Raw genomic sequence first — 144,179 nt, 5'->3', positions numbered from 1 at the left:
AGCATTTCATCAGCAGAGACTGAAAACTGACTACAGTTAGTGACCGACTCGTTGCTGTTTTGCGAACTGTCTACGGTCCCAGATTCAGAGCTAACGTTACCCTGTACAGCACACTCGGAACTGGTGAATTCAGTTTGAGAAGCAGGAATATTAATTCCTGTAGTCTCGTGAGGTTCATCTGCTTCAACGACACCGGGCGAACCAGGTAACTCATTCCCAGTGCTCGGAACAGTCTCTGCAGATCGCCCCTCTCCCATGTTTTCATCAGCCTGACTGGCATTTTCCCCTTGTCTCTCTGATTCACCCCCTTTAAAGGGACAAGCTCGCACCAGGTGCCCCGTTTCACCACAGCCCAAACATTTCACACTAGTTGTTGCATAAACAACGTAGTTAAAATTGTCAACATTAACACTCAACTTTAGATCCAATTCATGCTTATTATCTTTCAAGATCATGTAGACGAACTGTCTAAAAGGCACTACATGTCTAAGCAGCGGAGATTTACTGGCGATAGGAATTTTTTTAAAAGGTGACACCAGTTTGCCATAACGTGATAGCATTTGTGCCAAAACGTCATCCTTAAGAAATGGTGGTACATTTGACAAAATAACCTTTCTAGACGGGGTAGAAAGCAGAAGAACTGAGGTAAAAACACCATCAATTACCACTCCCCGCCATTTCAGCATCTCTTAGAAACAGGACAACCGCGCTATTCATGCGGGCTGCTGATAAAATATTGTCATGTCCGACAAGTTCTCTGACAGCTAAACCACAAACTTCCACGCTGGCAGTCGATACAATTTTAACTGCATGACGCCACGCAAGTTGATCCAGACTCCTACCCACACCTGGGACAGCCACACCTCCAGCACAAAGATGGAGGCAGACGTCCCAGTAAACAACCCCAAACAACCCTCTGTGCTAATTTTACTATGTCAAGTAAACCAGATGTTAAAGCACTATGATTAAGGTGTTTATTTTAAAGATAGAAAAGTTAGAAAAACATACGCTCCAGGCCCAAAGGCCACTGCTCCACACACTCGCTCACAACGCTCAGCTCCACCCACACACACACACGGAGGAGGGAGAGAGAGAGAGAACCCAAAAAACTAGAACCCCTCTAAACCCAAAAACCACGAACAAAAATGTTAGATTAGAAAGAAAAAAGAAGGAAAGAAAGAAAAACAAATAGAGGAAAAGACAAGCAGGAAAGGCACAGCGGCCTCACTCACACAGCACTCACTCACAAACACTACGGCTTCGCCCACTCACTCAGTCCATGCGCACACAGCGAGAGAGAGACCAAGAGTGAGACAGAAAGAGAGAGACACACACAGAGAGCAAGAGAGAGGGAGCAAGAGTGAGTGAGTGAGAGAGAGTGCAAGAGAGAGAGAGAGACAGACGGAGAGCAAGAGTGAGACAGAAAGAGAGAGCAAGAATGAGACAGAGAGAGAAAGAGTAAAAGTGAGACAGAGAGAGAGACACACACACAGAGATTAAGAGTGAGACAGAGAGAGAGAGAAAGCAAGAGTGAGACAAAGAGAGAGAGATACACACAGAGAGCAAGAGAGAGAGGGAGCAAGAGTGAGTGAGAGAGAGCGCAAGAGTGAGTGAGAGAGAGAGACAGACAGAGAGCAAGAGTGGGACAGAGAGAGAGAGCAAGAATGAGACAGACAGAGAGAGAGAGACATAGAGAGAGCAAGAATGAGACAGAGAGAGTAAAAGTGAGAGAGAGAGAGAGAGAGAGAGAGAGAGAGAGTGCAAGAGTGAGACAGAAAGAGAGAGAGACACACACAGATTAAGAGTGAGACAGAGAGAGAGAGAGCAAGAGTGAAACATAAAGAGAGAGAGAGACACACACAGAGAGCAATAGAGAGAGGGAGCAAGAGTGAGTGAGAGAGAGACAGACAGAGAGCAAGAGTGAGACAGAAAGAGAGAGAGACACACAGAGAGAGAGGGAGGGAGCAAGAGTGAGTGAGAGAGAGAGAGAGAGAGCGCAAGAGAGAGAGAGAGAGAGACAACCAGAGAGACAGAGAGCAAGAGTGAGACAGAAAGAGAGAGACACACACACACACAGAGCAAGAGTGTGAGAGAGAGATGGAGGAAGAAGTACATGAGACACAAACACACACTTTACTGCACCTAAACACTTTATCCACAGCAAACTGAAGGAAATCTGCCTGTTTATTCGCTCTGCCTAAATCATGTGGCTTTGTGTTATTGAACTGAACACACACCTTTAATCAGATTCAACAGAACACGCCTGATTTCTGCCAGACCCATTAGATACAATCTCATGACGCACAAAACAAAGCTGACATAATATGATAAACGATCCAACATCTCTCACACACACACACACACACACACACACATTCATTATTCATATCAGACTGCTTTCTTCATTTTCCTTCCAATCTCACTAAAATGCCACCCTGCATTATTTACTCTGAGAGCAGACTGAGGGACGGATTTATTAATCACAGACGCATCCCATTATTTCATCTCCATCATTTCCTTTGTTCTTTTCGTGGGTAATTTTAGAATGGTGTGTGTGTGTGTGTGTGTGTGTGTGTGTGTGTGTGTGTGTGCGCGCGAGTTTGTGCGGGTGTTAAATGCTAGAAAGTCTTTATAATATTCTCTACAATATTCCAAATTCACACTGAGATCTCAATAAAACTTTACCATTAATTCAGTCTCATTCAATCTGTTATTAGAAAAATAAATAACATTACTTTTCAGGCTCAGGAACAGAACTTGAGATTTTCAGTGAAATCGGTGTCTCAGTATTAGTTATATAGATTAACTCTTCATGATAAACCTTTAGATTCATGTTAAAAGTGTCGTATCGTAACTCCTGATCTGGACTCGACATCTGATCGGCCTTTGGATCTCCTATTTCAAACAGGAAACTGAGAAAACGGAGCATGTGCTGCTGCTGTTAATTCAGTGTCATAATTTAAGAATCACACTGAAAATTCAAATGTGACAAAAATTATAAATAAGAAAAAAAGTTTCATATCATGACTTAAATGTAGCCAACACAGTAGTAGAATAATTGTGATAATTCATTATAAAAATAAAAATTGTCCAGCAACAAAAACAAAAACAACAACTCCAAATAACAATATAGTATAATTTGAAATTATTTTAAAAGATAGATTTCCACAATTGTTCAGTATTATTATTCAAAATCCATACTGAAATTTTTTGTTGAATAATAAATTGCATGCTAAGAGTTAATTAAAACAACTTTACCTTCTTTCCCCAATATTCACATCATGAAATCATATTCAGGGTGTCACGGTGGTGTAGTGGTTAGCACCGTCACCTCGCAGCAAGCAGGTTCTGGGTTTGAGTCCCATGGCCGGCGAGGGCCTTTCTGTGCAGAGTTTGCATGTTCTCCCCGTGTCTGCGTGGGTTTCCTCCGGGTGCTCCGGTTTCCCCCACAGTCCAAAGACATGCAGGTTAGGTTAACTGGTGACTCTAAATTGAGCGTAGGTGTGATGGTTGTTTGTCTCTGTGTGTGTCAGCCCTGCGATGATTGGGTGACTTGTCCAGGCTGTACCCCGCCTCTCGCCCATAGTCAGCTGGGATAGGCTCCAGCTCGCCCGTGACCCTGCACAGGATAAGCGGCTACAGATAATGGATGGAAATTGTATTTAAAAATCACTGAGTTTTCGCAGTTAACTCAAGATTTACATTGGAATCAGGATTTCAGTCTCATAATTGAGATGTCAGCATTTTAGAAAATTTTAGATTTATACTTTTGATTTATTTGATGGGCGGCACGGTGGTGTAGTGGTTAGCACTGTCGCCTCACAGCAAGAAGGTCCGGGTTCGAGCTCCGGGGCCGGCGAGGGCCTTTCTGTGCGGAGTTTGCATGTTCTCCCCCTGTCCGCGTGGGTTTCCTCCGGGTGCTCCGGTTTCCCCCACAGTCCAAAGACATGCAGGTTAGGTTAACTGGTGACTCTAAATTGACCGTAGGTGTGAATGTGAGTGTGAATGGTTGTCTGTGTCTATGTGTCAGCCCTGTGATGACCTGGCGACTTGTCCAGGGTGAACCCCGCCTTTCGCCCGTAGTCAGCTGGGATAGGCTCCAGCTTGCCTGTGACCCTGTAGAACAGGATAAAGCGGCTAGAGATAATGAGATGAGATTTATTTGATAATTCAGTATCATAACCAGTTTCATGTTGAAGATTTGAGTTCAGTGTCATCCTGCAAAATTCTTTCTGGACAATTCAGTATCAGTGTTAAAAATGTATAATAAAATTCACCATCATTACTCATGATTAACAGTACATGTTTAGTACCATAAGTCCAGATTTATATATTGGACAGCAGTTGAATAACTCGGAATTTATACCAAAATTCAGCATCGTGAATCCAGGTGAACAGTAAGAGTTGATTGTTCTGGAGTCAAACTGAAAATCTGGTATCATATTTAAAATTTACATTGACAGATACAAAGATACAAATCAAGAGCTTCAGTTAATGTTCACAATGTTCAAACATCAGAATGGGAAAAATTGTGATCTCAGTTTTTGTGTGACTTTCTTTCACTGTAGCATGGGTGTTGGTTTGAGCCAGATGGACTGCTGGTTTGAGTATTTCAGAACCTGCTGATCTCCTGGGGTTTTCACACACAACAGTCTCTAGAGTTTATACAGAATGGTGTGAAAAATAAAAAAAACATTGAGTTGAGTGAGTGAGCGACAGTTCTGTGGGTGGAAACAAATGCCTTTTTGATAAGAGAGGGTCAGAGGAAAATGGACAGATTCGAGGTGGTTCGAGCTTTTTGGCCAGGAAGGATATAGTAACTCATATAATCACTCTTTACAACCGTGGTGAGCAGAAAAGCATCTCAGCATGCAACAGCAGAAAGAAGAACACATTGGGTTCCACTCCTGCAGCCAAGAACAGGGATCTTAGAATCAAGAACAAGGTCCTTTTAAAGTGGCCAGGGAGTGTGTATTGGACAAGTCCAGATCTATAGTGAAAATAGTAAGAACACTTCATTGCACATGCTTTATTTGCCTCGAGTCAGCCATCACTACCTAATCGCCATGGAGAAGAAGGAACAGATTGTAGAAGGAGAGGAGAAGATTGAGCAGCAGAAAGAGAAGAAGATTGCGGAACAGGAGGTTGAAAAATTGACACCACCATCACCTCAACCACTTCCCTGGGGGTAAAGTATGGATTTGGAAGATGCCAAGATGGAGGAGGCAAAGAGGCAGAAGGAGGAGGCTGAGTAGAATATGGAAAACAAGGAACAAATTGTGAAAGGAGAGGAGAAGATTGAGGAGGTTGAGAATGAGAAATAGAAGAAGATTGTGGAGCAGGAGAATGAAAAATCAACATCACTATCATTCCCTCAGGGGATGTTATGGATTTGGAAGACACAAAGATGGAGGAGGCAGAGAGGCAGAAACAAGAGCCGAAGGAGGATGTGGAGAAGAAGGAACAGATTGAGAAGCCTGAGGATGAGAAACAGAAAGATAAGGAGATCATAGAGCAGAAGGAGAAGACTAAAGAGGTGGAGGAGACACAGCCGGTGCCTGATAACGAAAAGCTCCTTATGGACAACTCGAGCTCTAACAACAACACCAAGGTATAGCAGTAAAGTCTGTCTGAAGATCACAGGCCTGAGAGGACATCCCTTTGTGTCCATATATGGACATGGGGGCGTGTCTCTGAGTTGGTCTGTGGGTGGAAATGTTGGCATGTCTTTTGGTCTTTTAGGACTTTGAGAACATGGGAAGTGGGGAACATCACAATGTGGAACTGTGTGTCCATGTTCAGAGAAATGACTCATTAGGAGTCTGACATTGTAGAAGGTGTTTAATCTCATCTCATCTCATTATCTCTAGCTGCTTTATCCTTCTACAGGGTCGCAGGCAAGCTGGAGCCTATCCCAGCTGACTACGGGCAAAAGGCGGGGTACACCCTGGACAAGTCGCCAGGTCGTCACAGGGCTGACACATAGACACAGACAACCATTCACACTCACACCTACGCTCAATTTAGAGTCACCAGTTAACCTAACCTGCATGTCTTTGGACTGTGGGGGAAACCGGAGCACCCGGAGGAAACCCACGCGGACACAGGGAGAACATGCAAACTCCACACAGAAAGGCCCTCGCCGGCCACGGGGCTCGAACCCAGGACCTTCTTGCTGTGAGGCGACAGCGCTAACCACTACACCACCGTGCCGCCCAGGTGTTTAATGTTCCACAGTAAATCTGAATCTCATGAAGCCAAAGTTTTACTCCAAGAGTCCAGTGCTGCTTTGTGACTTTCACGTTGATGCTTTTGGACCAGGTCTTGCACAGCTGTGTGATGCTGTTTCATATGTGTAGCTGTTTGATTGGTTGAATGAACACACCAGATGATGACTTTGCCCTCTCTTCTGTAGGGAGTGGAACTGATCATAAAGAGCCTGGATCCCAGCATCGACGGAAATCAGTTGTTCAAGGCTCCCATTCGGAGACATCATCAGTGCAGAGGTCAGCTACTAATCCCTACATTTTCTTCCTTTCCCAAGAACCTGCTGTGTTCACTTCCCTTTAACCAGTGTACACTTTCAGCAAACGGAGGCAAGAGTGCAGTGGGGTGTTTATTTCATGTGCTGTAGTTTGTAAAGCCTGAAATGACCTTTAACACAGAATGCGTACAGATGGACTATGTGGAGGTGCAACACCAGGAACCTGAAACTAACCTAGCATAGCTGTTCTGTTTCTATTTGAGTGTGTGTGTAATGCTCATTCCTTGCTTTCTGTATCTCCTCGCTGTCCCCTACAGGTGATGATGGAGAAAGGGCGCTCGCGAGGTTTCAGATACGTCATGTATCCTTCGATGTCAGAAGCCATGACGGATATAAAAGAAATGAATGGACAGCCAGCGGCTGATATGCATAACCCTTTCGAAGGGCAGGGAGGAGCGTGATCAGACACACAGAGGGTCCAGGCACAAGGTGAGTCACAGCCATCCTTGGAATGTCTTACAGAATGGGACTTGTTGCTCACGACCGAGGGAACTTCCTCTGAAACAGAGCACATGTACAGTGCCAATACTTTTGAATGCCATAACATGATCTAGAATAGTGCAGTGGGAATGCAGTTTTGCGATAATATTACATGAACAATACAACTCTGCTTTTCTCTTTCAGGTCACACAGATCCACCAGGAACAGAGATCACAAAGATTTTTAAATAAACGGGCACTTCATTTTTAATGAAGTTAAAAACGCTACACGCATGGTGCGAGTCTTTATTATAGTAAATAAATGACGGTGTAAACAGTAAAGGTGCCGCGCTGGAAATCTGCTTCAATAAATCAGCTATAAAATTCCACCTCAGTAAAAAACATATTAATTAGAAATTAAAACTCAAACCCCATGAAAAGCTCCGTTATTAACACAGATTAGTGATCAGTGAGTGCTGTTTAAATAAATCCAGATCGTGGTTGTGAGAGTAAACTGCTCTGAGAACACAGCAGACTCAGGGGAAGTTTTACATTTTAAAAAGTTTGATTGTGCCGCATCGACTGTCTCCCATCTGACGTGTATCTTAACTCACACACACACACACACACACACACACACACACACACACACACACACACACACACTCCTGACCTCCTGTTCCTCTTTGTACAGAGTTTCTAGGTGTGTTCTCCTGTGGGTTTCCTCTGGGTTCTCTGGTTTCCTCCAACCTCCCAGAAACATGCCAGTAGGTGGACGGGCTACAATAAAGTATGAATGTGTGCATGAATGTGTGTGTGTGTGCATGGTGCCCTGCGATGCACTAGTATCCCATCCAGACTCTGGATGACCCTGAGCCTGACCACAATAAAGTGACGACAGAAGATAAAGGAATAAAAACACTGAGTTATATAAAAATGTGCCAGTGTATTTTACACAGGTCTGTACTGTATATAGTGTTCAAAGAGGAATAATAATCCTCCTTGAGATCGTTAATGTCATGAAAAGATTCAGAGAATCTGGAGAAATCTCTGTATGCAAGAGACAAGGCTGAAAGCTGACATTGGATACCTGTGATCTTCAGGCCCTCAGGAGACACTGCATTAAAAGCAGACACGTGTCTGTAGTGGAAATCACTGTAAGGGCTCAGGAACACTTCAGAAAACCATCATCTGTGAAAACACTTCATTACTGCATCCACAAATGCAAGTTAAAACCAGATATAAACAATATCCAGAAACACCACCACCTTCTCTGGGCCCAAGCTCTTTTATGATGGACTGAGGTGAAGTGGAAAACTGTCCCGAGGTCTGACAAATCAAAAGTAGAAATTCTTTTTAGAAATCATGGACACCACGTCCTCCAGGCTAAAGAGGAGAGGAACCATCCAGCTTGTTATCAGTGCACAGCTCAAAAGCAGCATCTGTGATGGTATGAGGGGCCATTAGTGCACATGACACGGGTAGCTTGTACATCTGGGAAGGCATCATTAATGCTGAATGATATAAACACATTTCAGAGCAATATGCTGCCATCCAGACAAAATCTTTTTCAGGGAAGGCCTTCCTTCTTTCAGCAAGACAACGCCAAACCGCTTTCTGTACATATTAAAACTGCACAGTTCTGTAGGAAGAGAGTCCCGGTGCTAAACTGGCCTGCCTGCAGTCCAGACCTGTCTCCCATTTAAAACATTTGGCACATTATGAAATGCAAAATACGACAAAGGAGACCCCGAACTGTTGAGCAACTGTAATTGTACATCAGGCAAGAATGGGACGACGTTTCTCTTTCAAAACTACAGCAGTTGGTCTCCTCAGTTCCCAAACATTTCCCGAGTGTTGTTAAAAGTAGAGGTGATGCAACACAGTGGTAAACACGCCCCTGTCCCAACTTCCCTGAAACATGTTTCTGACATCAAATTCAAAATGAGCAAATATTTTTCAAAAAACAATAAAATTTCTCAGTTTCAACATGTGATATGTTGCCTTTGTACTATTTTCAATGAAATATAGGGTTTCCATGGTTTGCAAATTATTACCTTCTGTTTTTATTTAGTTTACAGAGCGTCCCAATTTTTTTTTAATCAGGCTTGTACAATTCCAAGGTGTTTTTAATTGTGTAATAATCATGTCCTGTTTTATGTTCTTGTAAAATTGGTCAATAACCAAAAAGTCTGCTTTATTACAAAACAAACAGCTTTGTATGGAATTTGTTGAAAACTGAATAATCACAGTGCAAAAAAAGACACATTGTACTGTAGCCTGGTTCACTGTTTCTCCAAATTTAATATCACTGATATCGTTTACTTCTTCAGACCAGTCTGCATTAGAAATTAAACTCCATCTGTGACTTTTTTTTATGAAAACAAATCACATTTTCAGCTCAGAAGCTACACTGTACAAATATACACGTTTAGAAAATAAAGTACATTGTTGTACCTTTAGGGGAACAACGGCTTGTCACTGGATCAAGACCCTAAGGTCCCTTTATATACTACTTGGGAACACATACTGTATGTACCTGTTTGGCCCTATAAAGGTACACATAGTTTATTATTCTATGAAAATGCATTGGGAAGCTGCTGGGCTGTCTGATTTATGAGATGTTACTCATCCAAGCAAAAAAGCCAAAATTAAACATCCAATCTGATTCCGTACATGCCAAGAGTTTTACTTGATGCATTCTCTTGGGACTTTATTAAATAAATAAATAAATACCTTGAATTGACTCTTAATCACCTTAAACACTTTATTTTACTCTGATGATGATGTCAGTGACGTCGCAACGTCAGTTTAAGATCTCGCTAGCTTCTATTATTAAATATATAACAAAAGCTGTCTTAATTAAGAAAACCACTGAGACTATCTAGAATGTATGAAATAGAAGTCGGAATCACTCACCATAATGACTCCTACTCAGTGCCCACGCTTAAAAAAAAATATATATATATATTTCCCACACCACCTTGCAAGACCTTTCCAATCCACTTTGGCTGATCTGAGGCACATTAATGAAGCTTCAGCTCTTTTTCCCCCCATAGAAATTCACTGAAATCATATTTCTGTCCATCCATCCATTATGTACACCATTTATCTGTGAGGGTTGTGGTAGAAGCTGGAGCCAATCTCAGCTGACTTCAGGTGAGAGGCGGGGTTCACCCTGAGATGGCAGGTCACCAATTGCTGGGTTTCACGTGACATCACATCCGCCTCATTAGTTATTCAGAACTTTAGCTGGTGGTCTAACAAAGCGTTTGTATGGAGAAGGTGCATTGCTCGCATGAAAAATGCCTTACGCTCGCGTTGTTTTAGGTTGTACGAATCGATCAAACCATGAAACTGATAAAAGTTTCTTCAGGGTTCCCTGTGAACTAATAAAAAAGGGTGAACAAACACAGGATTTCACAAAAAGACATCTAGAAAGGTGGCTTTCGAACCTCTGACTGAAATCGAAGAGAGCCGAGTCAAAGCATGCTCGAGTTTGCTGTGATCACTTGGTGAAAGGTTTGTATTTCCTTCTCAGCTACGTCCTTAGTGTTCTCCAAGTACTTTTCTTGTTATGTGTCGTTATTTTAAGGTACTTTTTTTAGTCACGAAGCGCTAAAGTCCCCAGCTGTTTCTTTGTTTACTCTTCACAAAGTCCATATGCATGAAGGTTGCGACAAAATTCTTCCCCAGCCGTACAGTTACAATGCGCCGTGATCGCTTCTCCGTCTCGTTTAACTCAGATCCAGGTCTTTAAAGGGGTTTCTGATGATCTTTGTGAATGATTTAGCTGAGAGATAAGAGCCAACACAAGTGAGAATCAAGCCAACTGTTGTTTGTTTACACTTCAACTTGCAGCGCTTCATTGTAAAGACGTGAGCGAAAAGCTTTAAGAAAAACCACACACACTTCCATGGGCAAAAACAATCCAGGATTCATTCGGCAGCGACTTGATAGCGAGGTCCTTTACCCAGCCACATACAAAAAAGTTGTAAGCCTCCATACTCTTCCACCTGTTTTGCGGTGTAGAAGGACGTCTGCAACACCAGATAGTTCGAGATGTCGGGGAACTCAACTAAAGGGTAGTTTTCAAGATCGTATGACAAATCCTTCTTTCCCAGACTGTAGGGGTCGATTCCATTGCACACAGCAATCTTCTGAATATATCTAAAGCCAGCAGTGTCTTCTAGATTACGAGTATACTCTGATAAGTTATCGCTAGTTGTTTGCACTACGGCAGCTGTTTAGACCACCAGCTATTTCACTTCCGGTAAAACCACTACGAAAAGTCACGTGACTGAAACCCAGCAATCTATCACAGAGCTACACAGAGACAAACAATCATCACACTCACATTAGAGTAGCCAGTTGACCAAATTCGCATGTCTTTGGTCTGTAGGAGGAAACCAGAGCACCCGTAAGAAACCCTCACAGGAACGAGGAGAGAACATGCAAACTCCACACAGCTACAGTTAAGTGCAGAAGTTTACATACCGTATGCTCATGGTGTACATGAATGTCATGTCAGTATTGGGCTTAAACTGTTTTAAGGAGGAACACCAAGGAGATAATGAGCAGCAGGGATATTTTGGAAATGAGCAAACGGGAGAGTGTGATTGGCTTGGATGAGGGGGGAGGCGTGGCTAAGAGGGGTATTCTGGTAGCTCTCAAACTTACTTATGCCATTAATTATTAAACAGTTGTTATCTCTCTCAAAGCAAAATAAACTGCTTAAAACGTAAATTCATCTAAACTGATAATGGAAAGCTGACATTGCTAAAATAGAAGAAGTGCACTGTTGCGGTTTCTCCTGCCAGTAGTGTTCACAGAAACTGATCCCACTTAACCCACTTGTTATGCCACATATTTTACACACAACAAAAAACTCATTTCCTGATGTAAATATCAAGACACATGATACATGCTCACTGGCCACTTTATTAGGAACCCCCATCCACCTGCTGTTCTATTTTCTGCGGTTCTCTAATCAGCCGATCCCTCGATGCATAAAATCACTCAGATACAAATCAAGAGCTTCAGTTAATGTTCACAATGTTCAAGCATCAGAATGGAAAAAATTATGATCTCACAGTGAAGTGTGACTTTCTTTCACTGTGCCATAGGTGTTGGTTTGAGCCAGATGGACTGCTGGTTTGAGTATTTCAGAACCTGCTGATCTCCTGGGGTTTTCACACACAAACAACAGTCTCTAGAGTTTATACAGAATGGTGCCAAAAACAATCAATCGTCGAGTGAGTGAGTGAGTGAGTGAGTGAGTGAGTGAGTGAGTGAGTGAGTGAGTGACAGTTCTGTGGGTGGAAACAAACGCCTTGTTGATAAGCAAGGGTCAGAGGAAAATGGACAGATTCAAGGTGGTTCGAGCTTTTTTGCCAGGAAGGATACAGTAACTCATATAATCAGTCTTTACAACCGTGGTGAGCAGAAAAGCATCTCAGCATGCAACAGCAGAAAGAAGAACACATTGTTACCCTAATAACAAGCCATGGGTAACACAGGAAGTCAAAGCTGTCCTCAACAGGAAGAAGGCCGCCTTCAGGAGCAGGGACAGGGAGGTGATGAAAGCAGCACAGCAGGAGGTGAAACACTGCATGAGGGAAGCTAAGGACAGCTACAGGAGAAAGGTGGAGCAGAAGCTAAAGGAGAACAGCATGAAGGAGGTCTGGGAAGGTGTGAAAAATATCACAGGCCACAATACAAAGACCAGAGTCATTGAGGGGACAGTGGAGAGGGCGAACGAGTTGAATGACTTCTTCAATCGGTTCAACCAACCCATGCCCCCCCACCCTCTCCCTCACTGCAGCCATCTCTCCTTCTTCCCTCAACACACCTCCCCCCAGTCATCACAGCAGCCCCCTCCTCCCCCACCTCAACACAGACTCCTCTATGCATTACTGCAGACCAGGTCAGAGGTCAACTGAGGAAGCTTCACCCCAGGAAAGCAGCAGGCCCAGACAAGTAGTCCATGACTACTGAAGACCTGCGCTGCTGAACTGGGTGAACCACTCCAATGCATCTTCAACCTCAGCCTGCAGCTGGGGAGAATGCCAACCTTCTGAAAGACATTATCCATCATTGCAGTTCCCAAAAAGAATCAGCCCAGCGAGCTGAACGACTTCTGACCGGTGGCGCTCACTTCACATCTGATGAAGACGTTGGAGCGGCTCTTCCTCAGCCTCCTCAGACCCCAGGTACAACATGCCCAGGACTGTCTGCAGTTTGCGTACCAGGCAGGTGTTGGTGTGGAAGACGCCATCCTCTACCTGCTACACCGAGCCCACTCGCATCTGGATAAGGGAAATGGCACAGTGAGGATCCTCTTTTTGGACTTCTCGAGTGCCTTCAACACCATCCAGCCCCTACTGCTTCAGGACAAACTGAACAGGATGCGAGTGGACCCCTGCCTGGTCACCTGGATCTCCAGCTACCTCACTGACAGGCCGCAGTACGTCAGGCTGAAGGACATCACATCTGACACTGTAATTAGCAGCACCAGAGCACCCCAGGGCACAGTGCTGGACCCTCTTCTCTTCACCCTGTACACCACGGACTTCTGCTACAACTCGGAGCTGTGTCACATTCAAAAGTTTGCTGATGACACAGCCATCGTTGGGTGTATCAGTGATGACAGAGAGGAGGAGTATAGGAGCCTGGTGAGGAACTTTGCTGTGTGGTGCAACAGGAACCATCTGCAGCTCAACACCTCAAAGACCAAGGAGCTGGTCATTGACTTTGGGAGGTCCAGACCAAGGTCACGACCAGTTCTGATCAAGGGAGTCGAGGTGGAGGCTGTGGATTCCTACAAGTACCTCGGGCTGTGGCTGGACAGCAAGCTGGACTGGACTTGCAACGCCAAACACTTATACAGGAAGGCACAGAGCAGGCTATAGTTTCTTAGGAGGCTGCGGTCCTTTAACATCTGCAGGAAACTCCTGTGGATGTTCTATCAGTTTGTGGTCGCCAGTGTCCTGTTTTACACCGTGGTGTGCTGGGGGGGCAACACATCCACGAAGGACACATCCAGGCTGGACAAACTGATCAGGCGGGCCGGCTCTGTGGTCGGAATGAAGCTGGACTCTCTGGTGACAGTGGCAGAGGAGAGGTCTATGGACAAACTATTGAACATCATGGACGATGCCAGTCACCCTCTGCACACCATCATCAGCAACCAGAGGAGCCTGTTCAGTGACAGAATGCTCCTTCCCAAGTGCAGGACGAACAGACTCAAAAACTCCTTTGTCCCTCACGCCATCAGACTGTACAACTCCTCTCTGGGGGGGAGGAGGGGTAACAGGAGGACAGAGGACAGGAAGGAGCAGTAGCCTAGCCTAACAATAAGCAATACTGGACAATGTGCAATATAATGTGCAGTATAAAGTGCAATATCTTTCCTGCTCCCCCCCCACACACACACCCACTTACCCTAACCCCACTTCTCCCTCCTTTACCCCCTTCCTCTCTTCCCCATATCTTATTCTTTTATATTTGTATATGTAAATACTTAATTTATTTTAATTTATCTAGAAGTTTTCTCTATTTCTTTTCTCTGTTTATCTGTAATGATGCTGCTTGAATCTTAATTTCCCTGAGGGAACCCTCCCAAAGGGATCAATAAAGTTTTATCTAATCTAATCTAATCTAATCTAATCTAATCTAATCTAATCTAATCTAATCCAATCTAATCTAATCTAATCTAATTGGATTCCACTCCTGCAGCCAAGAACAGGGAGCTTAGAATCAACAACAAGTTCCTTATTAGAAAGACGATCAACTCTCTTCCTCTTTACTGCATTTTATTCAAGTAGAAAAGGATGACGGATTAGTCATCTGGAAAAGAACAAAGCGTAATAAGTATACATGCAACTACTGGAGCATGACATCACTATCTATCTCCTTTCCCCAGGGAGAAGTTTTAAAAGGTACGTAGAAAAATTGACACATAAGATAAATAACAAATTTTAGTCCTGACAATTTCCTTATTGTCAAACAGTCATTAAAACAAACACAAAGTCTACACACACAACAGTTTATGAATAACCACCACACACTAGAGACCTCATCTCTCTTCCAGGGGGGGTATTATTGTGACCCACTGAAGACCCTGGGATATACACATAATCAGACTAATCCTTATGACGCTTCTCTCTGAGTTCAGCTTCCTTGGCACCAGGCTTGTTGTGGGGTAGAAGACGCCTCAGGGAGAGTGGTAGCTTGACACTTTGTTTGGCTGGTGATGTCTCTGGCAGTGATGGGGTAGAGTCCACAACTGGTTGTGTCTCAGGGGTCTACTCTGGAGGGGCAACATCTGGTTCAGTTGATACAGGTTCCACATTCAGTTCTGGTGCAGGTTGAGGTGGGAGTTGCACAGGTGTCCTCACAGCAGAGGGTTGTGGATGTGCAGGATAGGTAGAGTCAGTGTATGGGACTGCACTATTGGGAACTGCATAATCAAGCTTGGTGGGTGCTGGCTGATATGGCTGGAATTTTCTCAGGTGTTGCCGGTTCCTGAGTGTTACCCTGCCCGAACCGTCCACACGAATAGCATACTGGTGAAATTGACGTACCTCAACAACCACCCCAGTGTGATCCCAGCGGCGTGGGTGATTGCCAACTAAGTTTAGCAGATAAACATGGTCGCCAACTCTCAGTGGAGGCAGTTGTCTTGTATTTTGAGACCATTTTTCATGTTCTCTAGAATGGCGCTTTGCCAGAGCCACCTCCCTGTTTTGCATGGTTTCCTGCCATGTATTGTGAGGGCAGTATTTACCCAAGGAGATTGGGATGGAGTCACGAATTGGCCTGCCAAACAACACCATGGCGGGTGAGGTTTTAGTTTCTGGGTCTATTGAATTGCGATAGATAAGCATGGCCCTTTGAAATTTGTCAACGTTGAAGGAACCAGTGGGGCCGGTGTTGTCGGTCAACATTCGTTTCACTGTCTTGATGGCAACTTCAGCTCTACAGTTGGCATGAGGATTGGCAACAGATGTGAGACGATGGCGGACACCCCAAGATATCAAGAACTCCTGAGTCTTGCCTGAGGTGAACTGAGGGCCTCCATCTGGCGTTAGTTCCTCAGGGATCCCAAATGTCACAAATGATTCACGCAGGTGCTTTATCAGACCATCTGCACCTGAAGTAGATCTGAACACCATTGGCCAGTTTGAATATCTGTCCACTAGCACCAAATACTCAGTATTGTTGTGAAGGAAATAGTCACAGCACACTTTCTGAAATGGGTAGTCTGGAGGATCGATGTCACTAGGCGGCTGCAAAGCATTTGACTTGGCAATTCTATGACAGTGAGCACACTCTTCTCGGACTCTGCTTATATCTGTGATAATACCCGGCCAGAAAACGGATTCTACAGCCCTTTGACACATGCTGTTGACACCCTGGTGTGCTGCATGGAGTGATGATAAGATACTCTTCCTCAAGGAAGTGGGGATGACAATCCTCTGACCCATGAGAATCACACTGTCGACGCAAGAGAGGCTTTGGGCGTAACGATGGAAGGGACGCAGACTTGTTGGAAGATCCAGGCACTTGGAAGGCATACCATGTTGCAGAATGTTTATGAGATCATGTAGGACTTCATCTGAAGCTGTGGCCTCCTTGACCATGTCCCATGTCACGATGTTAGATATAGAGTGGAGCGTTGTAAATGCTTCTGCGAGGGTAGTGCTGTCATCAGCAAAGTCCTCTGTGCCTGAGGTTGACAGGGTGGGTGAGTCTGATAGTTGCAAGGATTCTGTGTCCATTCTGGTCTTGTCTGGGGGAGGATAGCGTGAGACCGCATCAGGTCCTTTGTTCTTCACACCAGACATGTGTACAAGAGTGAACCTGTATGCTAGTGTCTTTTCCTTAAGATTGAGGAGGCGCCTGTTGCTTATCTCGGTGAGGGAGCAATCATTGAGAATTCTCAGCAGCGGTTTGTGATCTGTGGCCACAATGAGGTCAGAACATCCAAGGATGTAGTAGCGTGTTTGATGGAGTGCATAAGCCACGGCAAGGGCTTCCCCTTCAATAGGGGCATACCAACTCTCAGCTGGTGTTGTGAATCTACTGCCAACAAGACAAAGTTTCCAACCATCAGGACAGCATGTCAAAGTTTTGGAAATGCACTGACAGTACTTTTGTCTTTGTTAGGGTTTTGCTGGGATTCGAACCTGGTTCGTTGGTGTGATGATCCAGCAAACCCCCACTAGGCCACCAGGGGAATGACTCAAATGCAGAGGCGTGAGGCGGAAGTAGAAAAGTAACAAAAGGTTTATTTATACTATGTACACTATATACAATCCAGGGCAAAACAAAAAAAACAAAAACAAAGAGTATAATTCAAAAAGAAAAAGGCAAAAATGCAAAAGCTCAGAAGATCCACAAAACACAGTACAAAGGAAACTGGAGATAAACATAACAGCACAAAGACTCCGTGACAAGAGGACTGAACTCAGGGGTATAAATACACAAACTAATTAAGGACACAGGTGAAGATAATTAGGACTAAACAGGCAATTAACAAAAACACAAAACACAGGAACAGTGGCGGCCTCTAGAGGCCAAAATAAACATGACACAAAAAGGAAATAACAGCGGCCTCTAGAGGCCAAAACAGTCCAAGTCCTAACAGGACCCCCCCCTCTAGGAGCGTCTCCTGACGTTCCCAGGGCGATCCGGATGGGCCGAATGGAAGTCCCGACACAGTTCTTTATCTAGGACATCCCGAGCAGGAACCCAGCAGCGCTCCTCAGGACCATAGCCCTCCCAGTCCACCAGATATTGCAACCCGCCGCGGACCCGGCGGGAGTCAAGCAGGCGATGCACAGTGAACACAGTCTGCCCCTGGAAGATGCGGGGGGGTGGGGGGTTCCTAGGGGCAGGGGCATACGTAGACATCAGTACAGGCCGCAACAGGGAAACATGGAAAGTGGGGTTGATCCTCAGAGTCCGGGGCAACTGGAGCCGGTAGGAGACAGGGTTCACCCTGCGCACCACCTTGAAGGGGCCAATGTAGCGAGGAGCAAGCTTGCGGTTCTCCACCCGCAGCGGAAGGTCCTTAGTGGACAGCCAAACCCGCTGCCCAGGGCGGAAAGTGTGTGCAGGTCTTCTGTGGCGGTTGGCCTGAGTCTGGTTGGTTCTGGAGGTCTGTATGAGGGTCTTCCTGACCTTGCTCCAGGTCTTGCGACACCGTCTCACATATTGGTTGACCGAGGGCACCCCCGCGTCCTCCTCCTGGTCCGGGAACAGAGGTGGCTGGAACCCGAATTGGCACTGGAATGGCGACAGCTTGGTGGCCGATGACTGCGGGGTGTTGTGGGCGTACTCTGCCCATGGCAGCCAGGTGCTCCATGATGTCAGGTTATCCATAGCCAGGCCTCGCAGGGTGGTTTCCAGGTCCTGGTTGAGCCTCTCCGTCTGACCATTGGACTGTGGGTGAAACCCAGAGGAGAGGCTGGCAGTGGCTCCGATGACCTTGCAGAACCCGTGCCACACTCGGGAGGAGAACTGGGGCCCTCGGTCTGAGACGATGTCCTGTGGAAGACCAAAGACTCGGAAGACATGATTAAATATAAGTTTCGCTGTTTCAAGAGCAGAGGGGAGTTTTCACAGAGGTATGAAGCGGCAGGCCTTGGAGAATCTGTCAACAATGACCAAAATGACCATGTTACCTTGTGACTCAGGGAGACCCGTGATGAAGTCGACTGCCACGTGGGACCAGGGACGCCGGGGAATGGTCAGAGGATGCAGGAGACCCTGGGGACGCTGTCATGGGTTCTTGGTTCTGGTGCAAACCTCACAGGACAGGACAAATGACCTTACTTCCTGCTCCATGTTAGGCCACCAGAAGCGTCTTTTCAGGAAGTCCAGGGTCCTCCGAGCTCCCGGGTGGGCGGTGAGAGGGGAAGAGTGACCCCACTGGAGAACCTTGGCCCAGGCTTGATGTGGGACGTACAAGAGGCCCGGTGGCCCCGTCCCAGGACCGGGGTCCTGGCGTTGGGCTCGTCGAACAGCCTCCTCAATACCCCAGCGGACAGGGGCCACAATCCGGGACACCGGGATAATAGGCCCAACTTCATTCTCCCTGTTAGTGGCAGAGAACAGCCTGGACAGTGCGTCAGGTTTGGTGTTCTTGGAGCCGGGACGGTACGAGAGGGTGAAGTCAAACCGACTGAAAAACAGGGCCCACCTAGCCTGTCGAGGGTTCAGTCTCTTGGCTTGCTGGAGGTACTCCAGGTTCTTGTGGTCAGTCCAAACCAGGAATGGATGTTGCGCTCCCTCCAGCCAGTGCCTCCACTCCTCAAGGGCCAGTTTGACCGCTAACAGTTCTTGATCCCCCACATCGTACCGGGACTCCGCAGGACTCAGGCGGTGGGAGAAGTAAGCGCAGGGGTGCAGCTTTCCTTCCGAACGTTGAGAGAGTACCGCGCCGACACCACTGTCCGAGGCGTCCACCTCCACGATGAATGGTTGGGAGGTGTCCGGAAGGACCAGAATGGGTGCCGTGCAGAAGCGGGCCTTGAGGTCTTTGAACGCCTTTTCTGCCTGAGGAGACCAGCCATAAGATCCACCTGTCCCTTTGGTGAGGTCTGACATGGGTGCTGCCACAGAACTGAAGTTCCTGATGAACTTGCGGTAGAAGTTAGCGAATCCTAAGAACCGCTGAACCTCCTTAACGGACTTGGGAGTAGGCCAGTCCCGGACGGCCAGGGTCTTGGCAGGGTCCATTTGGAGTTGGCCTGTCCGTACAATAAATCCCAGAAAGGAGACCTCGGGAACATGAAATTCGCATTTCTGGGCCTTGGCGAACAGATTGTTCTGTAGCAGCCTCTGGAGAACCTGGCGGACATGGTGGCGGTGCTCCTGCATGGTCTTGGAAAAGATAAGGATGTCATCGAGGTAGACAAAGACGTACAGGTTAATCATGTCCCTTAAGACGTCGTTGATTAGGGCCTGAAAAACAGCTGGTGCATTGGTGAGTCCGAAGGGCATCACCTGGTATTCGTAGTGCCCAGACGGAGTGTTAAAGGCAGTCTTCCACTCGTCTCCCTGTCGGATACGGATGAGGTGGTATGTGTTCCGTAGGTCCAACTTGGTGAAGACGGTGGCGCCTTGGAGCAGGTCGAAAGCAGTGGACATCAGCGGAAGGGGATATCGGTTGCGCACAGTGATCTTGTTCAGGCCCCTGTAGTCAATACATGGTCGAAGCCCCCCATCCTTCTTGCCGACAAAGAAGAAGCCGGCACCAGCAGGTGAGGTGGAGGGTCGAATGAACCCAGAGACCAGGGTGTCTTTGAGGTATTCCTCCATAGCCTTGCGTTCTGGCTGAGAGAGGGAAAACAGTCTGCCACGAGGAGGGGTAGTCCCAGGGAGCAAGTCGATGGCACAGTCGTAGGCCCGGTGCGGAGGAAGAACGGCGGCCCTGCTCTTGCTGAATACTTCCTTGAGATCCCAGTACTCTGTGGGAACTTGAGATAACTCGGTGAGATCAGGGGGCTCGGCAGGAGACACAGGAGAGCTAGAGAGCAGACAAGAGGCATGGCATGCAGGGCCCCATTCCACAACCTGGCTTGTTACCCAGTCTATGCGAGGGTTGTGGCGAGTAAGCCAAGGAAGGCCTAGAATAACTGGGAACTCAGGTGAAGGAATCAGGTGCAGGGATATTTCTTCCTTGTGACCTTGAGACTGGAGGAAGACTGGAGAAGTAACTTGAGTGACTCTTCCATCACCTAACGCTTGGCCATCGAGGGCAGACACAGACAGAGGGACTTCAAGAGGTGCAGTAGGTATATTGATGCTTTGGGCGAAGTGAATATCCATAAAGTTCCCAGCCGCCCCTGAGTCTATCAAAGCTTGACAAGAGTGGACAGACTCACTCCAGGAGATGGAGACCGGGATGTAGATTCCTTGGCCAGGGAGTCCGGGAGAGAGGGTAGGCCCCGTCACAACCCTCCCTCGGCTGGACGGGGCGGTCCTTTTCCCAAGAGTTCGGGACATGATGCTCGGAAGTGACCAGGCTTGCCACAGTAGATGCAGCACTTGTCCCTCCTTCTGCGCTCCCTCTCAGATGCGGAGAGGCGAGTATGACCCACTTGCATGGGTTCTGGACAGTCACTGAAGGAGGTAGATGGTCTCCAGGTAGAGGTAGGGAGGCTGGGGGGGCTCAAGGCTTGGTGGCGTTCTCTCATCCTGTTGTCCAGACGAATAGCATGTGAGATGAGGGTTTCGAGGTCACTTGGGCATCCAATAGAGTCCAGACCGTCCTTGATGGGGTCAGACAGACCATGGTGGAAGGCTGACACCAGGGCAGTCTCGTTCCATCCACTTACTGCTGCGAGTGTTCGGAACGAGATGGCGTAATCTGCGACACTTCCTCCTTGCCGGATGGACATGAGCTTTCGGGCTGCGTCGGTACTGATGTCTGCCTGATCGAAGACCCGAAGCATCTCTTCAGAAAACAGCTGGAAATCAAAGCACTCAGGTCCCTGTCTTTGCCAGATAGCAGTAGCCCAGGCTCGCGCCTTACCAGCTAATAAGGTGATCACAAAGGCAATCTTGCGGCGATCCGTAGTGTAGGTGGTAGGCTGAAGCTCAAAGGTGAGTTGACACTGGGTAAGGAACTCTCGGCACTCACTGTGCTTGCCGTCATACCTCTGTGGTGCAGGAAGGCTGGGTTCGCGAGGTGAAGAAGGCAGCATGGCAGGAGGCACTGGAGCAGGAGTGGGAGCTGGATCAGGAGCAGGAGATGCAGGCAGAGATGTCAGCTGTGCCAGGGTTTTCCCAATTTGCTGAAGCAGTTCCTCGTGGCGAGCAAGGGCCTCACGTTGGCTGGTGAGCGTACGTCCATGAGCGTCCATGGTCGCTCCGAAGCGTGTCAAAGCTGCCATAATTCCCTGAAGGTTGGCCGGGTAGACAGTTGAAGCAGCCTCTGCTGAGTCGGTCATGACGGAGTCTTTCTGTTAGGGTTTTGCTGGGATTCGAACCTGGTTCGTTGGTGTGATGATCCAGCAAACCCCCACTAGGCCACCAGGGGAATGACTCAAATGCAGAGGCGTGAGGCGGAAGTAGAAAAGTAACAAAAGGTTTATTTATACTATGTACACTATATACAATCCAGGGCAAAACAAAAAAAACAAAAACAAAGAGTATAATTCAAAAAGAAAAAGGCAAAAATGCAAAAGCTCAGAAGATCCACAAAACACAGTACAAAGGAAACTGGAGATAAACATAACAGCACAAAGACTCCGTGACAAGAGGACTGAACTCAGGGGTATAAATACACAAACTAATTAAGGACACAGGTGAAGATAATTAGGACTAAACAGGCAATTAACAAAAACACAAAACACAGGAACAGTGGCGGCCTCTAGAGGCCAAAATAAACATGACACAAAAAGGAAATAACAGCGGCCTCTAGAGGCCAAAACAGTCCAAGTCCTAACAGTCTTAAGAGGAATCCCATTCCATCAACTGACCAGTCAGTCGAGAGACATGTTGTGCGGGCTGGGTCAAAAAGCCTAACACCATTCTTCATTTCTGATATGATAGCGTGCTTTGACTGCTCAAAGAGAGTGTTCAGTTCATCTGTCCAAGCAAATTGTGTTGATGGCTTAAGAAGGTGTCTGAATGGTCTCATCTGTTTCACAACAGCAAATGCATAGGCTCCTTGGTTGACAAGTCCAAACCATGCTCTAGCTCCAGATATGTCCTTGGGTGTTGGGAAGTTCAAAACCGAATCAAGGAACTTTTTGCTTGGCTTAACCTGGGTGGATGTAACTGTAAGGCCTGCAAATTCAACAGATTCCTGAGCAAACTGGAACTTCTTTGGGTTGAGGGTTATTCCATTGCGGGCACATAAGTCCAGCCACTTGCAGGTTTGAAAGAAAGAAGCCTCTATAGACCCTACCCACATGCAAGTATCGTCAACGCATTTCACCTTGTCTGGAAAATCTGCTATGATGCTATCAAATCTTTGGGTGTAGGCGTCCCCACTAGCTAGGAAGCCTTGAGGTGCAACTTTGTATCTGAACCTGCCCCATGGGGTAATGAAGGTGGTGATATGTCTATCCTCTTCTCGGATTGGCACAGAGTGATAGCCATTCCACGCATCAGTGACTGTCTTTCTTGTATTCTGAGGAATGCGATCAGCCAGATGAAACGGGCTTGGCACATGGTGTGTTTGCCTGACTGCTTGTCTGTTCTGTGGCTGCAGATTGACAGTCCGTCTTGGGCTCCCATCTGCCTTTGCTGCAACGACCATCCGTGAACACCAAGTTACAGGTGTGTTGGGGCTGACCTTTTCAAGGACTCCAATTCTAACATCACGTTCCAAGTCTTTCAGAACTTTGTCCTGCCAGTGAATTGGTACAAGGGCAGGCTTGTGTACAGCTACAGGTCTTGCCTCAGGATCAACATGTAACTGCAAGGGTTCACAGTTCATCATTGGGAGAGGTTGGTGCTCGCATACGTTGAAGGTTGTGCTACCGTAATAGTCGAGGAGCCACGCCTTGAGTGCTAATAAGTCTTCTTCTGTTGCTGTCAACCCCGGTGGTAGAGACTTGGGTAAGGGTGGGGGTGACTGGCCCCGCCGAGGACAATGGCAGATGGAATCATCTGGGGTTTCAATGGATGAAACATGGTCAGGGGGTTGGCTGGTTTGTATCTCAGGAAAGTTGGGTGGGACCATTCCAAGGTTCTCGAGGGCTTCTCTGCACAAAAATGCCTTCTCTATCTTTGTAGACACATACACCAAATGTTTTGATGATTTCATAGATCCAGCAATGTCAGCGAGACAAATTTGTAGAAGGATGTCACCCTCAATTCCCAAGTCTTCCCTTATTGCCCCACGCATCTTGAGCTTAACAGGCATGATGTCGCTTCTCTTGTATCCCATGGCAAATGCGGTCTGAATGGGTATCACAGAGCTCTGGCAGCCTGAGTCAGCTACCATAGGTATGGAGAGTCTCTTTAGTCCTGAACTGTTGCTAATAGGGTAGCCTAACTCACTCTGGTCTTCGGGTAGTGGGACTAAGTCGACGACAACTGTGGGATGGGGCTTTGATGGACGTTCGATCCATCTCTCCTCATATATGTGGTGGGCTATTGGTGTCTTGCCGATCTCTGGCTGCTGGATTTTCCCATGAAGACTTGAGGTGCACAACTGTTCAAATGCAGAGAGGTTATCCTCTGCTTGACATGCGTTAACCTTGTCTTTGTGTTCTCGATGTACAGCTTGGTCCTTTGAGTCCTTGCTATTGGCACAGAATTTAGATGTATTGTCTCTATGTCCCCACTTTTTGCAGGTCGAACACTTGCTACAGGATGCTGTAAAATGTCCCTTTATTGAGCATTTGTTACATGTTGAAGACCAGGCAGGGCATCTCTTTGACCTTGTAACCTTGTCGTTCCGTTGACCATGACTTGAACCACCGCACGCCCAGCACCGTCCAGTGACAGGAGATGAGTTGCTTGATTTCTGCGTACTGGTAACCGCACCTGCACAATCACCAACTGCATTCCTGGTTGCTTTACCTTGTTCCTTCTGTGTGATGAATGCAACTATCTCTTCAAGGGTGCGATCAGTCTTTGTGTCCCCAAGAAGATCTGCAAGTATTTCAGGATCTGCTATCCCCCGAACAAGATTATCTTTGATGATCTCATTGCTGAAGTCAAAGGTATGGTTACAGCCTGGCTGTTGGCACATTGCTGTGAACTGGCATAGAGCTACTTGTCCTCTAAGGCTGGCGAGGAAAGTCCTTATGCCTGCACCTGGAGGCTGTACCATCTTCCCCAGTTTAATGCGGTGGACCAAAATGCTCTCTTCTTTCAAGGCAAGACGTCGGATTTCACTCAGTAGGTCAGCCTCTGGCATCCCAGCAACATCACAACGTAGGTCTCGCATAACATCAGTCCTAAGGTCCTCACTGCAGCAGTAGAACAGGGCTATTGATGCTTGGTTGACTGATATGGTCATCACTGTCTTGTACATCGCCCACTGTCAGGTGAAGGCTGACCACTGGTCTGGGTTGCATCCTGAGTCAATCTTGGGGGATCCAGTTTGAGCTTGGAGGGAGGTGATGCTGTGTGTGCTGCCTTGTCATGCATCTGTAGTGCTGTGGTGAGGGCTGCTGCGAATGCTGCTTCAAGGTCCTGAGACTCCCAGGTGCATCCCTCCACAGGACATGTGAGTTTCGGCATGGCTCAGTCTTCTGCTTGACTCGATGACCAATCCGTCATAGAAAGACGATCAACTCTCTTCCTCTTTACTTCATTTTATTCAAGTAGAAAAGGATGACGGATTAGTCATCTGGAAAAGAACAAAGCGTAATAAGTATACATGCAACTACTGGAGCATGACATCACTATCTACTTATAAATTTTATCCAAAGGCTTGAGTATTGTTTTTTATAACAAGCTTATTTTACTCTCATTGAACTGTACTCTTGGATTTTGTCTCAAAAACTTCAGTGATTGAATTCAGACAAACGTGTTTCACTGTTCGTTATAAAATGCAATGTTAACAAAATGATAACAAAATAAAAATTGATGAACGCATTCACTTCTTTAGAATGACTTTGAATTAATCTACAGTTGTGTTTGTGGTTTTATAGTTTGCTAACCTGAAGGTGGAGCAGCACCAGGTGGGAATGTTGTTTGTTAGAGAACAGAACAGCGCCTCTTGGAGGAGAGACACAGGAATTAATTATATTAATGTAATGTATGCTCTTTAAATGTCTCTAAGCTCTTTAAAATGAAATCAGTTTCTGTGACCATTTTGAAAAATGTCGAAATTTGCATTGTAAGCAATATTTAACATGGTATGATAACGAGCTCTGTTTTAATAAGAAATAAAAATGGTGTATTCCTGCAAAATACACCATGTGCTCCGTAAAAAACCACACAATTCCTGAGATACTTAAAGAAATAAAATATGAAAGCGATTTTAGAGGCTGAAAGCAACAACTCTAAAGCTCATGGAGAGAATGAAAGAAATGTAAAGAAATCATGTTCTCATGTTAATTATATTTTTCTTTTTTGACAAAAACTTTCACTCGTGGATTGATCATTTGCATAAGCATGAGTATGTATCATATTAACTCACTCCTATTTGAGTTTATCTGATGGTGTTATGTTCCTCTCCCCCACAGAGACATCTGAGCATCTCTGATCTTCTCAGTATGACTCTTAAACGATTCCATTAAAACACGACGTTGTTTGTGTGAGAAAGTCTCATTGTGAATGAACTCAGTGAGGCGGAAATGCGCACAACAAACGACTCTGTACTTTTGACTTATGTTTGTTTGCATGTGCTCAAATTTCAACTATTTATTTCTTCCTCTGAAAGAGGAGCGAGCTCCTATGCATGTAAATAGCTATAATTATGATAATGGAAGTGTGGATGTGTGACATCACAACATTCATCAGGCTGTGAAGTTGGCAGGTGATTATCCGTCCTTCATCTGAGTAAATGGAAGTGAGATATGGAAAGGAAGGAACAAAGGCAGAAGTCTGGAAATCATACAGGAAGTAGCGACAAGAATAACAGAAACCCTGGAGGAAGAGAGGAGGGCAAGAAAAGAATGAAGGAATGAGGGGGAAATGCCAGGGTAGGAAAAAGAAAGAAAGAAAGAAAGAAAGAAAGAAAGAAAGAAAGAAAGAAAGAAAGAAAGAAAGAAAGAAAGAAGCCTGAAGAAGAAGAAGAAGAAGAAGAAGAAGAAGAAGAAGAAGAAGACGTACGGTAAAGGAAGGGAGGAAAGGGAGAAAATACAGGAATTCAGGAAGCCAGTAAAGAAAAATGAAAATGGTTTAACACTAATAACGTTCCATGTTGGGGATTTTTGCACTATCCGGTGCACTAAAGCAGGAAAAACACTAAACTCTGTGGTTCATCAGATCCTCGGGATTGGAACCGAAGAAGAAGAAACGAGGATTAACAGATTACGTTATTGCTGATCCACCACCACTGGTTAAATATATTAAAATGGACATCCAGTCTTAACCCCTCCTGTGTTAATGTATTCACAGTCCAGCTGTGGCTGCTTGATTTTAATCATTTTAATAATTGAGCAATTTTATTTTAGATGTGACATCCTGCAAAGGGTTGGAGTTCATGTAGACTTTCTCATTAGAAAACCAAAGATAACCAGTGAGAATTGATCTTGGCCATATTTGTTTTAATCTGTAGCCAAGATGCAAAGTTTGGAGATTCAGGAACACAAATTGAAAGTGAGTGTGTGGTGTTAATTTTCAGGAGTCTTGTGGTTTGATGGCTAAAATACAATCATGGATGGATAAATGGAGCTCTCTCTCTCTCTCTCTCTCAAGATGTTTGTCCTTTGGGGTTGAAGATGACCATGACTTTAATTTGGTGGGTGGTGGTTGTGGGTCCGGAGGTGACTGATGAGGCCAATCTGGGCTTTGAAGGCACCCACATGTTGATGTTCCACATGCCAAGATTGAGTACCTTCACTATCTTTTTGTTGTATTTCAACCACTGAGTGGGATCCTTGCCAGCCGCAGTGTGCTGGCCACAGTGAGGTGAAGCAGGCTATGTTTGGACCACTTTTCTAGCCTCTTCCTTCATGGAGGTGAGCAGAATGAATTCTAAACGGGGCTGCTCAGACACTCAGGAGGCTGCAGAACTCCGCTGCTGCTTCATTCAGGGAAGACATGGCCTAATGGTTAGCGAAGCAGCTTTGGGAACAAAAGGTTGCTGGTTTGATTCTCTGAACCAGCAAGAATGGCTGAAGTGCCCTTGAGCAAGGCAGCTAACCCCCCCAATTGCTCCCCGGGCTGCTCTGGGTATGTTGTATGTTGCTCTAGATAAGAGCATCTGCTAAATGCCAGTAATGTTCAAGCAAAGAGTGACTCTGGGCTGCCTGTGTGCAGGTTTTTTCTGCACCTGCTGCTTTGCCACTTGCCCTTCGCCACAGGACTTGAATTTGAAGTCATGACTTGCATGTGACTTGGATTAGAGTGAGGGAGAGTTGCGTAGCCTCACTCTCTGATCCCGACCTAACTGGGTCCAGGGGCAAGACAGAATCAAGACAGCTGGAGCTAGATCGGGATGCAGTGGATGGTTGACAGTGTTCTACATGTTGCACTGTGCCCTGATCACGTTCCACAAATGCTTTGCTGGGTCCACCTTCCTGCCTGTTGAACCACCAGGTGGTGGTCTCCTCCACGCAGTCTGCCAAGTCCAGTCTTCGGTCATAACCCTGACCAGAGGGAGCGAGGGGTTGCTAGTGCTTGCTCAAAGCACCATCCCAGGCTAGTGGAGGGAAGGAGACACCATATTACTCCATTGCATGGTGGTCAAGGATGGCATGGACTGCCCTAAAGCAGTGTGAAATACCATTTCAGTGAAATATGCAACTAAGGCATCATTCCCAGTCATGCTCTCTCTAATAGCAGGTTAGCAAAACACCTTGAAGACTTTTTTGCTTGAATCTGCTTTAATGTTTTGAAACCCTGTGATGCTGTGAAACTCCCTCATTGTCTTTTCTGCCACCACTTTCATGTCTTGCAGTATGAATTATATGAACACAGGTAAGACGTCATTATTTGGCTAATAATTGATTTGGAAATGCCAGATCTGTCTCTCATTTCTTTATGAAATACTATGTCTATGGCTAGAAGCAGCCCATGACAAATGAAACTGACTGATGACTGAGAATCATCACTCTCAGCATAGGTTCCTGTGCTCCTGAAAAAAGTTCTTCCCTCTGCAAAGGTGCTTGAGTGAAATAAGCAACCAGGGCATCATTCCCAGTCACTCTTTAGATGTGTTCTTGATGCAGATTACACTTAGGTTGAATTTGATGAGGTCTTCTGCTGTTGCATCTGATTCAAAGTTTGATGTGCACTCTGAGATGTTGAGATGCTTTTCTGCTCACTGTGGTTGTAAAGAGTGATTACACAAGTTACCAGAGTCTTCCTTTCATCACAAGCCACTCTGGTCCTGATAGAAAGTGACCACTCCACACCACACACCCCATGTGGGACTTACCAAGTAGCAGTCAAATCAAAACTCTTGGAATGGACCCTCATTATGGAGGCAAAGCAAAATCACCATTTTCTCTTTCAGTTTTTAGGACCCAAGCAACGTAGATGCAAGGACCCTATTAGATCTGTAAAGATATCCCCCTCCCCCCAAGATTTGACCATGGGTGAAAAGTCATGACATTTGGCACGCACACATCTGTGTGTATGACAGTTACTCAGGGACAGACCACTGGCCCCAGGTGTGACCCAGAAACTCTGTAGCACTACTTGTAATTGAGTCTTGTCCCTGGCTTATAGTTTCACTTACGCACCCCAAATTTGGTACACACATAGGTCTCCTCATGAAAACACATTTGTAATATACCCTTACAGAAAAAAAACAGATGAATTCCCCATGTATTTCACATGTGATCACATGTTACCACATGGTAACATGTGGAATACATGGTATCAGATTTTGTAACGTGTTACCATGTAGAGCACATGTGGAAAGCATGTTACCACATGTGTAAAACATTCCCACATGTGATTCATATAAAATTGGGCCAAAACCACGTTTCCCATGTGCAAAACACATTTTCCACATATTTCACATGTGAGAAATCACATGTGAAGTTCATGTGTTTTTTCTGTAAGGGTACATTGCTTTAGCCCCGCCCAACAGGAAGGGAGTTATTTAGGGGTTTTTTTTGTTTGTTTGTTTTGATGTGTTACATTATGGAATACTCCTTGTAGGTGGTTCATCAGATCCATGTCAGATTTGGTGTACATGATATGAAGATGTTGTCGATGTTAAATTATGAAGAGATTTTTGATATTTTCAAGGCATTGAACCAGAGACATGATAAATGTATATGTCTTGCCAGGCAAACAGGAAGTGCCTCATAAATTCCTATGCATTGCTTAATACAGCTCAAATTTCTCAGGTTAATAGTTATGATGGTTCTGATGATATTCACATGTCCAGTGTGACACCCTGGTATAGCATGTTCCTCATGGTGGGTGTCTCTTGGTGGCAACCCTGAGGATGAATCATTTTCATCCTGTGATTATGAAAGAAACTGCAAGTAGTTTAAGTTAGTCTTTGTAATTATCCATGTTGCAATTCAAAGGAAGCATAGAGATGGATGCATTCACAGATCAAACTTTAATAGACAAAATTTAAAACATTAAGCAAGGGTTAATCCAACATGATGCACCAAAGTTGGAGTTGCTATTGTTTGAATTCCAAAGAAACTCAACACAGTGGCACAGAAACCCACTGATAACTCGCATTTTGGTGGTGAATTGCAGATCGACCCAAACACCAACGAACGGAGTTTAAATGCTCACATTGGCATGAGCCATTTTTTGTAGGCCACAGTGTAGAGCCTACACAGAAGTCCAAATCAGACTTAGTACATCCATGAACATACACAGGATACTGTGCGACACAGACAGTGGCAAAGACCAGTAGCACCATCTGCAGGTACACTATAACATTACAAGTTACTACAATAATATATTAAATTTATCCCAGTGATAGCCTAATGATAGGGAGTATGATGATCATTTCACCAGTTTTCTGGTCTTTATATGAGGGTACTTCAAAAAGTTCTTGGCCTCACCTGGAAACAAGGGGCATGACTGTACAGGGGCGTGGCTAGGATTTTTCAAAGGGGGGTGGGGGTCACACATTGACTGGTAGCCTGAGTACATACCCGCAGGTTTGTAAATGAAAAAAATACACTGAATACATGTGAGAAAATAACACGGTCTTTGCATCATTCTTTCATCTCATGTTGCGAGCTGTTGAGATGTCAGACAATGATTAGGCCAAATCAGCTTTATCTGGCAGTATATGAATAGCGGCTTGACATCTTACCCTAGTCAACCAATACAGCTTGACCATGCTTTCTAGTGCGATCGTGTTGCGCTTGCATAGAATTGGGTTTTTGTGCCAAAACCACAGGAAGTCCATACAAGGTTATAGACACCCTAATGAGGCTGAGGTGACAATCCAGTTTTAATAAAAATGTTAGAAAAATTACAGTGAGCGCTTTTCTAATATTCTTATGCGACTATTGAAAAAACGTATGGTCCGACGGGGGGGGGGGGGGGGGGGGGGGGGGTGTCACGGGCACCCCAGGACCCCCCCCCCAGCTACACCCCTGATGTATACTATAAAGCTTTATAGCACTACCCACAAAAACTCAAATGTATGTCCTCATTTCTTTGAAGGTGATGCCCTTTGAAAATCAGTAGGTGAGAGGGAAACCAAAAAAATGGACAAGAAAGAAGCCAGAGCGGTGATTAAGTATCTGCATAAAAAGGGAATGACCCCCAAGGAAATCCACAAAGACATGGTCAACACACTTGGTGATGAATCCCCTTGCTACTCAACCATAAAAAAGTGGGTTGTTGATTTCAAGAAGGGCATGGAAAGCACCGAAGATGACCCGCAGTTGGGACACCCAAAATCAGCGACCATAGATGATCAAATGGAGGCCATTCACTGCATGATCATGAAGAATAGATGTGTGACTGTCCAACATATTGCAGAAACCATAGACATCAGTGTTGGCTCAGTTCATGCTGTTTTGACTGACATCTTGGGGATGAGCAAACTGTCTGCAAGAATGTTGACACCAGATCAAAAGTTGAACAGACTGGAAATTTCAAGGACACTTTTGGCTCGTTTTCAGGCTGATCCAGCCAAATTCCTGAGGAGATTTGTGACCAAGGATGAGACATGGGTTCACTACTTGGATCCTGACTCAAAGAATCAAAGGAAACAGTGGAAATACACCAGTTCTCCACCTCCCAAAAAGTTCAAGCAAGTGACATCTGTCGGCAATGTGACGACTTCTGTGTTTTGGGACAGTGACAGAGTGCTCATAACTGACTTCTTGCAAAAGTGTCAAACCATTTTTGGGGGCTACTTGCATCAGAATCCATGCTGTTGAGGAGGATCTGGAGGCTCAAGATGTGACCTTTGTCCGTAAAGGGATAACAAAGCTTGAACATCGGCGGACCAAGTGCAGTGAAGTTAAAGGAGACTATGTTGAAAAATAACGCAAGAACAATCTTTCTCCTATGACGTTTTCTGGGTGGGTGAGGCTGAGAACCTTCTGAAGTACCCTCGTATTTGGTTCATATTACATTATCTTGTCTGTTGATACTGTGATTTGAAACTGTTGCCTTATTTACTGTTTTTGTGTGAACCCCAGGAAGACTAGCAACCACTTTGTGGAAGCTAATAGGAATCTGAATTTTAAAAAAAAATTAAGAAAGCATGTTGTACTATATTAGAATATAGCAAACTACTGTACCATGATCATTTACATGTAAAATATTGCTGTGTCTCAGGAGATAGAGTTTTTCTAGCAAAAATTTGGCCAGATTTTCAGATTTATGGACAATGCTGTATGTTCGCTCTAAGTGCAGCCAAAGCTACAGTATCGGTGTTCTTGTCTCTACAATATAAAAAATAGCTGTTGGTCAAATGGAAATAGTAGGCTTAACTGAAAAATATGGGTTGCTCTTGGGTTATTCTTTGCACAGGTGGAGATGGGTTCAGCAGCACTAGTGCTACAGATTCACCTTCAGAACTGGAGATAGTAGAAAGTTCAGACTCTGTTCATGCAAAGCAGCTCTGAGTCAGAGTGGCCTGGAATAGAGTCAAATTCCCAGCATGGATAGTTTCAGTCCACCTCTGGTGTGGATCCAACTGCAAAGTAAAAACCTTTGTGTGTTTATAGAGAGGCAAGATTAAGGTTTAGGGGAGAGTTTGGGTGTGTTTTGTGCACATTGAAAAACAGCCTTTAACCAGGAACCTCTACATCCTGAGGCATGCTATGGATGCTAGTGAGGAAAAACCAAAACAAAGGGGACACCAAGATAGCGTACTCAAACCAAGGAATCAGCTTTATTGAACAGGGACCAAAAAAAAAAAAATAGCAAAGTGGGAATAGGCTCCTGCAACTTAGAAATCAAATCTTCATATATTCTCCAGAGATACTTTTTAGCTCTTAGTTCTTCTTTTCAGTCATCACCTCCTACCCTTAATTTCTTTCCCTTTTCTTGGCTATGCCTTAAAGCTAGACTGCCTTTCATATTTTAAGTGTAAGTCATAAAAATAATTTTCCCTGACACCCAATTATTTTGGTTTAGTGGACCAAAAGCTACTGAATTCAAATCACAGACTTCCAATTGTATTAGTTCTTTTAATAGAACAAGTAATGAATTTAGAGCCACACAATCCTAAATTCTCTGCTATTTTTCCTGCTTCACCAAGACCCAATTCAAGATACTATGTCATGCATCACATCCTGGGCTGCCAACTCTCACGCAATGAGCGTGAGACACACGCATTTGATTGTCTTCACACGCTCACACGCCATACCTCCAATTTCTCACGCTAGAAAAAAATCTAGTTTATCTATCTGATCTAGGCTACCCATTGCGTCGCGCCAACCACTTGTGATCAATCAATTACGCCTTAAGCATGGCTAAACAGGCAGAGCGGTGTTCCTTTCTGTACACACTCCCCTATGGCAGGTGGCGCATCTAATGATGCTGCACTCGCCGGAAGTTGGATAATTGCCTACCGTCAATTTAGAGGAAGAGGAGGGAAAAGAAGGTATCCAAGTTGAAGATGGGTGTCTCAGACAGGTTTGTACATATGCACGCCAATGTGTGGTGTTACTGGCATAATTATGAACTTATATAAAGTTTCTTAATCGTTTTAGCCTATAAGTGTTGTGAGAATATTTAATGCCATATCGAGAGCTGTGTACTAGGCATGCTAAATCATTATAGGCCTACTGCCGTGCCGCAGCCTCTATCTTCCCCAACAAGCAGCACGGGAGAGCACCTCCTTAGCACACGTTTATTAAGGTGCATTTTTAGTTTGTTTACTGTATGTTATCATACTTTATGACTTTATTTGAAGCCATACTGGAAATGTTGTAAAATAAAGCAAGTAAGAGATAATATTACAAATGCAAGAAGAGCCATTAGCCACCATACCTATTGTTTATTTACAGGGTATTTATTTTTAATTATTTTTTAATTGTTTTTTGTTTTGTTTTGTTTTAAACGGGGTAAAGCCTTTACAAAAAACAAACAATAAAGAAAAAAACTCTCATATATACTAACCCTGATTAACCTGTATACCCTGTATGCCCCCACATTTTGTATGCTGCTGAATCTGTCCTTTTTTCAGTAGCTTTGTATAAACAATAACCGCTAAATGTAATGCAATGTTATGTAAGGTGATCGCCTAGGCATTCTCATTGTGAAAAGTAAGTCACATGTACATGGACTGGCATTTAATGTTGTATTTGTTCCTTTCTATTTGTTTTTTTGTCTGTTCATATTCTTTTTGGGGGAGTAAAGTCAGTTTAAAAATGCTGTTAAATGCATAGGCCTATAGGCCAAGTTTAATGACCTTGAGGTTATCAGAGGTCATATGTCGTTTTACAAATGAAAAATGAATTCAGCACCCAAACATTTAACAAACAAGGCCATTTGCTAACTTCATTAATCATTTTAGTACATTTCATTCCTTAGAAAGCTGAGAAACTGGGTTCAGCTGAGACGTTTACAGGCCCAAAGTTCAATGACCTCTAGAGGTCAACAGAGGTCAGATAGAGCTCAGCATATTGTAGATTTGAATTCGGCACACCCAAATTGACAAAATAAGACTGTTTGCCGACTTTGTCTCAAAAATGCCTTTAACTCCTTAAATAAGCACTTTTTTGAATTTTGGTACCAGTCTATACTGAGGAGACAGGGTTTCAAAGAGGGCAAGACAGGTAGAGAATATTTGTCAGATAACAGGCCCTGACGAATGCTCTATTACTAATAAGAAACATAGATACGAAATAAATTAATAAGAAATATATTAATATAGCTTATTTAAGTATGACCAAAATTTTTAAGCCCAACTTTGTCTGCACATTCCCACCTATGGCCAAGGTTCAGCTTTTTGTGTTTCAATACTGTTCAAACTTAATCATTTTAATGTTTCTTGTAGCACATGCACATTTTGCTTACTGTTTAAGCATTTTATTTGTTCTTTTGCTGTTGATATTTTTCCCCATGCCAATCTTCTGCTGAACCCAGTGGTGGGGAAAGCCCTTAAATGCATAATGAATAGTCAGTGAGGGACAATCTTATTTTTTGCAACAGTTATTAAAAACTTAACATTTAGTTTCAATTCAGAAGGTGTTTAGGCTTAGCTGATGAAATATTTTCAAACATGAACTTGCCTTTAAATCTGAAACACAGGTCTATAGGGCTACAGGAACATTGGCAGTCATCTGTAGTTTTCTAGTGTGGGGGCTTTTAAGCCAAAACTTGGTGCTTTTGTTGGCCACAAGCTGAAGGCCTGGCAAGTCAGGGTGTGTAAGAATGTAGGTATGGCACAGCAGGCCACTCCAAAAATCCACCAGAATGCAGGAACATCTACTAAATCCAAAATCTCAAACCCCCCCCATTGTCCATCTCCAGCTGGACGATGCACAAACAAAACACCAGAATGCAGGGGGACAAGTGAATATCAAACTGAATACAAAATTCCCACTTACTGCATGGTGTGCGGAAAAATTTTGCCGTCGACCCCCCCCCAAAAAAAAATCTCACTCCAAGGAATTTCGAAAAGTTGGCAGCCCTGTAACATCACATGGTGGACTTTCCCCATTCGCACAAGGCATTGTGGGATACAAATTTGAAACAAGAGAGAAAAATGGATGACGTGAGTGTGCGAATGAAACGTGAAAGAGCGACTACAGTCACGGAAAGAAAGCGAGAAGAAAAGACGTTATGTTATATACACGAAGGAAAGGAAACGCAGGACCAAACTAATAAATATGGGCGCTCAGCGAGCACCTCGGTGTGATCAGCTGTTCGTTTAGCGACAGAATGATGGAACTGTCAGTGCACGCTCAAAGGGAAACCTGTAGATGGCAGTAATGCAACACTGTGGATGCCAGCTGCCGTAAAACCCAAAAGAAGAAGAAGAAGGTAAACCTGCGCATGCGCACACGGACTTCCTCTGTCTGCTTGACTGCGCCAAGCGAGCGATTTCATGCACATTATTTGCTTTAATCCACTCAAATTAAATAACTTCCCAGCCACAGAATGGCCTGATATTTTGTGAGATATTACAGAAATAAACATATATCACAATCACCACATTTCAGACGGAACTAAATTTCACTGATTTTATGAAATCAAAAGGCCGTCTAGCTTTAAAATCTCTCATCCCTTCTTTTCTCCATTTTCTTTATGCTTTTCTTTTCGCATTCATCTTTCTGCTTATTGTTCCCCTTTTATGTTTCCCCCGAGCAAAGCCCTGACATACCATACCAGTCACCCCTCTACAAAGGTGTGATAAAGGGTTGTGTTAAAGGCCACCCTTAAGTATCCTGCCTGGCAGCTGAAGGCAATTCAGGTTAATCAGCCTGTTACATTTTGAGCAGGTGAGTTCTCCTGCGGGCGGCACGGTGGTGTAGTGGTTAGCGCTGTCATCTCACAGCAAGGAGGTCCGGGTTCGAGCCCCGTGGCCGGCGAGGGCCTTTCTGTGCAGAGTTTGCATGTTCTCCCCGTGTCCGCGTGGGTTTCCTCCGGGTGCTCCGGTTTCCCCCACAGTCCAAAGACATGCAGGTTAGGTTAACTGGTGACTCTAAATTGAGCGTAGGTGTGAATGTGAGTGTGAATGGTTGTCTGTGTCTATGTGTCAGCCCTGTGATGACCTGGCGACTTGTCCAGGGTGAACCCCGCCTTTCGCCCGTAGTCAGCTGGGATAGGCTCCAGCTTGCCTGCGACCCTGTAGAACAGGATAAAGCGGCTACAGAGAATGAGATGAGATGAGTTCTCCTACATGGCCGCTCTCACCGTGCACCGCTGCTGCCCTCTGCTGGCTGCCCGCGGTGTAGCACGGAGTAGGAGTAAGAGTAGATCATTAAAAAATATATATCCTATTAATTAGCAAGATGGACAAAACATTTTGCTATTTGACTAGTTAAAATAATTACAATATAGCTTCCTGTCAGAAATGCAGCATTTTCAAAGAAGTACAAACCTAATTTCCAGAAAAGTTGGAATGCAAAAAAAAAACCCATAATGTAACACAATCGTAATAATGCCTCTGTCCCAATAATTTTTTTGAGTGTGTTGCAGGCATCAACTATGAGAAAGTTTGTAGTAAAAGAGTTTGTTATAGAGGAATTGCAGTGTATTATGTATCAGAACTGAAAAGCAATAGTTTCCCATACTTTTCTAGGAACTGTGTTTAGGCAGTTAGCAAACTTTGTAAGATCTGGAAATTATAAGATTTATTTTACCTGCTTTTCCATACTTTCAGGTCCTGTCTCGGATCTCTGGACTGCACACCGACATTTAAGATGTAGGCTATTTATTTACTCTGTTTACATTCACAAACTATTTCACTTCTGTTGTTGAACATATGCAGTAGTTTTCTGCAATCAGCCATGGACAGCAGATGTCTGATGTCATCCTTTTTGATGCACACAAAGCCGTCAGCCTCCCTTACTCCCACTGTGGACAAATCTTCACGTACGTGAAGATTTGTCCACAGTGGGAGTAAGGGAGGCTGACGGCTTTGTCCAACATCTCACCATCCAGATGTGGATGGGTGTCTCTTATGATATCCTCCATCACTTTTCATCAAGACAGACAGAATGATGGAGGACAGCGACAGCAAGATTGAGCTCAAACTGCCTCTACACAGGGAATGGGTAATAATCAGGAAAGTACCGAGTCTCACAATCACGCTGTAGATAGCGTACACCAAGGCCCAACACTGGTGCTGACTGATGTTCCTCAGACACAAAATAAACCTTTTCCTGTCTTATCTCAGACATAACCACTGTCTTTAACATCAAGGAAAACAGTCATGTCCTTTCTGTATGTTTTGCTTTTGTATGTCACAGTAGCCGTTCCTATTGCGTTGTCTTTGGGCAAAGCCCTGAATCTCACAGCTTCCTGAATTGCTTCCTTGACCTGCTTGGAGAATGGAAAGAAAAATATTCCCATAGTGAAGATAGTGAAGGAAGCCATTGAGAAGCCATGACCTAATGGTTACAGAAGCAGTTTTGGGACCAAAAGGTTGCTGGTTTGATTCCCTGGACCAGCAGGAATGGCTGAAGTGCCCTTGAGCAAGGCGTCCAACCCCCAACTGTTCTCCAGGCCGCTCTGGGTGAGAGCATCTGCTAAATGCCTGTACTGGACTGTAATGTGGTAAAGACAGGCTCGCAGCAACTGGTGCCTTTTGGCCAAAGTCCAAAGTGGATCTTTGAAATTGTAGAGCTTTACTCTCAAAGCACGAAGTCCTGGAGTGGATGAGAGGATGAGATTGTGGTATGAGGTCTGGACAGTGGAGGAGGCAGTGCTGCTTTGGCTTGGCATGTTTGTGAGTTCAGGTTGAATTCAGATTCAGGTTCTTGTGTTTCTTTAAATATTCTACTAACAGAAACAGCCAGGCGTGCGCGCGTGCACTTTTTTTTATTGCATTTGCATTAACTCAGCATTGCACAGTGAATAAATAAAAGCAGGCTCTGTCTCGGGCGCGACGTCACGCTGCGGCACCATCGGGAGCGCGCCGGGCGCGGGCACGAGCCATGGGAGGGGCCGTGAAGGAGCGCGCAGTCTCGGGCGCGTGCATTTTGCCAGAGCCGGTGCTGCTGCCGCTGAGAGAGGAGGCGCCGGAGGGACCGGGTTTAATTTACTGTTTATTCCGTTCGCACGGTTTTACCCCCGCAGCACGAACCGGACAACATGCGAGAGATCGTTCACCTGCAGGCGGGACAGTGCGGGAACCAGATCGGAGCCAAGGTGAGATACATCACCACCACAATCATCATCACCACCACCACCATCATCATCATCACCACCACCACCATGATCACCATCATCATCACCCCATCAAGATCACCACCATCACAATCATCACAACCACCACCATGATCATCATCATCATCACCATCATCATCACCACCCCATCAACATCACCACCATCACAATCATCACAACCACCACCATGATCATCATCATCACCCCATCAACATCACCACCATCACAATCATCACCACCACCATCGTCATCATCATCATCATCATCACCACCATCACAATCATCACAACCACCACCATGATCATCATCATCACCATCATCATCACCACCCCATCAACATCACCACCATCACAATCATCACAACCACCACCATGATCATCATCATCACCATCATCATCACCACCCCATCAACATCACCACCATCACAATCATCACAACCACCACCATGATCATCATCATCACCATCATCATCACCCCATCAACATCACCACCATCACAATCATCACAACCACCACCATGATCATCATCATCATCATCAACATCACCATCATCATCACCACCACCATCACAATTACCATCATCACCATCACAGTTACCATCATCACAATCACCACCACCATCATCAACATCACCATCATCACCACCACCATCATCATCACCACCACCATCACCATCACCACCACCATCACCATCATCACCACCATCAGTTACCATCATCACAATCACCACCACCATCACAATTACCATCATCAACATCATCACCACCACAACCATCATCACCACCATCAACATCATCATCACCACCACAACCATCAACATGATCATCACCACCATCAACACCACCACCACAACCATCAACATCATCATCACCACCACCACAACCATCAACATCATCACCACCACCACAACCATCAACATCATCAGGATTGAACTGTAAAGGAGGTGAAAACTGCATCCTGGGTTCACTGGGCAGTTATACACGTGAGAGGAAAAGAAACAGTCTTTAAAAATAAAATAAAATTACATAATATTTACATTTTTTATAATAATAATAATAATAATAATAATAGCTTTGATATTCTGCTTTTAGCAGTGACTAATCTTTTTTCAATAAATAAATAAGCAAATAAATAAATATCTACGTAGTTGCAGTGACTGAATAAAGCGATAGTTAGTCAATTAAATTGATAACATAAATAATTATATTTCAAAGAACCAGATCTTTGCTGGGGTATTATTATTATTATTATTATTATTATTATTTCTTTATCATTTTCAGGGGAAAAATAAAACTCACATCAGCTGTTGTTTGGAACCATAACAGACTGGTGATGGTGTAAGGAGTCTGCTTCAGGCAGATGTGTTTTAGCTGAGTTTTATTACATTATAAATATAGTAAGTAAGTAAGTAAATAAATAAAATAATTACAAAAATAATAACCAGATTTTATTTATTTATTTTTAAATCAAGTCTCTGATTCTTGTTTTCCTTCAGAGGAATAAATGAAAGTGCTGATTTGGTGTCATGATGTTGCTCCTGTATCCATGGCTGATATCATGGCACTGATGGTGTGAGGTGTAACTGGCTTTGTGTCTGGTTCAGTCTGGTTGCTGAGTGGGCGTGGCCCTCCCCGCACAATTACACTCATTTCTCGCAAATCTTTATTATTCTGAATCTCGTTCCCTGTATGACTGTTGGATTCCTGTGCGGTTCATTTCCCAACCAGGGAGAGATTTTTTTTTCTGCCCGTCATTGTGTCTGTACAGGGGTGTGGTCCTGCTCTGCTCTCTGGCTGAAGGGCTGCGCACACGGAAATGTCATGATGTGATCAGTGGGTTAAAACAAAAAATGAACAAAATCTAAATAACTTAACTGACTGGAGATCAAAAAGGGATTTGTGTGAATGTGGTTGGATTGTATGAAATTTGTAACTGACCCAAGACAAAAGAAATATTGATCTGGTGTGTGTGTGTGTGTGTGTGTGTGTAAGAGAGCTTCAGGATGGTTCTGTGTGCAGCACACAATGAAACCATTTAGAGATTTGCATAGTTATAAGCTTATTTGCATATTCAGAGATGTATCAGGATCATCTGATAATTTTTCAGTTAATGAGTGATATGTATTCAGACCTCCTTCAGAGTGTTTACATATTTATTTATTGTAAAGAAAAAGAGGCAGAAGCTGCACTGATCCATCCATCCATCTCCAAATTTGAGCCTCTTGTCCTCCTCCATCACGTCCTTTCCCCATCAGATCGATCACATTCGTCCTGATATAATGATAGAATTCACAACAGTTCATTTTGGTCCAACTAAACTATGTGAAATGTTTCTAACATACCATTTCTACGTGTATGTATGATGGTACACTATAATTCAGTTCAAATGTTGCTATTATTATTATTATTATTATTATCTCACAAATACCTGAGCACGAATCTCTAATTGCACTCATTCAGGTCTGTTCATAGAATTTCCTTAAATGCTATATTATCTGGACTAAAAGTGTCACCAAGATATGATTCATGACATAATGACAAAATTGTTTAAGATCGACAAGGTAGAACAAAACGAGGCTCTAAATCCAGAACAAAGTTATTTTTCTGTCCCTTTTACTCTTTTTAACATCAACAACAATAAATGACCTAACCCTTTATACCTGCTGCATGATTATCATGACTAATAATCGTACTTGACTTTACATAAACTTTTTTTTTTAATTTAGTGAAATTATTTTAATTTAATGTTTACACCATAATAAATCCGTACCTGGCGACTTGTCCAGGGTGTACCCCGCCTTTCACCCGTAGCCAGCTGGGATAGGCTCCAGCTTGCCTGCGACCCTGTAGAACAGGATAAAGCGGCTAGAGATAATGAGATGAGATGAATAAAGTAAACTAGAAGGGCACTCAGTGGAGTTCAAACCTCTACCAGGCCACATGCCGTATTATCAACATCAAATCACTTTACTCGTAGATAACTCTGATAGACCATTAAGTCTACGTTTCTGGACTGTCTGAGAAACTCAGGAGGATCTTGCACAAACAAGACATCCCTGTACACTTCAGACCCAGTAACACGCTGAGGCAGAAACTAGTCCACCCTAAGGACAGAATACCCAGAGACAAACAGGACAACATAGTGTACGCAATTAAATGCAATGAGGAATGCACAGACCTGTACATTGGGGAAACGAAACAACCGCTTCACAGGTGCATGGCTCAGTACAGGAGAGTCAGTTCCTCAGGCCAGGACTCTGCAGTCTATCTTCATCTCAATAACAAAGGACACTTGTTTTAGGACTGCAATGTATGCATTCTAGCAAGAGAAGACTGGTGGTTTGTAAGAGGAGTAAAATAAGTCATCTTCATCAACCTGGAACGACCAACACTGAACAGAGGAGGTGGTCTGAGACACTACTTATACCTCTTTTCCACCAAATCAGTTCCAGGGCTGGTTCGGGGCCAGTGCTGGTTCACAACTCATTCAACTTGCGAGCCAGCTGAGAACCAGTTTGCTTTTCCATCGCTCGCGGTGCTAAGGGAAGCCACATCATTACATCGCTGTATACGTCAGTTATTTATTTTTTTTGTGATCATCTTTTTATTATATTTTAAAACATACATACAAACCCAAGACGGCTACTTTCAGGATAAAGCACTAAATAAAATAAAATAAAATTAAAAATACAGGACACTTAACTTGTGCTGGCAGCAAACACAAAGAGGTATTCATAGAAGGTCGTTAAGGGCAGCAGCTATGCTCATCCAAGTGTTTACAGTGGTTTCCTTTGCCTTGTTAATCTTTGCAGTTGTACCTTCCAAACAAACTATATAGTGATAAGAAGCTATCCAAAATTTTCTAAGATTTGTGTCTGGGTGTATCCATTGCTGCAGTATAGTCTTCTTAGCAGCAGTGAACCCTGACATCAACACTCTTTTTTTCACACAGAGAAAAATCATACATTGAATCATCATTAAGCAAAAGTAAGCAAGGGTCCAAGTCAAAGTCCAGTCCTGTGAGATCACGTAACACACGGATGACATAGTTCCAAAAGCATTGAATAACTGGACAGTCCCAGAACATGTGTAGAAATGTACCAGTAGTTCCTGTGTTACAGATGCTGCAGTGAGGATGGGTTACATGTTTCATGAGATATCGTTTATAGGGTGTATGATAGAAACGGTGGATAGTCTTAAAATGGATAAGTACATGACTAAGATTTTTAGAAGTTAGGCAAAGATTTGACCACACTGTTTCCCAATCCGGTTTGAATCCCAACCAAGAAAGTTCCAGGTCCCATTTTGATCGAACCTGTATAGGTTTTTGAACGCTAGTAAGTAAAAAATTATAAATTCTAGTGACTGCACCCCTTGAACACTTAATGGGATTAATCCAACAAAACATTGGGTGGTCATTTAAAGCTGAGTTCCATGGGACACCATAAGCTTTCATGGCTGAACGCAACCTGAGGTACAAGAAGAATGAGAATCCTGGTAAATTATATTCTTGTTGGATATCCTGGAATGTGCGCAAACCATTTGCACCAAATAAATTAGAAAACGTGAAAATACCCCTGGATGACCACAGAGGATAAACAAAAGGTTTATGATCTGACAGGAAGTTGAAGTTATTCCATAGCGGTGATTGTGTAAATAATTTCTTTGAGAGACCCGATGCTTTTTCAGCACTATTCCAGGCAGCTAATGTTGATGAAACAATACTACCCAATTTAGTATAAGATTTACGATGCCCAACCCCTGTGAAAGGTAAATCTTGAAGCCTGTGGGGATGCGCTAGAGCAGATTCTATACTTCTCCATGGTACTGCACTTTCAGGGTCTGCCCAAGTGCGCATAGCTCTGATTTGAAATGCCCAGAAATAAAGTTTAAAATTAGGAAGTGCAAGCCCCCCATCTAATTTTGTGCGCTGCAAGACTGAAAAACGCAACCTAGGTTGTTTGCCACTCCAGATGAATTTAGATACTGCTGAGTTCAAATCTTCAAAATATTTTGGAGGCGGTATGCATGGGATCATAAAAGACAAAAAGTTAAGTCTTGGTAGAACATTCATTTTGACTGTACTGATTCTGGCTTGCATTGAGATTTTAAGATTAGTCCATCACTGCAGATCAAGTTTTATCTTCTGACTCATCTCACTGAAGTTCATATGGATGATCTTTGGCAAAGAATACGTTATTTTAATTCCAAGATAAGTGAATGATTTAGTAAATACAATGTTGGTAGGGAGGCTAATGTGTTGTGAGATGGTATTAAGGGCCATTAGAGATGATTTATCCCAATTAATTTTGTAACCTGACATAGTACTAAATTCATTAAATAATTCTAACACGCTTGGTATAGATACATTTAGGTTGGATAGGTACAAAATTATGTCATCTGCATACAATGATACGTGATGATGTGAACCATACAATGTAACAGGGGAAATAACTGGGCTTTGCCTAAGGGCCTGTGCTAATGGTTCCAATGACAGAGCAAAAAGGAGAGGTGATAGAGGACAGCCTTGACGGCATCCTCTTCGGAGTGGGAAGGGTGCAGAATGTTTAGTGCCTGTTGAAATGGAGGCTGTAGGATTTTTGTAAAGAGTCTGGATAGTACCTATAAACTTGGGGCCAAAACCAAAGTGATGCAATACAGTCCATAAGTAGTCAAGTTCAAGTCTGTCGAAAGCCTTGAGCGCGTCTAGGGAAAAAGCTGCGCAGGTGTTGGGATATGTGTGAGCGTGTTCGATAATGTGTAGTAGGCGGCGCATATTGTCGGAGGCTAGCCGCCCTCTAAGAAACCCAGTTTGGTCATAATGTATAAGACTATCCATAATGAGCTCAATACGGGAGACCAAAGCTTTAGCTAGAATTTTGATATCACTATTGATTAAAGATATGGGGCGGTAACTAGAGCAATCTAATGGATCTTTATTTTTCTTCTGTAACAAAATAATAAGTGCAGTGTTTTGATCTCGATGAGGGGTACCATGTTCTATAGCATAATTCATGGAACCCAGTATGAGAGGACCTACCAAATCCCAGACGGCCAGATATAATTCTGGCGGGATGCCATCGGGGCCTGGGGATTTTCCCTTTTTAAGTGACTTGGCTGCCTTATACAGTTCCTCTAGGGTTATAGGTTTTTCAAGAATTTCTTGATCCTCTGCTGAGAGCACAGGAAGGTCAAGTTTTTCTAAGAATTTTTTGCATGAATCTTTGTCAAGGACCACCTCAGAAGAGTACAATTTGGAGTAGAATTCTTTGAAGGTGTTATTAATAGCTCTGGGATCAGTGTCGATTTTTCCATCTTTATTTCTTATTAGATCTATATTCGCTTTAGACTCTGAGTCTTTCAGCCTCAATGCAAGTAGGTGACTAGTTCTATCTGAATGAAAGTAATATTTCTGTTTAGTTCTGTGAATAATAAACTCAGCTTTGGACATTGACAGACGGTTATATTCTAGTTTCAAAGACATTTACTTTTGACATGCATCATCTGAGAACGACTGGGCCTGCTCATGTTCCAAAGACTTGATTTTTTCTTCCAGGTCAATAAAGCGTATGTTTTTAAGTCTTTTAGTTTTTGAAGAAAAGGCAATACAGTACCCACGTATGAAGCATTTTGTAACTTCCCACAGCATCTGGGGGTTAGGGCATTGCTCTGTATTAAGTTCCAGGAATTCCACAAGCCCTGTTTTTAATTGATCTAGAAACATTCTATCATACAGCAATGAGTCATTGAAGCGCCATCTACAGGGTTTGGCAGCTGTGGGCACAGGGGTGATAGTGCAAATAATGGGAGAGTGGTCAGAGATCAAGATAGGCAGTATGTCAATAGAATTGAAGCACTGAAGTAAGGGGGTACTGACAAAAATATAATCAATTCTGGAAAACGATTTGTGTCTTGATGAATAAAAAGTGTATTCTTTCACAAGGGGATTTTGAATACGCCATGGGTCGACTACATTCATTTCTGTAACAAAAGTATTTAGGAGAGAAGAGGACAGAGAGGCAGATAAGTTGGGTGTATTAGAAGAGCGGTCTAATCCTAAATGAATGGATGCATTAAAATCCCCCCCCATGATGGTATTGTGGTCACTGAATTGTAGTAACGTTTCTATGATATTGTTAAAAAAATGTTGGTCGGGATCATTTGGAGCATAAATAGATGACAGTAGGTATTTGGTGTGGTGTACTGTGATTACTACATAGACAAAACGACCAAGGTCATCTCCACCTGCTAAATTTATAGCTACCTGCAAAGACCTTTTAGCCAATATCAGTACACCTTTTGTCTTATTGGAAGCACAAGAGTATGCCAACAACTTATAATTCTTGTTCTGAAAGCGATTTACATCTGCCTCTTTCAAGTGGGATTCTTGAATTAGGGCTATGGAAACTGATTTTCTGTTCAAAAACTCTAAGCATCGCGTTCTCTTCACAGGCGTGTTAAGACCGCGCACATTCCAGGATAGAATATTTAGGCTAGACATGGTTTAGTCTATTAAATAAGAGTGTCATAGGATTGAGAAACAGTAATACAAAATTGCCCTCGGACATCGTGCAAAGCCAGACAAGAAAAAAGTTAACAGCTGCCAGACACACTAAACAAATAACAAAAGCAACAACACGCATAACTGTATACAAAAGTTTTACGGGCCGCAAGGAGTCTGTTTGAAAAGCCCCATTGGCCAGTAAAAAAAGAGAAAACATTGAGTCGTGACTCCTCATAGCGGCGCAATCCCACACCCTCCCCACTCGTTACATGGGCATTATGTTGAGAAATGAAAAGGAAAGCAAATAGGCTTAATATTGCATTTTTCGTCAGAATGATAAAACAAATTACTGTAGCTTACTACAAGCCAGCCAAAAAAGTCCACTGTCGTAATGTCGTTGCGAGGATGATGAATCAAACAACGTGAAATGAAAGCACTATCATTTAAAAAAAAAAAAAAAAAGGGGGCAAGAAAGAAAAAGAAAACGGCTTACCATCAAGAGCCTTTCAATGTCAACGCAGATACCCATATGTTAAGCTAGCTCACGGACTTAGCTAGATGGAGAGACAGATGTTACTTCAGTAGCATTGCTTGCGGTGAAAGCAGGTTGTTCGAGTGTGTCCATCTGGAGTTCTGCGTTTTTATCCATCTCGGAGGTCTGGGCGTCCACAGCTGCGCCCCTCTTTCCTCTTGGTGTAGCGCTGGTAGCCTGTCTGTAGGTGAGGTTGTTGGTGAGGAGGAACTGCTCTGCTTCAGCTGGTGAGTGGCACAGTGTTTGTCTTCCGTGGTAAGTGATCTTCAGGGTGGCCGGGTATTGGAGGAATGTTTCGATCCCAAATGACTCGATTTTCTTCCTCACTTCAGTGAAAGCCTTTCGCTTCTTGGTGGTGTCAGCACTGAAAGAAACGGAGAGTGTCCGAGCCATGCTTAACTAAAGGCACCGCTCTCGCGCCGCTAAGGATGGCTTGTCTGTCGTTGTAATCCAGCAGTTTGAATATGATTGTACGAGGCCGGTCGGACTTGTCGCCGTATACGCGGTGTGCTCGTTCTATCCTGATGTCTTGCCCCATGAGAGCAGGGATCCATTTGACCAGGTTTTTCTTTAAGAATGCGATGCAGTTGTCACCTTCCGCACCTTCACTCAGTCCGACTAAACGAAGATTAGATCTCCTGCTCCGGTCTTCCATTTCAGCCAGTTTGTTGCGTAGCTCGTCGATTGCCATCCTCATAGCTGCGACCTGGTCCCTGTCCTGCCTAGCCGCTGCCTGTGTAGAATCACATCTTGACTGAACGCGCTTCACAGATCTCTCAAGCTGTTCGATTTGGTCTGTGGTTGTAGCTAAAGTGTCATTGGTATTTTTCAATTCAAGTCTTAGGTCAGATATTTGCAGTAGGAGAACATCATCCAAAGCGGCTTTGACCGCGGTGGTGACAATGGTGTTTAGCTCCGTTCTCTGTTCAGATAGCGCTTGCTTCACTCCTGCTAAGATGGCGCTTTCCAGCTCGGCTCTTGATATGCTAGTCGATGAATCCCTGAATCTTTTCTTCTGCGGGGAACTTTCGGCGTCTTTGGTGGGACCACTGGTGTGTGGTACTGCCGATTTCGATGTTGTAACGTAGTTCAGCATAATTTGCCTCCAGAAAACATTAAAGTAACGAGTGGTAAGTGGAGCTCAGTAAATTCGCGTCTGCACCGCCATGAATCAGTCACGTGACTCCGCTGTATACGTCAGTTATGTCGCTACATTTACTTAAACCTTGGCGCGAATATCGAAGCAAAAACAACACGGAAGAAGCAGCAGCAACAACAATAATAATAATGGATGACTTCGCGTTTGTACAGCTGCTGCTTCTCGTCGCTTAAAAATGGCGATCTTTCGCGGTCTTGTCATTGTTGTTGGTCTTAACAACCCCCCCCCCCCCCCCCCCCCGGCTGACGTAAGCGGTTCTTTCCTCTGGCCCAGCAGAGAGTTGGTGCTAGCCTGGAACCGGTTTTTCTGGCCCCAGAGCCAGTTCTTTGTCAGTGGAAACAGAAAACCCGGTTCCAAACTAAGCACTGGCCCCGAACCAGCCCTGGAACTGCTTTGGTGGAAAAGGGGCATTAGAGTATCAGCCACCTAAAATGCAGTCCTTGGTACACTTTCCAGAAAACTGAATACACATCCACACCAAGACTCAGTTGACTTCAATAACTCTTATGATGCCAGAGAGAGCCAACGACCCACAGATCACCCTAACTACCCTCTAGGCTGCTAACACCATTTACACCTGGCCTCCAGTGACCCTAACACCTGCAGGATGACTGAGAGGGTCAACGACCCATGTGACCGCAATGACCCTCCTTAGGGTTGCTTTTGGTCCACTAGAGGATAAATACCTGGAACTCCACTAGTCAGACAGAACTGAAGAAGCCTTTCGGATGAGAGGTGAAACATCTTCAAGAATTTCAAGCAAGTTCAGTTTCCTTCTTTAGCACCTATGGTTTATTAATGGTGGTATTCACCTGTCTTCTGTTTACAGTAGCATTCCTACTTCTTAGATATTTTAATTTTGGAGTATGCCACAGCCAAATTTTGCAAGGCAACATTTAGAACAATAAATACCTGGTTAGCTACGATAGTTTTTGTTAAAGATGTGATGAAGTATCTACAACCCCGGTTCCAAAATGTTGGGACAAATTACAAATTGTAAATAAAAATGGAATGCAATGATGTGGAAGTTTCAAAATTCCATATTTTACTCAGAATAGAATATAGATGACATATAAAATGTTTAAAGGGGTAGAGAATATAATATATACGGTTGCTGATGTGACAAAGTAATGTATTCTTAAGTATTCTATCAAATGTATGTACTAGAAAACAACGAAATATCTTGGTAATTGTAAATATAATAGTCGGTACGCTAAACCGCACAAGAGTCGCCATTTTTAAAAGACCATGACCTCAGCCCTACCCGCTGCACTAGGAGAGAGGGCGCGCGGACTGAGAGATAGAGAGAGAGAGAGAGGGCGCGCGGACTGAGAGAGAGAGAGAGAGAGAGAGAGAGAGAGAGGGCGCGCGGACAGAGAGAGAGAGAGAGAGAGAGAGAGAGAACACTTTTGGAAAGGACCGGGAAAAAAAAAAATCATGCACTTGCTGCCCTTTTTCTGACTTTGAGCCCCTGCCCCTCTATAATCCTGTGCACGTCCCTGACTGTGGCATTGTGTAGCCGATCACTTACAATTCATCCTACTTTCCGATTCACACGTGCTAGTCCCAACCTCAATGAGCCAACACAACTGGGCACATACGTACGTCATGAGTGTTACGTAGAGAAAATGAACGTGCATTCTGATTGGATAAAATTGATATCCTGTCTTAGGTCTTTTTTGTCGTATCTTCCGTTTTATGATGCGCCAAATGTTTTCTATGGGTGAAAGATCTGGACTGCAGGCTGGCCAGTTCAGTACCCGGACCCTTCTTCTACGCAGCCATGATGCTGTAATTGATGCAGTATGTGGTTTGGCATTGTCATGTTGGAAAATGCAAGGTCTTCCCTGAAAGAGACGTCGTCTGGATGGGAGCATATGTTGCTCTAGAACCTGGATATACCTTTCAGCATTGATGGTGTCTTTCCAGATGTGTAAGCTGCCCATGCCACACGCACTAATGCCAACCCCATACCATCAGAGATGCAGGCTTCTGAACTGAGCGCTGATAACAACTTGGGTCGTCCTTCTCCTCTTTAGTCCGAATGACGCGGCGTCCCTGATTTCCATAAAGAACTTCAAATTTTGATTCGTCTGACCACAGAACAGTTTTCCACTTTGCCACAGTCCATTTTAAATGAGCCTTGGCCCAGAGAAGACGTCTGTGCTTCTGGATCATGTTTAGATACGGCTTCTTCTTTGAACTATAGAGTTTTAGCTGGCAACGGCGGATGGCACGGTGAATTGTGTTCACAGATAATGTTCTCTGGAAATATTCCTGAGCCCATTTTGTGATTTCCAATAAAGAAGCATGCCTGTATGTGATGCAGTGCCGTCTAAGGGTCCGAAGATCACGGGCACCCGGTATGGTTTTCCGGCCTTGACCCTTACGCACAGAGATTCTTCCAGATTCTCTGAATCTTTTGATGATATTATGCACTGTAGATGATGATATGTTCAAACTCTTTGCAATTTTACACTGTCGAACTCCTTTCTGATATTGCTCCACTATTTGTCGGCGCAGAATTAGGGGGATTGGTGATCCTCTTCCCATCTTTACTTCTGAGAGCCGCTGCCACTCCAAGATGCTCTTTTTATACCCAATCATGTTAATGACCTATTGCCAATTGACCTAATGAGTTGCAATTTGGTCCTCCAGCTGTTCCTTTTTTGTACCTTTAACTTTTCCAGCCTCTTATTGCCCCTGTCCCAACTTTTTTGGGATGTGTTGCTGTCATGAAATTTCAAATGAGCCAATATTTGGCATGAAATTTCAAAATGTCTCACTTTCGACATCTGATATGTTGTCTATGTTCTATTGTGAATACAGTATCAGTTTTTGAGATTTGTAAATTATTGCATTCTGTTTTTATTTACAATTTGTACTTTATCCCAACTTTTTTGGAATCGGGGTTGTATCTATTCACTTTAAGCCATGTACAATGTATGACGACCCCCCCCCCCCCCCCACTCCCAAGGCATTGCTGTTTGTTTGTTTGGTTTGTTCATTCTTTTTCTAAAAATGCTTCAGTAAAAAGTTAACAAAAAAACATCTAAATAACTAGAACATAGGATAATACTCAAGCTGTCCACCAAATTTCATCCAAATCTGTTCACTACTTTTTGAGTTATATTGGGAACAGAGAAAAACAATCCTGGATCCATAAACCACATATCTGGATTTACATCAAAATCTAATCAATTGTTCCTTGGCCCATGGTTCTGCTTTCCACCAAATTTCATCCAAATCCATTCATTACTTTTTGAGTTATGTTGGGAACAAACTTCTTGTAAACATCATCCACTGATACCTCGGTCTGGACACATCGTCAGTGATGTTCCTGGGATCATCAGGTGTTTTGGGTCTTTCGACATCATACACTCTCCTCCAGGTGACCCCACATCCACCGGGGTTGATCAGAACCCAGTGTGTGTCCAGACAGTTTTAACTACTCTGTCCTCATGGCTCTCCTCTTTTTAGCCACCACCATCTTGAGGCTCTCTCAGCCGCTTGAATGGTGCTACGGATGGCTCTCCTCTTCCTCTCGCCTTCAGCGCCCAAACTACTGAAGGCTCTGGCTAGAGAATGGGCCACAAATCCCCTACAGCCGACTTCCACTAACAAACAAACAAGCAAACGGAGGCGAAAACATAACCTCCTCCACCAAACAAGTCAAATGGTGACGGTGTTCTCATTTTGTTTGTTTGTTTGTTTTATTTTTAGATTTCTTTTGCTCTTTTATTTCCTGGGCTCAGTTTTTAATTTCCTTTCAAAATATCACAGGTTTTGTTAAATAATGCAAATCTTTCTGCTATAAATAAAAAGCCGTGTCATGTCTGTGGTATTCTGAAATGGCCTTGATGGTGATAATAACATTAGGGTGATGATAGTTTATCTCATCTCATCTCATTATCTCTAGCTGCTTTATCCTGCTCTACAGGGTCGCAGGCAAGCTGGAGCCTATCCCAGCTGACTACGGGCGAAAGGCGGGGCCAGGTCATCACAGGGCATGATAGTTTATTTATTTCTTTATTTATTCTCTCATTCTCGTCTCATTATCTCTAGCCGCTTTATCCTGCTCTACAGGGTCGCAGGCAAGCTGGAGCCTATCCCAGCTGACTACGGGCAAAAGGCGGGGCCAGGTCATCACAGGGCATGATAGTTTATTTATTTATTTATTTATTTATTCTATAACAGAGTATTGGCCCACAGTGATTATTTATAACTACTAACAGCTCATACTGAGTGTTAAACCATCTGATCTCCATCTTTCTGTAGTTCTGGGAGGTGATCAGCGATGAACACGGCATCGATCCCACTGGAACCTATCATGGAGACAGCGACCTGCAGTTGGACCGCATCAGCGTCTACTACAACGAAGCCACAGGTAAATATTTCAGTCAAGAAACGGGCACATGCATGGATTAAAGTTTTCCGTCGCTACGACGGATTTCCGTCAACTGGGAGCACTAAAGGTCAATAATGAGATTGATACAGATCCGAGGAAGAAAAAAAGGGGGTAGGCCCATAGGTCTGACACCGATGTGATTTAGAACTTCACCAACCTGCTGTGATTGCCTGTTGTTGAACCCTTTCTTGTGCTATGTTTGAGTATATGTAAAGGAATAAGTTGTTGCGCTACATAGGCCTAAATAAATAAATACAGCCTCCGCTACTATCTAGTCCCGGGGAGGCTGGGCGTAGGCAGCGAGCCGCGGTGCTCGGCTTGAGTTTCGTTTCTATCGGCGGCTCCAGCCCGACTTTGCACGCTTGTAACTCGGCCAGGGGAGGTCCCAGCCTCTCCAAACTTGGCAGCCAGCGACCTCTGCCCTCTCCCCAACGAACCAGCGCTGCCAGGGCGGGCCAGCCCTGTGCCTCGGGACGCGATTCACCCCAAGGCGAGCCACGGCGCTCCACATCAGTTTCCTTTTAACGGCGGCTCCACTGATGAAACAATCTGCCTGTCCTACTACTAGGCAACTACTTGCCTACTACTAATACTAGGCTTACTGTAGTAGTAGTAGTAATAATAATAATCATGATATTTGCCTATTGAAAGGTGATCAGGTGAAAAATCTAAACAGCCCTGTTGAAGCCGCAGCAAGATCTATGCTATTAAGCCTTTTGTAGGTTAAACAGGCTTCGGCAGACAACGTTCTGGAAAGGCTGCATTTTTCTTTGGTTTGATTAGCCTACAATTTAATCTTTAAACATTATGGTTTCAGCAGTTCGCTTAAACATTGGAGGCTGCAGAGTCGGGCTGCAAGATTTCCCGACACTTGTTTAAGATGCCAAACTTCATAGTAAGGAGAAAATAATTCCACAGTATTTAGTGCCTCGTCAGTCTCAAAAATTAATAGTGAAGGACCAACGCGAATTAAGTCCCAAAAAAACATCTCGTAGGCCTATATTTTACATTTTCAAAAAAGTCCGGAATTGGAAGTCGGTCAGTGGAGTGTAATGAAGTGTCTCATTCACTAAGCACAAAAGGTCGGAAAACAGTGGAGAAAACAGCTATTGCTTAAATAGGCTACTAATGGTTTACATTAGTAATTTAATGTATGTGACAAATAAATTCATTGATAAAATAGATAAAGAAGCGAATACTCCAAAGCTCAAAATTCAGGAAAGTGGCTCTGGTGTCGCAAGTGCACAAGAACAGTTATCTGAAAGTTAACCTAATGAATTTGTGCGTGCGCGTGCGATTTCATGAAGAACCGGGACAATTGGCATTCGGTGAAAGATTCACACCTCTGACTCATTATATTCGCGCGCGCCCTCTCGCCCACTGCTGCTTCGTTTTCCCGATTTACACGAGTGTCTGAAGATGGAGTTTTCAGAAATCTCCACTCTGCCCCGAGTTTGCGAAAGTAGCTGTTTTCAGTGACTGAAACCTCCGTATAGGTGTGAATGAAAGGTGCAACCGAATAAATAAATATGCGTCTTTTTTATCCAGCTACATGTAGGCTATCACTGCGCAAAGCCTCTAATGTTGAAATGGTAGTAATATTTGTTAAAATAATAGTAGGCTAATTTCCACATTAATTGGTAAAATGGCCCAAGGGATGTGATGGGGGGATGGCCGTTTTATAACGGGGATGATTTGAGATTTTTATTTCAGAAGGGGGATGCCTCCCCCTACATCCGCCCTCAACTCGAGTACTGCGTACAGTGGTGCTTGAAAGTTTGTGAACCCTTTAGAATTTTCTATATTTCTGCATAAATATGACCTAAAACATCATCAGATTTTCACACAAGTCCTAAAAGTAGGTAAAGAGAACCCAGTTAAACAAATGAGACAAAAATATTATACTTGGTCATTTATTTATTGAGAAAAATGATCCAGTATTACATATCTGTGAGTGGCAAAAGTATGTGAACCTTTGCTTTCAGTATCTGGTGTGACCCCCTTGTGCAGCAATAACTGCAACTAAACGTTTGCGGTAACTGTTGATCAGTCCTGCACACCGGCTTGGAGGAATTTTAGCCCGTTCCTCCGTACAGAACAGCTTCAACTCTGGGATGTTGGTGGGTTTCCTCACATGAACTGCTCGCTTCAGGTCCTTCCACAACATTTCCATTGGATTAAAGTCAGGACTTTGACTTGGCCATTCCAAAACATTCACTTTATTCTTCTTTAACCATTCTTTGGTAGAACGACTTGTGTGCTGCCCTGTGATGACCTGGCGACTTGTCCAGGGTGTACCCCGCCTTTCGCCCGTAGTCAGCTGGGATAGGCTCCAGCTTGCCTGCGACCCTGTAGAACAGGATAAAGCGGCTAGAGATAATGAGATGAGATGAGACTTGTGTGCTTAGGGTCGTTGTCTTGCTGCATGACTCACCTTCTCTTGAGATTCAGTTCATGGACAGATGTCCTGACATTTTCCTTTAGAATTCGCTGGTATAATTCAGAATTCATTGTTCCATCAATGATGGCAATCCGTCCTGGCCCAGATGCAGCAAAACAGGCCCAAACCATGATACTACCACCACCATGTTTCACAGATGGGATAATGTTCTTATGCTGGAATGCAGTGTTTTCCTTTCTCCAAACATAACACTTCTCATTTAAACCAAAATGTTCTATTTTGGTCTCATCCGTCCACAAAACATTTTTCCAATATCCTTCTGGCTTGTCCCCATGATCTTTAGCAAACTGCAGACGAGCAGCAATGTTCTTTTTGGAGAGCAGTGGCTTTCTCCTTGCAACCCTGCCATGCACACCATTGTTGTTCAGTGTTCTCCTGATGGTGGACTCATGAACATTAACATTAGCCAATGTGAGAGAGGCCTTCAGTTGCTTAGAAGTGACCCTGGGGTCCTTTGTGACCTCGCCAACTATTACACACCTTGCTCTTGGAGTGATCTTTGTTGGTCGACCACTCCTGGGGAGGGTAACAATGGCCTTGAATTTCCTCCATTTGTACACAATCTGTCTGACTGTGGATTGGTGGAGTCCAAATTCTTTAGAGATGGTTTTGTAACCTTTTCCAGCCTGATGAGCATCAAAAATGTTTTTTTGAGGTCCTCAGAAATCTCCTTTGTTCATGCCATGATACACTTCCACAAACATGTGTTGTGAAGATCAGACTTTGATAGATCCCTGTTCTTTAAATAAAACAGGGTGCCCACTCACACCTGATTGTCATCCCATTGATTGAAAACACCTGACTCTCATTTCCCCTTCAAATTTGCTGCTAATCCTAGAGGTTCACATACTTTTGCCACTCACAGATATGAAATATTGGATCATTTTCCTCAATAAATAAATGACCAAGTATAATATTTTTGTCTCATTTGTTTAACTGGGTTCTCTTTATCTACTTTTAGGACTTGTGTGAAAATCTGATGTTGTATTAGGTCACATTTATGCAGAAATATAGAAAATTCTAAAGGGTTCACAAACTTTCAAGCACCACTGTATAAGGCCATATTTCACCGGACATAGGCCCTTCGATTTCCATCACTAGAGCGCGTCAAATTACTTTCGGTTTTGCCAGCATGGACGCGCTTCTTTTAAATGAAGGCACAGATGTGTCAGACATCGACAAAACGGTAAAGTATAAGTGGAGATGGGCTTGGCGAAATGAAATGGGCGATAATGGCAAGCTCCTGCTGCTGTGCCAAGGAAAAAGAAACAAAAACAGGCATCAGGTGTTGCCAAACTAGATGCCTTTGGCTTCACTGCGAAGAAGCAGAGAAAGTGAACTTTCACTTTACTTTTCTTGTTTCCTGGCTTTATGTCAACAGATTTTCTTATTTTTCTTTCTGTTCCACTCTTCTGAAAGCATGGTTCAAGTTCGACTGCACTTGCACTTTTCTCTGAACCACTGTTGTGCATTACTAAAGTATTGTTGAAATACACTGGCAGTCAATGAAAAAGTCCAGGTCAATAATTCAACATATTATGCAATACGGAGTTGGGGAAATGTTTGTTTTGAGATGTTTCTATTGAATAGCGTGCACAGAAGTCATTAATGAGTTCTCCTCAATCCAAACATTTTTCAAGTGTCCTCAGGGAGTGGTCTTTAGGAATCAGCTCAAAGTGCTGTTTTGGAGAAAAACAAAAATTTGTACACGGTTGAAAGGATGGGTTGGATAGCCTTTATTAAGGCCATGAAAAAGCCGACTTTTGTATTCCTTATGTCCAAGATGCCACGGTTAAATCCAGATGACAGATGGCGGGCCCTCGGCATGGTGCAAGCCGGCCTAAGTTTTTCAGAAGTTGGGCGTCGATTGAATGTCCAAACCCTGCCATGGCCTGCGTATTCACCTGATCTCAATCCCATTGAGCATTTATGGGATCACCTTGGTGTTCAGATCCAGAACCGTGTTCCTCGTCCCATGAACAGAGGTCAACTGATCCAGGCTCTTCAAGAGGTGTGGCAGGCCATCCCACGAGACAGGATTCGCCGTTTGATACGCAGTATGCGTCGCAGACTGACGGCTTGTATTGCTGTTGGTGGGGACAATACTCGGTACTGAAGCTGCAACTTTCCAATTACAGGGTATCCATTTTGTTTGGACTGTACATTATCAAAGCTCACAACAATTGTGATTTTTTGTTTATTCATCTCGAGTTAAATGTTAGTATATTGATCTGTAAGCTTCTAGTACATGATTTCATAGCTTATGAATAAAATTATTTTCATAAATGTCACCTGGACATTTTCATTGACTGTCAGTGTAAATTTGCACTTTGCGCTGAAAACTTGATGTTTCATCATGAATAGCCAGTAATGACAATGGTAAAGTCTTGCCTTAGCTTTAGTCATTTGTTAAAATTATGTAAATGTACTATAAGTAGGGGCCGAGGGGATAATGGATAACACGGCGTTTAAAATTTGACGCATCGCTGACGTGGTAGGGGCCAACGACATGGAGCTTATTTTTCAGTCAGATGATTTTTTTTTTTTTTTTTTGCTTTAATCCATGCACATGAGCTTCACGTTATTGATTATAACATGATATTTTTTCCACAGTATTTGAATGATGTTATGTTTATCTTATTTTTGTTGCATTTTTAGCACGACATGTTGAAGGACCCTTTCAGATGTGTGATTGTACTGTAATGATTCTGTCTGTTCAGGGAAAACAGCGAGCACCTGCTCGCCTGTGGAGAACGAGAGTACTTCCTGTTTAGGATTAGACATGATAGCATCCATTAGCAGTGCAGTTTCAGCACACAGATTGTTTTATAATTGGTCTGAATGCCTGAATGTACATACGTGCATCACAAACACACAAATATGCAGTGAGCTGATAATTCAGGGTGTGTTTTTTATTGATCATATTCAATGATCATAAACGGTCAAAACGTGCAGGTTCAGTAAAACTTCACATCAAGACATGGACCCAGCAAGGTGTTGGGTCAAATGAATCCAAATTAAACACAGAACCACCTGGTACATGTGTGATTTTTATGCGGTGTTTAATTCTCCACTTTCTCAGGAGGGAAGTATGTTCCTCGAGCCATCTTGGTGGATCTGGAACCAGGAACCATGGACTCGGTTCGTTCTGGACCTTTTGGGCAGATCTTCAGACCCGACAACTTTGTCTTTGGTAGAGTGAAACGCATACATACATACATACATACATACATACATACAGTTGTGTTCAAAATAATAGCAGTGTGTTTAAAAACGTGAGTAAAGCTCAAAATCCTTATAATAGTTTTTATTTCCATGCATTGGGAACACTGCACATTATATTCTACATCAAAACATGAAGAAAAATATATCAATATTTTAATTACTTTACAGAAAATGAAGAAAAATGAACATTGGGCTGTTCAAAAAAAAGCAGTGTCTGCATTTTTCATTACAAACTCCAAATATTTACTGTATAAACTGAAAAAATCTTAAGGATTTAGTATTCCTGTGAATCACTAAACTAATATTTAGTTGTATAACCACGGTTTCTGAGAACTTCTGGCACCTGTGAACAGGTATTCCAGCCCAGGATGATTTGACAACATTCCACAGTTCCTCTGCATTTCTTGGTTTTGCCTCAGAAACAGCATTTTTGATGTCGCCCCACAAGTTTTCTATCAGATTAAGGTCCGGGGATTGGGCTGGCCACTCCATAACTTTCATTTTGTTGGTCTTGAACCCTGATGCTGCTCGCTTACTGGTGTGTTTGGGGTCATTGTCTTGTTGAAACACCCGTTTCAAGGGCATTTCCTCTTCAGCATAAGGCAACATGACCTCCAAGTATTTTGATATATGCAAACTGATCCATGATCCCTGGTATGCGATAAATGGGCCCAACACCACAGTAAGAGAAACATTCCCATATCATGATGCTTGCTCCACCATGCTTCACTGTCTTCAGAGTGGACTGTGGCTTGAAGTCAGTGTTTGGGGGTCGTCTGAAAAACTGTCTGCGGCTCTTGGACCCAAAAAGAACAATTTTACTTTCATCAGTCCACAAAATGTTTTTCCATTTCTCTTTAGGCCAGTCGATGTGTTCTTTGGCAAATTGTATCCTCTTCAGCACGTCTTTTTTTTAACAGTGGAACTTTGCGGGAGCTTCTTGCCGATAGATTAGCTTCACACAGGCATCTTCTAATTGTCACAGTACTCACAGGTAACTTCAGACCGTCTTTGATCACCCTGGAGCTGATCATTGGCTGAGTCTTTGCCATTCTGGCTATTCTTCGATCCATTCGAATGGTAGTCTTCTGTTTTCTTCCGCGTCTCTCTGGCTTTGCTGTCCATTTTAAAGCACTGGAGATCATTTTAGCTGAGCAGCCCATCATTTTCTGCACTTCTTTACAGTATACGTTTTACACCTCCAATCAACGTTTTAATCAAAGCACGCTGTTCTTCTGAGCAATGTCTGGAACGGCCCATGTTTCTCAGGTTTTCAGAGAGAAATGGATGTACAACATGTGCTGGCTTCATCCTTAAATTAGGGCCACCTGACTGACATCTGTTTTTTCACAGAATGAATGACCTCACTAATTAAACTCCACACTACTATTATTTTGAACACGTCCCTTTCACTTAATTATTCAATTACACAGACTCGGGAGCATGCATATCATGAATGTTGGGTCTGTTGGTTTTCTATGACTCTACTACACCTACTGGTAAATTATTTGCCATGTAGTAATATAATTTCCACCAAAAACAGTGATTGATCTGGTTAGTCGTGTTGGACTGCTATTATTTTGAACACAAGTGTATATACACACATTCACTGGATATGAGCAATCGTGCGCTCTGATTGGCTACTCTACTACTAGGATATCAGCTCATATACTGTGAGTAGAGAAAAACAAAATGGCAGAGCGTGTTGCTGAACCAACCGAGGACAAAATAAAAACTCTACTCGAAAACAAAACCCCAAAAAATACAAAAAAAAGCAACAAAATATGGAATGAAAGTATTTGATGGTAAGAATGTATCTTTTTTTATTTTTCAAGAATTATTATTATCGCGTTTTTCACAAATTGCTCCTGTCATTTCGCCGGTTTGTTTACATTCTAAGCAGAATTGATTTTGTCAGACGTTTTGTATGAAGTTTTTATTTATCAAATTTGCAAAAAATAAAAATGCTCCATTTTTCAAAATCCAGTGAATGTGGATAGAATAAAACAGTTATTCCACTCAATCTCGGTGCTACGTGCCTCGTTGGCTATCAGCTCATGTACGACTCGATTTCGTGGAATAACTGTTATATAAGTATAATTTTTATTTTAATTTCATTGTCGGGTGGCACGGTAGTGTAGTGGTTAGCGCTGTCGCCTCACAGCAAGAAGGTCTGGGTTTGAGCCCCGTGGCCGGCGAGGGCCTTTCTGTGCGGAGTTTGCATGTTCTCCCCGTGTCCGCATGGGTTTCCTCCGGGTGCTCCGGTTTCCTCCATAGTCCAAAGACATGCAGGTTAGGTTAACTGGTGACTCTAAATTGACCGTAGGTGTGAAATGTGAGTGTCTGTGTCTATGTGTCAGCCCTGTGATGACCTGGCAACTTGTCCAGGGTGTGTGATGCCTACAGTATAACCCGAACACAGGTAAGTTCACAGTTTTAGTTCTCGGTTCAGCTCTGCGTCGAGCCCTTCTCTTTTCATACTCCTGAACCCTCTTCAAATTGTATGCGTCGCAGACTACCCTAATGAGTCCCTTCCATTCGACTCTGTTACTCACAGTTGAAGACCATTGATCCAAGACATGGCTGCACTTCAAAGCACTTTTGCAGGTGTCCTTGAAACGGAGCTTAGACTGGCCTACTGGTCGAGAGCCATGGGCCAGCTCACAGTACAGGAGCTCTTTTACTGGCCTGTCTTCTTCCATTTGGCAAACATGTACCAACCAGTGCAGGCGGGGCCGCACTAACTTCACCTCAATATCTTCAACGTCCGCATGCCGCAGCACCTCTTCATTGTTGATGTAGTCGTCCCATTTGATGTTTAGTATCAGACGTAGATGACGCTGTTGTATTGTACGAAGCTGCTTGACTTCATGCTGATATAGGGTCCAAGTTTTGCTGCCATACATCAGAAGAGGCATTAAGCATTGGTTGTACACAGCGACTTTAGTTGAGACTGAGAGATCATGTGAGTCAAACACACTCTTGCTCAGTCGACCAAATGCACAGGATGTTGCTTGAAAACGAGATGCGAGTTCTTCCTTCATAGAGCAGTCACTGCTAACATAGCTGCCAAGGTACTTGAAGTGCGTGACGTTGGCTAACTTAGTACCACCTATGAAGAACTCAGCCATGTTGTCAATACACATAGTCTCTGTTTTGACCGTGTTGATGCGCAGGGCCATCCTCTTGGCAGCGTTATTGTAGGAGGTTAATAGCGACTGCAGACCCTTTGATGTGTCACTGAAAATTGCAATGTCATCAGCATACTGAGCTTCTCTGATGAACTCTGTAAAGACTTTGGATTTTACTTTAAGTCTGTGTAGGTCAAAGAGATCGCCATCGTAACGTAGTCTGATCTGTACACTGCAAATGTGCTTGATTTTCTTGAAGGCAAGCCAGAGTAAGACAGATGCGTACTGTAGGTACCAAAAAGTTTTGGAGCTAATTTGCAACCCTGCTTTACCCCGCTGTTGTATTCAAGGGATTGAGTGAGCTCACCATCAACAGTAAGTCTGGCATGTACATCTGTATATAGCTTCTTAATGATTCTTATAAACTTTGGTGGACAACCAAGTTTGCCGAGGATGATGAAGAGAAGCTCGCGATTGACAGTGTCAAACGCCTTAACAAAGTCCACAAAGGCTATATACAAGCATTTACGTTGCTCTCTTGTTTTTTCCATCAGTTGGCGAAGCGTGAAAATTCCATCTATTGTACTCCTTCCATGGCGGTACCCTGACTGCGACTGGGGATATATGAAATCCGCTAACAGATGAAGCCTCTGCAGGATGACATCCGCAAAGACTTTTCCAACAGCACTGAGCAACGATATGCCTCTGTAATTATCACATTGACTTCTGTCGCCTTTTTTGAATAATATGGCGATGATTGCGTCTATCCAGTCCAATGGGATTATCTCTGTGGTCCAGCAGATGTTAAATAGAACAAGTAGGAAAGCTCTCAAGCGATGTCCTCCATGCACAAGTATTTCAGGTAGAATACTGTCAGGACCTGGGCTCTTTCCTAATCGGGTGTTTCTAAGAGCTTGGTCAAGTTCTTGTTCTTCGATTGGGCGGCTCATCGATTCGATGACTGGAAGCTGGTCTATGTCATCAACAATACTCAAGTCAACATCAGTTGGTTGGTTTAGCAAGTCGTTGAAATGTTCAACCCATCTGTCCTTTATCTTGTCAGGAGCTCACCATCGTTGGACTTCACTGGATGAGAGCTTCTGGATCTTGGACCATAAACAGTGTTTAGAGTGGCATAAAACTCTCTGAGGTTCTTCTCCTGAGAGTACCGCTCTGCTTCTTCAGCTCTATGTCGGAACCATTTATTCTTGAGCTCTCTGATGCGCCTTCTCAAAGCATGCCTATCCAGATTCTTGTCTTGGAGCAGCTTTTGAATTTCATCATCTTGATCATCGAACCAATCGTTTTGCACTTTTTTTCTTTTTGCCAAAGACATGGGTAACAGCATTCTGGAGAACAACTCTAAGCTCGTCAAAGTCAGTGTTATAAGTAGACAGCTTCTCATCTAGAAACTGTTCCAGCAATGCTTTCTTGGCGTCATCCAAGTGTATGTCTAGCTTCTTAGGAGGTTTTGGTCCTCTCTTCTTACTCTTAATGGAGAAGAGACACTTAGACACGAAGAGCTTGTGATTGGTGAAGCAGTTTGCTGTTCGATTGACTTTTGTCACTGTAACATATGGTTTTGCGGACTTGTTAGATAGTACATGGTCGAGTTGATGCCAGTGCTTTGAACGTAGGTGTTGCCATGTGTTCTTCGAGCTGTCTTTCAGTTGGAACATTGTGCCCATGATACTGAGCTGAAATCTGGTGCAAAATTCTAAGAGCATGAGACCATTGGAATTCATTTTTCCGATGCCATGTTTCCCGATGACATTCGGCCATGATTTCCAGTCCTTGCCCACACGAGCATTAAAATCACCCAGAATGATAACGGTGTCCATATCAGCAGCAGATGTGCAGCTACCGAGCTTTCCATAGAACTGTTCCTTTTCTTCCTGCGGTCTTTGCATGGTTGGCGCATATACGCTGATGAGGGTTAGCTTATTACCTCCATTTAGCTGTATGCGCATTGACATGAGTCTGTCGCTGATCAGCGTAGGGCTGATACCTTGAGCAGCTAGCCTGTTGGAGATGGCGAAACCAACGCCTGCTGTTCTCTCTTTTCCTCCACTCCAGAAGATTGTATGACTCCTCTCAATTACGTTTCCAGTGCCAGGTCGCCGAACTTCACTTAGAGCACAGATGTCAATGCCTGCTTTCTCCAATTCACGACAGATAAGTGCTGTTGCTCGTTCTGGTCTTATTGAAGAGTCACTGTCGTTGGTTGTGCGAACATTCCAGGCACCCAGATTAAGATTTTGTTTGTTTGGATTAGACTGAGAGGGTAGATGGTGTCGTTTGTCGGTTACCCCGGATGCAGTAGCAGTATACGGACTTCATCCACTTATCGCTACTGCCGTATAAAGTGGCGCATCGGTTCCCCCGTATGTGGTAGCCATATTTCTACTCCTTATCTGTACTTCCATTAAAACTGTGGGGCTGCACCTATGATGACGACACTACTTGGCGCATGGGCAGTGTCCCTTGGCGAGAAACCCTGTTTATCGACGACACAGCAGAGCTGAGATGGTCGCAGAGAAGCTTGTTGCATTTTGTCGGAACTGAAGCCGAGTTGACAATCAGAACCGTCAGTATTGGCCATTGGCTCTCTAGTAGCTCATCCGCCCGGGTTGGTGGCATAGCACAGGGTGTACCCCGCCTTTCGTCCGTAGTCAGCTGGGATAGGCTCCAGCTTGCCTGCGACCCTGTAGAACATGATAAAGCGGCTAGAGATAATGAGATGAGATTTAAAACAAACACACACACACACACACACACACACACACACACACACACACACACACACACACACACACAAAATGCACCACATCACATTTGATTTGAATTGCAGGTCAATATAAAACCTGCTACTAGGTGGCAGCACATAGACATTTCATCTTGTAAAATGTATTTTTTGCTCTTGAGCTTCCTGGTAGTTGATGGAAATGGAAATATGCAAAAGAGGCAATGTGATGGCCTTGAAGCCCTTTTTTGTTTTAGATTTACAAACACTGGTCATTTTTCACCAGTTTTCTTTCACTATGTTCCTTCAGTTCCTTCGAAATGACCTGAGATTGTTAAACATTTTCATCGAGCTAAAAGCACAGGATGTCATGGTCACGGGCGCAGATAGAGGGGGGGACGGGGGGGATTCATCCCACCCAGATTTAAATTCACCTCGTTCGGTCCCCCCCACTTGTAGGGAGGAAAAAACATCTATGCTGTCTTTCTTTGCATAAGGCAAACCTCACGGAAAAATCAAAAGACTAATTACCATTCAGTTTATTGAGGTGCACAGCAGTTCATACATAGCTGCAACTGCGCAGACTGCACAGGTTGCGAGCTCGAGCTTGGTTGCTATGGTTACCCACAACAAGTTTGACAGGCATATCGGGGACAGCGCCTCCTAGTTCAGGACCCCAACACGGCATGATGAAGGGTGCCAAAAGGCAGAAAACGATTGCATCGTTTTAAAAAAAAAAAAAAACGACTGTAAGTAAACTGTGCCTTACTTTATAATATCACCTTGCAATTTTTTGATAGTCTGTTCAAAGTAATGTCGTAGTGAAAGTAAAATCGTACTGAGTAGAGATGCCTTTCTGGTAGCCTCCTCCTTTCGGTGGTAGCCTGTAGATACAGTGCTCAGAAGGCAGTTTTAATGTTTAATCTGGCGTTCCCTGCCATAATTTCAGCGAGCATATTGTTTCATAAGGAAACTTTGCGAAGAGTTGTTGACTGACTGCCGCTCACGCAACACACAGGCATAGTTAGAAAGTCAGGATGCACTGGTTTACACTTTACACACACACACGTAGCCCAGCCTCTCGCTATGGTTAACAGTTGGAACTTAGCGGTTTTAAAACTAGTTTTGCAGTTTTGCAATTTCTGTGCGTGATGATAATGTGTAAACTTTGGATTTCCATAGGCTATGTTAAAATGTTATCATTGTCCTGGCCTGCAGGTAGTTCCTGGTGATGGCAGTGAGGGAGGTGAAATAACATGTATACACACTACCGTTCAAAAGTTTGGGGTCACCCAGACAATTTTGTGTTTTCCATGAAAAGTCACACTTTTATTTCCCACCATAAGTTGTAAAATGAATAGAAAATATAGTCAAGACATTTTTCTGGCCATTTTGAGCATTTAATCGACCCCACAAATGTGATGCTCCAGAAACTCAATCTGCTCAAAGGAAGGTCAGTTTTATAGCTTCTCTAAAGAGCTAAACTGTTTTCAGCTGTGCTAACATGATTGTATAAGGGTTTTCTAATCATCCATTAGCCTTCTGAGGCAATGAGCAAACACATTGTACCATTAGAACACTGGAGTGAGAGTTGCTGGAAATGGGCCTCTATACACCTATGGAGATATTGCACCAAAAACCAGACATTTGCAGCTAGAATAGTCATTTACCACATTAGCAATGTATAGAGTGGATTTCTGATTAGTTTAAAGTGATCTTCATTGAAAAGAACAGTGCTTTTCTTTCAAAAATAAGGACATTTCAAAGTGACCCCAAACTTTTGAACGTGTGTGTGTATATATATGTGTGTGTGTGTGTGTATATATGTGTGTGTGTGTGTGTATATATATATATGTGTGTGTGTGTGTGTGTGTGTGTATATATATATATATATATATATATATATATATATATATATATATATATATATATAATATAAAAAATGTGTGTGTGTGTGTGTGTGTGTGTGTGTGTATATATATATATATATATATATATATATATATATATATATATATATATATATACACACACACACACACACACACACAAAATGGAATCATTTGCTGACAGCTCAGTCCCCCCCCCTCAGTCATGGTGAAATTATTTTAGTCTTATATCATTGTAACTTTAACCAAAACGTTATTTTATTTTAAAAAAAGGAATTTGCATACAAATTTTTTAAACTTTAAAACACGTCAGTAATCAGTCCCACTGCTATATTAATTATAGAATAGAATACATCTTTATTGTCCATCAGAGTGCAAATTTGTCTTCAGCCTAATAAACACAAGAACAAAAACATAAAGTCAGACAAACAATTTGTATAAAATAAATACACAGACAAGGTTATATTACATATTTTAAAAAATGAATAAGTAAATAAAGTTCTGTGGCTTGAGTCTTTTCAGTCACTTTGTAGAGTCAAGCATGTTAACAAACACTAACAGTTTTTCTATACTTTCTGTATTTCCCCACCAGGCCAGAGTGGTGCTGGGAATAACTGGGCCAAGGGCCACTACACAGAGGGAGCTGAGTTAGTGGACTCAGTCCTGGATGTGGTGCGTAAGGAGGCGGAGAGCTGCGACTGTCTCCAGGGTTTCCAGCTCACCCACTCTCTGGGCGGCGGCACCGGCTCAGGCATGGGCACCCTGCTCATCAGCAAGATTCGTGAAGAATATCCGGACCGCATCATGAACACTTTCAGCGTGGTGCCCTCACCCAAAGTGTCCGACACCGTGGTGGAGCCCTATAATGCCACACTGTCTGTGCACCAGCTGGTGGAGAACACAGACGAGACCTACTGCATCGACAACGAAGCTCTGTACGATATCTGTTTCCGTACGCTCAAGCTGACCACACCCACATACGGTGACTTGAACCATCTGGTCTCAGCCACCATGAGCGGAGTCACGACTTGCCTTCGCTTCCCCGGGCAGCTGAATGCTGATTTGCGCAAACTGGCTGTCAACATGGTACCATTCCCACGTCTTCACTTCTTCATGCCTGGTTTTGCGCCCTTGACCAGCAGGGGGAGTCAGCAGTACCGTGCTCTGTCTGTCCCCGAACTGACGCAGCAGATGTTCGATGCCAAGAACATGATGGCTGCCTGCGACCCACGCCATGGCCGTTACCTCACCGTTGCTGCTGTGTTCCGCGGCCGCATGTCCATGAAGGAGGTTGATGAGCAGATGCTCAACGTCCAAAACAAGAACAGCAGCTACTTTGTGGAATGGATCCCCAACAACGTCAAAACAGCCGTGTGCGACATCCCACCTCGTGGCCTCAAGATGGCCGCCACCTTCATTGGCAACAGCACGGCCATCCAGGAGCTGTTCAAGCGCATCTCTGAGCAGTTCACTGCCATGTTCAGGAGAAAGGCCTTCCTCCACTGGTATACAGGAGAAGGAATGGATGAGATGGAGTTTACCGAGGCCGAGAGCAATATGAACGACCTGGTCTCCGAGTACCAGCAGTACCAGGATGCCACCGCCGAAGAGGGCGAGTTTGAGGAGGAGGGTGAAGAAGAGGCAGCCTAAATCACTCCGTCTCCATCTTATCCTTTTATGGTTGCTTCTTTTGTGTTTTCTTGTTTCCCCCATCCCTCCTCTTTTCCTCCCTCAGGTGTTTTGTGAAGGTGTACCTGACCAAGATAAAAACTCTCATTGATGCATTCTCACTTTGTTTCCTAGATGTGCTCTCTTGAAGGTAACTTAGTCGGTTCAAGTCATTGTTGTTTTCCTGTTGTCGGTGATCCTCGTGGTCTTTCATACCTAATCGACTTGTTTTCAAAAATAAAGTAACCTTCGGCTTATTGAATAAAAACTTGGTTTAAATTGAAGTATTTGGTTTTTTTTAGTTTTGTGTCAATCTTTGGAGTGTATAACCACCAGAGGGTGCTGTAGAGTTCAGACCAAATGAAGTACAATTCATTGAAATGTTATTTGTGGTACAAGAGAAAAGGACTGATCGGACTGAGCAGGTTCGACAGAACAGAACAAAGCAATCGGACATTCAAACAGTCATTTATAAAAGAAAAGAAGAGGAAGAAACAGGCAGCTCAAAACAGAAATGGCAGCTGATATAGAGGAAGTCTATCTCTCAATGTGTGAGAGAGAGAGAGAGAGAGAGACAGAGAGAGATTTATATACACAGATATTTACACATGGTTTGGTAAAGTCACGTAAACATAATTAAAGCTGACACCAACATGTAAATGTGACGAAGGAGGGAGGGAGGGCCTCGAAGTGTAAACGAAGTCCCAGAAAGATTACACACTCCTGACTCAGCTACAATGTGTAAATCGATCACAAATCAATTCTGAAAGAGGAAGAATGGAGGAAAAGGCTGCAGGCGTAAAGAGAAGGAAACGATGGCAGCCATCACGTTGACAACACGAGCATGACGCGAGATTCTGTGCACAGATCAGGAAGTGATTCTGAGAGCCTGTTTTCTTCTCCGCTTGATTATTATGTGAGTGTGTCGGTGTGTGTGTGTGTTTAAGCTCGAGAGGCCACTCTCTGGAGTTCTATAATAATGGCACCTTCATCACAGAAACTCCACTAATCACTTATGGACTCCATCTTAAAGCAGCAACATGGGATCCAGACTAAAGTAAGACGGAACGTCTGTTTCTGCAAATTCACTTTGTGTGTGTTATCGGATGTGCATCTCTCTCTCTCTCTCTCTCTCTCTCTCGCTTGCTCGCTCAGATTGGAGGCTCCAGTAATATTTAAATACAGTTTTTAATAAGACCCAACCCGTCGTTAGAAGAACATAATGTTTCTACGGTATAATTGCTTTTTTGCATAATTAGGTCGGTGGATTCTTAAAAGAGTCCATTTCCTGGACATCACTTCCTTCCTTTGTCACTGTGGGCAGTGAACGCTATACAGAATTTCACGCTTAAACCTGCATCACCATCTAAAGACGTTTTACAGCACTGTCTCTTATCGCTGATTGGATAAAACAACATTGTTAGGGTCAAATGATTCAGTTTTTGGTCGTATTTGTTAAAACAAAAGTGTCTCTGCAGTGATGCTTCATTATGACTTCATTATGCACTATACAGTGGTGCTTGAAAGTTTGTGAACCCTTTAGAATTTTCTATATTTCTGCATAAATATGACCTAAAACAACATCAGATTTTCACACAAGTCCTAAAAGTAGATAAAGAGAACCCAGTTAAACAAATGAGACAAAAATATTATCCTTGGTCATTTATTTATTGAGGAAAATGATCCAATATTTCATATCTGTGAGTGGCAAAAGTATGTGAACCTCTAGGATTAGCAGCAAATTTGAAGGTGAAATTAGAGTCAGGTGTTTTCAATCAATGGGATGACAATCAGGTGTGAGTGGGCACCCTGTTTTATTTAAAGAACAGGGATCTATCAAAGTCTGATCTTCACAACACATGTTTGTGGAAGTGTATCATGGCACGAACAAAGGAGATTTCTGAGGACCTCAAAAAAAGCATTTTTGATGCTCATCAGGCTGGAAAAGGTTACAAAACAATCTCTAAAGAGTTTGGACTCCACCAATCCACAGTCACACAGATTGTGTACAAATGGAGGAAATTCAAGGCCATTGTTACCCTCCCCAGGAGTGGCCGACCAACAAAGATCACTCCAGGAGCAAGGTGTGTAATAGTTGGTGAGGTCACAAAGGACCCCAGGGTAACTTCTAAGCAACTGAAGGCCTCTCTCACATTGGCTAATGTTCATGAGTCCACCATCAGGAGAACACTGAACAACAATGGTGTGCGTGGCAGGGTTGCAAGGAGAAAGCCACTGCTCTCCAAAAAGAACATTGCTGCTCGTCTGCAGTTTGCTAAAGATCACATGGGCAAGCCAGAAGGCTAATGCAAAAATGTTTTGTGGACGGATGAGATCAAAATAGAACTTTTTGGTTTAAATGAGAAGCGTTATGTTTGGAGAAAGGAAAACACTGCATTGCAATATAAGAACCTTATCCCATCTGTGAAACATGGTGGTGGTAGTATCATGGTTTGGGCCTGTTTTGCTGCATCTGGGCCAGGACGGCTTGCCATCATTGATGGAACAATGAATTCTGAATTATACCAGCAAATTCTAAAGGAAAATGTCAGGACATCTGTCCATGAACTGAATCTCAAGAGAAGGTGAGTCATGCAGCAAGACAACGACCCTAAGCACACAAGTCGTTCTACCAAAGAATGGTTAAAGAAGAATAAAGTGAATGTTTTGGAATGGCCAAGTCAAAGTCCTGACCTTAATCCAATGGAAATGTTGTGGAAGGACCTGAAGCGAGCAGTTCATGTGAGGAAACCCACCAACATCCCAGAGTTGAAGCTGTTCTGTACGGAGGAACGGGCTAAAATTCCTCCAAGCCGGTGTGCAGGACTGACCAACAGTTACCGCAAACGTTTAGTTCCAGTTATTGCTGCACAAGGGGATCACACCAGATATTGAAAGCAAAGGTTCACATAGTTTTACCACTCACGGATATGTAATATTGGATCATTTTCCTCAATAAATAAATGACCAAGTATAATATTTTTGTCTCATTTGTTTAACTGGGTTCTCTTTATCTACTTTTAGGACTTGTGTGAAAATCTGATGATGTTTTAGGCCATATTTATGCAGAAATATAGATAATTCTAAAGGGTTCACAAACTTTCAAGCACCACTGTGTGTGTGTGTGTGTGTACGGTATATATAATTTTTTTTTTCCAACACAAGAAGATAAACTTCATATCTTTGCACCACTGTGTAATGTTCTTTATATTGTATGGACACATCCACAAAAAAAAAAAAAGACATCACTGGAGTGATATATCGGGAATTATTATACATGCAGGACACTTTTCCATGGAATAAAAACATGTTCTATTCCCTTCTAGTGGGTTTCATTCATTTGGTTTGATAGCATGCAATATTTTTAGCATATCGCATATCCTATGTGTATTACAGTACGTCACTCTACCCAATGGAAAATGAGCATATGGTTTACGATATTGCACGGTTGTCAAGACAACATGACATCACACATTGGAGATGTAAAACTTCCGCGCTTGCGAACAACTATGACGATTTGTAAACAAACATGGCTGCCAGGTTTGCTTCATTACAAAATATAGATTTTGAGAGAATTTTGAAAGATGCATTGAACACCCAAAAGGAATGTGTATAATAATAATGCCTGGTGGCACGGTGGTGTAGTGGTTAGCGCTGTCGCCCCACAGCAAGAAGGTCCGGGTTCGAGCCCCGTGGCCGGCGAGGGCCTTTCTGTGTGGAGTTTGCATGTTCTCCCCGTGTCCGCGTGGGTTTCCTCCGGGTGCTCCGGTTTCCCCCACAGTCCAAAGACATGCAGGTTAGGTTAACTGGTGACTCTAAATTGAGCGTAGGTGTGAATGTGAGTGTGAATAGTTGTCTGTGTCTATGTGTCAGCCCTGTGATGACCTGGTGACTTGTCCAGGGTGTACCCCGCCTTTCGCCCGTAGTCAGCTGGGATAGGCTCCAGCTTGCCTGCGACCCTGTAGAACAGGATAAAGCAGCTAGAGATAATGAGATGAGATAATAATGCCTGGCTTTTTTTCATGGTCTATCGGATATATCCTCCTGAGAACCAACCCATAGACTTGTGTCCTCTGTAGTTGACATTAGTTTTACGTGCACACCCTCTTACTCTTGATTCCCTCTTGAATCCTCGTGTCTTGTAAAGAGTACATCCTGGGCTTTCCAATGATATATCATGTGACTAGGAGGGTTGCTGGGAAATTCCTAGCAAGCAAATCACAACAAAAGAGAAACTGAGAGACACATTTTTTTCTTGGTTCCCAGGAGGATATTCCATTCAGCTACTCGTCTTCGACTCGTTCAGTATCATGCTAGCTGAATGGAATATATCTGATAGACCACTCAATGCCAGTCAATATTATTTAAATATGTCACTCAGATCCGTGATGTATTTCGTATGAAAAACGCGAGTTTTTCAACACGAGAAGATAAGCGTCATATTTTCAAGCCAATATGTGATTTTCTTTGTATTATATTGACACATTCACAAAGAAAAAGTCCCCGAATTTATTAAAACAATTCATCGATTTCCTCACAAGTGACAGAGATTTATGCCACAGTTTTAGTTCTCCATGTCCTGGATGGAGCTCGGATGAAAAATACCAGTGATGCATTTCCCAGTAAAACACTTGTGAATGTGTAATATTAAAGTTATTCCATGAAATCGAGTCATACATGAGCTGATAGTTGACGAGACACGTAGCACAGAGATTGAGTGGAATAACTGTTTTATTCTATCCACATTCACTGGATTTTGAGAAACGGAGCATTTTTATTTTTATTTTTTGCAAATTTGATAAATAAAAACTTCATACAAAACGTCTGACAAAATCATTTCTGCTTAGAATGTAAACAAACCGGCGAAATGACAGGAGCAATTTGTGAAAAATGTAATAATATAATTCTTGAAAAATAAAAAAGATACGTTCTTACCATCAAATACTTTCATTCCATATTTTGTTGCTTTTTTTGGGGGGGGGGGGGGTTCTGTTTTCGAGTAGAATTTTTATTTCGTCCTCGGTTGGTTCAGCAACACGCTCCGCCATTTTGTTTTTCTTTGCTCACGGTATATGAGCTGATATCCTAGTAGTAGAGTAGCCAATCAGAGCACGCGATTGCTCATATCCAGTGAATGTGGATAGGATAATAACTTTTATCCTTTTATTACTGTTGTGGAACGCCTGTCAATCATGTTATCACTTAAGCTGTAAAGTCACATCTTTAAGTAACTGGTATAAAGCACTGTCACTGGAGACTCCTTCAACAAATGTTAAATAAAGATCTGATAGAAAATATAAATATAAACCAATCATTTGATCTGCACTGTAGTCAGAGCTGCTGTTCTGGAAAATTCGTCACTTTCTTTCCAGTGAAACACTGAACGTGTCGCTCACACTTGGGTATTTGTTTCAGTCTCATCATCAATAACATATTGTGAACAGAGTCAGCATTACTCACACTCTTCCTCTTGAGTCTATCGATTTTCTTGCTACTGGTTTAACACGAAATTTTACTCAATTACAACATCATTTTCTTTTAGAGCTCAAATCTGTTCAGATTCTGTTGTTTTGTTTGTGTTATTTCCCCTTCACTGATTTTCTGAGCATTTCCGTGAAATACAACAATGTGCAATATTGACTTTGCCTCCTGTTTGTTCATTGATTTGGTGCGTTTCAGGGAAAATCCAGAAAGGACATTTTACTGGTTCTTTCAAGCCTCGTGCCCCATCGCCAGAGACAAAGGTGAGCAAATGTGGGTTTTTTTCTGCCTGCCTTTCTTTCTTTTTTGCAGGATGATGCTGGGTGCTGAGAAAGCGGCTCACCTTCCTGTCACATGACTTAACCAGAAAGCCACAAGACTCTGTCCGTTGTCGTGGAAACAACATGATAAGCTTAGCATGCTCAGATTGGCTGAAGCCTGTGGTCACTTTATTTCCTCTGGCCTTCCAGCGAGATTCAAACTAAAGAGATTGTGATAAATAATCAAAACCACTCTATTATTATTATTATTATTATTGTTATTATTATTATTTATTTATTTATTTTATTGACAAGTGTTTGATCTGGCTCAAGGGCTTCTATTAAATGCTGTAAATGGAAATGAAAATGCACTTGCTGTGCAGTAGATATTTGTTAATACACACTGACAGTTTGATAGAGTGTGCTAGAGCAGTTTTATTTGTACAGGAAGGAGAGGTTTGTGGGACTCGATGACTTCAGTTAACCACATCCTCTACGCATGACAGAAAAGAGCCTAATTTATGGGCTAAACTGAGAACACTGCAACTGTGTGTGTGTGTGTGTGTGTGTGTGTGTGTGTGTGTGTGTGTGTGTGTGTGTGTGTGTGCACGCCAAAACGTTCATTATTTGTGTTAACGGTGATCAGACCTCAGGGTGATACTGACCCTGATAAAGATTAGAGGATGATAAAACTCACACTATGCTTGAAAACAATGAGCTTTAGTCTCAAACTGATCACCTACAAGGTGTGAGAGGAGAAAGAGAAAGGGTTTAAAACCTGGACAGTAGTGATGTCAGTTTTTCCAAATAATATGGTCAGTGATGTGCCCTTTATATTAATGCACAGAGTACAGGGGTGCCAATCCTTTGTGCAGTGCAAGACAAAACATCGAGTATAGTCAGTATATTCAGAGTTGAGTTAAACTGTGCACACAAATATTCAGCATATGGAATGAAAAAAAAAAGGCAGGCATTCCTGTATTGATCTGAGAAAGTAAAACGTTAAAATGGCCGACATCCTGCACACACACTGCGATCTCATGACCTGCATTTAGTTTCCTGCAGCTTCATGAAGTTGCATAAATAACACAAGAACATTATCAATAAATAAAACCGAGATAGTAGAATGTGCTGGATCAAGTGCTATTTTAATGAGCTGATGCATAACGGAATGATGTGGAAGCTATGACTAGACAGAGCTTTACTGGTGATGGACTACAATCCTATTATATTTATTTCAATGTTTAAAGCTTGACTGCCTTTCAGATTTTTCAAGCGTAGGTCATAAAAAGAATTTTCCCCGACACCCAATTATTTTTGTTTAGTGACCGAAAGCTACTGAATTCAAATCACAGACTTCCAATTTTATTAGTTTTTTTTTAAATAGAACAATTAATGAATTTAGAGCCACATGGCCCTAAATTCTCCGCTATTTTTTCCTGCTTCGCCATGACCCAATTCAAGATACTACATCATGCATCACATCACATCACGTGGTGGGCTTTCCCCATTCACGCAAGGCATTGTGGGATACAAATTTGAAACAGGAGAGAAAAATGGAGGACGTGAGAGTGCGAATGAAATGTGAAAGACTGACTACAGTAACGGAAAGAAAGCGAGAAGAAAAGACGTTATGTTCTATACAAAGGAAAGGAAACCAGGACCAAACTAATAAATATTGGCGCTCAGTGAGCACCTCGGTGTGATCAGCTGTTCATTTAGCGACAGAATGATGGAACTGTCAGTGCACGCTCAAAGGGAAACCTGTAGATGGCAGTAATGTATCACAGTAATGTATCCTCTGTCTGCTTGACTGCGCCAAGCGAGCGATTTCATGCACATTATTTGCTTTAATCCCCTCAAATTAAATAACTTCCCAGCCACAGAATGGCCTGATATTTTGTGAGATATTACAGAAATAAACAGATATCACAATCACCAGCGGCACAGTGGTGTAGTGGTTAGCGCTGTCGCCTCACAGCAAGAAGGTCCTGGGTTCGGGGCCGGCGAGGGCCTTTCTGTGTGGAGTTTGCATATTCTCCCCGTGTCCGTGTGGGTTTCCTCCGGGTGCTCCGGTTTCCCCCACAGTCCAAAGACATGCAGGTTAGGTTAACTGGTGACTCTAAATTGACCGTAGGTGTGAATGTGAGTGTGAATGGTTGTCTGTGTCTATGTGTCAGCCCTGTGATGACCTGGCGACTTGTCCAGGGTGTACCCCGCCTTTCGCCCGTAGTCAGCTGGGATAGGCTCCAGCTTGCCTGCGACCCTGTAGAAGGATAAAGCGGCTAGATTGAGATGAGATCACAATCACCACATTTCAGACGGAACTAAATTTCATTGATTTTATGAAATCGAAAGGCCGTCTCTCTTTAGCATGTTTTATATCGTTGTGCTAGTTTCATGTATGACATCATATATGATCTCATCTCATCATCTGTAGCCGCTTTATCCTGTTCTACAGGGTCGCAGGCAAGCTGGATCCTATCCCAGCTGACTACGGGCGAAAGGCGGGATACACCCTGGACAAGTCGCCAGGTCATCACAGGGCTGACACATAGACACAGACAACCATTCACACTCACATTCACACCTACGCTCAATTTAGAGTCGCCAGTTAACCTAACCTGCATGTCTTTGGACTGTGGGGGAAACCGGAGCACCCGGAGGAAACCCACGCGGACACGGGGAGAACATGCAAACTCCACACAGAAAGACCCTCGCCGGCCATGGGGCTAAAACCCGGACCTTCTTGCTGTGAGGCGACAGCGCTAACCACTACACCACCGTGCCTCCTCTCATATATGATCATTTGTTTTATTTAAATTGTGCAAATTTTGTTTCTTGCTCTTATGATTAAATGCGGTCTGAGAGGCCATGCTCGATCAGCCTCCATGTTCGTTCGACATCCGTCGATGTTTTTGTCATGCTTTCCATAGTACTACACTTGACAGCAAAGGAGTAAAGGAATTTCCTTTTTTCAGTTGGCATTTTCTGTAAGAGAGGGGGCGGCACGGTGGTGTAGTGGTTAGCGCTGTCGCCTCACAGCAAGAAGGTCCGGGTTCGAGCCCCGTGGCCAGCGAGGGCCTTTCTGTATGGAGTTTGCATGTTCTCCCCGTGTCCGCGTGGGTTTCCCCCGGGTGCTCCGGTTTCCCCCACAGTCCAAAGACATGCAGGTTAGGTTAACTGGTGACTCTAAATTGAGCGTAGGTGTGAATGTGAGTGTGAATGGTTGTCTGTGTCTATGTGTCAGCCCTGTGATGACCTGGCGACTTGTCCAGGGTGTACCCCGCCTTTCGCCCGTAGTCAGCTGGGATAGGCTCCAGCTTGCCTGCGACCCTGTAGAAGGATAAAGTGGCTAGAGATAATGAGATGAGAGAGGGAGAGGAATGAGTTTTCATCTTTTGTAGATTGAAGGAAATTCTTTGCAGGTTCCGTTATATTCTTATTGCATTAGAGAGTATTTACTGTATCCTCTAACCACAACATTAGTTTCTCAGCTTGGCGCATATCCTGGCCTTCAGACTTCAGGAGACATGGGATATTGAAGAGAGACATGGAGCAAAAATAAAATCCCTAGCTTAATCCTTCATCTTTAATTTAGGCCCAAGCGCCAGAGGTACAAGACCCTATTGTTTTCCTAAGGAATCTTATTCTTCTTAGTATTTTTTTTTCTTCAAGACTTGGCCATTTTTGAAGTGATTCCCATGGGCAAAACCTCATGAAATTTGGTACACAGATCAGTCCTGGCCACTGCTACTCAGCAATCGAGGCTTGGCCCTGGGTGTGTCTGGGGGCCTCCATAGCACCCCCGCATGTCACTGAGACTTTTGCCCAGTATATAGTTTCACCTATCCATGCCAAATTTGGTAGGTGTGTGGGGTACCTCAAGACAAACAAAATTCTAATGTACATTGTATTAGCCAGTTGAATTGCAAAGGGATTTGCGATATCTTGCAAGATATTGAAAAGACAAAATAATAAATTGATATGTTAAGCCACGCAACCAGGAAATGTCATAAATTCGCTGTGCATTGCCTGATATGGCTCAAACTTCACAGATTATAGGATATAATGGTTCTGAAGATATCCACATGCCCAAAGTGACCCTCTGGTATAGCGCCACCATTTAGACCTGGACAGTAATGACTCCATTGCCTAAAAACTCAAACTCATGAAATTTGGTACACAGATCAGTCCTGGCCACTGCTACTCTGGGATCGAGGCTTGGCCCCGGGTGTGTCTGGGGGACTCCATAGCGCACCCACATGTCATTGAGACATTTGCCCGGTATATAGTTTCACCTTTCCATGTCAAATTTGGTAGGTGTGTGGAAAGCCCCAAGATGAACAAAACTGTAATATATATTGTATTAGCCATACTCAACAGGAGGTGAGTTATTTTAGATTTTGTGCATTTTGACACGTGTTACATTTTGATGTTCTCCTCCTAGGTAGTTTGTTGGATTCATGCCAGATTTGGTATACGTCATGTCAAGATGTTGCTGATTTTGAATTGTGAAGGGACTTTTGATATCTTGCAAGATGTTGAAATGGCGAAACAATAAATTGATATGTTAAACCACGCAAACAGGAAGTGAGTCATAAATTCACCATGCATTACCTGATACGGCTCAAACTTCACAGACAATAGAATATGATGGTTCTGAAGATATCCACATGCCCAAAGTGACCCTCTGCTATAGCACCACCATTTGGACCTGGACAGTAATGATTCCATTGCCTAAAAACTAATCATTGGTGGTGCATAGATCAGATACCCAGGCTTTTGTTTCACATCTCAGATGCGTGTGCATTGCATGTGATAACCACATGTGATGGGTCACGGAATCGGAGGTGCTCGGGCCCTTCATCGCCACTTGCAGCTATATTTTTTATTTAGTATCTTGTAAACATACCATATGAACTGTATGAGCACACAAAGGCAGTACAGCAATAGAAAAATGTCAGTTTACCCAAACCCTGACTCGACAAAACAATTCCATTCTCAAGAAGGAATGAAATAAGATTAATCCTCATGCAGGGACATGCCCACATTTTTAGCAACACATTTTTGAATAATTTTATCTTTGTAAACCACAAGAAAAAACCTGTAACATGATGAACTGTGGGCGGCATGGTGGTGTAGTGGTTAGCGCTGTCGCCTCACAGCAAGAAGGTCCTGGGTTCGAGCCCCGGGGCTGGCGAGGGCCTTTCTGTGTGGAGTTTGCATGTTCTCCCCGTGTCCGTGTGGGTTTCCCCCGGGTGCTCCGGTTTCCCCCAAAGACATGCAGGTTAGGCTAATTGGTGACTCTAAATTGACCGTAGGTGTGAGTGTGAATGGTTGTCTGTGTCTATGTGTCAGCCCTGTGATGACCTGGCGACTTGTCCAGGGTGTACCCCGCCTTTCGCCTGTAGTCAGCTGGGATAGGCTCCAGCTTGCCTGCGACCCTGTAGAAGGATAAAGCGGCTAGAGATGAGATGAGATGATGAACTGTCCCAACTCTCCTCATCTGGACATTTTGAAAGAAAAAAATGCTTAAACATTTTTTTACCCAGAATTTAAGTTTATTAAATAATACCGTATCTGATAACTCAAGGCTACAGACTTTAATTCCGAACAAATCTCCAATTCTCCAGCATACATTACACCATAGAATGGATTTGGAGGTGAAGGAGAAAATACTTTTAAGTTTTGGTTAATAAAATATCTCACTGCACAAACCTTACTGCAGGGTTCAGCTTCGACTCCAAAGAAAGTCGGTTACTCTCAGGGGCAACATCGAACTTCTGATGGAGTCTCAAACCTGATTGGTTGAAATTAATTTATGGGAATACAAACTGTCCCGGCGGCACGGTGGTGTAGTGGTTAGCGCTGTCGCCTCACAGCAAGAAGGTCCTGGGTTCAAGCCCCGGGGCCGGCGAGGGCCTTTCTGTGCAGAGTTTGCATGTTCTCCCCGTGTCCGCGTGGGTTTCCTCCGGGTGCTCCGGTTTCCCCCACAGTCCAAAAACATGCAGGTTAGGTTAACTGGTGACTCTAAATTGACCGTAGGTGTGAATGTGAGTGTGAATGGTTGTCTGTGTCTATGTGTCAGCCCTGTGATGACCTGGCGACTTGTCCAGGGTGAACCCCGCCTTTCGCCCGTAGTCAGCTGGGATAGGCTCCAGCTCGCCTGCGACCCTGTAGAAGGATAAAGCGGCTAGAGATAATGAGATGAGATGAGACAAACTGTCCCAAGTCTCCCCCGTCACAAGTCTTCCCACTCTCCTCTACCTGTTTTTTTTTCATATAAAGTTTGAGTACTTGTGTTTAAAGACTGTTATCTAGATGTTATTTAAAAACATCTTGAATGTCTACTAAAAAGATTTTAATAATTTGAAAGTAGCACCAAGAAAATCAACATAATGAAGTGCACAACCTGACTCTGAATATATTACATTCATGGCATTTAACAGATGCTCTTATCCAGAGCAGTTTTGGGGTTAGGTGTCTTGCTTAAGGGCACTTCAGCCATTCCTGCTGGTCCAGGGAATCAAACCAGCAACCATTTGGTCCCAAAGCTGCTTCTCTAACCATTCAGCCATGGCTTCCCCCATTCTCCTATTGAATACAGCCTAGGACTTGTACGCATACAAACTGGTCGTTGAGCTTTCAATCATGGCATTCACAAGCTAACACTGACCCTGAGACAGTTCAGCAGTAGTGGTAGTGGTGATTATCTACCCCACCAAGACAGTGAGTAACACCACCATGTGTTGATGTACAGATCCTGGGCTGCTGTTTCAGTTCCCAGAGGACTTCAATGATGAGGTTAGTAGTGATTAAAAAACTATTATTGTTTACAGTGTTGAAGAATGAAGATCACCAAAAATATTTTTCTTATTTGTAGGAGTGTTTGAAATCCCTTCCTCGATTCTGCTTCCCATATGATATAGAGAGGTAATGTTAATTCATTGTATTTAATTATTCCTTTATTCTCATTCCACAATGTCCTCCTGATGAATATTAATCAGACTGGTGTGGTGTGACTGGCTTATCTGTAGGGTGAGGGATGGCGTAGCTGTACAGCACTTTACTTTTGCGTTGACTGACCTTGAGGGATGCCAGCGATTTGGGTTCTGCAGACTAACCTCCAGCTCCCAGACCTGCCTCTGCATCCTCAGGTCTTCATCCTACACGTCCCCATAACAATCTACAGCTCACCTTAATGATCCTACACGCAGCCTACATCAACCCAGAGCAACATTCACATCATCCTACAGGCAGGCTGTCAGGGCTGAGGGGTTTTATTTATACGTCAAAGTGGACGGAATTTGGATAAAGGTTGCAGGTGGAAAAAGGAAGTCTGTGGGTGGTGGTTTTTTTTAACTAGTTCAAAAATAGTTTCTGCAGATGTCAAGATCTTGCTTTAAACCAAATAAAGAGAATGAAATCTAATCACCATCTATAAACAGTGGTCATGGTGAGCAAACGGAAATTTAAGTAAAGACAGCATCTATGATGCACAGAAGTGAACTGAAAGAAAGAAAAGGTAGATTATAGAGTAGATAAAAAAAGCCAATCATCCAAATCAGAAATGCAGTGGCCTTGATTCCTATATAAAGACTTAAAATTAAAACATCTCTCTCTTTTCCCTTTTCTACACTCTAAACTGTCAGATCTATGTGTGAGACTTTTGAGGAGTAGTCAGGTTCAAAGTTTTTCTCTGATCAGACCTGGCAACCTTGCCTACAGGACATCCAGATCAGTTGTCGCGGTACAGGACTAATTCTGTAATTCTGTATCTGTCACACAGCTATCTGCCTTGGTTCGAAGTCTTCTATAAACTGTTAAATAATCTGGCGGACTATGTGACCAAAGGACAGGTAAACCCTGCATTTCTTCATCGCATTGTTTCCATTTCAAAATAATGAGACCTGTTTAAGTAACAGTTTGTCGTTTTAAATTTGGACAGACGAGCGAGATGAGAGAGCTCCTGGCAGCTCTTTATAAACACCCCGTTCCACTGGTCAACAGCTTAAACACTCTGCCTCTGGTAAGTTCTCTCCCAAAATGATCTCTGATCCATACGCGAGAACCACAGAATCGATCAACAGTGGAGTTTTTATTAAAAATGCTGTAAGCTGTACTGCCTAAAAGTGGCACTCCTGATGAGTGTTAAATGTGTTAGTAAATAATCCCATGTGATAAAAACCCATCTATCTTATGGAAATAAAGATAAAAATTTCATTGTCCAGTGGTGAAGTGTTTATGAGACACATTACCTTGCATTTGTGATTGGGTTCCCTGTGGCAGTATACGGTTGTCATACGTCCGGTCGCAAAAGCCATCAAAAATCAGGTTGATTCATTACCATATTCTCTGAAGTATGGAGCTCCACTATCAAATTTACACATCTCCACATCATTAGCTTATTTTCTCAAGGGTCCCCTCCCCCAATGATTCAGGGGGCGGCACAGTGGTTAGCACTGTCGCTTCACAGCACAGAAAGTCTCCCATCGGCTGTGAGGCGACGGTGCTAACCACTACACCATCATGCAGCCTGCAGGTGATTCATTCCTCACAAAAATATTTGCATGACCTCAGGCTTGGGCAGCATGATGGTGTAGTGGTTAGCACTGTCGCCTCACAGCGGGAAGGTTCTGGGTTTGAACCTCACAGTTGATGGGAGCCTTTCTGTGTGGAGTTTGCATGTTCTCTGTGGGGATTTCCTCCAGGTGCTCCAGTTTCCCTCAAAGACATGTAGGTTAAAGGAACAGTCCACCGTACTTCCATAATGAAATATGCTCTTATCTGAATTGAGACGAGCTGCTCCGTACCTCTCCGAGCTTTGCGCGACCTCCCAGTCAGACGCGCTGTCACTCCTGTTAGCAATGTAGCTAGGCTCAGTATGGCCAATGGTATTTTTTGGGGCTGTAGTTAGATGCGACCAAACTCTTCCGCGTTTTTCCTGTTTACATAGGTTTATATGACCAGTGATATGAAAAAAGTTCAGTTACACAAATTGAAACGTAGCGATTTTCTATGCTATGGAAAGTCCGCACTATAATGACAGGCGTACTAACACCTTCTGCGCGCTTTGGCAGCACATTGATACGGAGCTCAGATATCAATGCGCTACCGAAGCGCGCAGAAGGTGTTAGTACGCCTGTCATTATAGTGCGGACTTTCCATAGCATAGAAAATCGCTACGTTTTAATTTGTGTAACTGAACTTTTTTCATATCACTGGTCATATAAACCTCTGTAAACAGGAAAAACGCAGAAGAGTTTGGTCGCAAGCACCAAAAAATACCATTGGCCATACTGAGCCTAGCTACATTGCTAACAGGAGTGACAGCGCGTCTGACTGCGTCTGACTGACTGGGAGGCCGCGCAAAGCTCGGAGAGGTACGGAGCAGCTCGTCTCAATTCAGATAAGAGCATATTTCATTATGGAAGTACGGTGGACTGTTCCTTTAAGCTAATTAACTGGCTACTTGAAATTGTCAATTGATCAAGCTTGGAGAGATATGGGCTCTGCCAAGTTTAAAATACCCAAGACACACAGATAATGGGCTGTTAAAAAAATGTCATCAGTGCTGCCTTGACAGCCCTTGCTGGTGATGGGGAAGAGAAGAACTAGAGTCACAATTACTAGAGTCACAGTAATTTGCACTAGCTGACCTGTGTCAGTTGAAGGGCAAGAAAAAGTTGCGCCTTGAAGAAAATAAAAAAAACTGATTGAAAAAATTATGAAAATTGATAGAGTTATAAGTGATAGAAAAAAAATCCTGTTTTTCATGGATCATTCCGGATCAGTGATTCAGATCAGCACCAAAAGTCATAGCAATGTAATTCAGCCCAGAGATATTCTTCATGTACCATGAGTTGTCCTAGTGGTTAGCGTGTCCGCCTCTTGATCGTGAGTTCTACTCGTGGTTGGGTCATACCAAAGACCATCATAAAAATGGTACCTTCTGGCAAGGCATGTTACAATACAGAGGCAAGTGGGGAGTCAAACTCTTGTGGTTACCAGAAGACCTGCCCCCCACTGTAACCTTAGCTATGTAAGAGGCTGAGGGCTATGGAGATCAGCGCTGCCATATGGTGCGGGAAGGACTTTAGATTTAGTATTCTTCATGTGAAGATTGGTTGAAAACTGAGGGAGAAATAGTGTCTTAAAAATGTTAGAAGAAGAAAGTTGAAAGATCCTGAGTGAGAGTAACAATTTGCACCAGCGCTGCTAATACAAATTAATGATTCATTACTTCCACCAACTGTGTTGGAGGTTATGTTTTCAGCTCCGTTTGTTTGTTTGCTGGTTTGTTTGTTCCCAATGTAACTCAAAAAGTCATGAACGGATTTGGATGAAATTTGGAGAAAAGTGATCCATGGGCCAAGGAACAACTGATTAGATTTTGGTGTAAATCTGGATATCTATGTGGATCAAGGACTTTTTGTTTGTTTGTTTCCCAATGTAACTCTAAAAGTAGTAAACATATTTGGATGAAATTTGGTGGACAGCTTTAGTATTATCCTACGTTCAAGTGATTTGATTTTGTTGTTGATGTTGATAATATGAGGCTTGGTGGAGGTATGGACTCTACCATGTACCCTTCTAGTTTGTTTGTTTTTTTTCAGTGCAGAAAATGTTGAAATTCACTTTCACGTTTCCACATCTACAAACATTTTACTCACACTAGCGTTGGAAATGTATGAATGTTAACTCTCAAACCAGAGTCATAATATTACATTGTCAATTTAAGAAATTCATGTTTTGCATACAGTTTGTTTGTCACATTTTTGTAATCGTGGAATTCTTTATTTTTTCTTGTTTTTTCTCAGATGCCATACTTCATCGCTCCCGATCCAAAAACTTTACCATCTATTCCAGAGAATGTGAGTCTGTACTGTATACATGTCTTATCCTTCAACTTATCGTTTGTGTTGTGTCTGTATTTCTCCACTAACTGGATGTGTGTTTGTTCAGAGGAACCTGACGGAGCTGATCGTAGCTGTGGACGTGGGGAACCTGCTGCAGCTGTATGCTAGCATGCTTTTTGAGAGACGTATCCTCATTTGCTGCAGTAAACTCAGCACGGTGAGAATGACTGGGTGCATTAATTTAAGGAGAACGCTCGGTGTTGGCTGTAGTGAGCATCATTTTTGACTGATTTGAGCTTCATTGTAAGCACAGGGAACTGAACTGAAACTGTTTATGAATCACACCCTCCTGTGCTTCCCTCAGGTTATGTGATTACACATCAAAACGTGACTGTAGTACAGAGAAGTGGGCAAATAGGGTGGCCATGAGGCCAGTGGAAGAGAACCAAAGAAGGCAAAGATCAACGAGGGGTCAATCCACAGTCCCGAATGAATTTATGTTTTGAGGTCTTGTTATTCATATTAACTTTTAATTGGAAATTAATGAGCTACAATTCCTTGCTTTACTTAAATTCTTAATGTCCTGGCTTCATAACTGATTTATTTTTTACAGTTATGTGACCATTATATTTAAAATTCATTCATTCTTTTATTATTATCTCATCCGGCCGACAGGTGATGAGTTTATTACCATCATGTGTTGTCTGTCATCCATCCAGCATCGTCCACATTTCACGAAAATTGCTTCTTCTTTCTCAATTCTTCACCGATTTTTATTCTTTTTGCCAGGAAGTGGTGAGGTGCATATTGTGAGGGCCACCTGGCTCAAGGTAGCCACCACATATAAGGAGACATACACTGTTAGTGGTATATATACATGTGTGCATTTATTTTACAATATTTACAGGCTATAGTATACCAAGCAAGCAAAGACACAACAAGCAGGCCGCCAGCCACAACCGCTGGAAGAGCAAGCTACCAGCCTCTCGCCATCAGGCCAGGGCTGGAAATGAGAGAGCTCCCAGCCTCTCGCCGTCAGGCCAGGGCTGGAAATGAGAGCCCTCTCCCAGGTGACAGAACCCCAGCTAAATTCCCTGGACTCCGCCTCCTGGTTACCCCCAGACTGCAAGCTCCAACTCCACCTCCAGGCTATGCAAAGAATACAGCAAAATCAAGACACAGCCTGCAGTTGGTATTACTGTGGGAGCATAGAGTGTGGGAGGCAGTGGCGTAACGCCGGACGGCATGGTTGAGCCAGGACGTCACATCATATTATTACTCAGACATAGTTTGAATGAGATGAGATAATGATCTGAGATAACTTCAGACTGTGGGAGTGAGACTATATTTTCTACGTTTAACCCGAATGTTAGTATTAGATCGAGGGTGTGACCACCATTATGGGTCGGTCCTATGACATTCTGCTTAATCCCTACTGAATCTAAAATGGACACAAATGCTGTTTTTAAAGGGTCTTCTGGGTTATCGAAGTGAATATTAAAATCTCCGACAACTAAAGCTTTGTCTAAGGAAATAACCAGATCTGAGAGAAAATCTGCAAATTCAGAAAGAAACTCAGAATATGGCCCCGGGGGCCTGTAAATAATAAGCAATGGAATTAACTGGGTAGACTTATTTTTCAAGGCTACATACATTATATGAGTATGAAGAACTTCAGATGTATTAAATTTATAACCAGGTTTGTGTGTTACACCTAGATAATCATTATAAATAACCGCGACGCCTCCTCCTCTGCCAGTTAGACGAGGCTGGTGTATATAACTGTATCCAGGAGGACTCGCTTCATTTAATGCTATATATTCATTTGGCTTAATCCATGTTTCAGTTAAACAAAATACATTAAACTCCTGATCAGTAATGAGTTCATTAACCATTAGTGCTTTAGATGTAAGAGATCTAATATTTAATAGCCCCACCTTTAGATCAAAGGTGCTGGCAGCAGCTGTACAGTCAGTATGATCTAATTTTATATTGATTAGGTTACTGGAACAAACTCTCTGAATATTTCTACCTTTTTGTTGAGCTCGGGGAACAGACACAGTCTCGATGTAGTGGGCCCTGAGTGACGACTCTGTGCAGCTAGCAGACAGTCGGTTTAGCCTGTTCGTCTGCTCCCTGGCTTTGGCTCTGGATTGTCAGAAATTAACTAGGCCTGTTCTGAGACTATGACCTATGCTGCAAGAAATGAGAGCAGCACCTTCCCGAGTGGGATGGATACCGTCCCGCCCTAACAGACCAGCAGTGCCCTCAAAATTAGCCCAATTATCTATAAAGCCCACACTGTTTTGCAATTTTTATAATTGCAATTAATAATGAAGGTATGGAGTAATTAATCAATTCCTAATGAGCAGTTTCTACACAAATTGCTTCTTCTCCCTCAATTCTTCACCGATTTTGATTCTTTCTGGCATGAAGGTAAGGATACCTAGGGTGCATATAACTTCTACCCAGATTTGCTTCATTACAATTATTAATGAATTTATGGACTAATTCAGCCTTAATGAGCAGTTCAACAAAAAATGGTCAATTCCTCGCCGTTTTTTATTCTTTCTGGTAAATAGGTCAGTATTCCTAGGTTGGATATCGCTTCTATATATAGCTTGTATATAGTGTATATAGCTTGCAACATTTATTGTGCAAGGTGGCCCACTTTAGATCGTTCCTTCTGAACTAGACAGGGCTGGAGTGAGCTACGCCATCACTGACAGTCTCGTTTATTTATTTTCTGCTTCTTGAGCTGACGTTTAACATGTGAAAGGTGCTGTAGAAATGTAGAAGTTGAAAACCAGACAGAAGGCAAAAAATGATCCCAAATAATCAACCACTTCTTGATATTTTTTGCTAAACATCTGATGAGCACCGATTCAGTCCAAATTCAGGATATAACGGCTTTGCTATGATTCAGGTGTGAAAACTCCATTTCTGTGTTGTTTCTGTGGCTGTAGTCTGCATTCAAAATGGATTTGTTTTAGTTCCATCCAAACTCATGTAGTCAGTATTTTTTTACGGCCTGCACGTCCATGCTTCCAGAAGTGTATGCCGTATTTTACCTTCTATAAACTGAGCAGTAGAAATAACACCAGGTAATGTACACACATCCTACACTTCCTAAACTCACATATTGGTAAAGAATGTGCTACATCCTGTGGGGAATCAGATGTTATGCTTTTTCTCTTTTTTCTTTCTTTTTTTTTTTACAGTTTAAAGATGTTCACTCTTTTCTGTTGTCTCTCACCAAAAGCAAAACAAAAGCAAGTAAAAAATGTAGCAGGATAAAATACAGATGATGTCTAAATGGTTGGAGAAGTCACTCACTTTAACAGGAATTTGTTCTTGATTCTAAGATCCCTGTTCTTGGCTGCAGGAGTGGAACCCAATGTGTTCTTCTTTCTGCTGTTGCATGCTGAGATGCTTTTCTGCTCACCACGGTTGTAAAGAGTGATTATATGAGTTACTATATCCTTCCTGGCACAAAAAAAAAAGAAGCTCGAACCAATTTGTCCAGTTTCCTTTGACCTTTCTTATCAACAAGGCGTTTGTTTCCACCCACAGAACTGTCGCTCACTCTATGATTGTTTTCTTGTTTTTCACACCATTCTGTATTCACACTCTGTGAGCATCTCGAGCTGCACCACACTCAAGTGCACAAAGGTGTGACAGTCAAGTGTTCACTTGCTGTGTGACCACAACTTTTAGCTCACATGTATATCGCCATGCATCGTCGCCAAAACACCTCATTTTCATTGATAACCCATCGCAAAGCATCATGAGCTGTAGTGTGACTGTAGCTTAATGAGGTGAATGTGACGTCGGCTACAACCCAGCGACTGTACCCTACTACGAGTAAAAATTAGGATCCACTTGAAAAAAAAATTCACGGCCCACTAGATGGTGCTTCATGACCCAGTGGTTCAGAAACACTGGTGTATCGTATGCATGGAACACATATGTAGAATGTAAAGACATGCCCATCTTTGTGATTTATAGAGATCTCTTATCCTGTACAAATTGATCAGAATTACTCCCGACGTCCTCCGGCACATAAATCATTAAGGACTTAATAAATAAACACGCAGTAAACTGACAGCTCTTCTGTATCGTCCTTCTACAGCTCACAGCGTGTGTCCATGCATGCAGTGGCATGATCTTCCCCATGTACTGGCAGCACATCTTCATTCCAGTCCTACCACCACACCTGCTGGACTACTGCTGGTGAGTACAGACACACACGCACACACATATTTTATTTATATATATATATATATATATATATACACACACAAGCATTACAGCTGCACTATGATGTAATGGTCAATGGAATGGTTGTGTGTTGCAGCGCTCCAATGCCGTACCTGATTGGAGTTCATTCCAGCCTGATCGAGGTACTGAAAATGACTGATACAATCTCTTACACACAGACACACACACAGACACACACACAGACACACACACACACACACACACACACACACACACACAGAGTAACAAATGCCGTGTGTATTGTGTTGTCAGAGAGTGAAGAATCGTGCCCTGGAAGATGTGGTCATTCTGAATGTGGACACAAACACTATGGAGTCTCCTCACGATGACCTGAAGAGGCTCCCAACAGATGTGGTAATTTATTCATCTACATTTCATCCATCCAGTTACGTAATACACCACACCTACACCGACATTATGACCACTGACAGGTGAAGTGAAGAACACTGATGCACCTGTCAAGGGGTGGGATATATTAGGCAGCAAGAAAGAGAACAGTCAGTTCTTGGAGAAGTTGATGTGTTGGAAAAATGGAAAGCAGGAAAAATGGGCAAGTGTAAGGATCTGAGTGCCTACTATCTCTGCTACCTGTGCTATCTCCACTACTACTGGTCGCCCAGACCCTCCTCCTCTCCACTCCTACCCTGCCCACTCAAGACTGCTGTCTGTCCTGGCTCCCTGTTGGTGGAATGACCTTCCCATTGAGGCCAGAACTGCCAACACCCTGACCACCTCCAAGCACAGACTGAAGACCCACCCCTTCTTCCCTGCCCACTGTGTAACTGCGTTTCAGTCTAGACCAACCCAGGCTGTGTATGGTCTAGCCTGGGGTAAGCCGTTTTGAGTTCTCTATTTAGTTGTACTTTATATGGTTGATTTGTTTCCTTGGCTGTTTGAGTATTGGTACTTCAACAGAATATTACACTAAGTATTGCTGTCACTTGTTCAGTTGCCACGAGAACTTTCTTGTCTAGAAGTTCAGCACTTCATGTCCCTGACTTTTGCACTTGTTGTACGTCGCTCTGGATAAGAGGATCTGCTAAATAGCACATAATGTACAACCCCAATTCCAAAAAAGTTGGGACAAAGTACAAATTGTAAATAAAAACAGAACGCAATAATTTACAGATCTCAAAAACTGATATTGTATTCACAATAGAACATAGACAACATATCAAATGTTGAAAGTGAGACATTTTGAAATTTCATGCCAAATATTGGCTCATTTGAAATTTCATGACAGCAACACATCTCAAAAAAGTTGGGACAGGGGCAATAAGAGGCTGGAAAAGTTAAAGGTACAAAAAAGGAACAGCTGGAGGACCAAAGTGCAACTCATTAGGTCAATTGGCAATAGGTCATTAACATGACTGGGTATAAAAAGAGCATCTTGGAGTGGCAGCAGCTCTCAGAAGTAAAGATGGGAAGAGGATCACCAATCCCCCTAATTCTGCGCCGACAAATAGTGGAGCAATATCAGAAAGGAGTTCGACAGTGTAAAATTGCAAAGAGTTTGAACATATCATCATCTACAGTGCATAATATCATCAAAAGATTCAGAGAATCTGGAAGAATCTCTGTGAGTAAGGGTCAAGGCCGGAAAACCATACTGGGTGCCCGTGATCTTCGGGCCCTTAGACGGCACTGAATCACATACAGGCATGCTTCTGTATTGGAAATCACAAAATGGGCTCAGGAATACTTGCAGAGAACATTATCTGTGAACACAATTCACCGTGCCATCCACCGTTGCCAGCTAAAACTCTATAGTTCAAAGAAGAAGCCGTATCTAAACATGATCCAGAAGTGCAGACGTCTTCTCTGGGCCAAGGCTCATTTAAAATGGACTGTGGCAAAGTGGAAAACTGTTCTGTGGTCAGACGAATCAAAATTTGAAGTTCTTTATGGAAATCAGGGCCGCCGTGTCATTCGGACTAAAGAGGAGAAGGACGATCCAAGTTGTTATCAGCGCTCAGTTCAGAAGTCTGCATTTCTGATGGTATGGTGTTGCATTAGTGCGTGTGGCATGGGCAGCTTACACATCTGGAAAGACACCATCAATGCTGAAAGGTATATCCAGGTTCTAGAGCAACATATGCTCCCATCCAGATGACGTCTCTTTCAGGGAAGACCTTGCATTTTCCAACATGACAATGCCAAACCACATACTGCATCAATTACAGCAGGGGTGTCAAACCTGATCCATAAAGGGCCGTGTGGCTGCAGGTTTTCATTCCAGCCATGCAGCAGCACCCTGATTTGGCTTATTCAATCAACTGACACACCCACCCTTTAATCAAGGGTGGGTGTGGCTGCAAGTATTTGACTGTGTGAAGACAGTTCAGTTGATTGAATGAGCCAAGTCAGGTGTGCTGCTGCATGGCTGGAATGAAAACCTGCAGCCACAAGGCCCTTTATGGATCAGGTTTGACACCCCTGAATTACAGCATCATGGCTGCGTAGAAGAAGGGTCCGGGTACTGAACTGGCCAGCCTGCAGTCCAGATCTTTCACCCATAGAAAACATTTGGCGCATCATAAAACGGAAGATACGGCAAAAAAGACCTAAGACAGTTGAGCAACTAGAATCCTACATTAGACAAGAATGGGTTAACATTCCTATCCCTAAACTTGAGCAACTTGTCTCCTCAGTCCCCAGACATTTACAGACTGTTGTAAAGAGAAAAGGGGATGTCTCACAGTGGTAAACACGGCCTTGTCCCAACTTTTTTGAGATGTGTTGTTGTCATGAAATTTAAAATCACCTAATTTTTCACTTTAAATGATACATTTTCTCAGTTTAAACATTTGATATGTCATCTATGTTCTATTCTGAATAAAATATGGAATTTTGAAACTTCCACATCATTGCATTCCATTTTTATTTACAATTTGTACTTTTGTCCCAACTTTTTTGGAATCGGGGTTGTAATGTAATGAGCGACTTTGACAAGGGCCAAATTGTGATGGCGAGATGACTGGGTCTGAGCATCTCCAAAATGGTACATCTTGTGAGGTGTTCCCGGTATGCAGTGGTTAGTACCTACCAAAAGTGGTACAAGGATCCAAAGGACAACCAGTGAACCAGCGACAGGGTCATGGGTGTTGAAGGTTCATTGATTCGCATGGGGCACGAAGGCTGGAACCTATGGTCGAATCCTACAGAAGGACAACTATAGTAAAAACTGCTACTCCCATCAATACACTATCACTCCATCAATCATTACATCCACCTGTCCAGTCAGCACTCCATCATACCATCATCTGTCCAATCAGTACTCTGTCATGCAACATCACTTCATTAAAGCACTATCGTGACAAGATATGCTGATGACTTCATTACTGCAGTTACTGATCCGTCAGTGATATTACTCCCATCCATTATCTGTAGCCACTTATCCTGTTCTACAAGGTCACAGGCAAGCTGGAGCCTATCCCAGCTGACTATGGGTGAGAGGTGGGGTACACCCTGGACAAGTCACCAGGTTATCGCAGGGCTGACACATAGAGACAAGCAACAATTCACACTCTCACCTACAGTCAATTTAGAGCCACAAATTATCCTAACCTGCATGAATCTGGACTGTGGGGGAAACCAGAGCACCCAGAGGAAACCCACATGGACACAGGGAGAACATGCAAACTCCACACAGAAAGACCCTCGTTGGTCACTGGGCTTGAACCCAGGATCTTCTTGCTGTGAGACAACAGTGCTAACCACTACACCACCATGTAGCCCCTGATATTACTCCCATTAATCAGAATACTCGTTATACTCTATTTATGAGATTGGGACTGCGTTTTTTCACTATTGTGTGAAATACTTTTCTTTTGTGTGTGTGTACAGGTGACAGCTCTGAAAGTGAGGCTGAAGCGCCAGGCTGCATTTACAGGCTCCGGTGTAGCAAAAGCGTTCCTCCGAGCTCAGGCTCTGCTGTTTGGAGCATACAAAGATGCCTTACAATACCCTAGTGTGAGTTATCACACTAATGCGTGCACACACACACACACACACACACACACACACACACACACACACACACACACACACACACACACAAACTTAACTTCTCTCTTTTCCTTTTCTGCAGGGACAACCCGTGTCATTCTGTGAAGAGTCGTTTCTCACACACAAGTCTCCCAACATGAGGCAGTTCCTCGAGAGCGCAATACACCTGCAGTTTTTCAAACAGGTGTGTACGTACACACACACACACACACACTTAGCATCTGTGTCGTAATATCTTTCCTTTTACTTCGCACATCAGAATTGATTCTGACCCTGAAAACACCTTAAGAAATTATGCCCTCTAGTGTTCAAACACTTAATTTGCAGTGCAGGGTTTTTTTGTTTGTTTGTTTTTTGTTTTGTTTTGTTTTCTGAGGGCAGAACAGATAATATACTGTATGAACAGCAGAAATGTGGCACCAGTAATAAACAGAACAAAATTTGATCATTCTGATGATCACACCTTAAATCATTCTAATTGCCTTGGATATTGAAATATGACTTTTTTTTTGAAGGAATACATTCTTTAAAGCCAAGGTAAGTCATTTCAGAGAAACCAGCAAAAGCAAACTAGATTTTGAAAATATCTACCCAAAAAAAGTCCCACCTCTCCCTCTGAAGCCACTCCTACAAAACACATGAACACATGAACGCTCACCGCCTGACTACCACTGGAGAACATGTCCAGAAGAGAGAGCGTTGTGGTGATGGGGGAGGGGCATAGTGCATCATTGTTATATCCATCAGCCTCATGTCTCATTGACATGGAAGAAAAACACCGAACATTATCAGAATGTGTCAGCCCTGTGATGACCTGGCGACTTGTCCAGGGTGTACCCCGCCTTTCGCCCGTAGTCAGCTGGGATAGGCTCCAGCTTGCCTGCGACCCTGTAGAAGGATAAAGCGGCTACAGATAATGAGATGAGATTAGATTATCAGAATGAAAGAAAACAATGAATCTGGCTATTGTGAGTACTCACAGCTGTTGACTAGCTCACTAGCTTTAGCAGTTTGTCTGTAATGTGTCTGCTGAGCCTTGTGGACAATTCTGGTTATGCACAATGAGTGTACGGATAGAGTGGACGCAGGTAGACAGGCAGGAAGGCCATCCAATTAAATTAAAGACTGGATGAGTTTTTAGAGCCCTGTTGTTATATTATGGCCGGGTTCTTACCCGGACTGAGAATCATCAGTTTTTCAGACACAAGTTACACCACAGGTGGTACAGTAGTCTGGCTAACGTGACTTCAAAGCTCTACGAGCTATTGGTCTGGCCAAGATATTCAGCCCAACCGTTTCCCAGAGCCCGTGGTTGACCCGCCTCCCTGAAATGCCTCAGTTTGCTACTGGTCGAAGCCAGAAAAGGCTGTGACGAAGCTTAAACCAATCACATCACTCTTTCCTCTGACGTATGTATGTGACACGACCATAGGATTCTCGCTGAGCCCCATTGATTTGGCTACTAGCGGGGCTAACTGGTAGATTAAACTCTTACCGAAGCCGGTCGGGAGCAAGGCGAAAACGTCCTTCCTTTCAATAAATACCTCCAGGGCTGCTCTTTGCTCCGTTTTCAATGAGAACTTCCCGTTGAATGCTTTCAATACAGCATGATTCTGTAAACAATCTATGGCTTCCGGTCGCAGTTCTACTACGTCACTGCCTTGAACACGCCTCTACCCAGGGCCGTTGGAGATGCTCAAAGTTGATTGGCTCCTGATTTTTCCGGAGCTTGGAAGAGCTGTAGATAGCTTGCCTGGCCAGACTAAGCTCGCAACAGGCCCTCGTGTTGCGTCACGCTTAGGATGGGTGGGCCCAGGCTAGTGGTACAGTGGTTATCACTGTCGCCTCACAGCAAGAAGGTCCTGGGTTCAAGCCCAGTGGCTGACAGGGGCCTTTCTGTGAGGAGTTTGCATGTTCTCCTCGTGTCTGCGTGGGTTTCCTCCAGGTGCTCTGGTTTCCCCCACAGTCCAAAGACATGCAGGTTAGGCTAATTGGTGGCTCTAAATTGACTGTAGGTGTGAATGGTTGTTTGTCTCTACCCCGCCTCTTGCCCATAGTCAGCTGGGATAGGCTCCAGCTTGCCTGCGACCCTGTAGAACAGAATAAGTGGTTACATATGGTGGATGGATGGAAGTTACACCATCACACTTGCTGGAGTAGTTGGGGGTTAGGTGCCTTGCTCAAGGGTACTTGAGCCGGTCCTGATGGTTCAGGAAATCAAACCAGCAACCTTTTGGTCCTAAAGCTGTTTCTCTAACCATTTGGCTATGGCTTCCCACCTGTGACTGCAACAAATGATGGATTTTTATATCTATGATCAGAGCATTTGGTTTATTCATTGTTGTCAGGATGTAAAAAGAATTTCAAGCAATAAAATGAAAATGCTTCTAAAAAATGACCTACCCCAGCTTTAATAAATAAAGTCAGTCGTCGGTTTACTGAAAATTCAGTTATTTTCAGTTGCACTTTTATACACCTCAATGTAATCCCTCATCATATCACTGATATGATACACAGTATAAATGTGTGTTTCCAGTTTATTGATGAACGTCTAGAGATGCTCAACCAAGGAAAAGAGCCAGATGACCTGTTTGAAGAAGAAATACTGCAGTGTGGCGCGTCGTCAGGTTTGTGTTTTATTTTCTCTGATCAAAACAAAGTTTGCATTCATAAATATACTTACAGTGTCTTGCAAAAGTATTCATCCCCCTTGGTGTTTGTCCTGTTTTGTTGCATTACAAGCTGGAATTTAAATGGATTTTTGGAGGGTTAGCACCATTTGATTTACACAACATGCTGACCACTTTAAAGGTGAAAATTGTTGTTTTATTGTGACAAAAACAATAATTAAGATGAAAAATCAGAAATCTGGAGTGTGCATAAGTATTCAACCCCTTTCGTATGAAACCCCTAAATAAGTTTTTTTTATGTTTATTTTTGTTTATTTTCATTCTATTTTTATATTTTGCATTGCATATGCACTTTATATTTTATATTTCATATTTTATATATATTTCTTTTTATATTAGTAAGCATAGTTTGGTTGGGTAGTTGCAAAATAAGAATTTCATTACCCAATAATAAACCGCTGTGTCTGTTATTGTGTATATGACAAATAAACATCTTGAATCTTGAATCCTGAAGAGCTGGTCCAACCATTTCACTTCATAAGTCGCATAATTAGTTGATTAAGATCCACCTGTGTGCAATCAAAATGTCACATGATGTCTGTATAAATCAACCTGTTCTGGAAGGACCCTGACTCTGCAACACTACTAAGCAAGCAACATGAAAACCAAGGAGCCTCCAAACAGGTCAGAGACAAAGTTGTGGAGAAGTATAGATCAGGGTAGGGTTATAAAAAATATCCCAATCTTTGAATATCCCACGGAGCTCCATTAAATCCATTATAGCAAAATGGAAAGAAAATGGCACCACTACTAAGCCAACAAGAGAAGGCCACTGACCAAAACTCAGACTGGGCAAGGAAGGCATGAATCAGAGATGCAACAAAGACACTAACAATAACACTGAAGGAGCTGCAAAGATCCACAGTGGAGATGGGAGTATCTGTCCATCGCACCACTTTAAGCCGTACACTCCACAGAATGGGCGGGGTTTTAAGGAAGAGTGGTCGGAAAAAAACATCATTGCTTAAGAAAACACATTTTGAGTTTGCCCAACAGCATGTGGCAGACTCCCCAAACACATGGAAGAAGATTCTCTGGTCAGCTAAGACTAAAATTTATATTTTTGTCCATCATGGGAAACGCCATGTGTGGCACAAACCCAACATCCTGAGAACACCATTCCTACAGTGAAGCATGGTGGTGGCAGCATCATACTATGGGGATATTTTTCATCTGCAGGGACAGGAAAGCTAGTCAGGACTGAAGGAAAGATGGATGGCACTAAATACAGGGCAATTCTGGAGGAAAACCTGTTTGAGTCGGCCAGAGGTTTGAGACTGGGATGAAGGTTCACGTTCCAGCAGGACAATGACCCTAAACATACTGCTAAAGCTACACTGGAGTGGTTTAAAGGGAAACATTTAAATATCTTGGAATGGCCTAGTCAAAGCTCAGACCTCAATCCAATTTAGAATCAGTGGCATAACTTGAAGATTGCTGTACACCAACGCAACCCATCTAACTTGAAGGAGTTGGAGCAGTTTTGCCTTGAGGAATGGGCAAAAATCCCAGTGGCTAGATGTGCTAAGCTAATAGAGACATACCCCAAGAGATCTGCAGCTGTAATTGCAGCAAAAGGTGGCTCTACAAAGTATGGACTGTGTGTGTGTGTGTGTGTGGGGGGGGGTGAATACCTATGCACACTCCAGATTTCTGTTTTTTCATCTTAATTATTGTTTGTATCACAAGAAAATAACAATTTGCCCTTTAAAGTGGTAGGCATGTTGTGTAAATCAAATGGTGCTAACCCTCCAAAAATCCATTTTACTTCCAGCTTGTAATGCAACAAAACAGGACAAACACCAAGGGGATCAGTACTTTTGCAAGACACTGTAAAAGGACAAAAAATGCAGTTTGATATGTTACTAAGAAATCATAAAGTGTAAACTGCTCTATATTGAAAATCTCAGAAAACATCCAGCTTCACCTCTGACTGTTAGAAAGAGTAACTGATTAAGAGTAACTCATTACTCAGGAAGAGTAACCAGTTACTTTTACAATCTAGCGGCTTTAAAAAGGAATCAAATTACTTTACTGATTACTTGATATCAAAAGTAATTAGTTCCATTACTCATTTACATTATGCTTACTTTTTCTACCCTCCTTCTTAAAACGTGAAAGCTTTTGTCGTTAGATGGCCAGATGTCAGCTGTGGTGGACACTAAATTTACTCTGAGTGTGGCCTTGAAATTAGACTCCATCAGCATATATTCACTCTCGAAGTCGTCAGCAAACATCTTTCTCTGTCGCAGCCTAGCATTGCTCTTCGGGGGTATTTACTCTATAATGCATTGAAATGTGGGCGAGTCAACAGTGGAACCAGGTAACAGGGAATCTTCTACGATATCATCAGCGCCGAGCTTATTCACATCCTTTCCACTGAACTTCTCTCCACCACCTTTTTCTGTTCTGAAGTTCAATTATTGTAGTTGTTTAGCCAGAGTGCATGCATCTCCATCAGTGCCTGTAGTTTTTTCTGTGTTGCCATGACAGATGCTTCAATAAATCTGATAATCTAGTGATTTTTTGCAGTTGGGAGCATTTTGTTTACTGACTGACAGAGTTTACAACCAATGACAATGTTCTTCACATCTGTGGTTGTCACAAATTCAAAACAAGACCGTCAATGACGGCTTAGCTCACTCCGGCCCCGTCTAGTCCAGAAGGAATGATCTAAAGTGGCCCACCTTGCAAAATAAATGTTGCAAGCTATATATAAGCTATATATAGAAGCGATATCCACCCTAGGAATACCCACCTATTTACCAGAAAGAATCCAAAACAGCGAGGAACGGACTGATTTTTGTTGAACTGCTCATTAAGGCTGAATTAGTCCATAAATTCATTAATAATTGTAATGAAACAAATCTGGGTAGAAGTTATATGCACCCGAGGTACCCCTACCTTCATGCCAGAAAGAATCAAAATCGGTGAAGAACTGAGAGAGAAGAAGTGATTTGTGTAGAAACTGCTCGTTAGGGATTGATTAATTACTCCATATCTTCATTATTAATTGCAATTATGCAAATTTAGGTAGAAGCTATATGCACCTCTGGCAGACCTACCTTCCTGCCAAAAAGAATAAAAATCAGTGAAGAATTGAGAAAGAAGAAGGGATTTTTGTGAAATATGGACAACCCCGGATGGACAATGGACAACACATGATGGTATTAAATTCATCACCTGTTGGCCGGATGAGATAATAATGGCAGTATTTCCAACTCTGGAAAGCAAATTTCTCTTCTCTTCCACTTGCTCATCCTCCATCATTGTTTGTCTGACCTGCTGCGTGTTTACATCATTGTAAGATAGCCAATCGAGGACAAACTTCAGATGACGTTCAGGTAACGAGGTGATACTTGCATTAGTAACTGTAATATAATTACAGTATTAGAAATTGTAATCCGTTACATTCCTCGTTACTGCGGAATGTATTCAAATGACAGTAACGTGAGTCGTTACTGAGTAACACTGGGTATAAAACGCCGACACTGGAGACTCCTTCCATCAATGTTACATAAACACAGTTCTTCTAATACAATACTTAATTATCTAGCAGTTATTTTAACAAAAATTGGTTTATGTGGAGCATCTGAGTCATACACGTCCCTGCGGCTGATCAGTTTCTACGGAAATGATAACGAATCAAAGATAATGAATCAACTCCTTCTGACCAATCACAATCCAGGATTCAGCATTTCCCTGGGATACATTTAAATAACCTACAGTGAAACTATAAAAGTATAAACTGTATTTTAAAATAAATAAGTTGATTTTTTTTCATGTTTTGATTCACTGATATGATGTTTCCATGCTTTAGGTGGCTCTAAATCATACCAGCAATGGATGGGGAACCTGAAGGTCAGTTTTATTCCCCATACTGAACAATGATCCGCCCCCTCGTCTTGTCATGATGTCATTATTCAATGTTTTACAGAAAGGAGGAGGATCACTCATTCTGACGGTCAAGTCCAAGGCTCAGATGTACAAAAATGTGAGTGATGTTTCGTAAATATCGACTGACATGAGATAGTTTCATTCTTTATCGTATGAATGATGTGTGTTTGGGAAGTCCACGACAGGAAAATATTAAACAGTAATATAAAATCAAGCTCCTCCACAGGCGTGGCCTGTATCTCACACTGCTTCTTCAGCTTAGTCAGGGACTCAGATCCACATCACTGCACCGTGACATGCAGGAATAATCTCATCTCATCTCGTCTCATTATCTGTAGCCGCTTTATCCTGTTCTACAGGGTCGCAGGCAAGCTGGAGCCTATCCCAGCTGACTACGGGTGAAAGGCGGGGTTCACCCTGGACAAGTCGCCAGGTCATCACAGGGCTGACACATAGACACAGACAACCATTCACACTCACATTCACACCTACGCTCAATTTAGAGTCACCAGTTAACCTAACCTGCATGTCTTTGGACTGTGGGGGAAACCGGAGCACCCGGAGGAAACCCACGCGGACACGGGGAGAACATGCAAACTCCGCACAGAAAGGCCCTTGCTGGCCACGGGGCTCGAACCCGGACCTTCTTGCTGTGAGGCGACAGCGCTAACCACTACACCACCGTGTCGCCCAGGAATAATAATAATAATAATAATATCATCAGAATAAACCACACACTGAGGTGCGCCAATCAGTCCATCCTAAAGTTACCATTGGGTTCAGTGTCATATAGTGAAAGGATAAAAGTTTTACATCTACTTCCTGTTGTCTATTGGCACAAATATTTCGATATGGTTAACTTTTTTAAAATGTCTCATGGTCGAGTCACTGTATCTCCTTCAGTGGAACCTGCTCCTCACTGCTCGAGCTGAACCACATCCTCCAGCAGCAGTGTTAAGTTTAATATTCGTAAATGTAAAACCAAAACCTACCAGAAATCTTTTATTGTTAGAATGAGAAGGATTTGAAACATTCTTTCTGATGAACTGGATTTAAACAAAGACAATCTGAGCTCTTTTAAATCTACCATGTTGAATTATTATTTTTCTGCTTTAAATAATTATGATTGTAACAACCCTCGCACTTTTAAATCAGTATGTCTGAAATGTAATTCAGTTCGTAGCCTTACACGTCCTGTCTTATGTTGTCGGTAAACTACTTTGTTTATTATAGGGTGGGTTTTTTTCTTTTTACTTGTGTGTGTATATATATACACACACACACACACACACACACACACACACACACACACACACACACACACACCCCTTGGGCCCACAGTAATTGGCTAACGCTGTTGTGGTTACCCTGCCAGATATATTCCCTTTCTTTAACTTGTCAAGATTTATTATTATTATTATTATTATTATTATTATTATTATTAATTTTTAATTTTAGGTTTGATAGTTAAGCTAATAAAATTAAAATTTAAAAAAATTTAATTTTTCGAAGGTCAAATTTACATCTGCAATAAAAGTATTTTTATATATGAACCGTTGGTTCTAAAACATGATAAATCCATTGTGATAAACTTGAGAAAAAATGTATTTTCTTTATTTAAAAAAACTGTTAATATGAAAACCACTATTTTCTGTTTGAAACTTTAATATAACATGATGAGGTGGTAATATTCTGAAAAAGCACGATTTTTCTCGGAAATAAAGTTTCCGAGATTAAAGTCACAAATTTATGAGAAAAATCTTGGATAATCTCTGAGATTGTAAAGTTGTGTATTTGCGAGAAAAACAGTCAGAAATGGACGAGGAAAAAATGTGATATGAGAGGAAATGAAGGCTTTATATTTGATGTGGCTAACTGACAAAAAAAAAAATTCTGAGTTTTGTTTCTTTTAAATTTTTTACTTTTTCTGGCAAATGTATGACTTTACAGTTGCCAATTTAAGATTTTAAAATCTCAGAAAATATCTGAGTTTTTTCTCGTAAATTTCCACCTTATCTAATCTCAGAAATACTGAGTTGTTTCATGGAATATTACACCCACCCCCTCACCCCACCCTCACCACCAACACACAGCTCTGTCAGTATTAGTCCCAGTGAAGGAGGCGTGGCCTATGCCTGTCAGTCTGACTGAAGGAGGCGTGACCTATGCCTGTCAGTCTGACTGAAGGAGGCGTGGCCTATGCCTGTCAGTCTGACTGAAAGAGGCGTGGCCTATGTCTGTCAGTCTGACTGAAGGAGGTGTGGCCTCTGTGTCTTTCAGTCCCAATGCAGGAAGTGTAATAACCGTATATTGCGCTATAACATTAATACAGATTGTGTCACAGTAATTTAAACACATCTTTCCACCATCATCTTTCCATTTATCAACCTCTGGATCTTCTCAGAAGGCATGAAATAATCCAAATACATTTCTCGTAACTCACTTTTTCTCTTGTGTGATAAGATTTCCTCCTCTTCTGCTTTAGGTCACATGTCACAGCAAGCTGAAGAATCTTATTTCATCCAAGGTGAGACACACTGCTGACGTGTGTGTGAGAGAGAGAGAAATAAAACAGAGGGAATTTGGAAAGAAAGAACACGAATCTTTGCTTGTATTTCTCTCAGGAGCAGAAACGTGCTCACGCACTGCAGCGAGGAGGGTCAGTGTGTGGCACACACTCGGACTGCTTCAACAAATCAGACTGTCTCCAGAACAGATTACCCATCACACAGCATTTTGGAAAGGTGAATCCCACATAACACACACGAGAAGGACGGCTAGGAGTCATGCTGCAGGATTTCACAGATTTAACAGTTATTACATGAAATTGAGTCATACACATACTTCGTCAGTTATCAGCTCATGTACGACTCGATTGCATGGAATAACTGTTAACACACACACACACACACACACACACACACACACACACACACACACACACACTGCCCTCTCACCCCCCGGTTGAGGGGTGGTGTGTGTCTTCCTCAAGATCAGGTCCTCTAACCAGAGTCCTGGGGGTTTGATGGTTCTGCGCAGTATCTTAGCTGTTCCTAGAACTGCACTCTTCTGGACAGAGACCTCAGATATTGTCCATGGAGTCTCTCTCTCTCTCCCAGTTTGGGGGTCACATTACCACTGGGACCACTTTGGACTTGACCTTCCACATCTGTTCCAGTTGTTCTTTCAGTCTCTGGTACTTCTCGATCTTCTCGTGCTCCTTCTGCCTGATGTTACTCTCAGCTTGGATTGCCACATCTATCACAGTTCCACTCTTCTGCTCCTTGTCTACCACCATGATGTCTGGTTGGTCAGCCAGCACCTGCTTGTCAGTCTGGAACTTGAAGTCTCACAGGATCTTAGCTCTGTTGTTCAAAACCACTTTTGATTTGTCCCACTGGACTTGGGGACTTCTAGTCTGTATTCAGCACAGATGTTCCTGTACACTACCCCAGACACTTGGTTATGCCTCCTCTTGGTGTACGCTGTCTCAGTTTGCATCTTACACCCTGCTACTATGTGCATGCATACAGTGTCTCGCAAAAGTATTCATCCCCCTTGGTGTTTGTCCTGTTTTGTTGCATTACAAGCTGGAATTAAAATGGATTTTTGGAGGGTTAGCACCATTTGATTTATACAACATGCCTACCACTTCAAAGGTGAAAACTGTTGTTTTCTTGTGACACAAACAATAATTAAGATAAAAAAAAATTAAATCTGGAGTGTGCATAGGTAAAACTCACAGACTGGGCAAGGAGGGCATTAATCAGAGATGCAACAAAGACACCAAAGATAGCACTGAAAAAGCTGCAAAGATCCACAGCGGAGGTCCACAGGACCACTTTAAACCGTACACTCCACAGAGTGGGCGGCGTTTATGGAAAAGTGGCCAGAAAACACCATTGCTTAAGAAAACACATTTGGAGTTTGCCCAACAGCATGTGGCAGACTCCCCAAACACATGGAAGAAGATTCTGTAGTCAAATGAGACTAAAATTTAACTTTTTGGCCATCATGGGAAATGCCATGTGTGGCACAAACCCAACATCCTGAGAACACCATTCCTACAGTGAAGCATGGTGGTGGCAGCATCATGCTGTGGGGATGTTTTTCATCTGCAGGGACAGGAAAGCTGGTCAGGACTGAAGGAAAGATGGATGGCACTAAATACAGGGCAATTCTGGAGGAAAACCTGTTTGAGTCGGCCAGAGGTTTGAGACTGGGATGAAGGTTCACGTTCCAGCAGGACAATGACCCTAAACATACTGCTAAAGCTACACTGGAATGGTTTAAAGGGAGACATTTAAATGTCTTGGAATGGCCTAATCAAAGCCCAGACCTTAATCCAATTGAGAATCTGTGGGATAACATGAAGATTGCTGTACACCAACGCAACCCATCTAACTTGAAGGAGTTGGAGTAGTTTTACCTTGAGGAATGGGCAAAAATCCCAGTGGCTAGATGTGCTAAGCTAATAGAGACATACCCCAAGAGCCTTGCAGCCATAATTGCAGCAAAAGGTGGCTCTACAAAATATTGACTTTGGGGGGTGAACACCTATACACACTCCAGATTTCTGTTTTTTTTTTTTTTTTCATTTTTCAAAACAATAATTTGCCCTTTAAAGTGGTCAGCATGTTGTGTAAATCAGATGGTGCTAATCCTCCAAAAATCAATTTTAATTCCAGCTTGTAATGTGACAAAACAGGACAAACACCAAGGGGGATGAATACTTTTGCAAGACACTGTATATGGATGTTAATGTTGCCGTTGATTTTCTAGTCCAGACCTCGCAGGCCCCCACGCAGAGCGGCCGGCCAGCAGGGGGAGGAAATGCAACAAGACAACAGTGGCATCTGGGGGGAGGAGAGGTGAGTGGGAGTGATTGTTCACATCCTAAAATATCTACTTAAATGTCAGTCTACAAGAACACTGACAGAGGTGGAAATAATACCTCAAGAAATGATACGCATCAGTAATAATAATGATTACAGTAACATTCAATTAAAGTTTATCAAAAACATGTAATGTGTTTATAATACACTTTAACCCCTTTTTTAAAAATAAATAAATCACTCCGGTCTTCAGAAGCAGATGTTTGACCTCCCTGTTGCTTCCTTAAATATGAAATTTTATAATAATTTATGTTGCTACAAATGACAGGTTCATATTAAATGCACTGGTTTGAATGCATTATTGTTAGTTATATCAGGTGAAAATTTAAATTCAATCCAAAATCACTTGAAACTGATCTCAATGAATTCAGAATTGAATGCAGAACAGACTTTTTATAGAACTAAAATATGTTTATTTATTCTTGAGATATTACAAATCAAAGATTGAAAAAACGGCTTAATTTTTATTAAACTGCTGTAATATTCTGTATGAGGATCGCATGGTCCAAACATGGGCCTCATTAACCAATGAGATCAAATGTTTTTTCTTCACAACTTTTCTGTTTTTCAAGATATTTACATGGAAATTGGCAGGAACATAGATGGTCGTATACTGAATACAAAGTTTGAAAAATTAGTAAAAATAAATTATGCAAATTGCTATTTAATGGTATTAATTATGATAAGTATGTAAAAATGTTAAATCGGTACACTCAGTAAAAAAGTAATAAAAGATTATTTGTGGGTGGTAAAAGAGAGCAACTGGACTTGCTTGAAGATTATTGAAGACGTTTCACCTCTCATCTGAAAGGCTTCTTCAGTTCTGTCTGACTGGTAGGGAGCATCAGGTATTTATCCTCTCATGGATGAAAAGCTCATCTAAGGTGTCATTGAGGCCCTGTCCACACGGCAACGGATTCAGGTGAATCCGATACAATTGTTTATCGTTTCAGCCTGGCGTCCACACGGCACCGGCGTTTTGGGTGCCCCAAAACGCAATCTTTTGAGAACAGGTTCCAGAGTGGAAAGATCTGGCAACGTTGCCGTTGTGAAGTCGTCTGGATGAGTAGAACGGATTTATTTACGATGACGTCACAACCACATGACTGTCAGTGCTTCACGCCGGGTAGAAGTGTAACGAACTCAATGCGAGTTGTCAACAAATCCTATAACTTGGTTCATGAAACACGCTTACAAAATATTTTCACTGTGAATATTTATTGTGTAATGGTGCAAAGTGAGAGAGAGAATAGCCCTTAGGGCAGAGTCAATCCCGCCAGCAAAAATAGGGAAAAAAAAAGGAGCGATCTCACCTCTTCAGATGTTGGTTTAAGTCCTACAATACATTCCTCAAAAAGGGCACAGAAGAGCAAATTAGTCCATCAACGTGTAGCATTCAATTTATTCCGGACCATTAAAGACGCCGCCTTCCGTGTAGAATCATATGTCATCCTCGCCGCCATATTGGATAGGTCAAAGCAGAGAATAAAGATGCCTCATTCATGTGCTGCGTTTAACTGTACCAACAGGTTTACTGTCCAAACGAGATCACATGGGATTACCTTTCACAGGTGAGACTGGAAAAATACTTTTCATTGTATTTGGTCATTATAATGTAATTTTACGAACAGATTTTTCTGACTTTGTGGCTAATATGAAGTCTCGCGCATAATAGTTTATGCGCATGCGTCCTTACTTCTTCTATTGTTCTGGTGTCTCCAAAGGGACCGTCTTACAGCACCCCTAGAGGTGTGACATGTGTATTGCATCATTTTCAGCAAGCGTTGCATTGCCATATGGACCTGATATTTTACTGATCGTTGCCTATTTGGACACGATATTTTTTAAATAACATCTCGTTGCCGTTGTCGTGTGGATGTAGCCTGAGTCATCCTGTTGGTGTGGGTCACTGGGGGCTGGTTGTGAACGGCCTCGAGAGTCGTTAGGATGATCAATGGGTTGCCCGTTAGGGTGATCAATGGAATGCTGATTCTCTCTGTCCTCATGTGAGTCACTGAAAACAGCTGGGTTTTGGTGTGCATTCAGTTGTCTGGGCAGTGTGCCAAGGACTGCATTGTAGGTGGCTGATAAATGATGTTTTAGACCACCACCTCTGTTCAGTGATGGCCATTCCAGGTTGACAAAAATGGCTTCTTTAACTCCTCGCTCATACCAACGATCCTCTCTGGCTAAAATGCATACATTGCAGTCCTGAAATGAGTGTCCTTTGTTGTTAAGATGAAGGTAGACAGCAGAGTCCTGGCCTGAGGAACTGGCTCTCCTGTGTTGAGCCATGCGCCTGTGAAGCGGTTGTTTAGTTTCAGCAATATATGAGTCCATGCATTCCTCACTGCACTGAATGGCATACACTATGTTGTCCTGTTTGTGTCTGGGTATTCTGTCCTTAGGGTGGACCAGTTTCTGCTTCAGGGTGTTACTGGGTCTGAAATGTACCGGAATGTTGTGTTTGTAGAAGATCCTCCTGAATTTCTCAGATAGACCAGAAATGTAGGGAATGACAATGTTCTTGCATTTGTTCCTGTTATCCTCCTTGTCCATTCTGTTCCTTTTTCTGCTCTTGAGGAAAGCCCAGTTGGGATACCCGCAGTTCTGAAGTGCTTTCTTGATGTGATTCTGCTCCTTCTCTTTTCCCTCTATCGTTGTAGGGATATTCTGAGCCCTGTGTTGCAAGGTCCTAATGACCCCCAATTTGTGTTCCAGTGGGTGGTGAGAGTCAAAAGAGTAGGTACTGGTCTGTGTGTGTGGGTTTCCAGTAAACCTCGATGCTCAGGCTTCTGTCTTGTCTAATGTGTACATCACAATCCAAGAAGGCTAGATGATTCCCACTGACGTCCTCCCGAGTGAAGTTGATGTTAATATCCACTGCATTGATGTGCTTAGAGAAGGCTTCCACCTCATGGGTTTTGATTTTAACCCAGGTGTCATCCACATATCTGAACCAGTGGCTGGGCGCAACTCCTGAAAAGTGGTCAAAGCTTTATGTTCCACTTCCTCCATGTAAAGATTGGCCACAATATGGGACACCGGTGAGCCCATGGCGCATCCATGCTTCTGTCTGTAGAAACTTTCATTAAACTGGAAATAAGTGGTAGTCAGGCAGAGGTCAAGCAGGGTGCAAATCTGGTCCGTGGTGAGGTTTGTTCTATCCAATAAGGTGCTGTCTCAAAGGAGTCGTTTTCTAACAAATTCAACTGCTTCTGTGGTGGGAGTGAACAGAGAAATGACGTCGTAGGAAACCATGGTTTCATCTGAGGCCCTGTCCACACGGCAATGGATTCTGGTGAATCTGATAAAATTGTTTATCGTTTCGGCCTAGCGTCCACACGGCACCGGCGTTTTGGGTGCCCCAAAACGAAATCTTTTGAGAACAGGTTCCAGAGTGGAAAGATCTGGCAATGGCGCCGTCGCGAAGTCATCTGGATGAGTAGAACGGATTTGTTTACGATGACGTCACAACCACATGTGCTTCACGCCGGGTAGAAGTGTAACAAACTCGATGCGAGTTGTCAACAAATCCTATAACTTGGTTCATGAAACGTGCTTACAAAATATTTTCACTGTGAATATTTGTGTAATGGTGCAAAGTGAGAGAGAGAATAGCCCTTAGGGCAGAGTCAATCCCGCCAGCAAAAATAGGGGAAAAAAGGAGCGATCTCACCTCTTCAGATGTTGGTTTAAGTCCTACAATACATTCCTCAAAAAGGGCGTAGAAGAACAAATTAATCCATCAACGTGTAGCATTCAATTTATTCCGGACCATTAAAGACGCCGCCTTCCGCGTAGAATCATACGTCATCCTTGCCGCCATATTGGATGGGTCAAAGCGGAGAATAAAGATGCCTCATTCATGTGCTGCGTTTAACTGTACTAACAGGTTTGCCATCCAAACGAGATCACATGGGATTACCTTTCACAGGTGAGACTGGAAAAATACTTTTCATTGTATTTGGTCATTATAACGTAATTTTACGAACAGATTTTTCTGACTTTGTGGCTAATATGAAGTCTCGCGCATAATAGTTTATGCGCATGCGTCCTTACTTCTTCTATTGTGGTGTCTCCGATGGGACCGTCTTACAGCGCCCCTAGAGGTGTGGCATGTGTATTGCATCATTTTCAGCAAGCGTTGCGTTGCCATATGTACCTGATATTTTACTGATCCGTTGCCCATGTGGACGCGATATTTTTTTTTTTAAATCTCGTTGCCGTTGTCATGTGGATGTGGCCTGAGTCTAGTTTGAGGTCTGCAACTTTAGTAGCAAAATCTTGGGAGTTTTTGACGTGATGTGGCGTATTCCCAATGAGAGGAGCCAGGATGGTGGCTAGGTGTTTGTCAATGTTGTAAGTAACAGAGTTTATACTGCTGATGATAGGTCTGAGTGGAGCTCCTTCCTTGTGAATCATTGATCACCCTAACGGGCAACCCATTGATCATCCTAACGACTCTCGAGGCCGTTCACAACCAGTCCCCAGTGACCCACACCAACAGGATGACTCAATGACACCTTAGATGAGCTTTTCATCCATGAGAGGATAAATACCTGATGCTCCCTACCAGTCAGACAGAACTGAAGAAGCCTTTCGGATGAGAGGTGAAATGTCTTCAAGAATCTTCAAGCAAGTCCAGTTGCTCTCTTTTACCACCCACAGTTTACTATGACCTGGATGACTGAGAATCTTTACAGACAAAAGATTATTTCTAATCCCCTCTTTGTGCTCTGTTCATTAACTGAACTGAAATTGACACTCGCGTTTCTGACTTCCATTTTTTTTAAAATCTCATTCCGACCACTAAGATATAAATATTTTTCATCAAAAACAACTCCAGTTATATTCTTAAATACTGATTTATTTACAGGAATCAGTTTGATTTGAAAAAATAAGTAGGTAAAGCTAGCCCTGTGATGACCTGGCGACTTGTCCAGGGTGTACCCCGCCTTTCGCCCGTAATCAGCTGGGATAGGCTCCAGCTTTCCTGTGACCCTGTAGAACAGGATAAAGCGGCTACAGATAATGAGATGAGATGAAGTAGGTAAAGCTCTGAAAACTCACTTCAAAGTCTCCCATGACTCAGAACATCAAAACTAGCAGATGGAAAATTTTTCTGAATCCTTCATCAGAAACAGTGAGAGCGAGACAACATCCCTATAAAAGTGATCTGATTGATATTGACAAGTAATCCAGTGGGAAACCGATCAGAAGAGAGAGAGAGACAGAGAGAGAGAGAGACTGACCACTTTCCTGTGACTCAAAAAGAAAAGCACCGGCAGTTTCCCGATGTCCCGTGAGCAGAGTTTTTACCCTGTTGTACTGAATTCAACCTGCCATTACTCCCAAAGTACTGAACAGATCTTAACCAGATACATTTCTTTGGAAAGCAGAGATAAGCTTTTTAATGATATTAAATATTCAAGAGTTAAACAATGACAGATTTGGAAATTTAGATGAGCATCTGCATGGAGAATTTACACAGCATGGCCAGTGAGCATCTGCTACACCTATTATCATTTCTATAGTAACAGATCATTCACGGAGACATGTCCAGCTGCTTCACATAGAAGGATTAAAACACGTCTAATTGTTGATATGGTGTTAAGTTATGGTGATAAGTTTTCTGTAAGAAAGTGTTCATGGAAGGTGTCTCCAGTATCAGTGATTTGTAACAGTCAGTGCGTTTACATGCACATAGAGAGAATCGAATTTCTGCTGTTGCTCGACTGAAATCGAAGTTCAAAATGCCATGTATACACCTTAATTCGGCTGAAATTGAACCGAACTTGATTTCTCGGAATCGAGCTACACGACCTAGATTATGCGATTTCTGCCGAGCTACTTAGTGCATGTATACCCTATTGAGCTACGTATTCGAGCTACTTACTTCAGCACCGCCCCTTCCGGAAGTGACGAGTGACGAGACCACAAGGGAAACACAACAGCCTCGGTCGGCATGACAACGAATCATGACAATGGCATGAATCTTTTCTTTTTGTGGCATTGTTTGCACTGTTAAAATTTAGCTCACTTACTGTATCACCAAATACATCTGTACAGCTGTTGCATAGCTGTGAATTGTGTACATAAACAAGTCATTGTATTTGTGTGTGTGTATATACACACAAATATATGTCCAACATCTGAAGAATGTCAATAAAAACAAAATTTAACTTTTTGTGTGTTTATTAAGACATAAGTTAAATTGTAAGCAAAAAAAAATATTTTTTTGTAAGCAAAAAATGGACTTTAGGAAAATATTATTGTGCAAAATAAGTTGTCTTACAAAACAGTGGTCTGCGCCGGACAGTTTGTAGCCATACAGTCTGTTAGAGCAAGCCGAACAGCTTGAACACGGAACTGCCAGTGTTGCCAGATTGGGGGGTTTTAAGTGCATTTTAGCGGATTTGAACATGTTTTGGGCTGGAATACGTCAGCAGTATCTGGCAACACTATAGCTCTTCTTCATGACGACAACCGGAAGTGTACCAACACGATGGGGCATGTAGCGCCAAGTGTGGCTCGGGTGCACAATGCACCTTGCACAATAGCCCGATTTCACTTGTGCATGTAGGATTGGATTTCTCTGGCACCCCTGCTGGGACCCTTTGCTCGATTACCGACAGTAGCTCGATTTGGACGTGCATGTAAACGTACTGACTCAGAGGTTCAAATGGAACCAAGTTTTGTGGCACCTTCAGGACAGGAGGGTTTATGCTTTAAGGTTTCTTGGTCACATGACAAGCTGCATTTTCATCTTATGATATCTCATCTTCTGTAGCCGCTTTATCCTGTTCTACAGGGTCGCAGGCAAGCTGGAGCCTATCCCAGCTGACTATGGGCGAAAGGCGGGGTACACCCTGGACAAGTCGCCAGGTCATCACAGGGCTGACACATAGACACAGACAACCATTCATACTCACATTCACACCTACGGTCAATTTAGAGTCACCAGTTAAAGGAACAGTCCACCGTACTTCCATAATGAAATATGCTCTTATCTGAATTGAGACGAGCTGCTCCGTACCTACAGTATCCGAGCTTTGCGCGACCTCCCAGTCAGTCAGACGCGCTGTCACTCCTGTTAGCAATGTAGCTAGGCTCAGTATGGCCAACGGTATTTTTTGGGGCTGTAGTTAGATGCAACCAAACTCTTCCGTGTTTTTCCTGTTTGCATAGGTTTATATGACCAGTGACATGAAACAAGTTCAGTTACACAAATTGAAACATGGCGATTTTCTATGCTATGGAAAGTCCGCACTATAATGACAGGCATACTAACACCTTCTGCGCGCTTCGGCAGCGCATTTATACGGAGCTCAGATATCAATGCGCTGTCGAAGCGCGCAGAAGGTGTTAGTACGCCTGTCATTATAGTGCGGAATTTCCATAGCATAGAAAATCACTACGTTTCAATTTGTGTAACTGAACTTGTTTCATATCACTGGTCATATAAACCTATGTAAACAGGAAAAACGCGGAAGAGTTTGGTTGCATCTAACTACAGCCCCCAAAAATACCGTTGGCCATACTGAGCCTAGCTACATTGCTAACAGGAGTGACAGCGCGTCTGACTGCGTCTGACTGACTGGGAGGTCGCGCAAAGCTCGGACAGGTACGGAGCAGCTCGTCTCAATTCAGATAAGAGCATATTTCATTATGGAAGTACAGTGGACTGTTCCTTTAACCTAACCTGCATGTCTTTGGACTGTGGGGGAAACCGGAGCACCCGGAGGAAACCCACACGGACACGGGGAGAACATGCAAACTCCACATAGAAAGGCCCTCGCCGGCCACGGGGCTCGAACCTGGACCTTCTTGCTGTGAGGCGACAGTGCTAACCACTACACCACCGTGCCGCCCACCTTATGATATCTGCAAGACAATATACACTGGTGAAGTAATGACTGTTTATCAGTGCTATAACAACTGAGAACACGAGCTAACTGGTTTCCCAAGCGTTCCATACATGGATTTAAAAAAAAAAGTATGATATCATTCTTTAAAGAATAAAAATAATCATTGCTGTGGTATAACAGGAATAAAACAGCTGGGGATATGCTATTATAGTGAAATAATCAACTTGAACAGTTATAACAGTGTCATCACACCACCCCATCACTCCGGATTCTGTTATAACAGCGGTTCATTGTTTCAGCCATGTAGAATTGGCTTCAGATGATCTCACAGAGGAGGAGGAGCTCTCCATGATGGCTGATCTTGAGGAGATGGACCTGTTAGGGGAAATCTTTGAGACGTTAAACACTCAGAGCACCACCGAGCCGGGCCTGCTGTACGGCACACGCAGCCTCGACGTCTTCACCTCCGACTGCACAGACTTCATCAGCAGAGTGAGCACATGCACACACACACCTTTTCCAGCAAAAAAAGGTATCTATTTTTATTAACTTTATCCTTCATGTATTCCAGAGGAGCTTGGCCACACCCAGTCAGGAGAGCTTGAGTCTTTCCACTGGGATCAATGGCAGTCTGATGAGCTGGGAGGAGGGGCTTGAGGAGGGACCAGATATAGAGGAGGAGGAGTCTGTGGTGCCAAGCAATGAACCAGAGAGTGACATGAGAGATGGCGTGAAAGAGGGTCACAGTACATCAGGAGGGGAGGAGGAGCCAAGTGTGGATCTTGGAAGGTTAGTGGAGGATCTTGTGGATCTAAAGCAGGAGCTCGAAGAGGAGCTGAATGGAAACTGCAAGGAAACTAACAGGTTATCCAGAGAAGATCAGGAGGAAGTGAGCAGATTGTCCAGAGAAGATCAGGAAGAAACGAGCAGATTAGCCAAAGAAGATCAGAAGGAAACGAGCAGATTGTCCAGAGAAGATCAGGAGGAAACTAACAGATCATCAGAAGTAGTTGAGGGTGAAGCTAGTAGATCATTAGGAAAACATCATCAAGAAAATAGCAGCTCACCAGGAGCAAATCAGGAAAGAACTTGCCAGTCCAAACCAGATGATGAGGATGATGGGGAAAGTAGTGGAGCTCAGGAGAGAGAAGAAAGAGAGGCAATAAACAAAAAATGCCATGGGATCAAACACTGGGATCAAACTCAGGACAACATCCCAGGGAGTCTACCTCGAATCTCTCACCAGGAAAAGGAGCACCTTTCTGCAGAACAGCTGAATGCAGCCAAAAACGATGAGGAACAAGAAGAGTGCCAAGACCCATCAGGTCCTAAACTGCTTTCAAAGGTGGCCATGTTCCAGGTCAAGCCCTACCAGACCAAGAGCTTCCCTGAGACTGTAAAGCCCAGCTATGGCCACAAAATCACAGATACATCTCTAAAGATCTCTCCAAGAGCTTCTGGAGCCCTTTGGGTGACTGCGAGTACAAAGGCGGATGACTCGGCCATAAAATCACCAACCCTGCCCAGTTTATCAGACACAGCCACAGAGGATGAAGACCTGCCACCACCTAAAGTGTCTGAGCTTAAAAAGAGATTTGAGCAGTGATTGAGTGCAGGGGTGATCAGGCCACGCCCACACTAGATGCCAGAGACACTTATCTATTTTCAGAGTGATGATAGGGAAGTAAAATGAAGAAAAACAAAAATCAGATGTCAGGTTGACTCGAGCACATTGTACACATTAATGTGTAACCGATTACAGTGTGGTCGATACAGTGCTCATTCCACCACCACACACTGATCCTGCTGTTCCAATATCTGCAAAACTCAACCCTCAAAGAACATTTGTCAGTTTTTAAAACATTTTCTTTAAAAATAAATTTTATAGACTTGTGTTGTTTTTCCCCAGATAATATATTTACACTCACTGATACTATGGCTAGCATGAGAAAAAAAATGTTCCTGAGTTTTTTTTTTTTTAAATCAAGGAGCGCATTGGTTCTGGAAAGTAGAAGAAATTCAAGTAGCCAAAATCTTTACTTAGGTATTCGAGCAATTGGTCTTTTCTTTAATGCTCTCTTGTAAAATAAACAGTTATTCCACGAAATCGAGTCGTACATGAGCTGATAGCCAACGAGGCATGTAGCACCGAGATTGAGTGGAATAATTGTTTTATTCTATCCACATTCACTGGATTTTGAGAAAGAGAGCATTTTTATTTTTATCGAATTCGATAAATAAAAAAACTTTATATAAAACATCCGACAAAATCAGTTCCTCTTAGAATGTAAACAAACAGGTGAAATGACGGGAGCAATTTGTGAAAAATGCAATAATAATAATTCTTGAAAAATTTTCAAAAAAAGATATGTTCTTATCATCAAATACTTTTATTCCATATTTTGTTCCTTTTTTTCGAGTAGAGTTTTTATTTTGTCCTTGGTTGGTTCAGCAACACGCTCCGCCATTTTGCTTTTCTCTACTTACGGTATATGAGCTGATATCCTGGTAGTAGAGTAGCCAATCAGAGCACATGATTGCTCATATCCTGTGAATGTGGATAGAATAATTATTTATGGCACCACGTTCTTTACCTAGTAGAAAAGTAAAAACTCAAAAATGCACTTAGTGAAAAGTAGAGGGAAAATACACTCTCACACACACAAAAAAACATCTGCCACATTTTCAAATCCGACCATGATTTTAGTTATTCATGGTAAATTATTACCGTACCTCTTTCATCAAGAAACTTGAGAAAATATGAGTGAAAGCTTACAAATTTAGTTCCTCCCTGATTTAGTCTTGGCCGTCCACCAATTAGGTTTCCCCTTCATACAACAGCTACCAATCAGGGACAGTGAAAGCCATCACATGCTTCCTCTGGGATGCGTGAAGTCAGCCACGTCTGTCTTTTCAAACTGCTGCTTGTTCTGCATCTGCATGCATGAAGATTTCCTCAGTTCTGCTCCACACAGGTATAATACAGTAAAGCAACAAACCCAACAGGTGGAACTGATAATTCAGAAGAATCCTATGGTGCACATGGTGTGACCTGTGACCTTCTACACAACTGCAATTAGATTAGATTAGATAGAACTTTATCAATCCCTTTGGGCGGGTTCCCTCAGGGAAATTAAATTTTCAGTAGCATCATTACAGGAGGGCGGCACGGTAGTGTAGTGGTTAGCGCTGTCGCCTCACAGCAAGAAGGTCCTGGGTTCGAGCCCCGGGGCCGGCGAGGGCCTTTCTGTGCGGAGTTTGCATGTTCTCCCCGTGTCCGCGTGGGTTTCCTCCGGGTGCTCCGGTTTCCCCCACAGTCCAAAGACATGCAGGTTAGGTTAACCGGTGACTCTAAATTGAGCGTAGGTGTGAATGTGAGTGTGAATGGTTGTCTGTGTCTATGTGTCAGCCCTGTGATGACCTGGCGACTTGTCCAGGGTGTACCCCGCCTTTCGCCCGTAGTCAGCTGGGATAGGCTCCAGCTTGCCTGCGACCCTGTAGAAGGATAAAGCGGCTAGAGATAATGAGATGAGATGAGATCATTACAGGATAAACGGAGAATAGAAAAAAGAGAGAACTTCTAGATAAATTAAGTATTTACATATACAAATATATTAAAAAAAAGATAAGAAAAAAAGTCCAGCAGGAGAGGTATTGCACATTATATTGCACATTGTCCAGTATTGCTTTTTGTCAGGCTAGGCTACTGCTCCTTCCCGTCCTCTGTCCTCCTGTTACCCCTCCTCCCCCCCAGAGAGGAGTTGTACAGTCTGATGGCGTGAGGGACAAAGGAGTTTTTGAGTCTGTTCGTCCTACACTTGGGAAGGAGCATTCTATCACTGAACAGGCTCCTCTGGTTGCTGATGACGTGTGCAGAGGGTGACTGGCATCGTCCATGATGTTCAGTAGTTTGTCCATAGACCTCTTCTCTGCCACCATCACCAGAGAGTCCAGCTTCACACTGACCACAGAGCCAGCCCACCTGATCAGTTTGTCCAGCCTGGATGTGTCCTTCTTGGATGTGCTGCCCCCCCCAGCACACTATAGTGTAAAACAGGACACTGGTGACCACGGACTGATAGAACATCCACAGGAGTTTCCTGCAGATGTTAAAGGACCGCAGCCTCCTCAGGAAGTATAGCCTGCTCTGTCCCTGTACAGGTGGTTGGTGTTGCAAGTCCAGTCTAGCTTGCTGTCTAGCCACAGCCCGAGGAATCCAATTCTCTATATATTTTGATACACTGCACCCCCCCACTATTACAAACTCCTTGGAGGGTGTCCAAATACTTTATTATACCAAAAAGTATAGCCCTGGAAGAAAAATGCCCCCAGTTGTGCCCTCTAGTGTTCAAATACTTAGAACAGATAACATACTGCACGAACAGCAAAATTGTGGCACCACTGATAAACAGAACAAAACTTGATCATTCTGATGACAGCACATTAAATCATACTAATTTCCTTTAATATTGAAAATATGACCTTAAAATTGTTACTTTTTTATTTTAAGGAATAATTCATTAAAGCTAGGGTAAGTCATTTCAGAGAAGCCAGCAAGAGTAAGCCAGATTTTGAAAATATGCAACCAAAAAAAAAAAAATTCCACTTCTCCCTCTGAAACCACTCCTGCAAAACACATGAACATGCACCGCCTGACTACTGCTGGAGAATGTGTCCTGAAGAGTGTGTGTTGCGGTGATTGTGGTGGGGGGAGAAGCATAGTGCATCGTGCATCATTGTCACGTCCATCTACCGCCTGTCTCATTGACATGGAAGAAAAACACCAAACATAATCATAATGAATGTAAACAACGAACATTGTTATTGTTGCCTATTGTTAGTCCTCACAGCTATCAACTAGCTCGCTAGCTTTAGCAATACACTACACCTCACTATTGAGGTATTTCACTCACGTGACCAAGTCATGTGATGCTGCCATTTTGGACGGCGCGGCTCGAATCAGTTTGAATGGGAGGAAGGCGACAAATGAAAAACATAAAAGAAAAAGGAGCGAGATGCAGAAAACACCTTCACTATCCAGCGACGTAGGGCATTTACAGGGCGAGCAGAGGGAGAGGCATTTGCAAAAATTGAGGTTAGCAGGCTTAGAGAATGACATTTACCTGCTTCCACCAGGATTGTTCACTGACAGCTAAGATTTGTTCACATTTTCATTTACTTTCGGTCCTCAGGATAAACAAAATGTTATTAAATGTCATTGAAATAACTTCTTAGTCTGTTGAGACATGGCCCGTTATAAGTTTTTCCTTTACTGTATTTACTAGTTTACTGAGCTAGCGCGCTCCGGGGCAGGCTGGCGCTAGCTAGCTAGCGCTCCGGGGCTCGCTGGCCGGCTAGCTAGCGCTCCGGGGCTGGCTGGACGGCTAGCTAGCGCTCTGGGGCTGGCTGACTCAGTAAACTAGTAAATCCAGTAAAGGAAAAACTTGAGACTGAAAGGTTTTAACAGTCATCCAAATGACTGAACGTAAACATTGCTACAGTAACATACTAGCTACTGTTGTTGACATTAGCTAGCTTGCCGTCCAAAATGGCGGACACCGGGGCGTCACGTGACCCTGTGACGTCAGGTGAAATACCTCAATAACGAACTCCTTGAGGGATGTCCAAATAGTTTATGCCGCCATAAAGTTCGTAATCCTGTAAAGTAAATAAGGTCACTCTCACCATCGTTTTCTTGCTGCATCTCCCTTTTCAGCCCGTTATGTTGATTGCAGTTACAAAGTCTCAGAGCTCCTTTTCTTTAAAAGTTGAAATCGATTTTTTTTGGAGTACCATATTGAGACAAATTTGTTGCTTTCTCAGCACACTTTAAAGTACATCTTTGACAGAGATGGATACAGTCTTATGTCCATCAGTAGCCATGACAACAAAGCTTACAGAGTAAAGACTCGAGTAAAACTGCTTTTAGCTTGTAAAATAAAGTCCTTTTAAGGTTTTTTGTTTGTTTTTTTTTTAAAAACATGAGTGATTACCATTCAATAATTGTGATCAATGCCTAAGCAAGGTTCGTTAATTGTTTTATGGCATTAACCGGATTACTTATTGTTCGTATCTCTGGGGGAAGAGCAGCATATGGCTTAGCGAGGTCTTTTTGAAGACTCCGACTCGGTCATTAAAGGCGGGGATACATTTACTGTAGTTCGTTATCCGAGAACATTCATAGCTTGTTATAGTTCGAAAGTTCATTATAGTGGCATTGCAGTGCATTATAGAGAAAAATAAAGATCAAAAGGAATTAGATCGTTGGTGTCTGGATTGGACTAGTACAGCTGGCTTGTTTTACTAATCTGAGAATGAAGCCTAGCATGTAGACTTGCAAACAAAGCCAAATTTTCACACCAAAAATTAGGACGTTTAAATTTGTGGCATGTTTTGGTTCCTACCATTTCACATCCAAGGAAGAAGAAGAAAAAAAAAAACCTCAGTAAGTTAATACCTGTTTAAATTACAACTTTAACAAATCAGATTATTTTAATTCCTAACCAATCTCAAATCTGGCTGATGCTTTTTAAAAATGAAGTCACCTTTTGAATTTTATATAAATACTGAGCAGTTTTACTTCATAAAAAACACAAATATAGGACAACCATTTAAAATCAGACTTAACTACATTAGTCAAGTAAATATTTGAAAGGATTTAACAGTAAGTGATACTGAGCGAGTGACACAGCAAACATTGACAACTGAGCCAAAAACTGAAAATCAATATCTGCACTACACATTTCACCACGTTCTCAATCAAACCCCCCAAAACACCACAGAGTTAGAAGTTAAAGACAGATTAAAGAACTATTAGTCATTCATTCTGACTGAGAAATAACGGAAATGACAAATGCACATTTTATTTGAACATTGTGTAACTGCACATAATACAGTACATTATATTACAATACTTGCAAACAGTGGTCATGATTCAATTATTTTTTTAAAGAATACATTACACTCAATAAATTCTGCTCAGGCCTTTTAAAAAAAAACAGTAAGAGCAGACAAGTTGTGGTTCTCCTCCAAGTCCTTGTGTTAAAGTGCCATTCCACCATTGAATGTATTTTTTTGGCATAAAATACAATACATTTTATGACATGACCAGACAGAGAAATCTTTTAGCTTCAAAATGATAAACATAATTTGACAACGACAAGTATATTAATTTTGCGACCAAAGTCACCTACCCTTTTAATTTCCGTGCGGTAGTGAAACGTGATGTCATCGGCAGATTCCCCTTCTTGTGTACCACATCACGTGTGACGTGGCACAGATTATCAGCAATGGCGGATAGAACGCGATTTCCACTTGTCGATTGCTGTGCCGATATTCGCCATCGACCGTCTCCTTTGGGCATCACTTGCTATTTTCCTTCGCTTCTTTTTACACTTGCTATTTTCCTTTGCTTTCTTTCACACATGACGTGGTACACAAGAAGGGGAACCTGCCGATGACCTCACGTTTCACTACTGCACGGAAATTAAAAGGGTAGGTGACTTTGGTCGCAAAATTAATATACTTGTTGTCAAAAAATTAATGTTTGATATATCATTTTGAAGCTAAAAGATTTCTCTGTCTAGTCATGTCATAAAATGTATTGCATTTTATGCCAAAAAAAAAAAAAAAAAAAAAAAAAATACATCCAATGGTGGAATGGCACTTTAAGGCTTTAAACAAATAGATACAGAACATGAGCCATTCATTCCCATGTGAATTAAAAAGTGCTCCCCTTCATTTTCAAAAGAATTCCTCATCCACATACAGTAAAACAGCATTTTCATGAAATTCTCCATTTGAGAAGAAAAACCCCACAAACTTGACTTCTTTAAAAAAAAAAAAAAAAGACCACAGCATCCAGTGATGTGTAATACTTAATCAACCCGTCACATGCAAAATACCTCAAGAATAACATTAAGAGCTGCGTGTTGAGCAGTAAACAAGAACAAATGTGCAAAAACACCAATGATGACAAAACAAGTGGATTCAAACGACTGGACTGACGATGAGGTGGAACTGCTGCTCAAGATTCCACTTGAATACAAAGTGTACGTCCAAAACCTCTGTTCAGTTTGGAGCACCTTCAAGGTGGAATCAGGGATGATGGTCCATCACCTCCACGTGAGGGTGGAATAAACAAAAATACACAAAGCAAACAGAGACCACTATAACCATCTGATCAACAGCCATGATAAAGTCCGAGAGCAACGTTTTTCCCTTCCAGAAAGGGGGGGGGGGGGGGGGGGGGGGGAGTCTTCCACCTTGGAGAGCATTTTTTTTTTAATAAATATAAAAAACACCCCACACCACACACATCCAGTGACACAAAATGCTGGTTAAACATGGACAAGAGAGACGTTTATATATTTAAAAAAAAAAAAAACTACATCAATATGGACAGTCTCAGAGGTGTCAACATTTCTGACAAGGAAATCATAGTACGCACAGGGACACATTTTATTTCAAACATCCATCAGTGGAGGAGATTGGTTCTCCCCTGCCCCCCTTTTTTAAAATTTTAAATAAGTTTATTTTTTAAAAAAAAGCCACCCAAACCCACATCAAGTTAAGTCTTGTGTGATGCTACTTGATAGTGGTGCCTTTTTTTTTTTTTTAAATAAATGACCCAAACAGCCCCACCCACTTATTTTCATCTGGACCACAAGACTGAGGTTCCAGGTCAGATTTCACCTCAAATCAGACATTGAAAGGTTCATCCTCCTCCTCCTGCATCCTTTCCCCTTCAGTCAGTCAACTTTTCCAGGTAGTAAATTTTATTAACTACATAAACTGAGGAAGCAGAAAAGTGTAGATAAACTAAGAGTAAACACTGGCACCTCTGGACACCATGATACACACACACCCCTTCATAAACAGCCGTGACACTGTCTGGCCAATAGAAAGAGGAACACAAAGACAATCATCATCATGTGCTTAACAATATTTCGGAGTTCTAGATCATGAACTGTGGTTCTAGAATGACAGCCAGCTGAAACCCTCAGAAGTGAAATCACCACACCAGGTCAAAAGATACAAGTTGGATTTTGAATGACCTTTGAGTTCAGTCACACCATGTGGTTAAAGGAGGCTCTCAGATCAGTCGCTCCTCTTTGGGCAGAGGCAGTGGGAGGCCTGGTTTCTCCGAGCCCTGGCTCTCTGCTTGTTTTAGCTCCTCTGCGCTCGGCCGGTACGTTCCCTCCGTCTTCCGTTTCCGCCGTAGCACACAGGTCATCAGTGCAGTGCACAGAGCAACGAGCAGGAAAAACCCCACACCCGCATGGACCCCAGTCAGCGTCACTACCTCCATGGTCCCCTAAAACACAAAAAAAGGGGGGTACCAGTCAAAAGTTTGTACACTCCTACTCTACTCATTCTGTATTGCAACTTGTCTACACCGAAGACATCAAAATTATGAAATAACATCTGGAACATATCTGGAATTATGTGGCAAACAAAAATTCAAAGTCCTTCCCGCACCATTCATGGCGCTTTAGCGGCGCCAATCTCCGTTTCGTAGCCCTTGGCCTCTCGCCCATATTACACAGCTAGGGTTAGTGTGTTGGGGGGGGGGGGGGGGGGGGGGGATGTTTGACTCCCCACTTGCATCTGTATTGCAGCATGCCGTGCCAGATGGCAGTAGGCACCATTTTTATGATGGTATTTGGTATGACCAGACCGTGAGTAGAACTTGCAAGCTCCTGTTGAGAGGCAGACATGCTAACCACTGGGCCAAATCGCCAGTATGTGGCAGTTTGTGGTAAAACAAAGTCTGATTTTTAGATTCTCCAGCGTTTCCCTTGATGGCACTTTGAACACTCATTATCTTAACCAGCTTTATGAGGGAGTCACCTGGAATGCTTTTCAATTAACAGGTATATCTCGTCAAAAGGTAATTTGTGGACGAGTTTCTCACCTTCTTGATGCACTGGAGATAACAGTAAACAAACATACTATAAATAAATAGCCCTATTCAACATCACAACTGCAGTAATCCATACAGATGAACTGAACAGCTAAGTAAGAGAAACGATATCCATTATTACTTTAAGACATGAAGTGACTTAATTATCGAGACCAAATGAGGGCGTAGCTCACTCCGGTCTCATCTAGTCCAGAAGGAACGATCTAAAGTGGGCTACCTTGCACAGTTCTACTTTCAAAATCCAAAACAGTGAGGAATTGACCGAGAAGCGATCTTTGTTGAACTGCTCACTCATTAAGGCTTAAATTACAGGGATGAGAATGGAAAATATTTAAGTCGTCTGAAAAAAACAGGGCGGGGCCCAGGGGTTCCAGGCGCTAATGATTTTTGGCTATTTTTTATTTACCCCAAAACCATTAATTTTATCAGCAAAAAGTTGCAATGTATTTGGAAATAAATTCCCCTTCTTGGTGGACTCCCAGGTGAAAAATTATTAATACGGTACAAGAGACTTGCAGGGGTGATAGCGTTCCGGCGCCGCGCCGGATTTCCGGCATATCATGGCTGGGGGGGAAAAAAAAAAAAAAAAAAAAAAATCTAGTTCGCCCATTGTCCTGTGTCATTCTGAGATGCGCAGATAGACAGTAAAGGGAATTCGGAATTCCCTTTACTGTCTATCTGCGCATCTCAGAATGACACAGGACAATGGGCGAACTAGATTTTTTTTTTTTTCCTTCCCCAGCCACGGTACGCCGGAAATCCGGCGTGGTGCCGGAACGCCATCACCCCTGGACTTGTTTTTAATCAATTCACATTTGATGATTTCAAAAAAATCAATGCACCTTTTAATATAAACGAGCTCTACAGTATTATATTTCTGCATTTTTGCTATTCATGTCTTTGAATAATCCTTTAAAATGAAGTGCAAACCAGAAAAAAGTTGTGTCATATAATTCTCTTGAGCTTTCTTCTGATGTTATCATGGTAGCAGGAGGTCTTGCATATTAAGCAGGCAACATTCAACATCACTCATCACTTCCCTTTCAACTGCTGTGTGTACTAACTAGGTTTTATCTGGACAGGATGTTGTGTAATGTAATGCATATACCATACGGTCAATTTGAAGATCGAGATGGTGATTTTGAGTTAAAGAACAAGCATGTACAACGGGCATTACAAATTGGAAAATTTTTTTTTTTTTTAAATCAAAAACTATAAGTTCATCTCGGCCTAAAAAAACGTGGGCAGACGCTCCTGCGCGGCACATCCCAGCAATTCCCCCCCTATGAAATGAGCAATAAGTAGGAGAGTTATACACGGTATCATGCCTAAAATTTTATCAGAAATATAGATATGATTCTCCAACATGCTACATTAGACAAGCTAACCTCATTTATAAAAAGATACACACTTGTATATGACGTGCATTTGATATATATGATGTATATTCATACATTGTTACTTTACGGAAATCTTCAATAAATTTGGTCTTTTCATGACAGCCTGTTGACCTAAATATAATGCACATGAAATGACACTCCTCACCTCAACATGTCCTTTACAATCATTTAAGCCACCATGGGCAATGCTGAAACCACTGCTGCAAACAGTACATCGCACGAAACTGTCATTATTTTCTACCCTTATTAGACAGGGAGATTCTTCTGTGTAATCTGAGGTGAAGTGGGGTTTGTACTTTGGTTTTTTGGGGCGCGTGCTCTCTCTCTGCTATGCCAGTCCTGTCGGCTGCACTGACTCAACTAAAAACTTCGGTCCTCGAGAAAAGGGATAAAAGCCCGCCCACACTGAAAGCTGATTGGCTTATTTTGCTGAGTAACCCAATCAGGATGCTCTTTGTCTGGCATGCGCTACATGAACAGGCACACAGGCAGTGTTGCCACATTGGGTGGTTTTAAATGCATTTTGGCAGGTTTTGAACATATTTTGGGATGGAAAACGTCAGCAATATCTGGCAACACTGCACACAGTCTCCCTCGCGCGCGCATATTCTAAGATGCGTGATGCAGACCTTAACCCTTTGGTTAATTTAAGAAATTGCATAATGTTCGTGTCATCAGCCCTTTAACCCTTTGGTGACTGACCCCTTGAAAATGGTTCCTCCAGGAACGATGACGTTTCAGTTGTCAAGACAACGGAAAAACTAAAATACAAAAACAAAGATACGTCACAATGCTCTTGTGCACAAAACAAAATGCTCTTGTATTTGTATTTTAGTTTTTCCGTTGTCTTGACAACTGAAACGTCATGGTTCCTGGAGGAACCATTTTCAAGGGGTCAGTCACCAAAGGGTTAAAGGGCTGATGACACGAACATTATGCAATTTCTTAAATAAACTATACAACATGGCAAACATGTTAGATTTCTGTTATAACTACGTGAAAAGAAGCTGTTATGCAAATATCCAACTTTTAATTGCACAGCACAAGAAAACTGGGTCCGTGGCTCGCGGCCATGTTGTGACGTCAGCGGGAGAACACGCTGCGGTTCACTGGCTGTTCTACTCAATGGAAATGGCGCATGAAAACGCCGGTGAACTCTCTAGTGCTAGCTCTTCCTCTTCTGGGAGTCTAGAATTGTGTTGATCTCTTCCGAATAGAATCTATGATAGCCTACCCTCTTTACCCTTTGCCTCTCGTTGCTAGGCGGCAGTTACATGAAAGCCGCAAGCTTTCACAAGCAAATACATGACTGATATCACGCCAACTTTATGATTACATTTATGATTATCATGTAGAATCTATAGCTCTACGTACCTTTATCTTATGTCGTTTCACAACACATGTTCTGACAGGAGGACTGTCTTTGGATCCAGCGTAGCTACTAGTAGACCCCCTCCGGAATACTGGCAGTGTTGCCAGATTGGGAGGAATCCTGCCCAGTTGGGCGGTTTCAAGTGCATTTTGAACATATTTTGGGCTGGAAAACTTCAGCAGTATCTGGCAACAGATACTGCTGACGTTTTCCAGCCCAAAATATGTTCAAAACCCACCAAAATGCACTTGAAACCGCTCAACTGGGCGGGAAATCTCCCAATCTGGCAACACTGTGTAGGCACTGCTGATGGTAGTAACACACGTTTGTGCTGAACTGAACACCCAAGAGATTCTTTTAAGCTGGGAAGGGTGTCAAAACAATCCAAATCGAAGTGTTCAGAGCACAGGACGGATGTTGGTGAGGGCTCCCACTTGTCACGAGTGCGCCTGACTTGCTTCACCCACTTCACATGCAGCTCGGGATCTCTGGGAAACTTGAATAAACTTACCCCATCCTTGTAGGTTTTGGAGCAAAAGCCGGCAACACAACGCGAAGGCATAGTAACACACACACACACATATATATATATATATATATATATATATATAAAAATATAATACTAATAATGATAAACTGAACACCTGTCGCATCAACAACAAACTGGTAAGTTAGGAGGAAGGTTCTTTCGCTGACGTCATATAGCTCCTCCTCCTCTTTCGTCTCCTGGGTGCTGCAGCCCTGTCAAATTTGCCCAAATAGCCGCGTTTTTTTATCATAACTTGTAAAATAGGCGCCTTTGTGAATTAATATATGGATCATCGGGAATTACTTATGTTATAAAACATCGCCAAAGATGTCAAAAACGTGTCATCAGCACTTTAATGTTGCGCGCGCACGCTCTTGCTCGCTTCCATCAATATGCAGGAGATTCCCGGAAGTTCCGGGAGACTTGGGATGTCTGCGTTATAAGGTGACCACAGATTGTTAATCATACCCCCCGAAAATTTCTCAACGGATTTATATTGATCTCAAAAACGATCATTTTGGTCTGAAAAAGTCGGAAATCCGCCGATCGGCGGAAAATTCTCATCCCTGTTAATTAGTTCATAACTTCATTAATAACTATAACAAAGCAAATCTGGGTAGAAGTTATATGCACCCTAGGTACCCCTACCTTCATGCCAGAAAGAATCAAAATCGATGAAGAATTGATGTGTGGAAACTGCTTGTTAGGGCATAATTATGCCATATCTTCATTATTAACTGCAATTATGCAAATTTAGGTAGAAGCCATATGCACCCCAGGCAGACCTACCTTCTTGCCAAAAAGAATTTAAAAAAAAAAAAAGTGAAGAATTGATCGGTTGGATAAGCTAAGAAGAAAAGCATTGAACTGAATTTGGAGGCGTGTCCAAACTTCGGACTGGTTCTGTATGCTGATGAAAAGCAACAAACTGACATCTAAAAACAAATTCAAGTGAAATTTAGAATAAGTTTGCATGCTAAAGGAAGAACTCTGCAGAATGAGAAGAGGTTTCTGTTCCATGTTAGTGTCACTGGAACTATGATGCAATACCTACAGTTAATTTTTATAATTGGCAGGTTGTACATTCTGGGAAGGCTGTAATTATCCCAGCAACGCCTATAATTACACTCCACACACCAAAAGTTTAAAAAAAAAAAAAAAGTTCCTTGTATCAACAGATTCCTTTTTACAGTTTCCATAAAATCCATAAGCAACACTGGATATACTGTACGCACCAGCCACTTTAATAGGAACATGTTGATTCTAAGATCCCTGTTCTTGGCTGCAGGAGTGGAACCCAATGTGTTCTTTCTGCTGTTGCATGCTGAGATGCTTTTCTGCTCACCATGGTTGTAAAGAGTGATTCAGGGTTTCTGCAGGCTTGAACAAGTTCAATTTAAGACTTTTTAAGACCATAACAGGTTAAATTTAAGACTTATGCCACACAAAAAAAATAAAGAAAATTGTATATGAAGAGTATATGAGATAGTCATTGGGTGTACTCATTTTTGTAATTTAAACAAACTTAAACTATCATGTTTTACCTCAGGCCACAGTGCTGCCCTGTTGTGATTGGCTCAAGTCTGTGCTTGTCCGTTGACGGCTACAGAGGAAGTTGCACCATTTTCTAATTTACACCGAGCAATTTAAGGTCTTTGCACTTTGCATGCTCCTTGGACAATATGCTTGCATTTTTCTGTTTTTAACAATGAGAAAATCTCTTGCGATGGTGATCTCGTCAAGATGGCAGCAGTTACACTTCGGTTAAACAGCAAAAAGAAAAACAATACTAGTAACAAAAAAACAGTGTTAATTGCATAGATTAAAAAAGTGGCTATGAACAGACAACAGCACATATGTATCATATTACGGCAGGAACAAGCAGTAGTAACATCCATGACCTTACGCTTAAAGCTCGACAAACGAAAAACTTGACAGCAAGCTAATTAGCATTTGTTACCGGCTACAGTCAGCACTCGGCACGTTAAAAGTGGGTCAACGTTGTAACGTTATACAGTAATGTTACTGTACAATAGGGTGCATCAGTTGCCCCCTGAAAATGAAAAGTTCCTCCGATCATGATGCATTTTTGTTTTTATGCTCCTTTTGGTAAGAAAACACACTGGGTGAAATATTTTGACAAAATTCAAAAAGTTTAATGGTGGCACCAGGAGCTCAAAGTTATGGAAAAAGCTGCCATTTTATGACTTATGACAATTTCGATCACTTTTCATGAAACATTATGGCACCTTATAGAGTATACCAAATATCTTAGATACTATAGACAGTATGTCTAGAATGTCTAAAAATATTTGGAGGTTTATTTTAGGGTGTCACTAGCATTATCTATCAATGTTATAACCCTGGGTTTTAAGCTTGCCGCCTATGCATATGCTAGCCCCTATTAAATACAAAGGTTCTTAACATGATCTCTGGGTCACAAGAAATCAATAAATGGAGTCCAACATTGTGATTCAAACCTTACACGAAAACAAGCGTTTTTTGGCAAAAAATGAACCTCATGGTGCCACCATTAGACTTTTGAATATGGTCAAAAAATTTTACAAGATGTCTTTATTGGTGAAAAGGAACACCCAAACAAAAATGCATCAGATTTTATGAAAGTGAGGGCAACTGATGCACCCTACTGTACAAGCAATGCTTATTTAACGGTAACAAACTTAAGCCCTACATGTTGAAATTCCTCTCTTATTCGTTCATTAATTTATCACACAGTCTTACCTCAGTCAACTTCTTCCTTCCTTCTGTGAAAATTTAACATCTCAGACGCGAACACAAGTGGGCAGGGGATGCGTTTAATTAAGGCTACATCCACACGACAATGAGATTTTTTTTTTAATAACATCGCGTCCACATGGGCAACGGATCAGTAAAATATCAGGTACATATGGCAACGCAACGCTTGCTGAAAACAATGCAATACACATGCCACACCTCTAGGGGCGCTGTAAGACGGTCCTTTCGGAGACACCAGAACAATAGAAGTAGTAAGGACGCATGTGCATAAAGTATTATGCGCAAGACTTCATATTAGCCACAAAGTCGGAAAAATCTGTTCGTAAAATTACATTATAATGACCAAATACAATGAAAAGTATTTTTCCAGTCTCACCTGTGAAAGGTAATCCCATGTGATCTCGTTTGGACGGCAAACCTGTTGGTACAGTTAAACGCAGCACATGAATGAGGCATCTTTATTCTCCGCTTTGACCCATCCAATATGGCGGCAAGGATGACGTATGATTCTACGCGGAAGGCGGCGTCTTTAATGGTCCGGAATAAATTGAATGCTACACATTGATGGATTAATTTGTTCTTCTACGCCCTTTTTGAGGAATGTATTGTAGGACTTAAACCAACATCTGAAGAGGTGAGATCGCTCCTTTTTTCCCCTATTTTTGCTGGCAGGATTGACTCTGCCCTAAGGGCTATTCTCTCTCACTTTGCACTATTACACAAATATTCACAGTGAAAATATTTTGTAAGTGCGTTTCATGAACCAAGTTATAGGATTTGTTGACAACTCGCATCGAGTTCGTTACACTTCTACCCGGCGTGAAGCACATGTTGTTGTGACGTCATCGTAAACAAATCCGTTCTACTCATCCAGACGACTTCGCAATGGCGCCGTTGCCAGATCTTTCCACTCTAGAACCTGTTCTCAAAAGATTTCGTTTTGGGGCACCCAAAACGCCGGTGCTGTGTGGACGCCAGGCCGAAACGATAAACAATTTTATCGGATTCATCTGAATCCGTTGCCGTGTGGACAGGGCCCAAGTCTCCTGGTTGGCTGGTGATAGATTGGTGTCATTATAGCACGTCGGAGCGGTTCATGCCAGGCTCGAGTCCGATCCACCACTGATAAGTTGCTCAATAAGAATCCAGAATGTCATCAAAAGACGTATTGTATTTTTTATTCTGTTCAAATTTACCGGACTGCTATGACAATTTAATTTCCCTTTGGGGATGAATAAAGTCATCTATCTATCGACATCCCGCAAATCACTTGAGGATGAGGCATTCGATTCCGTACGGTTTGTGTGTTGTAACGTTACAGTTCGCACGGAGTTAGTTGATGCACCGTCTCGAGATGTGCTTGGACCTGACAACGGTGAACAAAATTGAGTGATGGCATACAATTGTTGCAGACTTTTATGGGCAGCCTGGCGCTTCTCCGCTTTCGCGTGCGATTCCGGTGCCTTTACACCCAGGGTGCCGAGTTTGAGTGTTCTTTTGCACAATGTGCAGTACGCCTCAAACGGATTGTTTGGTACACGTTTTAACCAGTCTACGAAACCATTGCATTCAAGCCAGCAGTCATTAAACTTGCATTTGCCCATTTTGCTACAAACCGTGACAATCTCCCTCGCTTCTTTTAGGCTCTGTGTAAATGCGCGCGTGCCATGCCTTGTGCATCACCATGCCAACCGGGCTAGACGCCGGATTCCACTGGGTCTCATTTGTAGTTTGCAGCGTAGCCTACTAACACTAAGTAGGCCTAGCCTATATGACTAATTATGAATATCACCAACGCATTTAACAAAAAAAAAAAAAAAGCAAATGGGGTAAATGGACGTAAGGATTTAAGACTTCACAAAATTACATTGAAGACCTACAATGCAAAATATGCTTGTATTTTAGACTTTTTAAGGCCTTAAATTAGGATTACCAAATTTTACACTTTTTAAGACTCCACGGAAACCATGTGATTGAGTTACTATATCCTTCCTGGTACAAAAAAATAGTGTCAAACCACCTTGAATCTGTCCATTTTCCTCTGACCCTCTCTTATCAACAAGGGTGTTTGTTTTCACCCACAGAACTGTCACTCACTCAGCGTTTGTTTTTCGCACCTTTCTGTGTAAACTCTAAAGACTGTTGTGTGTGAAAACCCCAGGAAGGAGATCAGCAGTTTCTGAAACACTCAGACCAGCAGTCCATCTGGCTCAAACCAACACCCATACCACAGAGAAAGTCGCACTTCACTTTGAGATCACAATTTTTCCCCATTCTGATGTTTGAACATCGTGAACATTAACTGAAGCTCCTGATTTGCGTCTGTGTGATTTGATGTGTTGTGCTGCTGTAAAAGGGCAGTGTGAAAAAGTGTGTGTGAGTGAGAGACAGAATAAGACTCACAATAGTGTGTCCCCGTCCTTACGGAGTCATTCCTCTGACACCTTCATTCCAGATGACTTCCTCCTGCAAACTGCGAAACACACCGCTGTTTAATTCTCACAGAACCTTGGAAGAGCTTGCTGTTAAAGAATCACATCACTGATCCAGTTAATGATTAGTTTTAATTGAATAACACTTTTCCCAGCATGCATGAATGCATACACTCTTGCTAGAAAAATACACCTGCTCAAACCGCAGACTAGTTGCTCAGGTGCATTTTAACACATTCCAGCATTACGTCTCATCTCATTATCTGTAGCCGCTTTATCCTGTTCTACAGGGTCGCAGGCAAGCTGGAGCCTATCCCAGCTGACTACGGGCGAAAGGCGGGGTACACCCTGGACAAGTCGCCAGGTCATCACAGAGCTGACACAGACAACCATTCACACTCACCTTCACACCTACGGTCAATTTAGAGTCACCAGTTAACCTAACCTGCATGTCTTTGGACTGTGGGGGAAACCGGAGCACCCGGAGGAAACCCACGCGGACACGGGGAGAACATGCAAACTCCACACAGAAAGGCCCGCGCCGGCCACGGGGCTTGAACCCGGACCTTCTTGCTGTGAGGCAACAGCGCTAACCACTACACCACCGTGCTGCCCTCCAGCATTATGTAATTTTTTTCAATTACATTCTCACTTCTTAGCCAGGCCTGATGTTTTTAGATCATGCCGTCTTTTAAAAAAAAAAAAAAAAACTCTCAACGTTTTTAAAGCTTGACTTATTGCAACAGAATTCATACAGTTATATAGCTTCCTTTCAGTTCCATTAGACCGGGGGGGGTTTCGTGTTTTTAAAGTGTAACCGTAGTAAATGGACTTCATCCTCCTGGCTGAGAGTTTCTCTGTCAATACGTCCATATACGAGCAAACAATGCACTGAAATATCATTCCCCTCAGACTCCACATGGTGCATTTATAGAGAAATAGAACATTACTAAACAAAGCATATAAATAACTAACTATAGCTATCCAAGTGCAATAAACAAGTGACGAGACAAAGACCAGTGCAAAGGGAGCATTGTGGTTGTGCAGGAAAACGGATCAGAAGTCACATAAAACTAGTTTTAAAAAAAAAAAAGTGGTAAAAAACGCTACACGCTGTCAGTCTTTCATAAAAAGAGGAAACGCATCATACAACTTGTACCCGGAATCTCAGCAGGCACGAAAATATAACAGCAATATTTGATTAGTAATAATAAGAGTTGCCATGTGGCTTCAGTCAGTCAGTCACTCACTCTTGGGGAAGAGTTCTTCTCTCTCGGATGATGCTCCGAGTTGGTGATTGTGTATCAAATATTAAACGTTTATTATGCCAGACGCCACACTTGTGTATAAACGCATGAATAATCTTGCCCCTAATTATCTTACTCAATTGATCAGGAAATGCTCCATATACAGCAACAATCTGAATATCCCTCAGTGTCGTGCTGCCAAGGCACAGAACTCATTCCTTTATCGATGGGTCTCTGTCTGGATCTCACTCCCTCAGGCAATTTCCAGGTCTCGATCAGGATCCGTTTTTAAACCCAACTTAGTTGTATTGTTTTGAGAGGTGGCTACTATACACCTAGTTCTGATAAAGTTTAATGAGGAGTTTCAGTTTACAAACGTTATTAGGTTTTAATAACTCCTTTCTATAAATTTCCTTTGAATATTTTCTTCATTTTTATATTATTGTAATGTAATGCTCTACACAATTTAAGCAGCACTTGTAAATTAGGTATGAAAACCCCATTTTGGGAACCTAATAAAGACTGTTTTAAGGCAGCATCAGAAAAATATTTGGGTCTTATACTGGAAGTGTTAGCATGAATGCTGTGTGTGTGTGTGTGTGTGTGTGTGTGTGTGTGTAAAGAAAAAAGAAAGCATGTCTAATGGTTTATAGTTCTTTAGAGCCAAGAGCACAATCTTCATTATGAATATTTACTGATCATGTTTAAAAATGTCTGATGGATTTTAATGAAAGTTCCCGAAATTCCGATCGAAAACAAGCGATTCTATTTTGCCAGTCCGCCATCGTGAAACCGCCATGTTTGATGGAGCCTGTATGTTATAGTCACCAATCCTCCCTCCAAATTACTGAACACAGTACATACCCTGACCCAGTACACCGCTACAGCCAACTCCCAGATTTGTTTTGTCTTTATAATGCTAATTTGATAAAGAATGAAGTCAGGAGAAATTTACAAGAGTTTAAAGAAAGCTTTGTTTGTTCTTTATTTAAATTTTTTACAAAAGAAAAAAGGTCAAAAGAAAGGAACACCATGTACAGCTATTTCAATTATTTTACATTTTAGATAATTGCTGTGACTTCTAAATGCAAGAAAGTGAAAAAACTGGGTGGGGGGGGGGGGGAACTTGGCAAGTCAATTAAACTGCAGGCACCACTAAAAACGCACAATTTATATTGGAAGACATGAACAGATTTGTGCTAAAAAGCCACATACCCTCCTGATCTAGTGTCTGTTTAGGAGGTTTTGCCACATTGATTTCCTGTCCAACATTTGTTCAATACCCACCTGAAATCATTAACACCCCCCACACACAATAAATAGAACAGTCCTGTCCAAAAAAAAAAAAAAGACGACCTTTTTTTTTTAAAAGTACAAATTATAGATGCTTATTTTAGAACTTCTATATTATTGAGGCAGTACAAAATTTCAGATTCCAAACAAAATTAAAACGTTACAGAAAAATGCTTGTTGGTCAACAAAGAAAGCAAGCGGTAAAAGTGTCCAGAAGAACTGGGTTACTGATGTTCACTAAAACCTACAGCTCATTATAAACCTGAACACACTGTACCCGAGACAACTGATTATTTTAACTAAAAGGTCGTCACACCAAATATTAAACACACACACACCACTCTGTTTACTGCCATTTACAGTATTTCAAAATGTAGAAATATTTTAAATTTCTTACTTTTTTTTTTTGGTCTGGAAAGTGCCCTCTTACATAATTATATTACAGGCATTTAGCAGACGCTGTTATCCAGAGTGATGTACAACAAGCACACAGCACCTGGGGAGTGGTTGGGGGTTAGATGTCTTATTCAAGGGAACTTCAGCCATGGATTTTTCTTCTGCCGGTCCAAGGAGTCGAGCCAGCAATATTTTGGGCCCCAGGCTGCTTCTTGAACCTTTAACCCATGGCTGCCCATAATACAGCACTTTCTTCACTGACATGCATTTAATATTGTGCTGGAAAACTAATGTTTAGACTCAATGTAGGTCATAATTTTAAAAAAATAAATTAAAAAGGGGTGCTAATACTTTTGCATTCAGGAGTATTGTACATCAGAACAGATTTTGCTATCATTTTTAAAAACCGGTGAATTAAAAAAAAAAAAAAAGTGTTACACTGGACAGGGTACAATTCATCCTGATAACTGACTGATCAAAAACGATGTTTGCATGGCTTATATTATACATGGTTAATCATAGCTAATGAGATCACATGACCTCAAGCAGCTAAAAATCAGTTTGTTAACGGGTTCAACCAGCCCACATCCCCCTCACTGCAGCCATCTCTCCTTCTTCCCTCAAGTCATCGCAGCAGCCCCCTCCTCCCCCCACCTCAACACAGACTCCATGCATTACTGCAGAACAGGTCAGAGGTCAACTGAGGAAGCTTCACCCCAGGAAAGCAGCAGGTCCAGACAAGGTGTCCCCTGACTACTGAAGACCTGCGCTGCTGAACTGGGTGAACCACTCCAACACATCTTCAACCTCAGCCTGCAGCTGGGGAGAGTGCCCACCCTCTGGAAGACATCATGCATTGTTCCAGTTCCCAAGAAGAACCAGCCGAGCGAGCTGAACGACTTCCGACCGGTGGCACTCGCTTCACATTTGATGAAGACGTTGGAGTGGCTCTTCCTCAGCCTCCTCAGACCCCAGGTGCAACATGCCCAGGACTGTCTGCAGTTTGCATACCAGGCAGGTATTGGTGTGGAAGACGCCATCCTCTACCTGCTACACCGAGCCCAGTCGCATCTGGATAAGGGAAATGGCACAGTGACTATCCTCTTCTTGGACTTCTCAAGTGCCTTCAACACCATCCAGCCCCTTATGCTTCAGGACAAACTGAACAGGATGCGAGTGGACCCCTGCCTGGTCACCTGGATCTCCAGCTACCTCACCAACAGGCCGCAATACATCAGGCTGAAAGACATCACGTCTGACACTGTGATTAGCAGCACCAGAGCACCCCAGGGCACGATGCTGGCCCCTCTTCTCTTCACCCTGTACACTGCAGACTTCTGCTACAACTCGGAGCTGTCTCACATTCAGAAGTTTGCCGATGACACCACCATCGTGGGGTGTATGAGTGACGACAGAGAGGAGGAGTATAGGAGCCTGGTGAGGGACTTTGCTGTTTGGTGCAACAGGAACCACCTGCAGCTCAACACCTCGAAAACCAAGGAGCTGGTTATTGACTTTGGGAGGTCCAGACCAAGGTTACAACCAGTTCTGATCGAGGGAGTCGAGGTGGAGGCTGTGGATTCCTACAAGTACCTTGGGCTGTGGTTGGACAGCAAGCTGGACTGGACTTGCAACACCAACCACTTTTACAGGAAGGGACAGAGCAGGCTATACTTCCTGAGGAGGCTGCGGTCCTTTAACATCTGTCCTTTAACATCTGCAGGAAGGAGCAGTAGCCTCACCTGACAATAAGCAATACTGGACAATGTGCAATACCTCTCCTGCTGGACCAGGGGCATGTTTAGCCTATTTTTAGGGGTGCTCAAGCACCCCCAAAAACGAGCTCAGCACCCCCTAGCTCAGCACCCTCAAAAACACTGCTTTTGGACGTAATTCTCAGAAATAAGTGCCCTTGTGCACTGCGCAATGAATGTGTGCGCGGCCGTGTGCGTGTTCTTGAATTCACCTGTTACGTGATAGTTCTATGACCAGTAAAATACCTCTCCTCCTTGCGTCCCCTCTGATTGGGTTGCCTGTCCGCGCGAGTGCTTGCTACGACATGGTGTTTTTTTAACTGGATTCCACGCCAATGAGGAACTCGAAGTAGCACCTGAGTATTACTGGCATAGCGAGATGTGAAGGTATGGACTGGAGTTACAATTGTTAAACACAATATGCATAATGCAATATTGATGTTCCCTGGTCTATGAACAAAATGATAAAAACGACATTTATCATCCATATCGAGATACTTTTGTGCAGAGCTGTACAAGTGCTACGGTGCTAGACCACCATGTGTTAGTCAATTTTATTTAATGTAACATAGCGTTTACGTTTGCTTATCTCTCATATATATATATATATATATATATATATATATATATATATATATATATATACACACACACACACACACATATATATAAAAAAATATGTGTGTGTATATATTTATCATAAATATCATAATTAGCAAATTAATCAAAACAGACACTGAAACATACATGCACAAAGCAAACAATTAAACAAATGATCAAAAGAACACTACCAAAATATAACAAATAAAATAAACTAATGTAAAATCATAATAATACACACTTATTACACAATACACAATAACATTAACAATTACCGCTCCAACATTACAAATGCAGTAGTAGGTCTTGTTTAGTTAAAAATATAAAGCAAATATTTGTGTCAGTGGTTGTAAATGTGTAGATATCATAGTTTATTGGGTCAGCTTCTGTTAAAACATTGCATAAGTCTAGTCTAAATGCGGAATAAACGTGGAAACACTGTCGTTCAAGCCAGGTGCCTCCGTCAGCTCTGGGGGCTAAGCACCCCCAAAGATCAGATGCTAGAATCGCCCCTGTGCTGGACTTTCCCCCTTCCCCATATCCTATTCTTTTTTTATATGTAAATACCTAATTTAATTTATCTAGGAGTTTCTCTCCATTTTCTATTATCTGTTTATCCTGTAATGATGCTACTGGAATTTAAATTTCCCTGAGGGAACCCGCCCAAAGGGATCAATAAAGTTCTATCTAATCTAATCTAATCTAATCTAATCTAATCTAATCTAATCTATGGGTGACTAATATTCTACAGGATCATGGAACACATTTTAACGTGCTGCTGAATTCATAAATAAATATAAAATGAATAGGCTAATTTATTACCAGACTGTTTGCTTTACCTAGAAGGTGAATAGTCGGTAATAGAGAGTTGAAAACCTCCCAATCTGGCAACACGTGATTATGGTTTAGAACTATGCTGAATGTCCTGTTTGGTGGCGAGTTGCGTCACTTTTAAAGCAAATAAAAACAGCTGTTTTTTTCCATTACAACAAGAGACACAATCTATTAGAGCAAAAAGACAATTAAAAAAAAAAAACCCTATACAGGAGTTATTCCAGTTATTCAGCCTCCTGTCTCCCAAACACACCTCAGTCGCAGTGAGGAGAAAAACCCTCTTATTACTGAGTGAAATAAACCGGTTCGATTCGGTCTCACCTGGACAGTCGCTCCGCTCTTCCTCCTCTCCTGAGGTCCTGACAGAAAATAAATCCCAGAATTATTTCTCTTTAAATAAACCATCCGACCCGACTTGCCACGAAACATTCAGCTTAAAAAGTCGTTTTTCTTTCCTTCACTAAAGCCACCAGTGAACTTCCCTTTCAGTCACTTCTTACCTGTTCCTCATGCAAATGAGCTGCAGCATCCACCTGTCTCACAGTCACGTGCTTCAAAGAGCGCGTGCACAAGACACACCCCATCTTACCTTTTTCTTTACTTAATCACTCCATCCTGCAGATTGAACTGACTCTACGGTGGCCCTGAAGGCCAAATCACAACCACAAATCGCAAAGCAGAAAACATAATGGGCTCTCGCCATGGCCTTATGGTTAGAGAAGCAGCTTTGGGACTAAAAGGTTGCTGGTTCGATTCCCTGAACCAGTCAGAATGTCTGAAGTGCCCTTGAGCAAGGCACATAACCCCCAACTGGATAAGAGTGTCTGCTAAATACCTGTAATGTAAATATGTAAATGAACTTCTACCAGAAACAGTAGGAATGTTCTATCAACAAATATTGTTGCTGATTGGCAGGGCCGGCTCTAGGTCTTTGGCTGCCCTAGGCGAGATTGAGTTTTGGCGCCCCCCCAAGAAAAAAAAAAAACCCTCTAATAACATCTAAATAACACTTTAATCTAATCACTCTATTCTATTACTATTAAACAATGTACGGTGCATGGACAATAAACAAGAAGTCATTTTTATCTTTTTCATTATTGTTATTATTGTTATCATTATTCACATAAAGTGTCACAAAGTAAAATGACCACACAAATTCAATACATATCTCCATATAATGGGCAAAACCTCTTCCGCACCCTGTTCAAAGTGTAGTGCATGGACAATAAACAAGAAATTCGTTTTAGTTTCTTTTTTGCTATTAAAAGTTAAGTCATCTCTGAAGAATTAACAAATTAAATGAATAAAAAATTCTACAATTCTAAATTGTGCAAACTAAGGCCGAATCCCATTTCACCCCTTGGACCAACCCCTTGGCCCTTCCCCTCCATTTTGCACGTTCACGTGAAGGGGTAGGGGTATCCCAATCCCAGTTAACGCGGAGGGGTAGGGGAAGGGGTAGGGCTTCTGTACCCCTCCAAACGGAGATTTTCCTGGAGCTGACTCCGAACGAAGGGGTTTGAGTGATTTCCCACAATGCCATGCGGATTTCAGCGAGATTTCATGCGGATTTCAGAAAGATGGCGGTTCCCGCGGCGAAAGATTGTCATAAATGTATTTTCTCCATTATTTACGTGTTTTAAGTTGTTATCCAGAGGAAACACGCCGCTTGATTCGCTTTCGAGCTGAGAATGAGCAGCGATTTCTGAAATCCAAGCTGCTGCTAAAAAGCTTTGGGAGTGAGTATTGTTTTCGGTTGCTTGACTGCGTACGTTTTGTTCTGTTATTCTCGCTTTTATTGTTTACATGAGTGTTCTGACACCTCATTCTGTCGGATGTGGTGCACGAAGCGCCAAAGATATCCCATTCAGTGGTGTTAGTTAACAAATCACACCCTGCCAGCAGAGATTTCTGCCTCTGGCTCTGACTGTAGCAGCTGGTCGCAGCCAATGACGCATTTGGTCGCGTTTTGCTAACGTAAACGCTGACGGAGGTACGCGATGACGTATGCGATCGTTGAAGGGCTATCCCAATACGTAAGGGTTGAATTTCAAGCCCTATCCCTTGTAGCTCAGTTTCAAGGGGAAGGGCCAAGGGGAAGGGGGAGGGGAAGGGGGAGGGGTAGGGGTAGAAATTAGAATTGGGATTGGGCCTTAAGCACCCTGTTAGGACATCAATGGGCTGTATTTTCAAACAAAAGTGCTATTATGGGTAATTTGTTATTGAAGTAACATTACAATGAGACTCATCTGGTCTTCCTAATGGCAAATTCCTTGATATCATCATCAAATGATATTTCTCATGAGATCTCTTGGTTGATGCTCATCAGAGCAAGCCCATTCAGACGTTCTTGACTCATTGTTGACCTTAAGTATGTCTTCAGCAGTTTTAATTTTGAAAAGCTTCTTTCAGCAGAAGCTACTGTCACAGGTAGTGTAACAGCAGAGGTAAGGAGTGCGTATTTTTACATCCCCAGCCACATCAGAGGTGTTGTAAAAAAGGTTTTCAACCTTTCATGAGCCAGGGCGCACTTTTTTCAATGAAAAAATTTCAAGGCACATCACCAATAGAAAATGTTGACTGAAACTAAAACGCTGTTGCCAATATTTACAATATACAGTCATTCTATAATTTTCCACGGTACACTTGGTGATCTCTCACGGCACACTAGTGTTCTGCGGTACTGGAGTTCGGCAGCACAGTGGTTGAAAACACTGTACACCACTGATGCACTTGGTAACATCTCCATTCAATAACTCCATCCCTCCTTTTTGGTGGGGTTTTGGTCGCCCTTGGCGCCCCTGGGCACACTAGGTCGCCTATAGCAATCGCCGGCACTGGTAAAGAGAACACATCTGAGTGCTTGTTTCGTTTCCCTGCAGTCTTGACGCACTGAGATTGTTTCTTGTTTTCAACGCATTTATTATATTTTCCTCCAGGAAGCTCTTCGCAACATGGTTGCTTGAATGAGCTGCTAAACTGTCATTTTAATGAGAACACAGATCAACAAAGCAACTTTGTTTTATTAAAAAAAAAAAAACGTGCCAGGCACCATTGGAATATCTCGCTGCGAAACGTGTTCGGTGCATAAAAGACCTTTACTTCAGCCCAGACTGCTCAACGACACCGACAGACTGCTCCAAGTGCAGCCATATTCAAAACAAGCAACAGATCTATGTCAGTTATCTACGTTATGCATGCTATACAATTAAATTAGGCTAAGACATTATAATGCTGACTCGTTTTCAGAATAGTGGAAGTCATAATTTTTCTCCCCCCATTTCTGCGCCCCTGGATGGACGCAGCGCCCTTAGAATTTGCCTATATTGCCTATGCCTTGGGCCGGCTCTGCTGATTGGACAAAAGTCCCATCTGTCTTTTTCACTGGAAGGAAATACGCCATACACGCCATTTGGTCCCAGGCCTCATAAAGCAACCAGGAAGCAGGAAGAAGGAATCCTGACAATGTTAACTTCTCGAAGCCCCTTAGCACAACCACTTCGGCAGTTTGTGTTCCGTGACCTTCTTCCCATGACACATCTCTATATCGAAGAGAAGCCTATGACTTCTTTGTGAGTATTTCTTCTTCTTGCATCCTGGTTCCATTACTGTTTGCGAGGCCTGGGACCAAATGGCACATTTCCTTCTGGTGAAAAAGATGGACAGTGCGTTCGTACAATCAGATCCTTGTCGATAACACAGTCCTACTGCTGTATTTCCGGTAGACATTAGTGTCATTGTGTTTTCAGTTTTGCTGTTTTGTTTTGTAATTAGGGCCTGAGCACTGGAGATGCACAGCCTGTGGTGTCTACCAGAGGGTGCTGCACCAAGGTGCAAGGCCCTACTGTTTTCCTCCATCCATCCATTTTGGCATATCACTACAGTGACATGGCCGCTCTGATGGCTTCAGCCATCAAAGTCTCTAGGGAACATTACAGTACTGGTTTCCCATTGCCTTCTACTGTATAGAGGTTTTCTCTTCTCAAGGATTCACACTCACATTCATGGACAATTTAGAGCCACCAATTATCCTAACCTGCATGTCATTGGACTGTGGAGGAAACCCACGCAGACACGGGGAGAATATGCAAACTCCACACAGAAAGGCCCTCATCGACCACTGGGTTCAAACCCAGAACCTTCTCGCTGTAAGCCAACAGTGCTAACCACTACACCACCATGCCACCATTGCTGTCCTAAGGATACTTATTATTCATATTCTTATTATTCTTTTTCTTCAAAACTTGGCCATTTTTGAGGTGGTTCCCATGGGTGAAACGTCATGAAATTTGGTACACACATCAGTCCTGGCCACCGCTACTCAAAGATACAGGCTTGGCTCCGGGTGTGTCCAGGAGACTCCATAGCACCTCCACATGCATTGAGACTTTTGCCCGGTATATAGTTTCACCAATCTGTGTCAAATTTGGTGGGTGTGTGGGGAGCCCCAAGATGAGCAGAATTGCAATGCTATATATATATATATATATATATATATATATATATATATATATATATATATATATATAGAGAGAGAGAGAGAGAGAGAGAGAGAGAGAGAGAGTACAACCCATACTTAACAGGAAGTGAGTTATTTTTGGTTTTGTGTGTTTTGACACGTGTTACATTTTGACATTCTCCTCCTTGGGAGTTTGTTGGATTCATGCCAGATTTGGTATACCAGAGGTGCTTGGGCTCTTCATCGCCGCTTGAGCCTATATTTAATCATCGTGTTTTCCCATTTATGGTTGTGATTTGGCCTTCAGGACCACCATAGATTCAGATTACCCCCACACCCACCCCACAACACTCCACCCCACCCTCCATCACAAGTAATTCATCCGTCCATTATCTGTAACCACTTATTCTATGGAAGGTCACAAGCTGGAGCCTATCCCAGCTGACTATGGATGAGCAGCAGGGTACACCCTGGACAAGTCACCAGGTCATTGCAGCCATTCACAATCACAGTCACATCTCATCTCATTATCTCTAGCCGCTTTATCCTGTTCTACAGGGTCGCAAGCAAGCTGGAGCCTATCCCAGCTGTCTACGGGTGAAAGGCGGGGTACACCCTGGACAAGTCGCCAGGTCATCACAGGGCTGACACATATGGCCCTTTTCCACTACCCTTTTTCAGCTCACTTCAGCTCACTTCAGCCCGACACGGCTCGCATTTCGACTACCTCAGAGCGGCACGACTCAGCTCGCTTCAGCCCTACTCAGCACCCAAAACTCGCACCGTTTTGGAGTGGGGCTTAAGCGAGCCAAACCGAGCTGAGTGGGGCTAGGGGCGTGAGGAGACACTCCCCTGTGCACTGATTGGTGAGGAGGCATGTCCTCACATGCCCACACATGCCCCGCGAGCACGCTGGGATCTGTAAACACTGTTGTACTGACTCTGTCAGTTATTGGGTGGGGTTGGGTTTCCCCTAGTGGTAGTTTTAGGTACTGCAGCTTTAATTTGTAGTCACTTCCTGTTATATGCACGAGGCACTTCCTGTTTCAACCATGGGTGGCTGTTAATCTCTGAGCTCGGCAGGTGGCGGAAGTGTGTGGAGCTTGGCTGCGAAGTGCGAGGTTTAAACTTGTTTTCAACAAGGAAGTGGGAGAGAGGCTTTTGAAAGTTTATTTTCTGAGGCATATGATTCAGCGACACCAAACTGGCCTAACGACGGGGAAGAGGAAAAGTAATGCGGATGTAGCTACAGATAACTCAATGGAGAAAAAAGAAAGAAAAACGCCGCTGCTGCGGTTGATAAGCTAATCTGTCTTGCGGATGAGCCAGAGTGGGGGGGAGGTGAGACAAGTGGCAATGAAGAGGCAATGGAATTCAGACAGGCAGGAAGCCAGGTGGAACAGGTACGAGGCAGTGGAGGGTTCGGGGCAGAGAGTAGTGTAGGGAAGGTAAAAAACACAAGCACACACGGCAGAGAGGAAACAAACACTGAGTTTAAGGTCATCTTAAGATTTGAGGAGCAGGGAGGACTCAAAACTATGAATCCTGTCACACTGACAAAGGTACTAAGGAAAGAGGTGGGGGACATTATTCAAGGAGTGGTCTTAAATGACGGGAATTTGCTGATCATATGCAGAGATAGGGAACAAAGTGAACGTGCATTTGGTTTGAAGTCCATAGAGCAACGAAAAGTGGTTAGTGCTAGCTATGTTGGTGTGAGGGGCCGATTTAAAAAAGGGGCAATATGGGGAGTCCCAGTGGAAATGCCAATGGAGGAGATAAGAGCTAACCTGTAAGGGGGGAGAATAAGAGGGGTGAAGCGTATGCAAGTAACTCGGGATGGAGAAAGAAGAGACAGTGAAGGCGTCCTGCTGGAATTTGAGGATGAAATATTGCCACAGAATGTGTTTTTGGGGTTCCTAAGCTATAAGGTGCGGGAATATGTGGCTGGGTCAGTAAGGTGCTATAAATGCCAAAGGTTTGGCCATGTGGCAAAAGTGTGTAATGGGAAACGCAGGTGTGCTAGATGCGGGGAAGATCATGAGTACTCTGAGTGTGCGCGAGAGAAGCCTCTGTGTTGCAACTGTGGGGGGGATCACAGTGTAGCGTTTAGGGGTTGTGATGAATTAAAAAGGCAGAAGGAAATTCAACAGGTGAGAGTTCAACAGAAGATCACATATGCGGCGGCAGCTAGAATGGTAAGACCAATCAGAGGGTGTGGGGAAGCAATCCGAAACAGCCAAGGACCTAGGAAGGAACTGGATAGGCTAAATCAGGAGATCATAATTGACTTGAAGAAATTAGTGACATTTATCGTGGCAGTCTTGAACTCAACAATGGAAGTGAAGTCCAAATCAGAGAGGACACAAATTATAGTGAAAGCTGCAGTGTGTAATCTAGGGCTGAAGGATTTGACATGGGAGGATGTAAGCAAGGAGCTGTATTATCAGACTAGAGCGGAGAAGTCAGGTACTTGATAGCCCTTGTAATGGGTTTTTTTCCTACAGTGGAATGCTAGGAGTCTACTGGCCAATGGGCAGGAACTGAAGAAATTTATTGATGATTTGCCTAGTAAACCTGAGGTGGTGTGTGTTCAGGAGACATGGTTGCGGCCAAATTTAGATTTTAGAATTAGAGGATATGTGGGTGTTAGATGTGACCGAGCAGAGGGGGGTGGAGGTGGGTGTGCCTCATTTATAAGGGAGGATGTCTCATTTAAGGAAGCTGGGATAGGAAAGAACCAAGAGTATGTGTCAATAGAAATCTGGACAGGAGAAGGTGAGCTAAGTGTTATTAATTATTACAACCCATGCAAAGCACTGGATTTGAATAAGCTGTTGGCCATAGAGGGTATGGGGGTAGTAAGATTGTATTATGTGGTGATTTTAACGCGCACAGCACTTTATGGGGGAGCACTAGAAATGAGCTAAATGGGGGTGTGGTGGAACAGTTGATGGAGGAGAGGGGCCTGGTCTGTCTTAATGATGGGCGGGGAACCAGGATAGATGTACACACTGGAAACACGTCAGCCCTTGATCTAACTATGGTGAGTAGGAACATTGCAAGCCGTTGTGAATGGGAGGTGAGGGAGGATACAACAGTTGGTAGTGACCACTTTCCAGTAGAATGCAGAATTTTATTAAGGGGGATGGCAACACAGGGGGGGATTGGGAATAGATGGATACTTGGTAAGACAAATTGGAGTGTTTTTAAATACTTAATTGAAATGGAGATTGATAAAGGTTAATGAGGACATTGAAACCACTGATAATGAAATAAGAACAATTTTAATTGAGGCGGCAGAGCAGTGTATCCCAAAAAGTAGTGGAAAAATGAATAGAAAGGCAGTACCATGGTGGACAGATGAATGTAGT

The 144,179-nt window shown here is 42.9% G+C and overlaps 2 protein-coding genes and 1 long non-coding RNA gene across 4 annotated transcripts; 2 read left to right on the top strand and 1 right to left on the bottom strand.

Annotated features, from left to right (window-relative positions):
- Nucleotides 1-38,697: 38,697 nt before the first annotated feature.
- On the top strand, nt 38,698-67,811 carry zgc:65894 (uncharacterized protein LOC335798 homolog). Its single transcript, XM_060899204.1, has 4 exons — nt 38,698-38,826; nt 52,316-52,424; nt 57,989-58,099; nt 66,487-67,811. The coding sequence occupies exons 1-4, from the start codon at nt 38,770-38,772 to the stop codon at nt 67,542-67,544; spliced, it is 1,335 nt and encodes a 444-aa protein (XP_060755187.1). The 5' UTR covers nt 38,698-38,769; the 3' UTR covers nt 67,545-67,811.
- Nucleotides 67,812-68,243: 432 nt separating this feature from the next.
- On the top strand, nt 68,244-113,700 carry dennd1c (DENN domain containing 1C). Of its 2 annotated transcripts, XM_060899202.1 has the most exons (23): nt 68,244-68,619; nt 73,242-73,306; nt 80,067-80,110; nt 80,190-80,239; nt 80,344-80,463; nt 81,096-81,165; nt 81,255-81,335; nt 84,127-84,180; nt 84,272-84,382; nt 88,298-88,398; nt 88,523-88,568; nt 88,699-88,800; nt 92,293-92,418; nt 92,537-92,638; nt 94,991-95,081; nt 98,965-99,005; nt 99,082-99,138; nt 101,527-101,568; nt 101,666-101,785; nt 103,824-103,912; nt 105,466-105,507; nt 112,107-112,299; nt 112,379-113,700. In XM_060899202.1, exons 1-23 carry the CDS (start codon nt 68,603-68,605, stop codon nt 113,411-113,413), a joined length of 2,799 nt encoding a protein of 932 aa, XP_060755185.1. In that variant the 5' UTR covers nt 68,244-68,602; the 3' UTR covers nt 113,414-113,700. The 2 variants fall into 2 exon arrangements, with proteins under 2 accessions (XP_060755185.1, XP_060755186.1); XM_060899203.1 differs by lacking the exon at nt 105,466-105,507 and having other exon boundaries at nt 68,250-68,619.
- Nucleotides 113,701-119,449: 5,749 nt separating this feature from the next.
- On the bottom strand, nt 119,450-136,840 carry LOC132866443 (uncharacterized). Its single transcript, XR_009650576.1, has 3 exons — nt 136,668-136,840; nt 130,194-130,263; nt 119,450-121,123 (listed from the first exon to the last, which is right to left on the bottom strand). It is a non-coding gene; the product is annotated as an uncharacterized LOC132866443 (long non-coding RNA).
- Between the last annotated feature and the right edge of the window lie 7,339 nt (nt 136,841-144,179).

Source organism: Neoarius graeffei, chromosome 18 (assembly GCF_027579695.1).
Source record: "Neoarius graeffei isolate fNeoGra1 chromosome 18, fNeoGra1.pri, whole genome shotgun sequence".
Lineage (NCBI taxonomy): Eukaryota > Metazoa > Chordata > Actinopteri > Siluriformes > Ariidae > Neoarius > Neoarius graeffei.
This window is presented reverse-complemented; position numbering and strand designations above follow the sequence as displayed.

What these genes read in the sequence shown, in the direction of transcription:
- zgc:65894 (XM_060899204.1), top strand. Translation starts at nt 38,770, where the DNA reads ATGCGAGAGATCGTTCACCTGCAGGCGGGACAGTGCGGGAACCAGATC. An exon ending in CTACTACAACGAAGCCACAG is followed by an intron (nt 52,425 to 57,988) that starts GTAAATATTTCA and finishes CCACTTTCTCAG; the next exon opens with GAGGGAAGTATGTTCCTCGA. An exon ending in ACCCGACAACTTTGTCTTTG is followed by an intron (nt 58,100 to 66,486) that starts GTAGAGTGAAAC and finishes TTTCCCCACCAG; the next exon opens with GCCAGAGTGGTGCTGGGAAT.
- dennd1c (XM_060899202.1), top strand. An exon ending in TTCCCATATGATATAGAGAG is followed by an intron (nt 80,240 to 80,343) that starts GTAATGTTAATT and finishes GCTTATCTGTAG; the next exon opens with GGTGAGGGATGGCGTAGCTG. An exon ending in ACCTGCCTCTGCATCCTCAG is followed by an intron (nt 80,464 to 81,095) that starts GTCTTCATCCTA and finishes TCTGTCACACAG; the next exon opens with CTATCTGCCTTGGTTCGAAG.